At 48.1% G+C, this 138,158-nt stretch overlaps 7 protein-coding genes, 2 long non-coding RNA genes and 1 pseudogene across 22 annotated transcripts in view; 3 read left to right on the plus strand and 7 right to left on the minus strand.

Annotated features, from left to right (window-relative positions):
- The window catches only part of RBM23 (RNA binding motif protein 23), a gene marked incomplete at its 3' end in the record, with an annotated part of 10,235 nt that extends 6,784 nt beyond the window's left edge, over positions 1 to 3,451 (plus strand). For 4 of the 7 annotated variants that reach the window (XM_082452425.1, XM_082452422.1, XM_082452423.1 and 1 more), the window contains 5 exons: positions 186 to 251; positions 1,776 to 1,971; positions 2,059 to 2,163; positions 2,253 to 2,337; positions 2,423 to 3,451. In XM_082452425.1, the coding sequence (XP_082308551.1) occupies positions 186 to 251; positions 1,776 to 1,971; positions 2,059 to 2,163; positions 2,253 to 2,337; positions 2,423 to 2,426 (456 nt within the window). Of the gene's footprint in view, positions 1 to 185; positions 252 to 1,775; positions 1,972 to 2,058; positions 2,164 to 2,252; positions 2,342 to 2,422 lie in introns of those variants that run through there. The other 3 variants (XM_082452426.1, XM_082452424.1, XM_082452420.1) reach the window with 1 other exon arrangement.
- Positions 3,452 to 14,091: 10,640 nt separating this feature from the next.
- REM2 (RRAD and GEM like GTPase 2) lies at positions 14,092 to 23,157 on the minus strand. 2 transcript variants are annotated; one of them, XM_082452458.1, is made up of 5 exons: positions 18,399 to 23,157; positions 16,829 to 17,170; positions 16,512 to 16,585; positions 15,571 to 15,778; positions 14,092 to 15,180 (listed from the first exon to the last, which is right to left on the minus strand). In XM_082452458.1, exons 1-5 carry the CDS (start codon positions 18,499 to 18,501, stop codon positions 14,885 to 14,887), a joined length of 1,023 nt encoding a protein of 340 aa, XP_082308584.1. In that variant the 5' UTR covers positions 18,502 to 23,157; the 3' UTR covers positions 14,092 to 14,884. The 2 variants fall into 2 exon arrangements, with proteins under 2 accessions (XP_082308584.1, XP_082308585.1); XM_082452459.1 differs by having other exon boundaries at positions 15,046 to 15,311.
- A 138-nt stretch (positions 23,158 to 23,295) lies between these two features.
- On the minus strand, positions 23,296 to 29,373 carry LRP10 (LDL receptor related protein 10). Its single transcript, XM_082452377.1, is given in 8 exon segments — positions 23,296 to 24,415; positions 24,527 to 24,656; positions 25,007 to 26,024; positions 26,143 to 26,333; positions 27,526 to 27,661; positions 28,162 to 28,206; positions 28,595 to 28,715; positions 28,717 to 29,373. Coding segments are annotated over 8 exon segments (2,256 nt in total). The 5' UTR covers positions 28,744 to 29,373; the 3' UTR covers positions 23,296 to 23,827.
- LOC309656293 lies at positions 28,213 to 40,555 on the plus strand. 2 transcript variants are annotated; one of them, XR_014261267.1, is made up of 2 exons: positions 28,213 to 28,494; positions 37,916 to 40,555. It is a non-coding gene; the product is annotated as an uncharacterized lncRNA (long non-coding RNA). The 2 variants fall into 2 exon arrangements; XR_014261268.1 differs by having other exon boundaries at positions 28,213 to 28,489.
- MMP14 (matrix metallopeptidase 14) lies at positions 40,388 to 50,665 on the minus strand. Of its 2 annotated transcripts, none has more exons than XM_082452400.1 (10): positions 50,248 to 50,665; positions 46,150 to 46,298; positions 45,772 to 45,894; positions 45,112 to 45,419; positions 44,399 to 44,564; positions 43,938 to 44,094; positions 43,635 to 43,773; positions 43,354 to 43,504; positions 42,759 to 42,874; positions 40,388 to 42,394 (listed from the first exon to the last, which is right to left on the minus strand). In XM_082452400.1, exons 1-10 carry the CDS (start codon positions 50,350 to 50,352, stop codon positions 42,060 to 42,062), a joined length of 1,749 nt encoding a protein of 582 aa, XP_082308526.1. In that variant the 5' UTR covers positions 50,353 to 50,665; the 3' UTR covers positions 40,388 to 42,059. The 2 variants fall into 2 exon arrangements, with proteins under 2 accessions (XP_082308526.1, XP_082308525.1); XM_082452399.1 differs by having other exon boundaries at positions 43,938 to 44,098; positions 44,403 to 44,564; positions 50,248 to 50,662.
- A 1,901-nt stretch (positions 50,666 to 52,566) lies between these two features.
- Positions 52,567 to 55,860, minus strand: MRPL52 (mitochondrial ribosomal protein L52). Of its 2 annotated transcripts, XM_082452556.1 has the most exons (5): positions 55,707 to 55,860; positions 55,542 to 55,602; positions 55,398 to 55,465; positions 53,112 to 53,176; positions 52,567 to 52,741 (listed from the first exon to the last, which is right to left on the minus strand). In XM_082452556.1, exons 1-5 carry the CDS (start codon positions 55,843 to 55,845, stop codon positions 52,589 to 52,591), a joined length of 486 nt encoding a protein of 161 aa, XP_082308682.1. In that variant the 5' UTR covers positions 55,846 to 55,860; the 3' UTR covers positions 52,567 to 52,588. The 2 variants fall into 2 exon arrangements, with proteins under 2 accessions (XP_082308682.1, XP_082308683.1); XM_082452557.1 differs by lacking the exons at positions 55,398 to 55,465; positions 55,542 to 55,602; positions 55,707 to 55,860 and adding an exon at positions 55,060 to 55,219.
- Positions 55,861 to 60,355: 4,495 nt separating this feature from the next.
- Positions 60,356 to 96,442, plus strand: SLC7A7 (solute carrier family 7 member 7). 3 transcript variants are annotated; one of them, XM_082452396.1, is made up of 10 exons: positions 60,356 to 62,546; positions 66,981 to 67,526; positions 90,345 to 90,470; positions 91,672 to 91,816; positions 93,340 to 93,463; positions 93,715 to 93,818; positions 94,109 to 94,205; positions 95,165 to 95,314; positions 95,525 to 95,708; positions 95,924 to 96,442. In XM_082452396.1, the coding sequence occupies exons 1-10, from the start codon at positions 62,369 to 62,371 to the stop codon at positions 96,025 to 96,027; spliced, it is 1,758 nt and encodes a 585-aa protein (XP_082308522.1). In that variant the 5' UTR covers positions 60,356 to 62,368; the 3' UTR covers positions 96,028 to 96,442. The 3 variants fall into 3 exon arrangements, with proteins under 3 accessions (XP_082308522.1, XP_082308524.1, XP_082308523.1); XM_082452398.1 differs by lacking the exon at positions 60,356 to 62,546 and adding an exon at positions 62,556 to 62,730; XM_082452397.1 differs by lacking the exon at positions 60,356 to 62,546 and adding an exon at positions 62,757 to 65,909.
- LOC309656304 lies at positions 79,226 to 93,333 on the minus strand. Its single transcript, XR_014261281.1, has 2 exons — positions 93,068 to 93,333; positions 79,226 to 79,719 (listed from the first exon to the last, which is right to left on the minus strand). It is a non-coding gene; the product is annotated as an uncharacterized lncRNA (long non-coding RNA).
- Positions 96,443 to 96,894: 452 nt separating the features above from the next.
- OXA1L (OXA1L mitochondrial inner membrane insertase) lies at positions 96,895 to 112,540 on the minus strand. Its single transcript, XM_082452427.1, has 10 exons — positions 112,427 to 112,540; positions 111,823 to 111,984; positions 100,190 to 100,403; positions 98,810 to 98,953; positions 98,469 to 98,554; positions 98,116 to 98,280; positions 97,812 to 97,916; positions 97,559 to 97,721; positions 97,391 to 97,471; positions 96,895 to 97,304 (listed from the first exon to the last, which is right to left on the minus strand). Exons 1-10 carry the CDS (start codon positions 112,487 to 112,489, stop codon positions 97,177 to 97,179), a joined length of 1,311 nt encoding a protein of 436 aa, XP_082308553.1. The 5' UTR covers positions 112,490 to 112,540; the 3' UTR covers positions 96,895 to 97,176.
- A 108-nt stretch (positions 112,541 to 112,648) lies between these two features.
- Positions 112,649 to 117,115, minus strand: LOC309656246 (elongation factor 1-alpha 1 pseudogene; annotated as a pseudogene). The gene has a single exon. The product of its transcript is annotated as an elongation factor 1-alpha 1 pseudogene (transcript).
- Between the last annotated feature and the right edge of the window lie 21,043 nt (positions 117,116 to 138,158).

A 138,158-nucleotide genomic window follows, 5' to 3' on the forward strand; every position in this document is an offset into this window, starting at 1 on the left:
CCAGTGGTTAAGACTCTGTGCTTCCACTGCAGGGGGCGCAGGTTCGATCCCTGGTTGGGAAACTAAGATCCCACATGCCACATGCTGCGCATGGCCAAAAAAAAAAAAAAAGAACAGTCTGGGTAGGAAAGATCAAAGGTATGGCTTAGCCAAAAGATTATTGATTATTTTTCTCTATTCTGCAGATTGATAATATCGTCCTGATGAAGGACTCAGATACAGGCCGCTCTAAAGGTTATGGTTTTATTACGGTGAGTCTCTAGTCTTCAACTTTTTAATTTTAGTTTAGGTTTGTCCACTTGTCTGATTTTGCAGCTTAGCTTCATCCTCCTCCCATAGGAACTGTCTAAATGACCCATAAACCCTGGTGCCTGAAGCTTGGACTAACCTTCTGCCCCTTGAGATGAGTGCATTGCTTGAGATCATGGCTTTTCTCCTACACTCTGTCAGTGGCACTGGTATGGGGTGTCCAGGAGGTCAACCAGCTTCCCTGGTGCTACAGCTTGCTCTCTGGGTAATAGTAACGATTCCAGGCTGCAGCTAAGAGGTTGGGGGCATGAGGGAGGTTAGGTATGGGCCTTTATAGATGTGCTTTATAGAATTGGTATATTTTCATGATGGGGTGGGAATAAGAAGGTATGTACTTCTCTCTGGTCCTACCCAGTTTGAAGCAGTTTCCCCATTGAGAAATATCTGTATATTTAAATACCACTATAGGGAAAACAGTGAGGCCACCTAATAGTGGGCAAGTCTCACCTTTTCCTGACACTCCAACAAAATTGTTTCCAATTCCCATAACTGGTTCTTCCAGCCCCATGTGACTCCAGGCTAGGACTGGCTGCCAGCCACAAAGTCTGATAGAAGCTGATATTTTCTGGGCTCAATCCAGGCAGCATACACCCCCCCAGTTGCCTGCAGGGCAGAGGGGAGGTAGGTTGTGTTCTACCATGGGAATTGCTCATCTCAGAAGTATCTGGTAAAAGCACGCCACCTACACCACCTGCCTAGGAACTGTCAGTACCACGTGCCAGGCCCTAGAACAGATAATACCAGAGTAAATAAAGCCAGCTGTGGTGTTCATGGTGGCAAGTACCTTTTCTAGCTCCCTGTGTGACTCAGATGCAGAAAGGTTTTTGTGGGACCTTTTTGCCCTTGTGTTGCTGCCTTTTAGGTCAACACCCTTGACACATAAACAGCAGACTGGGAATCCTCTTCATGCCAGGCTGCAGCTAGTGCTGCTGCTGCAAGGGACGGGAGAGTAGAGGCCTTCTGGCCAGCGGGCCAGAGTCAGCAGCACTGGGGCGGGGTGGGAGTGGGGGGTGCAGTCTCGCTCTCAGTACCAGGGTGTGCGCCTTCCTGAGGCTGGGCTCTGGGGTTCCACGTTCCTGGTTCTTGACTAAGGACTGAAACTTACTAGTCCTGAGGGCTGAAATTAAAGCTCAGGAGCCTTGGATCTCAGCCTGTCTTACTTCCATTTGATACGCCCATTTGTGAAACAGCCTGTCAGACTGGGCTCCCTACAGATGATGCGCTGTTAGGTTCTCAGTGGAGCTGGAAGATTGAAAAGCGATTGCGCTTGAGTCAGCTGGAAAAGGTCTTTTTTAGAGAACCATTTGGGGGCATGGGGATCTTAGGTCACATTCCCTGGGAAAGAAAAGTTTGAGCCACAGTGAGCATGCAATTTTCATGGGACAGTAGGACGAGAGAGTATTAGTGGGGCTTTGAGAGCATGTCTGTGGCCAGGAGGTACCTGATATGGCCTGGGTTTCTTGTAGTTCTCTGACTCTGAGTGTGCCCGCCGGGCCCTGGAACAGTTGAATGGCTTTGAGCTTGCTGGTCGGCCTATGAGGGTTGGCCATGTGACCGAGAGACTGGATGGTGGCACAGACATCACTTTTCCTGATGGAGACCAGGAGCTGGATCTGGGATCAGCGGGTGGACGTTTGCAGCTCATGACCAAATTGGCAGAAGGTAGGGCTTCTCTGCAGAGTGAAGAACATGGGGTTGAATTTTACATCAAGGGTTAGGACTTAACCCCACCTCGTCTTTCCCTCTGAGGCTCTGGAATCCAGCTGCCGACCACCGCTGCTGCTGCCCAAGCTGCTGCCTTGCAACTGAATGGAGCAGTTCCTTTGGGGGCCCTGAACCCAGCGGCTTTGACTGGTAGACGTGGACTTGGGAAAGGCAGAGAAGGGTCGGGCCTGGAAGGCATGAATGCTCTGTGCTGACTCCCTTGTCTCTCTCTGTTCCAGCTCTGAGTCCGGCCCTGAACCTCGCCTCCCAGGCAATCGCCTCCCAGTGCTTCCAGCTTTCCAGCCTCTTTACCCCCCAAACCATGTGAGTCTCAAGGCCCAGCTCATTTCAGTGTTCACAGTTCCTTTCTTTCCTCCGGCTTCCCGTTTACATCTTCTCCATGCCACAGGTAATGAGTGGCGCAGTCCACCGCCTCCCTCTGCCTCTGGGTCCTGCCACTCCCTTCTCCACGTCTACCCTTCCATGGCCCCTTCTCTCCATTCTGTGGACCAAACCATCCCGAGGGTGTGAACATTGACGGTGGGGGAACTGGGACCCCCTCGGACACCAAGGAGAGCTCCTGCCCACCGCAGCCGCAGTGGGAATGGACCCTGGTGAGCAAAGCTGCCAGTTGAAGAGAACAGAATCTGCGCTTGCATTGAACATCTGTTTCTCTGTGTTTATCGTCTCCTGGGATGACCTTCCTTGCCCTTTCCAACCACCTCTTACTGATTCCTTGATTCCTCCCCCATTGGGAAGGCCATAGGGCATTAACTGAAGGAACTAACCGCTCTCTGCCTGCCTGTACCTTTACCCTACAATCTGTCACGGAAAACCTTTAAGACCTCTGGTCTGTGAGGACTTTGGAGTTTGAGGGAGTGAACCTTGAAAGTGCTGGCTTGCTGCTACAAGGGCCCTGGAAGATAGCACGGACATGTGCATTGGGAAGCCTGCCTTAAACCTTAGCTTGGGGCCAGAACTGCTACTGTGGGCTCAACATCTTGCTGGGAGGTGTGGGAATGATCTCTCCTGCCAGCCGTTTTGGATGTCTTAGGGGCATTCGGGAGTTCAGTGAAAGGTGGGGTACCTTTCTGTTATCTTCCATCTTCCTTTGTGTAGTTGTCCTTCCTTTGGCCCAGGGTGGGAGGATGGAGGGGAGGCTGCTTCTCTCCCCACCACTTCCATGTGCCTCTGGAGACTGTGGGCTCAAGCCCAGCTGGGCACACGTGAGTCCTTCTCACTGTATTTTATACCCTTGTGTCTGTGTACATAAATATAAATATATATATATAAACTTTGTACAAAAGGCAGGTCCCACGGTTGTGGCGGCAGCTGCCCATGTGTGTGGTCTCGGTCCAGTGGTGTGTCTGTCTGACGTTAACTTATCCTGAGCCAAAACCACGAATGGTTCTAGGGATGTAAAACATTTGTAATGCCATTGAGTTTTCTTTTCTTTATTTTAATTTTTTAAAAATCTGATCTTTAGAAAGAAAAACAGACGAAAGGCAGAAACGCCATCTGTATCTGCTTTATACTCCCATGGTCTTTATGCCCCGTGGTCTCCTTCTGTCTTTATCTTGATTATCTCCAAACCTCCCTGCCTAGTGGACAGACCTCCGGGCTCCCTCTCTCTGCCTGGGGACAGATCTTGTCTTTCCACCAGATGGCAGTGTGACGGTAGCACGTTCTGCACCTTGCTCTAAGGGTGTTTCGTGATCCTGAGGAGCTTAAGTACCAGAGAAGCCTCCTAAGCTCACCATTCTTACCTTGTTGAACTCTGTACCTGCCTTTGGACCTTTCTGTAGTGGACATCCAGTCCAATATCCAAAGGGGTTTGGGCATTATACATCAGGGCTCCCCAGGCCTTAAGTCTGCAGTTGTTCGTCCTTTCAGTCCCCCAACTCTTTCCATATGGCTCTGATAACACAGGCCTGAGACCAGTCGATGAATTCCAGGGAGCTGAGCATTCCAGGCATGGCCCTTCCAAAGGTGAGGGCACACCTTCCTCTGCCTGCTTTGTAAGGCTTAGAACAAGGGGCCAGCCCAGAGCCTGGCTCGCCAACTAGGGACCAACCAAAAGGAGAAGGTCTGAGGTTCAGGGACAGGGCTCTGTGGGCTTCCTCCATTCTTTACTGGTCTCTATGCAACAGAATGTTGAGAGTTTATTGTCACGCTAAAAATTTGGATAATTGCTGCTAGGTTTTAACTTGTCAGTTAAGACTTCTAAGCAGAGTGATGGTTTTTTAGTGGTTAGCTTATGACGTTGCTCTTTACACTGCAGTGTTAAGTACCTGAAACCTACTTGTGGCATAAAAGGCCACTGGGACTCTGGAGGGACTTCCAGGCTGCTGCAGTCTCACCCACTGTCACCCCTGCCCCTTCCCTGTACTAATTTGCTCTCTGGACCTGGGAGAAGGGAAGGAGGCCGCGTTATTTTTAGGTAGGAGCAGCTGGCTAAGGCCCAGTCCCTTGCAGTTATTGATGCGGCTGCTAAGGCATCCTGACTTCAGTGCAGACCATTTTTACATTTTTATGCGTCCTCCTGAGGCTATGGGCCAGGCCTCCTCATGGCAGTCTTGAACATCTTCAAACTGTAGGTACCCCCAGGCCTTGCTTCCTGCCCTCAGGTGGGCCCCCACCACTGCTCAGTTTCCTTATACTCCCATTCCTAGCTGCTTTGGCCTTCCTGTACTTTGGGTCCTTCCACCTCAGTTCTTCCTTGCTCCTTGTTCTTAGAGCCTTGCATAGCTTTTTGCTGGGAGAGAGACAAGGGTGGAAGTAAGGGAATGTCTAAGACAACTTCTGTTCTAGTTTTAACCCACATAAGGTGACAATGTCTAGTGGGTAACAGCCGGTGTCACTGTGTGTGACTCAGTGCCTTCTTGTTACTCATCCCTCTATAGGGGGTGGTTGGAGTGGAGAGAAGGGGCAGTGAACAGCCTCTGGGCCCAGCCTGATGTAAAGGAGCCTCCCTCAACCTCCTGCCTGAGCACGGTGGCTAAGGTGGGAGTAGAGATGAGACTTGCCCAGGTCTGTTCCCAGCGCAGTCAGAATTTTCCCACCAGTCCTCAATTCTGAATGGGATTTTTCACCTGACTTTCGGCTTACAGCCTCCACTTCTCTCTTCTCTAAGGCAGTGGCATTCCTCCCTGTTCTTTAAATGCTGCTGGATTGGGATTCACCCTACTTCTTTCTTAGGCTCTGTGGGCTACCAGTGGAAGCAGGGCTGTGACCTATGAACCTTTAGTCTTGGTGCTTATAAGGAAGGGAAATGAGCTAAAAACTTGGAGATACTCTGTCACAGCCCCTCCTTTCTCTTTAAAGAGTCTGGTGTGAATCAGGAAGTATTACCTGGACAGGGACTTCCCTGGTGGTCCAGTGGGTAAGACTCCACGCTCCCAATGCAGGGGGGCCCAGGTTCGATCCCTGGTCAGGGAACTAGATCCCACATGCATGCCGCAACCAAGAAGTTCGCGTGCTGCAACTGGAAAAAAAAGGAGTGGGGGGGAGTATTACTTGGACAGTCAGAAGAGGCTCTCCTGGTACCAAAAAGTGGGGTGGTTAACAATGAGAATTTACATTTATGCAGGATTTGGTGTGGGTTAGGCATTGTTCGAATCATTTTATTTTTTTTTATTTATTTTTTTAAAATTATTTGCTTTATTTATTTTTTTTAATTTTATTTATTTATTTATTTATGGCTGTGTTGGGTCTTCGTTTCTGTGCGAGGGCTCTCTCTAGTTGCGGCAAGTGGGGGCCACTCTTCATCGCGGTGCGCGGGCCTCTCATTATTGCGGCCTCTTTTGTTGCGGAGCACAGGCTCCAGACGCACGGGCTCAGCAATTGTGGCTCACGGGCCTAGTTGCTCCGCGGCATGTGGGATCTTCCCAGACCAGGGCTCGAACCCGTGTCCCCTGCATTGGCAGGCAGATTCTCAACCAGTGCGCCACCAGGGAAACCCTGAATCATTTTATATGTATTGAATTGTTTAATCCTCACAACGACCCTCTGAAGTAGATTCTTTTATTATCTTTACTTTGTTAATGAGGAAACTGATACCCGAAAGGTTAACTAACTTGTCCCCCGATTATGCAGTTAGCAAGTTTGGGATTTCAGTCCAGTCTAGCTTCAGATCCCTTGATCTTAATCTTAACCTGCCTCAGCATCACTGTGGAAGCCAAAGCCTTGGAGTCATGGGGAAGTGTCACTTTTTCTGTCTCTATACTCATAGTTCTCAGTGTATCTTGAATTCTTCCACTTCCATGTCTACTGTCTTGTTCTCTCTTCCTGCCCCTCTCTGCTGGTCAAAATCCTGTCCTTTAAGACTGATGATTTCCTAGTTGAAGTTGGTTTTCCTTTTCAGTATTCTTGGTCCTATGTAGGTCTTATTCTGACTTTATTTACAGTTCTTTGTAAACTCTGTTACTAGATGGTTATAGATTGATGAAGCCAGTCATAGATGTGTCTTTTTCATTACTGTTTTATTTGCACCATTTTGTATCTGTTGAGTTGAATTAATTCCCTCTCAGTTCAAGTCAGAGCCAGGCTTTCCAGAGGCTGTCCCTTCTAGCCTGCTTTCCCTAGCAGTCTCATCCATTTCTTCCTCACTGCTCCAAGAGAGGAGGCAGCTTTACTCTTTTTGGTGTTACCATGGTAGCCTGTGAAGCTTTCTGTCTAAAGTGATGCTTGCCACCCCAGAGACTGATGTTTCCATGGCAACCAGGTGAAGTGAGTAGTCATGAGCTGAATGCAGGAAAGGAGTTCTGGTCTGAAGCTGTGTGTCTGAATCTTCTGGCTTCAGATATCCCCCCCTTCCCTTCCAACTTTTGCACTCTATATCCAGAACTGATTGCTCGCAAAGTGTATTCTTCATTTTTTTTTTTTTTTTTGGCTGCATTGGGTCGTCGTTGCGGTGCGAGGGCGTCTCATTGCAGTGGCTTCTCATTGCGGAGCACAGGTTCTAGGCGCACAGGCCTTTGCAGTTGCGGCACGCGGGCTCAGTAGTTGTGGCTCGCGGGCTCTAGAGTGCAGGCTCAGTAGTTGTCGTGCATGGGCTTAGTTGCTCCACGGCATGTGGGATCTTCCCAGACCAGGGCTCGAACCCGTGTCCCCTGCATTGGCAGGTGGATTCTCAACCACTGTGCCACCAGGGAAGTCCCTCAAAGTGTGTTCTTAGTTGAGAGAGCTCTGTGTGAGGTGAAGCAGACCAGTCAACTTAGATCATGTGGGAAGATGGAGGCAAGGAAAGAGATGATCAAAGATCACTTTTAAAAGTTGGATGAGGGACTTCCCTGGTGGCCCAGTGGTTAAGAATCTGCCTGCCAATGCAGGGGACACAGGTTCGACCCCTGGTCTTGGAAGATCCCACATGCCGCGGAGCAGCTAAGCCCTTGCACCACAACTGCTGAGCCCGCATGCCACAATTACTGAAGCCCTTGTGCCTAGAGTCAGTGCTCCGCAACAAGAGAAGCCACTGCAATGAGAAGCCTGTGCACCGCATCGAAGAGTAGCCCCCGCTTGCCACAGCTAGAGAAAGCCCGCATGCAGCAACAAAGACCCAACGATGAAGACCCAATGCAGCCATAAATAAATAAATAAAATATTTTTAAAAGTTGGATGAGTTCTCTTGGCTCTCCCAGATGATCTGCTCTCAAGAGCCCTTAAGGAGTTGGGTGGAGTTACTGGAGACCCATTAAGCAGTTATTTTTGAGGGCAGTGGGTGGATGAGGTGCCTGAAGATTGGAAAAGAGCCAGTCAGTGCTGGATTGCAAGAAGAGGGAAACAGTGACCTTGGAAATCAGAGACTTGTCAGACTCCTGCCAGTATCCCAGAAAGGATGGGAACTTCAGTCAGCTTTCAAGCATCCTGAAGCCTACTTGTTTAAAATGAATGGTGCTGAGAATTAGCCTCCTTCTCCCACTTCCTGGGCCCAACCAAGCCAGGGAACCTCCACCCTGTAGCAGAAAGATCATACTCTGGAACAACACCATGTGCTTCAGATCTCTCTTCTGCCACAAACCAGCTGAGTAAGCTTAGGTGTTACTTCTCTAACTCAGACTCCTCCCTTTTAGAAAGGAAATGATAACAGTAGTACCCATCTTGGGGATGTTGTGAGGATGCAATGAAATGATAACCTGTAGAGGCCTTAGAACTTGATAGCTTCCCATTCCTCTGGATGCCTACATACTTGACTTTCTACCTGACCTAATTCTCCTCCCCAACTTTGAGAATGCTCGAGATTTACAGGGGCGGAACTGATGGTGGGGCAATGGTGAAAATAAACCTTCATTGTTCCTGGGCTAAAGTCCCAGGCTTACAAGGTCCTAGGTCACACACAGGCTACATTTCAGGAAAACAAATCCCACTGGTCGAATCTCTTTATACTTGAAACTCTAATCAGGTTACAACCAGATGGCTTTGGAAAATCAAGGTGGGCCCCTCAAGTACCTTCAGGATACCTAGTGCCCTTTGCTTGGTCTGGCTGGGGAAAATCCCAGAGCAGTCTCTGTTATAGTCCTTTGCAAGCATCCCTCCTAATCTCCCCCAAGCATTCCTATGGCACCTGTCTTTGTGGTCTCCAGAGCCTAGCCCTACCTACTCTGGCAGTTTCCTTTCAGAATAAGTATTTTAAATCAGCACAGGTCCTCTGCCTAAAGTTGTAATTTGAACAGAAAAATGGAAACTGTGTAGTATAATACCATCCTTAGGCTTCAGTTGCCAATCTTCCCCCCAAAACTCCCCAAACAAGAAATCCGATAATGGGTTACCTGTGAGTCTTGCAGGAGGCTGTTGGACTTTGTGGACCACAACTTAAATTTGTATCTCCAGAGTGGTGCCATGCTTTGAGAGATTAGCATGTTGCATGGTTGCCTGAATAAGGGACCAGACACAGGTTGCAAAAAAACATTGCTTCTAAATCAACTATACTCCAATAAAAATTTTTAAAAAAAGAAAAATAATAAAAAATTTTTGTAAAAAGCATTACTTCCACTGCTGATTTGTATAATCATGAAGATATTTGCATTTTTATCTAGTCCTCATGATTATCCTACAAGATAGGTATTATTATCCTCGTTTTATTTATTTATTTATTTATTGGCCACGCCTTGTGGCAGGCCGGATCTTAGTTCCCACAGGAAGCGCAGAGTCCTAACCACTGGGCCACCAGGGAAGCCCTTATCCTCATTTTATAATTGGGAAGAGCTGAGGTTCAGAAAGACAAGAGAGGTTAAGAGTGACTTTCTCCATAGACTTCCATCCAAAAAATAGCCTGAGTGCCAGGTAAAAGGCTTGCACAGCCCCATTGAATTTATATTCACACCTTGACTTTACAAGGCCACCAAGCTGTGGAGTCATGACATCAAGATTCAAATTCCTTGAGTATTTCCATCAGAGAGCCACCAGGTGATAAAGGACTAAGAAGCAGAATGCTCTTGTCTGGTTTTGGGACCCTTTGATATCCTCCCAAATTTTGCTTCCTTCTGTACAGGGAGGGTCTTTACCTCATCATGTGGCAGGCTGCCCACCATTTCTCCTGTACATTTGCTCATGTGGTTTTGCCGCAAGACATTTATTTTCCTTCTTTCCCCCATCTATCTACAGCCTATGTATAATCTTCAAGGCCCAGTTCCTAAAATATGTCTTCCAAATGTTCTGTCTCTTCCATTCAGACTTCTTAGAGCACGTGATATAGCTTGCAGTTAGTCAGAATGTGGTATAGTTTGCTGCTGTTTTGGCCATGGTAGTGCTACCTCCAACTTGCCCTGTCTCTCCAGCTCAATTGTAAGCTACTTGAGGGCAGGGATAGTGCCTTATCTGTATTTGTTTTCTCTTTAGGGCCCAGCACAGTGACTGGCATATGGCAGTACTTGAGCAGAGCAACAAGCATTCGTAGAAGAAAGATTAAAACGTCCAGGAAGATTTTACTTAGACTGATGTGGATTGGAACAATTAGATTAGATTAATAAAAAGATGTATGTATGGGTGGACTTTCTGGGAGCGAGGATTTAACCCAGAAGACTTGCGGAGTGTCCTTGCATGACTCCGGCAGTCCTTCAGAAGAGGAGAGCCCCTGTTCCAGTCTCTAAAGAGGGTTAGATGCAGCAGGGCACAAAGGCCCAATTGTAAGCAGAGGCCCAGAGCAGAGGGATAACTTCTAAGACAGGACTGGCCTCACCTCTGGCCTCTCAAGGGAGAGAACACCCAGTCTATGCTCTTGGCCAATGAGGCGGCCTTGTGGGCCAGGCGGCATGGGGTTAGTAGAGGTTGGGCAGGGACTGGGCTGATAAGGGAGCACAGACCCCAAGTCAAAATTGGACTGGTTAAGAGGAGCACGGGGCTTCCCTGGTGGCACAGTGGTTAAGAATCCGCCTGCCTATGCAGGGGACCCGGGTTCGAGCCCTGGTCCGGGAAGATCCCACATGCCCGGAGCAACTAAGCCCACGTACCACAACTACTGGAGCCCGCACGCCTAGAGCCCGTGCTCCGCAACAGGAGAGGCCACCGCAATGAGAAGCCCGCGCACCGCAACAAAGAGTAGCCCCTGCTCTTTGCAACTAGAGAAAGCCGCGCGCAGCAACAAAGACCCAACGCAGCCAAAAATAAATAATAAATTAATTAATTTTTAAAAAAAAGGGCGCATGAGGGCAGAGAGGATCTTACCTGGCACAGGCAGCTCAGCATCGGGCCCCCTTGCTGGTCTCATGCCAGTCCAGATCAGCAGCCTGGGCTTACTTTGCCTTGATCAGAGGGAGGGAGAAGAGTGGCCAGGCTCTCAGAGAAGACCCCACGTCTCCCAAGTCTAGCAGGAGCGGGGCTTCAGCTTCTGTCTGTTCTGAGCTCTTTCCTGTAGGCGTCTGGAGGGAACACACAGATGGGTCGGGCTGATGGAACTGGCTGAGTTGGGGAGAGGGAAGCTTGTGGCGTGTGTGGCTCCCCTCATGAGGGAGGTCCTGCCGTCATCATCTTTAGACTTCTGCCCCATGAAAGGCACTGGGCCTTCTGGTTCCTCATCCTCCCCTCCTGCCACATTTGACCAGTGGTGGTACTCTTCCTCTAGAAAACCCTTCTCCCTGGGCAGTAGCCATTACCTGCTCAACCCTAGTTCCTCCACCACTTCTTTGGCAGCTGCATCCCACCTTCTTCATCTGCCTGTCCCCAGGACTCTCTCTTTGGTCCCTCTTCTTTCTCTGGAACACCAAAGCTTTGTTTTGTTTTAAATTATTTAGTTTAGGGACTTCCCTGGTGGCGCAGCAGTTAACAATCCGCCTGCCAGTGCAGGAGACACAGGTTCGAGCCCTGGTCCGGGAAGATCCCACACGCCGCGGAGCAACTAAGCCCGTGCGCCACAACTACTGAGGCTGCGAGCCACAACTACTGAGGCTGCGAGCCACAACTACTGAGCCCTCGTGCCAGAACTACTGAAGCCCGCATACCTAGAGCCCGTGCTTTGCAGCAAGAGAAGCCACCACAATGAGAAGCCCGCCCACCGCAACAAAGAGTAGACCTCGCTCTCTGCAACTAGAGAAAGCCCGCGTGCAGCAACAAAGACCCAACACAGCCAAAAATAAATAATTTATTTTAAAAAAATTATTTAGTTTATTTAGCCATAGTTAAAAACCCAAAAGGTAGAAAAAAGGCATACAATGAAAAGTAAACCTCCTACACCTGTTGTCCACCCACCAAGTTCCCCTTCTCAGCAGCAGTCAGTACCATCTCGGCTCGTGATTTTTTGGGTCACAGACCCCTTTGGAAATCTGATGAAATTCGTGAACCTATTCTCAGACAAATGCGTGACTGCACAAACGCATCAGATTGTACCATTTCACAAGAATCACAGACCCCTAAAGCCCATGTGTGGTTTGAGGCTAAGGATCCCAACCTGTACTGCATCCTCTTAGTCTCTCCCTTAGTGGGTCCCTGCTGCAAAATGAAAATGCAGGGTTCCTTCTTCAAGGAGCCTTGTTCAAGCGACAGCAGAGCATTAAACTAAGCATGGGGCCCTGTGTGACTGCCCTGCATCTCATCCTTTCCTCTGGCTTTACTACCATTGGTATGGCAATTATTCTCCTATCTGTGTCTCTTGCCCTAACTTGTTTTGAATTTCAGACTCAGCTGTCCAGGGATGTATTTCTGAGCATCTCAAACTCAAGAGTCTCCAAAATGGAGCCATTTACCGGCTACCTCCCCTGCCCCCTAACTCCCAGTTCCTCACCATCCTCCCATCACCTGCAACTTCTCCCTGTCTTTATACCCAGCCACTCAGTTGTCAAGTCCCACAGATTCTGACTCCAAGTTCCATGCTGCCTCTCCTTTCCCACTGCCATCTCCCTCAGCGTGGTCCTTCATTACCTTCCATGTGTATTACTGTGATTGTCCCCTAAACTCATCTCTTCAGGCCTTGCCTCTGCTGCTCCAGTCCATCTCCTTGCCTCCTCTTCCCAAAGGACCAGCCCCATCATGTCACTTACACACTCAAAACCCTTCAGTGACTCTCACTGCCTACAGAGTTGGGCACAAACTCCTTTGCCTGGCATTTAAGGTCCTTTGCAATAGGGCTCCCAAACTTCTTTTCGGTGCTCATCTCTTAGCCCTCCTCTTCATGTCCCTGAGGTTTCAACGCAACTGTAGGACCATCTGGTCCCTTAATGGGCCCAGTGTGTTTTCCTGCAGTTTACAATTTGCACTGCCGCTGTTCCTGGTCCCCAGAGTTTAGAGCTGGCTTACGCCACTATAGCCATGTAATTTCTCTGGCCCTTTTACCACAGCCACTGCCCATGGCTCTGCCCATAGTGTCCCCTGCATTCTTTCTACTGTCCCTCTCGCTCTTCCCATCATCCTCACTGAAGGGGAACCTCAGATGCAAGGCTGGATACAATCACCATTAAGTACCAAGCAGACGAGAGTGCAATCCCAGCTCTATTGCTTATTGACCTCAGGCAAGTTACTTTCTGTTTCTTCCACAGTAGAAGAGGTAGTGACACCTCATATAGTCATTAAAGAATTGAGATAGGGGCTTCCCTGGTGGTGCAGTGGTTGAGAGTCTGCCTGCCAATGCAGGGGACACGGGTTCGAGCCCTGGTCTGGGAAGATCCCACATGCCACGGAGCAACTGGGCCCGTGAGCCACAACTACTGAGCCTGCGCGTCTGGAGCCTGTGCTCCGCAACAAGAGAGGCCGCGGCAGTGAGAGACCCGCGCACCGCGATGAGGAGTGGCCCCCGCTCGCCGCAACTAGAGAAAGCCCTTGCACAGAAACGACGACCCAACACAGCCAAAAATACATAACTAAATAAATAAATTAATTAAAAAAAAAAAATTGAGATAAAGTAAATTAAGTCCTAAGGATAGTGTCATTATTCATATCATCATCTCACCACCTGTGCTGGGCTGGTCCCCCTTGGCTCCTCCCCAGCTGCAAGGACTCAGGAGACATCTCATCCCTCTTTCCATCGAGTTCTGGGAACCTGGGTGGGGTGGAGTGGAGGCCTGGCCCTCAGGTGCTCGGGTAGCTGTATTGTATGTCTAGGGGTGAGGGGAACTGCTGCCTCTGCTCTCTTTGTTCACACTCAGCTCAGGCAGCAGCAGGCGTGGGCGTCCCCAGGGGAGGCAGTGACAGCTTCAGCTCTCACAGGGACCTTGCAGGTGACAGCTGGGGAGGTGCAGGCCAACCCTATCACGCCCCAGCTGATGGGCCTCCCTGTTGGATGTGGGCCCCACCTTGAATCAGCCCAGGTCACAGCTGAGTGTAGTTCTGGGTGCAAAATGTAGCCTCCAGCCTGCTCCTTGCCGGATAAGGGGTAAGGTGATGGGGACTTGGTCACTGAGTTACCAAATTAATTCTAACGAGTCCCTGCTCCTCTCCAGGCCTGTTTTTTCATTGGCAAAGGGACAAGCTGGACTCCGTAAACTTTAGGGGCCTTTTGCCCCTTGTTATGACTACTCCAGGACTAAGTTCCGGAGTCTCCCTAGAACCGTTACAGACAAGAAAACTCAGGCTCAGAGGAGCAAGGAACCTAAATCCACCCATCCCTTCCGTGGGGGGCGGGGGCTTTGAGAACAGAGAGTCAAAGTGAGCAAGTGCAGTAGAAAAATTCTTTATTGAAAAGGGAAGGGTGGCCCCCTTGCTGGTGCCTCCTGGGACCTGGCTAAAGGCGGGTTGCCACCACTCAGCTCTTCAGGCAAAAGTCTCTGCACACCTTCCCCTTAATAACCTTAAAGGGGAAGTGCCGTGGTGTAACGGTAAATCACAATCAATTCAGAAGAACAGCGCTTCCAGGCCCTTGCCTTTAAGAACTTCTTAAAGGCAAAGTGGACAAGTGCAGCAGATCAGAGCCAGGACGCTTTAGGAAAGTCTCGAAGAAGCGGCTCCGTGTCTTTACCTTTAAGAATCTCTTAAAGTTGAGGCATATTCGCGCCGAGTACAAAGGTGGAAAACTGTAAAGGAGTTTACAAAGCACTTTTCCAGTTCTTGCTTTTAGCATCTCTTTACAGGAGAGGTGGTCAAGCGTGAATTAATAAAAAAACAAAATACCTTGCAGAACTACTTCCCTCCCCGCCCGCCGGAAGCCGCCCCGCCCAACAGTCGCTGCGCGACCCCCGCGGGTCAGCGTCCTCGCCTTCCAGGAGCCCCGAGGCCGGGAGGTAACCGGGGGGCGCGCGGAGCGGGTGGGGCGACGCCCGCCGGGGTGTGGGGGCGGGGGGCCCGGCTCCCAAAGTCACACCGGGGCGTCCCGGGAGTTTCTGGTTTCCTAGACTGTCTTCACAGAGGAAGCCGGAGGGGGGCGGGGCGGGGCGAGGGGGCGAGCGGAGGGCGCGGTGACCATGGCGACCGCGGTGACCATGGCGACCACGGTGACCATAGCGACCGCGGCTCAGAGCACGGAGAGGTCGTGACACGACCTGGAGCGCTGCTTGAAGAACTTGGTGTTGCGCGGCACCAGGTTGGCAAGGAAGCGCTTGGCCTTCTTGGTGAGGCTCTCGCGGCGCGTGGGCGGCGCGGGGCCCTCAGGCCTGCCCCACTCGGGCTGCGGGCCCCCAGCGCGGTTCGGGCCCCGCCGCAGCCGGATCTGGCGCACCGCTCCCTCGAAGAGCTCACGCGTGTTGTGGTGCAGCGCGGCCGACGTCTCGATGTGCTTGCAGCTCAGTGTCCCTGCCAGATGGCGGCCCTCTGCAGGAAGGGACGTGTTCAGGCGCCCGCCCGCCCATGGGGTTGCTCTGGGCCCGGGGCCGGGCGAGGCTGGGTCTGGGGGGTCCAGGGCGTGCAGTGGAAAGGGATTGGGGCAAATGGATCTCTTGCAACTGATAGAACAAGCAGGGATTAAGTGGAGGGCGGTGGTGGTGTGGAGGGGGAGGGAGAAAGGGGCCTTGAGAAGAGGTGAGGGGGAAGAGAAGGGAGTCTCGGGGCCCAAGGCGTGGGCATTGAGAGTCTGCCCTTAGCCTGGGGCTAACTGCAGTTTTGTGCACCCAGGAGGGTAAAAGGGCCTTATGGAGAAGAGGTGTCCTGGAAGGGAGAGGGTTCCCTGAGATTGCAAACATGGATGAGGTTCAGGGTACTCACCCTCCAGTGAGACCTCCCGGGAGCGGGCCAGGTCACTCTTGTTTCCAACGAGGATGACAGGCAGGTCATGGTGGGGCCTCCCAGCCCTGAGCCGTAGTAGGGTCTCTGGAACTTTGGAGAAGCTTTGTCGGTCGGTGACTGAGAAGACGATGAGAAAGGCATCCCCCGTCTGAAGGCAGTGGTCCTGCAGCCACCCCCCTGCATCCCCCTGCAGATGGGCAGAGAGTCGTGGAACGTCAGGGCTGGAGGCATGGGAGAACCTGCCCAGCACCTACACCTCAAGGATGAGGAGCCAGGATGTGAGGGAGAAGCCACCCGCTTAGGACACAGAGCTAGTTAATGGCAGAATCTCCATACTCAGAGTGTGTTTGTGGAGGAGGGAGAAGTTTGTAATGTGAGCCCCACATGGGCGAATGGGGGACATAGGATCCTAGACTAGGGTAGCCCATCCTACTTTCTTATGCTTAAGCTCTTAAAAAATGAATGCTATTCAAGTGTGTGTAATCTGGCCTCTCGTTTCTGCATAGTAATCATTTATGTCCAAATAGTCACAAGTCCTCACTTTTTTCCCCTTCCCTGACATTACAGAGCCCTGAGCTTCTGTCCTCTCAGATCAGGATCTTCTAGGCTGAAAAATGTACAGAGGGGGTCAGTTTCAGGGTGTTCAGCCTGGCTTGCAGTTGCAGGGTTTGTCAAATCCAGATCCTAACTTTCCTCTGGGTCAGAAGATCCTGGAAACCAGACAGCAGCTCTCAATGCCATGGTATGTGCATAGGTGTGAGCCTTTGCTCTCTGAGACAATATATATGAAAGGTCAGGTTCCACTACATGTTAAAACCAGGGGCTGTAGTCCCACCAGCCTTCAGCCTTCAGCCATACTTGGCCCCTCCTCAGCTCTCCCAGGTTTCATCACCTGCTTGCAGCCACATCTTAGTTCTCACCTGTTCCCAGATGTCATAAACAACTAGAGTCACTTCCTCCTTATCCACCATGATGCGTCTCTCATAGGTGTCCTCTGTTGGGAAATAGGGACAGGGAGTAGAGCCCATTAGGAGGCTCCCCAACACCTGTAAGACCTGGTAACCAGGGATGCCTTAGATCCCAGCACCAGGGACCCCCTCCAGGGAGGTTGCCACAGAAAGCATTGAAACGGTTTCTCTTAGGTTCTGGCCTCCAGGACTGTTCATGCCTTGAGCTCTTCCATCCCTGACTAGGGCTCCAGAGGCACCCTCAATCCTTGCAGGGCTCCCCCAAATACCTGGGTTCTCCGGCTCGTGAGCACTGTCTCCCTGGAGACCACCGAAAGTGCCTGCTAGGGTGCTCTTGCCCACGCCGCTCTCCTCCACCAGCATCACCTTGAAGATGCCATCCTTTTGGGTGGGGGCTGCCTCTCCTGAACCCAGGGAGTCAGAGGAGCCAGAGGATGAGGTTTGAGGTGGCCAGTCAAGTTCATCTACAGCCTGGGCCCGCCGCAGCTGGTGCTTGTAGGGGACAGGCATACTGCCTCTTCGTCTGGGGGCCCCCGGGGCAGGGGGTGGCCCGCCCCGGTCCAACCCTGCCAACAGTTTCTCTGGCTTCTTCAGCAGTGTAGCATCTGCTTCTGGGGGGGGCAAAGAGAAGGAAGCTATGAGTGGGGTAGGCCTAGACACCTGCAGAGGACTCAGTCCTGGCTGCTCCAGCCTCAGAGGCCCAGTCGATGACCGTGACCCAGAAGGAGCTGAGAATCTTTGGTCCGACCTCTTCCACTGAACTCCACCAGAAGCCTGAACTGGTGGGGCTCCCAGGGGCTGACCTGAAGGCTTGCCCAGTGTGGTTTCAGCCACAACCCGTTCAAAACATGCCCCATGCAGGGGAGGCACCTGTGTGCAGGCTTGCACACCCACTCACACTTCACACTGACACACAGGCACACCCCCAGACTAGGCCTCTGGCCGGGGGCTGCCCCTCCTTCCACCGGGAGGCCCTGCCCCCTCCTGCTTCCTGCACTGATGATCCCCACCCAGAGGATAAACTGAAGCTGCTGCCCAGGTTCTGGGATTGGGTACTGATAGAGTCAAAAACTTTGTGGGGAGCCTGTTCCCAGGGAAGGGACTTGCTCACTGAGATGTGTGTGTTGGGTCTCCATGGGTGTGTTAAGGGGGCTGCCTCTTCCCATGGCCCTGTAGGTAAGCATCCCCCAATGCATGTCTGTGTGTGAGAATCCTTCTGCACCCCTGGCTGTCCCTGTGAGTCCGACAGAATATTGTGTTCATCGTGAGGCTGAGGGAGGGAGAGAGAGGGAGGGAGGAGGAGAAATAGCGAGAGAGCAGTAGCAGGGAGAGTGACAATGCACGGGTCAGGGTAACTGGAGGAGGAACCACAGACATAACAAAGGGGGATAGAGAGAGGCTGGAAATAGCCCAGGATCAATACTTGGCTGGCAGCCAGGGCCTCCAGGAGCCAGAGAAACCCTCAGAACAGTTCCCCAGGGTAGCCCCCTGCCCGTGATTCCCAGGCTTGTGGGCTGCCCCTTGTCTTTCCCCCTTCCCTCCTGCCCGTCCCAACCTCTTGGGAATGAGGCAGACCTAGGGGCTAAGTACCAGTTTCCCCAGGGACGCCCCCGGTGATGGGTTAGGGGACATTTAGGCAGCCCACCTCTGCCCCCTAGCCCCCCACCTCAGCTGAGCTCCAGTCCTGGTGTGGGCAGGAGGCTTCCCCACTTCCTGAGTTGGTCTTCCCCTCTTGCTGTTTGGGTTCGAGCTCCTTCAACCCCTAGTTCTGACCTCCCCACCAAAGCTTCAGCTCCCACCCCCATGGTTGCAGCCAGCACCTGCCAGCTCAGCCCTCACCTGGTGTGGGCGTCCCTGGCGGGGAGGCCCGGTGGCTGCCGGCGGGGCAGAGTGCTGTGGTTTCTGTGTCCGTGTCCATGTCGGTGTCGAGGTCTGTGTGCATCGGTGTGCGTGTGCGTGTGCGGCCTGGCGGCTCGCAGCACCCGCTCCCTCACTCAGCAGCACTGTCAGCTCTTCCCTTTAAATACCAGCCCCCATGCCCTCCCCCTAGACACCTGGGGAAACAGTCCCACCCCCTGATGAGGTCACATATGCTAATGAGCCGTGATGTCAGCGGGATTCCCTCCTTTCTGCCCACCCCCCCCACCCCCTTTGCATCGCTTCCCTCTGGGAGCACACACACTGCCGAGTCTGGTTAAGACATGAACAGAACAAAGTCAGAGGGGCAGAAGAGACGGGTTCAGAGAAGTGGGGTGAGGGGTCAGTGGGCAAGGGAGCTGAGGATGGGAGGAGGCAAGGACCCAGGGCCTGGGTGGTCTTTCTCCAGGAGCCAGGACTATATGTCATTTGTCTCCGTATCCCAGCCCCTTAGCCCAGTGTTCAGCCCGGAGTGGGTGCTCAGTAGCTAAATGGAGGGGCTAAAGGAAGAAACCAAAAAAGACGCAGGGACAGGAGGACAGCCACCCCGCCACCAAGCTTCTCTGCCACCCCGTCTTCCCCATATTACCCCTTCTGGGCTAAGGCCCACAGCAGTACCCACTTCCCAGCCTGGCCCCTAGGCAGATGGGGGCTTTGAGGAAGGAGACATGGCTGCTTTGTTTGGCAGCTTCATATTTTTACTAGGTTCAGGTGGGTACAAACCATTGTGGGGACTCCTTCCGCATCTCTCCCTCCCTGCCCGGCCCACCAACCTCGTGTTAATCAGAGCAGGAAAAAGGGGAGAGACAGCCCTCTAGAAGAAGTTCCCAATCCCCAGTGCGGGAGCCAGCCCCCCTCTCAGTGCTTTCTGGGGCAGCCCCAGGCCTTCTGGGCTACACAGGGCAGACACACAATGACACCTACCTCTTGGGGGGGAAGCCAGGATAGCGGGGCTCCTTTACTGCTCCTTTTCTGCCCGGTCCCTTTCCCTTCAGGCTCCCACTCTTGACTTCCTGATGCCCCCAAGGACCCAAACACACATTCCGATTTCCTGGCCCCTTCTCACCCCATTTTTGCCAGATGCTGTGCTAAGCACCTTCCTGCATTCTCTCCTTTCATCCTCATGACCCTGAGGCTCAGAGTGGTGGGTGAGTGGCCTGTCCCCCAAATCAATCATGCAGCTGGAAAATGGGGACACCAGGATTCCCACCCAGATCTTTCCAATGCCAAAGACTGTTTTTTGTCTCTATGCTATGCTGCCTTCCTTGTCTTAAATATTCCAGCTGTCTCCTATTATTGGGGACAATCTATATTGTGATCTTCAGTGGACTTTTCCAATTGAAGAAGCAAATAGTGATCTCGGGGTTACTAGTGCAGTGACGCTTCACTTATGTGGAGGTCAACTGCAGGGTAACATTGTGGGGTCTAGAGGGAGCAGAAAGAACTCTTAAGCAGCTACAGTCTTCATGTGCTTCACTCACTGGACAGACCCTACAGTCCTCAATCACAGCCTACTCGTTCTTACTTTATTCACAATTTTAATGTGTCCATGTGTGTTCCTGTGCTCAAAGATTAGAAGCACATTTATAGCAGCTAGTGACCCCTGATCGCTTGGTAGCAAGGGAAGCAGTATCACAGAAAACTTTTATTTTTTAAATTTTTAAAATTTATTTATTTATTTATTTTTGGCTGTGTTGGGTCTTCGTTGCTGCGCGTGGGCTTTCTCTAGTTGCGGCGAGCGGGGGCTACTCTTCGTTGCAGTGTGCGGGCTTCTCATTGCGGTGGCTTCTCTTGTTGCGGAGCACGGGCTCTAGGTGTGCGGGCTTCAGTGGTTCTGCCCTGTGGGCTCAGTAGTTGTGGCTCGCGGGCTCTGGAGCGCAGGCTCACTAGTGGTGGCACACGGGCTTAGTTGCTCTACGGCATGTGGGATCTTCCCGCACCAGGGCTCGAACCTGTGTCCCCTGCGTTGGCAAGCGGATTCTTAACCACTGCGCCACCAGGGAAGTCCCCACAGAAAACTTTTAAAGCAGTCATAAGCATTTAAAAAGTGGTCCAAGGTCATCTGGCATTAAGGCAAATAGCTTTTCTGACGCTGTTACAGCTTCTGAAAACATTGCTGCAGAGGTTTTTGGTGTCTATGAATGATCCTCAGCTATCCAGAAGGATTTATATTATAGTGCAGATGGGCTGAAGACGAGTGTAATGTTTTAGAGTGATTTCCTTCCAGAATGAGTTTTTAAAAAGTTTTAAATTGTAAAGGGGTGAGCTTTATGTTTCTGGAAAACTCATTTAGGTGGTAGAATTCATTTCTATGATACTAGATAAGAGTGTCAGGGGCTGGAGACCCCAGCGAGGATTCTTGACCATGACTTCCGCCTGCCCTCAATCCAGCCTTAGGCCACAGACGCATGCTGGGTTTCATCTTGAACCACCATCTCTCTTGTCCCACTGGTAAGAGGCTGTGCACTTGCCCAGCGCAGGGGCACTTGCCCAGCGCAGGTCAAGGTTCCCTCAGGAACTGGAGGTCCTGTGTAATAGTGGGACAGACTGAGATTTGGAACCGAGCTGATCCAGATTTAAGTCTGCCTCTCAGTAGAGACTGGAGCAGTCTTAATTCCTCGGAAGCTGCTCATGAGCCTGTGACTTGGGGCTGTGATGCCCACGGCACAGCCTTGTTGTGAGGGTTAGCTACGTGTGATAAAGGGTTTGGCACTCAGCAGGTTGCCCAACAATTTGGTGCTCCCACAGTCTCAGGCTGTGTGGCTGGGGGGTCCCTTTCCCCTCCCAGCGTGGCCTGGAGCTTGGTTCAGGCCCAGATTCTGCTCCTTAAGGACCAAATTCTGGTATCTGCTCAGATTTATCTCAGATTTCCAGCCTGATCCCCATCTCATAACTGAGATCACCTCCCTCCTCCAAGGGCCTTTGCATGAGTCCCACACCCCCGATACTGGGCACCTTGGACAGTGGTGTCTATCCTGATAGGATCTGAAGTCGCCTCACTTCTTTTTCCTTGGGCCGTGGTGAAAATAACTTGGGTGACAGCCCCCTACTGCCCCACCCTTGCCTGGGTAAGACCCTCTATCTTAGTTTCCCCATTCTGCCTGTACAATGTCAGTCCCCTCTCCCCGCCACCTGGGGCTTCACTGTGGCTGACAAAAATGGTGTTACTGCTTGCACCTCCTAGATTACACACCCAGCACCTAGAGGAATCTTCTTTCAGGCCCATAAATCTACATGCACAGGGCTTCCTAGTGAACTCTACCTTCAAGTCCTCCCTCCAACATTCTGAAGCATTCCACCACGAGGAACATTCTTCTACCTTAAATCTTTGTCCATTTTCAAGTTTCAAATACCCCTAGGAGGTAAAAGGTCTGGAGCAGGACAAGGATGAGGATATCAGGCTGAAGGTTTTGAGGTGGCTATGGAGAAGAAGAGGAGCAGGGAGAGGCAGAGGCCAGGTGATGGAGAGGCATGGGAGGGGAAATCAACATTCCCTGCCTGTTTTCACTGGGCCTGACGCGGGTGGGACCCAGTGATTGTTTGCACTGGGGAAGGCAGGCCCGGAGGGAGAACAGCAAGCAAGGATGAGAATCTCTGGAGCCCCTTCCCCAATCTCTGGAGAGGGCGTGGAGTGAAAGGTGCTTGAGTCTTCCCCAAGCCAAGATGCCAGTGTCCCAGGACTGTACCATATCCCCTCAGCCACTTCCCTAGGCTCCTGCTCGCTGCGAGAGGGAACGGTATGCAATTAGTGCTGGGTTGCTGGGTGTGAGGATGCTGGCATTGTGTAATCAACAGGGCCCCTCCACCAGGGAGGTGGGGATAGGCCGGGCCAGGCAGGAAGGGTAAGGGAGCCTAAGGGGGAGCCCTTTCTCCGGGGACTGATTCTGTTAGGGAATGCCTCAGCTCTGCTCCTGCAGGCATCACACCCACTCCCATAGGCTCTTTCTAAATCCTTTGTCCCGGCTGATTTTCCTTTTAAACTCTGGGACAGCTCTGTCAGCTTGCTTACCACAGGTTGGGTCCCAACATTTCTCACAGATCATTCCCTCCTCCATTACCCTCTCCAGCTCTTTGGCTCTGGCTATTGCTTGTGCCCCTGAGCCCCTTTCTCAGGAAGTCTAGGGTCCCTCTTACAGCCCTAGCCCTCACTGTCTCCTTAGTTTGCTTATCGTATGGACTCTCACCCCGCCTAAAATTCACAATTCTATACCAGCTACTGACAGCATTCTTTAGGATCTAGTTTGGGCCCTCTTCCAGGAAGACCTCTTGGATCTGGCCAAGGTGATGCTAGCATCTTCACACCCTGAACGATTATGATTTTTCTCTGGACGCATCTTTGCCCGCTTTGAGGCATCCTGGCTGAGGGTTCATCTGTCTTGCCTAGGACAGACTGAAAATGCCTGGTAGGGTGGAGGATGGAGGGCAGGAGTGTTTCACCAGGGACAGTCTGCTTCTGTGACTAATGCTCTGCGAGTACTCCATAAATGGGAAGTTTCTCAGCTGCAGGGCCCAGCGGCCTCACCACTTCCGGCCTGGCAGTGAGTAAGGAGGCTTGGTGCTCACTGCTGGTGTCAGTCACTGTAGAGCTGGGCCCCAGGCAGTGAGTGCAGGTGGAGAGGGTTAGTCTTAGGGTTCCTAGAATTTTCTTACCCTCTGAGTGGTATAAAAACCAAGGATGGGTGGTTGGAAGATAAATAGGAAAAGGCCAGGAGGTGGAGGGCAGAGCAAAGGCCTTCATAGGGAGGAGTAAGGTGAGGGGAGCATAAGCTGAGATGGGCAGAGAGGCGGGGCTCGTGCTCACAGCTCATTTACAAAAATCTTAAATTTCTGATTCCTTTATTTTCAACCTTGGCTTCCTGGACAGTGGCCTGGCTATGGAACAAAAGCATTTGCTGTGCTCTTTTTATGAGCCAGGCCTTGTAGGAGGGATCACCATTGGCAAAACCCCAGGGCCTGCCCAAATCCTCCCCTTGGGGGCTGGAAGTCTCCAGCCAACTGGCATTCTGGTGCTTAAGGCCACTTTTGGGTGGGTTTGGCAAGGATGGAGTGTCCAGGCCTCTGACCCTTTAAGAACTTTACTTTTTAAAAACAGCTACCCAAATGGTGGTGGTGTGGGGAGAGGGTGGTGGAGGACTGTGGTCTCTGGCCATGCGCAGAGATGGGGGCTCTGTGTGAGCCCTCTCCCTGCCTGAGGGACACCTAACTTTATAGCAGCTACATGGGATCCATGGGAGTCCCATCAGGTGCCCTCACACTGAGGGACAGGGAGGGAAGTAGTGGATGGGAAGCTGAGCTGCCCTCTAAAGGGTTGCTGTCACTGTGAATAGAGCACCCAGGGGAGCCAGGTCACCTCAGGCCAGCAGTGGCTCATCTTCTGCTTCGACCACCCAGACCCCGGGCTCAGCCAGTGGCACCAGCAGCACATCGTCCTCGTCCTCTGGGGACAGGACTGTTGTGTGGGGTCCAGGTGGGGCCCGGGTTGGTCCTGGCGGCCGCAGGCTGGGCAGGAGGCGGCCTCGCAGGGCCTGTACCACTCCAGACAGCAGTGATGGCTCCAGGGGCGCCGCAGGCAGTGGCCCTGGGGCCTCGGGGACAGTGGGGAAGGCTGGAGACGTGCTGGCAGGTGGCAGTGGAGCCTTTACAGGCAGCGGGGGTGCCTGTTCCCCATCCTGCCCACCCACCGCCCCGCCCTCACGGGCTGGACCTGTGCTGCCATCTAAGGTCTCAGGGGGAGCAGCAGAAGGTGTGACCTGGGATCTGGTCTCAGAGGTCCGGGCTGGGGGACTGGTTCGCGGAAGCAGGCCCCAGCGGCGGAGACGGCGCACCAGGCGGCGCATAGAGCGGCCCCGCTGGCGGCGGCGGGTGCCTGAGGCGCCCCCTGGAGTCATGTCCTGGCGCAAGATCTGTAGCAGAGAACGCAGGTTGCCCAGCACGGAGTTCTGCAAGGAGAGGATGAAAACACCAGAGTCAGAGGGGGTGGGGACAGCCAGAAGCCTGAAAGAAGGAAGGGCTGGGAGTGGGAGGTGGTCCGGCTGGGGAGGGTGACTTACGTCATTCGGGTTCTCTGTAGGGAAGTCCTCTACAGGTGGGATGGCGCCCTGGGCAATGAGCTGCCCGTAGGAGGGAGGCGCCTGCTGTTGCACAATCTCGGCCTCTGTCCGGGAGAGGGGGGCAAAGATGCTGGAAGGGACGAGGACGGCTCGGTCACGGGTGCTGCTCACCAGAGCCGCCTGCCCCAGCCTGGACAGGCCTCTTTCCTCCGCACCCAGGCCGGGGCACCCGGAGCTAGGCCACGGCTTTCCAAAGTCATCTGACAATCCCCCTCCTTCCTTGAGATGGCTTTCAGGATCTAGACCTGTCCCCCCTTCAGAGGAGCACGTCTGCCAAGCTAGACAACCCTAGGAGCCAACCCAGAACCTGGTCACCAGAACCTGTCCCCAGTGTGGGCACCCTCCGGTCTTCTGTGGCTGCACAGGCCCTGTCCCGCCCTCAGTCCCCACGCCTCTACCGCCAGCTGCATTCCCACTGACCTGTACTCCTGGGTACGAATGGCATAGAGCTTGCAGGTGCAGCCCAGGGCAATGACCAGCAGCAAGCCGCACACGAGGCTGCCAATGACCGCGGCGGTAATGACCTTGCGGGGCAGGGCATAGGAGCAGTCCCACTCGTCGCTGCCGTCAGCGCAGTCTGGCTGCCCGTCGCACACCCACGTCTCGTACACGCACTTCTCGTCCCGGCACCGGAAGTTGCCAGGCTGGCAGTGCCGACAGCGTCTCTCGTCCGCTCCATCAGCACAGAAGGTCTGGTAGTTGCAGCGGTCAGCAGGCAGGTAGCAGGCTGTGGCACCGGGGGTGCCAGCAGCCCCACAGGGGTAGTGTCCAGGTGGACAGCTGGGGCAGTTCTCCTCGTCCGTGCCGTCGGCGCAGTCCCATGAGCCGTCGCAGCGCTGCGCCTCGCTGTAGCAGCGCTCGCCTAGGCCCTCGCTAGCCCCCAAGCCAGAGCCTAAGCCACAGGGTCGGTCCCAAGGCAAGCAGTAGCCCCGCACGTGGTAGGTGGCATTGAAGCCCCGACCACTGCTCCAAGCGACTGTGTGGTAGTCCACGGTGGCCTGGCCGGACAGTGTCTCCACGGTGACAGCCTTGCCATTGCTGAAGTGGGTGAGGCTGCGCAGCAGCCGGAGGGTCTCGGGGGGCCCGGCGCCATCATACACGTGCACTGCATCTCCATAGCCCAGGTCCAGGGCCGTGAAGCGCACTGCCAGGCGCCGGCCATCATGGGGGTCCAACAGCCAGAGGCAGGACTGGGGGTGGGAGACTGAGGCCAGGTGTGAGTATCCGAGGGAGGAGAAGACCCCATAGAAGTCTTCCAAGGTGTGATTGCAGGGTGGGGTGGGGACAGGGGCCGGGGTCAGGTTGGGGAAGGGGTCTGAACTGCAACCTGCCTCGTCAGAGCCATCGCCACAGGCATCGACCCCGTCACAGCGCTGGACCAAGGGCACACAGCGGTGGTTCAGGCACTGGAACTCTTCCTGCAGGCACATCAGCCAATCTGCAGAGGCACCATGGAGAGGGGCTGTGAAGCACTGGAGCTGGCAGGATCCTCCCCTCCTCCCTCAGGCTTCCACTGCCTGTTCTAGTAGCACTACAGACAGCCCTGTCCAGCCCACCTTGGCTGTAGGAGAGCAGGAAGCCCTGGCCCATGGGTGCTCTGGCCCCAGCATAGCTGTAGGTGATGGTGACGTTGCCTCCAGGCAGCTGCAGAGGGCTGGCAGGTGCCTCGCACAGGGAGATCTGTGGCTGGATGGGGGAGCGCAGGATTAAGCGCTCTGAGCCACAGGCCAGACGCAGTTTTTGGAACCTACAGGGGTGAAGGAGAGCAGGACGTAAGATATTCTTGACCACTGCTGGCTTCTTCCTCCCCCAGTGCTGTCAGGCCCATTCTACTCCAAGAAGCACGAACACCTGCTTATCCACAATCCAAATAGCCAAATGAAAATGCAGTTAGCCAAATTCCTTTGTAATCAAGGCAACAGCCCTAACAGAGGCCTATGGCACCATGAGACCATGAGTACATCCTAGAGCCTTTTGGAAAAACTGCCTTGTGTTCTGGACTGAGTTAGAACTGATTCGTTGCTTTCCTGTTGTTTCAGCACTGTCACCCGAGTTTGGTGCTAGCAGTAACCGGCAATTACCATACAGCTTAATTAACCAGAACTCATCATCCCCTCCCAGTGCCCAGTGATGAGACCTGAGATCACCATGCCATTCTGATCCCTCTGCCCCAACAACCTCTCCCCAGATTGCCCTCTCCCTTCACCTACCCATTTCTGGGTAAATTCATGGGAAGTGAGCTGTGGGAAACAAATAGCCAGGTACTCAACATGGGCCCCAACCCCACGGCCCACGGTTGGAGGAGCCCAGGGAGACCTGGACTGTTTAAAAGATCTGGGGAGGGACTTCACTGGTGGTCCAGTGAGTAAGACTCTGTGCTCCCAATGCAGGGAGCGTGGGTTCAATCCCTGGTCGGGGAAGTAGATCCTGCATGCCGCAACGAAGAAGCCCACGTGCCGCAACTAAGAGCCTGTGTGCCGCAACTAAAGATCTCTCATGCCCCAACGAAGATCCCACGTGCCGCAACTAAGACCCAGTGCAGCCAAAATAAAATAAATAGATATTAAAAAAAAAAAAAAAAAGATCTGGGGAGGCTGAGGAAGGTTCTAAGCTGAGGAAGGAATAGCTTTGAATCCCAGGCAAGGATGTGCAGTGGATTGAAGGACTCCTCAAAGCAGTCATATCGGAGCGCACAGACTGTTTCTACAGCGACTGCTGTCCTTCAGAGATGACAAGACCCAAGCGAGATGTCCACTCCAGGCAGTTCCAATTCACCATGGAACAAGCCAGGCTTTTAGGGCAGACTAGGCCAAATCTAATTCTACTCTTCCCCCTGTTGACAGGGATGGAAGTTCCACGGAGAAATGATCCCTGAAGTCTTTTCCACGGTAGAGGAGGAGGGGTGGGGGAAAGGAATAAGGTCTTGCTCTGCTTCTCACCTGAGCGTTACCGTCTGCTCCTTGCTGCCCAGGATGAGCCAGGTACAGTTGGCAGGGGAGCTGCGGCTGTCCCGGCCCACGGGCCTCTGTAAGGTGCCCTGCACTTCCAAGAGCACTGCCGGGGGTTCCTCACAGGCTGGAGAGAGAGAGGAAGGTAGGGACATCGGTTGAGAGCCTCTTACCATGCCACGCCTCCTCCAAGGGCCTGGGTTTTTCAAGAAGGAGCACAGAAACTCCCCTGCCCCAGCGACACACACTCTAGAGGCATAGCCTTCAGCGGGCCCCTGTCTCTCCACACTCATCATAGTTCCACCTTAAGTATCAACACCACAAACAATATGAGGTGTGCTTTGTGCCAGCCACTGGGCCAGGAGGAACCGGAAATACTGTTTCTATCCTCGCGGAGACTACATTTTGGCTAGGCAGTTCAAGGATGGATATTTGGGGAAAAAATACATAACTACCAGCTGAGGGCTTATGCTGGGTCTCAGTTTCCCCATCTGTAAAATAAAGGGTGGATGACCTCTACTCTAAAACTATGGTAGGTACTAGAGGAATTCAAGGAAGAGAGAGTCTTTCTCTTGGGTCCTCCCTCATTACCAAGCCCATGGGACCCCAGGGGCATCCTCTACTCACCAGGATTTGGGAAAATGATCCTGTCTGGGTGGGCCACAGCGCCTCCTAGAGGAAGAGCGAGAAAGGGCAAGAGTCACGCTTCGGAGTTTTCTTCACCTGAGCGACTCAAGTAGGAAAGGGAGCCATCTGCGGCTTCCGGGTAGTTTACAGGAAAGGGTGGTGGAGCAGAGGAAGGCAGCGGTGTGTGACCTCGAAGGAAAGTCCGGCAGCACGGCCTATGGGGTGCGTACGGTGATCTACGGAAGCCAGAGGGAGGCTGCGGGCTGAGGAGAGCGGCTAGAGAGTTCCCGCGGATTGGGGCAGGCACTGCCGGGCACGGGCTGGCAGGGTAAGGTGAGGGGCCACGTAGGAGGAAGGGAGCTAGAGCCCCTGGGCCCGGTGACAGCCCTGGGAGCGGGTTGCCGGGCGAGTAGTCTCGTTTTCGGTTTCTTACCCAGGAGGAGGAGAAGGATGGCCGGCAGCATCGTGAGCCGTCCGGAGGTGCAGGAAGAGTCCCGGAGCTTCGGTGGTCTACCCAGTGGGGAGGCGGCGCCGCTCCGGGCGTCCTGGCCTCCCAGTGCCGCCTCCCCGAGGGGCCTCCATGGCCCGGGCTCCTCGACCGGTGCTCTGGAGGCCAGGGCTGGGGGCGGGTGGGGGGCGGAGGCGGCCCGAGCGCAGGGGCGGTGCCTCTCGCCAACTTCGGAGTTGTTTTCCCCGGCCGCCGCCGCGCTCTCTCCCGAGGCCGGCCCCCGAAGCCCCGGAAATCGGCTGGAAGACCGGCGCTGGGGCGCGCCCTCGCCTAGAGCCGGCCCGCAGGCCGCGAGTGCCCCGGTCCAGGCCTGGCCGCCACCTGCTGGGGCTTGAGGCCACTTCCTCTTCGGGCCAAACTTTACCGACTGTCAGCCCCCAGGGCCGGCCAGGGCGCTGCTCAACTTCTCCAGCGCGTCCAGCCCGCGGAACGCGGCAGGGGAGCGGAGGAGGGGGACAGGCGGCTCGGCACAGCGCCCAGTCCCTCGCCCAGACTGTACCCCCGCCAGCCCAGGGGTTGGAGGAGCCCGAGCGGAGGAGGGGGCGGGTGACGAGCCTGGCCCCACCCCTGCCAATCAACGCGCTCTCCGCCCACCCGCCCGTCTTAACCCCTTTCCGGTCGTGCAGTGTCTTGTCACTTGGGCTTTGAAGGCGCTCAGCTTCCACTTTTAACTCTGCTTTGTTTAGTCCTTTCCGTGTAACGTTAGTTACAGGACACGTCTGTCAAAGGGCAACTGCTTATTCCGTAACTATCATGTCTTTCCTTTGGATCCTTAAGCTCTCAGTACTTTTCTTGTCCCAGTGTCTGGGATGCGGTAGCACTTTTTTTGGTGAGCCTCTATTATAGCAATTACCACACGGTGTTGTAACTATTTGTTTACTCTTTCCCGCCCCTGCCCCTCCCCTGCTGTGGAAACTGAAACTTCCCGTAGGCTGGGGCCTAGACTGTTTACCTTTATACCCACAAGGCTTCTCTCCTGCTGAGACACAGTAACTCAATAAAGGAATAAATGTGCCTTCGCTTCTTGCTGGCTATGTGACGTTGAGAAAATTGTTTAACCTCTCTGTGCTTCTCAATTGTAAAATGGGGTTAATAATGTACAATTCCCTCTTAAGGTTATTGTCAACATTTAGGGAGATACTACAAGTTGGGTATCTAGGGAGTGTTTCATACCTGCTAGCAATTATTATTATTAGTCACAAGAGATATTTCTAATTTGTGTGGGCTTGGGGTTGCAGATTTCTTGTGGCGCTTATAGGTAATAATAGTAAACAATAACAATAGCAAATAGTTTTTGAAAAAAAAAAGTTTTTGAGCTTTTTTTCACATTTCTGGCACAGATCTAAGCACTTTTCAAGTATTTGCTCTTTTAATCCTCTCCACAATCTTGTGAGGTAGTTATTATTGTTACTCCCACATTACAGGTAAGGAAACTCTGGTACAGAGAGGTTTAGTATTGCCCAAGATCATGGATCTAGTAAATGCTGAAACAAGGGTTTGAACCTAGGCTATCTGGCTTTGGACAGAGTGTACATTCAGAATCTTACTACTCTCTCCTCTCTACAAATGGTACAAACAGTTTTCTGTTCATGACATTTGTTGTTGACATCAGTTTTTAATTTTTTTTTTTTAAGTATTTATTTATTTATTTTTGGCTGTGTTGGGTGGGTCTTCGTTTCTTTGCGAGGGCTTTCTCTAGTTGTGGCAAGTGGGGGCTACTCTTCATCGCGGTGCGTGGGCCTCTCACTATCGTGGCCTCTCTTGTTGCGGAGCACAGGCTCCAGACGCGCAGGCTCAGTAGTTGTGGCTCACGGGCCTAGTTGCTCCGCGGCATGTGGGATCTTCCCAGACCAGGGCTCGAACCCGTGTCCCCTGCATTGGCAGGCAGATTCTCAACCACTGCGCCACCAGGGAAGCCCAGACATCAGTTTTGATGTGTTCAAAACTGAGACCTCAGCAGGGCCTGAAGCCATAGACTTGGCCATAAGAAGTCCTTCTGCCACTTGGATCTTGGTCCCATGCCAAGGGAACTTGGTTCCTTGGTCTCTCTATGTTCCCTACTATAGCCCTTGGGATTAATGAGGGGTGAAACAGAACCCTAAATGTGGGAGGAGGATGTTGAATAAAGGGAAGCAGGGCAAAGAGGTTGGGGAAATTAAAAATACTTAAGTCCTGAAAGCGATCATGGTAGTTTTAGTTGAGTGCAGGCTGTGTTCTCTATGCTGGGTACTTAGCAGATGCCTGGAACTTGTAAGATTTCACTTTAACTTCAAGGAGCTTACAGAATAGTTGGGAAGAGAGGTCAGATATATAAATTTAAAAAGTCAGACAGCCATGGGGAGTACTTGGGAGTGGCTTGTGGGGAGTTTAGAAATGAATTTAGAAATAAAACAGGAAAAGTGGTGGTGAGATGGGAAGAGTTGTAAGGGGCAGGAGGAGGAGGAAGAGAGCCCATGGTCTGGAATGCTGAATAAACTAAGATTTGAAAAAAAAAAAAAAAAAAAAATCAAGATCTAGGCTGGGGGCTTCCCTGGTGGCGCAGTGGTTAAGAATCCGTCTCCCAATGCAGGGGACACGGGTTCGAGCCCTGGTCCGGGAAGATCCCACATGCCGCGGAGCAACTAAGCCCATGTGCCACAACTACTGAGCCTGCGCTCTAGAACCCTCGAGCCACAACTACTGAGCCCACGTGCCACAACTACTGAAGCCTACGAGCCTAGAGTCTGTGCTCTGCAACAAGAGAAGCCACCACAATGAGAAGCCCGTGCACCGCAACGAAGAATAGCTCCCGCTCGCCGCAACTAGAGAAAGCCCGTGCACAGCAATAAAGACCCAACGCACGCAAAAAAAAGAGTGAATCTGAGCCAAAAGAAAATAGGAAGAAATGAAAGAGAACCTATAATTAGTTTAAGCTTTAATTCGTTTAGTGATTTTAAGTGTCCAAGCCCATATAAATCACACTGTAGAACAAGTACATTTAGAAATGGGTCTGTGGAGATGTTCTTGGAACTCTGAGAAATTGTGAAAAATAGTGGAAGTACTGGAAAATGGGCAGATATTTGGTTTTCAAAATGCCAGTATCTGACTTTGATAGCGTACTCACCATATGTTTGGCACTCTTCTCAGCACTGCACATATATCATCTCATTTAATCCTCAGCACACCTCCAGGAAGTAGGTGTTATTTTTGTCCTCATTTTATAATTGAGGAAACTGAGTCACAGATAGGTTAGATAACTTGCTCAAGATCAAACTACTAGCATGTGCAGCAGCCAAGGTGCTCTGGTCTGAATGTTTGTGTCCCTCCCCCCACCCCCAATTCATCTCTTGATTTCCTAACCTCCAAAGATGATAGTACTAGGAAGTGGGCCTTTGGGAGATGTTTCAGTCATGAGGTGGAGCCCTCAGAATGGGACTAGTAAAAAAGGCTCTAGAGAGATTCCCTAGCCCTTTCCACCATGTGAGGACATAGAAAACACTGGCTGTGAACCAGGAAGAGGGCCCTCACCAGAAGGTGACTATGCTGGCACCTTGATCTTGGGCTTCCCAGCCTCCAGAACTGTGAGCAATAAATTTCCCTTGTTTATAAGCTACCCAATTGGTTGTATTTTGTTATAGTGGCCTGAATGGACTAAGATGGAAACTTGGTACTGAGAAGTTGGGGTGCTGTTGTAAAAAGTACATAAGAATGTGAAAGCAGCTTTAGAACCGGGTGATGGGCAGAGGCTGGAAGACTGGAGGTGCATGCTAGAGAAAGCCTGCATTGCTGTGAATGGACAGTTAAGGGTGGTTCTTATGAGGGCTCAGAAGAAGAGAGCTACAGAGAGAGACTCAATGTCTCAGAGAATACCTAAGTGAACAGGATGTTGGTGGAAATATGGATGGTAAAGGTTATTCTGATGAGGTCTTAGACGGAGATGAGGAAGACATTGCTGGAAACTGGAGGAAAGGCGATCTTTGTTAAAAAGGGGCAAAGAACTTGGTTGAATTGTGTTCATGTCCTAGTGTTCCATGGAAGGTAGAACTTGTGAGGAATGAAATTGGATATTTGGCTGAGGAAATTTCTAAGCAAAGTGTTGAAGAAGCAGCCTGGTTTCTCTCGGATGCTTGTAGTAAAAGATAAAAATGATTCAAAGGTGGAATTGTTCATCAAAAAGGATGCACAACTTAAAAATTTGGAAAATTCTTACCACTATCTAACATACTATATTTTACTCATTTATCATGTTTATTCCCTGCACCATACACAGGAATATAAGTTCCATAGGGGCAAGGATCTATTCTTTCACTGGTGAATCCCCAGTGCCAAAAGCAATGTCTGGCATAAAGTAGACAATAAATAAATATTTGTTGAATGAATGAATGAATGAATCAGTGACTGCCAATCATAGGCATCACGTGGATTATGTCTTTTAATCCACTCAACTACCCTTTGAATTATTAGCCCTTTTTTTAAAAAAAAAAAAAATTTAATATGCTTTTTTTTTTTTTTTAAGTAGAGGGAAGGATTATTTATTTATTTATTTAGGCTGTGTTGGGTCTTCGTTTCTGTGCGAGGGCTTTCTCTAGTTGCGGCGAGCGGGGGCCACTCTTCATCGCGGTGCGCGGGCCTCTCACTGACTCGGCCTCTCTTGTTGCAGAGCACAGGCTCCAGACGCGCAGGCTCAGTAGTTGTGGCTCACGGGCCTAGTTGCTCCGCGGCATGTGGGATCTTCCCAGAGCAGGGCTCGAACGCGTGTCCCCTGCATCGGCAGGCAGATTCTCAACCACTGCGCCACCAGGGAAGCCCTAACCCATTTTAAAGACGAGGAAATTGAAGCTCTGGGAGGATATACAGCTTGCTGAAGGTCACCCTACCAATAAGTCATAAAGGCTGGATCCAAACCCAGATTGTGTAACTCCAGAGTCCTTGTCCTAACCACTGTGTGGTACTGCTTCTCTGGGAAGCTACATTTTAAAAGACTGACAAAATGATTTAATCCAGAGGAGGGTGATGGGAAGAGTGAGGGGTCTCTAAGCTGCTCCGTATGAAAGCTGTTTATGGAACAAGAAAGGCTTTTCACCTAAAAAAAGCTTAACTGTAGTGAGCGTTTGTATATATGAAAACTAGATCCAAATATTTGAAGAGCTGTAGCATGGAACAAGAATTTGTTTATTCTGTACAGTCTGAAGGGCAGAAACTGGAATTAACAGAACAAATAAAGATAGTCTCTGCTCAGGGTACAGGAGCTGAAGGCACAGGTAGGGTTGATGCAGAGGGATACCAGTCCTGGGCTTTCAGGGCTCCTTGAAAACTTTGACTTGTGGATTGTCGGATGGCAGAACTTCTGGGAAGACAAGGGCAAAGGAGCTTCTCAAAGCAAGTTGTGTTAGATGCTAATACAAGGCCAAAGAAAGTGAAAGCAGAGAGGAGGCCTGGGGTGGGAAGAAAGGGGTCACGAGGGCCTTTTAGGGAGAAGTTTCAGTAAATGCCTGGTTGGGATGCAGACATAGAGGTTGGGTTAAAAAGAAGTGACTGCTGAAGGAATACAGACAGCTTTTGGAAAACCTTGGCTTGAGAGAAAGGGGGAAAATGAGAAAAATCATTCAAGATTGCAGCAGAATCCAGGAGAGCTTTTCAAGATGGGGAAACCTCTGTGTTTGAAGGGAATGGGAATTGAAGACTCTACCATATGTTGACGGGAGTAAGTTTCCTTGTGCTTTGCAAAGAATGAGATGCCGGGTCAGGGACACCCCTTGGAGGTTTGAGAGCCACCTCAATCATGTCCATTTTGGGGGCCTCTCGCGTATTAAAAAATTAAATACTAAGACTGTTTTGAAAATATTTGGTGTATTTTATTTATTATTTATTTATTTTAAAAAATATTTATTTGTTTATTTTGGCTGCACCAGGTCTTAGCTGTGGTACGCAGGCTCATGGTTGCGGTACTGCGGCATGCACGCGGGATTCCCCGACCAGGGATCCAACCTGGGCCCCCTGCATTGGGAGTGCAGAGTCTTACCCACTGGACCACCAGGGAAGTCCCAATTTGGTGTATTTTTAAAAAATTAATTAATTAACTTATTTGTTTATCTTTTTATTTTGGCTGCGTTGGGTCTTTGTTGCTGCGCACTGGGCTTTCTCTAGTTGTGGAGAGCGGGGGCTACTTTTCTTGTTGCGGTGCGTGGGCTTCTCATTGCGGTGGCTTCTTTTGCTGCGGAGCACGGGCTCTCTTAGAGCACAAGCTCAGTAGTTATGGTGCACAGGCTTAGTTGTTCCGCGGCATGTGGGATCTTCCTGGACCAGGGCTCGAACCCATGTCCCCTGCATTGGCAGGCGGATTCTTAACCACTGCGCCACGAGGGAAGTCCCTCCAACTTGGTGTATTTTAAGTGTTTATATTTAACAAATGAAAACTTTTAGCATAAATAGGCAATAATATAGTGATATTCACAAAACACCTACAGGCATTTTTATGAACTACAAAATTTAAGAATTTTATAAATGTAAGACTGGGATTAAAGGAGGCTCCCGGCCCCAGGGTGCAGATGACTTTAGGAGGATGGGTGCAAGTGAGAGTCCCCCCAGGAGGCTTGGGCATGACCTACAAAGGCCTCAGAGAAGTGGCACAGAAATACAGGAGTCGCAGAGGCCCGCTTGCCTTGGCCAGAGGGAGCTCTGTTCTAGCATTCTGAGGTCCAGGAGTGCAGACCCACCTGGACAAGCCCAGGGGACAGGCATCCTGGAGCGATCAGTGTCTGAGGCGTCCACCGGAGGGCAGTGTGGCAACTCAGAGGACAGGACTCCAGTTCCCCCTTTACTTCCTCCCGCAGACCCTCTGTCCTGCACCCTTTCCACTCCCACTTCCATCCTGGAGTTATTCGAGGACTGTTCACCAACCCCCAGCACAGGCACAGACGACGGAAACTGACTTTTCCCTCTCTGCAGCTGGAAGACTAAGGCTTGTCATCCTGTCGCGCCCATAGTCCCACCCCTTTAAGTACAGGTGTCCTGGGTGGAAGCGTGGAAAGTGGAAAGGGGGAAGGGACAGGCCGGTGGTGTGCTTGGCCCTGAGCGTTGCTGGCTTTGCCCCTACCTCTCGGTTCTCCGGGCTTGGCTTGCAGTGCCAACACCGAGCACGAGGGGGCGCTACCACCCTGCAAACCCTCCCCAGCGGTCTCTGCTGCAGAAGGGGCTGCGCTCAGACAGAGAGGATGGGGTGGGCGTTGCTCTGGGCCCCTTCTCCAGCTTTCCTCCACCCAGAACTTATGTGCAGTTTTGTGCAGGCATGGGGTGGGGTGGGGGGGACCTCTGGAGCACAGACCAGTAGAGTGGAGGAGAGACTCTGGGGACACCTGGCATGGAGCTTAGAGGAGTGAAGGGAGAGAGACCTTCCTGCTGGGTGCTCCAGGGTCCAGGGGCACGCTGTCCTGGGAGTGCAGCCTGGAGGATTGGTATTTCCAGAAGAGGTAGGCCAACACAACCCAATACCAACCATTCCCTGATTAAGGGCAGGCTCTGGGATAGGGCTGGCGCATAAGGAGGAGGTCTGTAGGGACAAAGCCATTGTTCTGGAGTTGTGAACCTCTTCCCTCGACATATTTTCTTTCTTCTTTGAACCTTTTAAAGATTGAGGTGAAATATAAAGTAAAATTCAAAAAATGTACTAAACTTAAGTGTACAGCTCAGTGATTTTTTTAACCTATAAATTTACTATGTATACACATACTTATTACACGTGTATAGAATACTTCTGTATTCACAACTACAGCTGTTAACGTATGTATATCACAGCTCTCACTGGCAATTCAAGTCAGTAAACATTTATTAAGGGGCTCCTGTGTGCCTAGCGCCAGCCATCCTACTCTTTTGTAAGGAAGTGAGGACAGAACGTTCAGCTGGTGGCTGTGATGGGGTCAGTGGTATTATGAATCATAGTCATTCTTCGACAGAACTATACCACCCGTGCCTTGGAGGGCAACAGCTGCCTGTGTGATCTACCTGCAGTGCCCATATTTTTGGAATCCAAAATGGGAGCAATTGTCTGCTGTGTCTGAATATACAAACTCATGGAACCTCAGGAAGATATCATTGGATCCAGGATGTTGGGTCAAGGCAGCCTCGCTGCTAGCACAGAGCCAGGCACAGAGTGGCCAAGGAGAGCGTTTTGGGGAATTGATCTTGCTCTCTGGCCTGGTGCTACATGTCTCTGGAAGCTGGGCGAAGGGTGAAGTCTTTGACCACAGGCTGGATCAAAATGAGCTGGAGCCAGTCACGTGTGTGTGAATCCGCTGGGCCCTTCGGAGGCACCCGTCTGTCCCCCACTTTGTGGTCAGCCTGGCCTTGCCCCACCCAGACCCCATCCTGCCCCAAATCGGGGAAGTGCCCCTAGCGGGAAATCAAGTGAGTGGGCAGGATGTGACCCATGGTGAGGCAGCTCCCAGACCTGGCCCAGTCCCTGAGTCAATGAGCTACTTCAGGCTCTCTGAGGAAGTGCTTCCTCCAAGTCACTACAATGTGGACACCTCTGCTTTCCCCTCTACTGCCCCTCCCTATCCAGGTGTGGGTCTTTGGGTGCAGGAAACTGGTCTCCTCCTCCTCTAAGCCACGAAGGCCCATTGTAGGAATAAGGGACCCTGCGGAGACCTGGTCTCAGCCTGGAGGCAGGGAAAGCTGCTCCCTTGGGGTGTGGTGACAGCCCTTGCCTGGGGTGCCCAATTGATCCTGTCGTGGAACCCCGGGGTCCAGGCCTGCTGAGGGACAGGGGAGGACAGAGGGGGCTGGGCCTGGCTGGGGAAGGCTGGCCTGGAAGGCACCCAGCCGCGGCCCAGGGCCAGGGTGGAAAGTATGTGTGTGAGCTCATTTGGAAGGTGGCTTCTGGCCAGTCAGGCCTGCCTCCTTTCCAGGCCTTGGCTGCCCAGCCCCCTCGAAGAAGGCTGCCTCTGGGTCTCCCCAGTCTCCCAAGACTGTCTGAGTGAGGAAGGCAGAGACCCACAGGCTAGGTGACTGATGGGAGTTGCTCTCCTAAAGGAGGTGAATTCAGATTTGGGCGGTGGGTTGGATGGGGGTACAGGGACTGCAGAACAATAGAGCAACCTCACCTGGGGTTCCCCGGGGCCTTAAGGAAAGGGAACTGCCCTGAACGCCTCCCCCTCCCACCAGGCCCCTGCCTCAGACGTTCACCACCCCCATCCCTCCCCCAGCTGCTGCCTTTGTCCCATTCACTTCCTCTGGCTTCTGAGTCCTATGCCTCCTCCATCCCCTCAGAATACCTGTTCCTGCCCCCAAAAGGAAGGTGACTCCTGGCGAAGTGGACTCCTGAGGAAGAGCCCTTCTCCCCTGTGCTCCTGCTCCTGCGACACAGCACAGCAGGCAAGCACACACATGCTGACAGATTCCACAGAACACACACTGCCATGCAGACACCCAGCTACATGGAGTCCACAATGGAAGAGACACCCGAGAGACATGGTCAGAATCTGCCTGTATAGGAAAAAAAGTCAGACAGACCTGGGTTTTAATTTTGGACTACCGAGCTGTGAGCTTGAGCAAGTCTTATCTGGGCCTCAGTTTCTGCATCTGTAAAATGGGGCAATGTTTGTGGTTTCCCACCACCTCCCATTAGCTGGAAAGGGAAGTGGGAATACAGAGGGTAAACAAAGGACTGGGAAGGCTGTCAGACCGTGGGGAGATGGGGCCTGGGAGAAGGACAGGGAAGGACCAGCAGAGCTGGCCAGATTGTACGTGGGGGTCACTCCGCTCAGTCCCCTCTCCTGTAGAGAGTCCAGCTCCTCTTAGATCTTCCCCTCCCTTCCTATCCCGTGGACCCAGCACCTGGCTGGCAGCCTTGCAGGCATGGGCCCAGCTGGTGGCAGGAGCCCCGAGAAGGGAGTCGATGTCAAGGGCGTCCATGGCTTCCCCCAAACGTGTGGGGTGCAGTGATGGGCAGAGTACAGTCCTATCTCCTGAGAGCCTGCTTCCCTGGGTTCTGCCCAAACCTCCTTGCAGATTCCCCTTGGCTCCCTCCTGGCTACTCTAACTCACATTTGCTGCTTTCGAATAAAGGAACTTGGAACCATAGAAACTGGGTCAGGCCCAATGGACAAAGCAGGGTAGGGCCAGTGAAAGCAATATTTGCAGGTCTCCCGGGGCCTTCTGCTCTCCCCTCACCCAGCCTGACCTGGTGGTTCACTCAGCTGGGGCCCGGTGGGGTCCCCGGAGCAGCCTCACTGGGCTGGATCCCTCAGACCCAAGGCACGTCAGAAGCACGGGACCTTGCAGCCTTCACCCTGCAATTCTCCCAGCTTGTGAAGCCTCTTCCACCTCTTCCCCCTTTGTCTCTGGTCCTCCATTCCCATCTCTCCCCCTTGGCTTCAGAGAGAATCTTGTGATTCCAGAATCAGGGCCAAACAATTTCCTCGTGATGGGGAAACCACACTCCAGACGCCAGAGCCCTAGGCTCCCCCTCCTCTTCCCTCTGGCAGTCCCCCCTCCCCATGCTCCTCCACTGGCTCCAGCTGTGTTTTGCAGAACTCCCACTGGATAACATCTGTAATTGCCTCCAGATGTGGGCCACAAAAACACAAAAGGGCCATGAGCTCATCTCTGAGCTCCTTGCCACACACTCGGGCCCTACCACCCCCAGACGCCCCTGACTTCTCAGGGTCCCCATCCCCTCCGGTGAGGGTGGCGGGGAGGTGGTGTCCAACTCCACTGAGACACACAGGCCCTGCCAAACAGCTGTTGGGCAGGAGAGGCGCAGGAGGCCGGGCATAAGGTCAGGGTTCCTGGCTGGCAGGAAGGGGGGTACCCCTTCTGCCAAAGCAATCACACCAGCCAGCCCTGACTAGCAGCTGCATCAAACGCCTGGCCTAGGCGGGGCCAGGGCTCTTGGAGGCAGGCCGTGGAGGGGGCCTGGGCTGGAGCCTGGGAGGGAGCGAGGGCCGGGCTGAGGCAGGAAGGGAAGGAGGGGAGAAAGAGGGCTGCTCCCTTCAGCTGAGCTGACTCAGCAACTGAGCGATTGCTCCCTCCAGGCTGGTTTGGAGGAAGGGTGGGTCGACAGCCTGGGAACCCTGTCTGGGGCAGCAGTTTCTAAGGAAAGAGGAAACAAAGCCCTGTCATTCTGCCCTTCCAACCCGACCATCCTGCCTCTCCTGGGCAATTGGGGTGAGACCCCTGTTTTGCCAGAGATAGGCTGCTCCTAAATGGCCACGGGGCAACCTCTTTCTTTCCCCTCTGTTCCTTCTGCCCCTGCAGGGGAGCCCCAGGCCTGGGAGAGGCTGAGATCCTGAGGGCTGGGGAGAAGGGCCTGTCCCCCGCTTCCCCCCCCAAGCCTGAGGCTGACTGTGATGGGGGAATCCCCCAGCAGCCGCGCGAGGCCTGAGCAAACAGAGGGTCTGCGGCTGGATCACACGACAGGGTAACGCAATTTAGGAAGATTTTCCGAGTGGCTTCAGCTTGGCCACTTCCTCTTGCTTTTGCAGTCCTGGGCCTCAAAGGTAGCCTCTTAGGCCAGGTTGGGAGAAGGGAGCTGGCTGGGCTCTGCGGACAACCCCGCCCCCGTGGAGTATGCCCTCCTCCCCATCTCTGGGCCCCGGATCCCTTTCGTCCACCGAGAATAAACATATTCCGTTATGAAAAATACCCAAACCCCACCTCACGGAAAACACCGCACGGCCCTCCTGCTTCCTATGCCCCTCACAGCCACGTCCCAGGCACACAAACTGCAGCCACACCAGGAACGTGAAACACTGTTTATTCTTTGTGGAAAGGTTGAACAAGGTCGAAAATGTCCTTAGAGGGCACTGACCCAGCCCCGCCCTGCAGGTCCTGGGGTCGGACGCCTCTGCCCCACCCCCACCCCTCCCCATGCCCCTTGTTAACAAAAAGGAACGATTTGAAGGGAATTCATATATAATAATTATAATAAAAATATACATTAAACAAAACAAAAAACCCAAACAAGACAACTTTAGCCGAACTGCCAGCACCGTTCACCACACTCCTCCCACCCCTGACATCCCTCTCCGCTCACTGCCCCCACGTGGTCTCTCACTCTCCCAGGTCTCCGGGTACCAGGACCACCTTTGGCGGCCCAAGGAGACCTCAAATGGGTGGGCCGGGTGGGGAGGGGAGGGCAGGACACCTGTAGAAAGGGCTTGGGGGGGCGTCGGGAAGCGAGGGGCTAACCTGACAAAAGGCCCAGGCGCCCGCCCGTTCCCGGAGGCTGGCGGAGGCAGGCTGATCCTCGGCTCCCTAGCTAGGTGGCTGCTCTCATCAAGGTCCTGGGTCGCCAGTCCCCCAGGCCTGCCCTCTCTGCTCCTTTCTCTGGCTCCCTGCCTTCCCCTCCGTGCGGTCTGATTGAAGCCAGGGCACCAAACGGGAGCAGGTGTGCCTTTCTCAGGCCCTTCCTGAGAGCTCCAATAAAATGTGCCCTCCCCCGGGTACCACAGCCCACCCTGTGGCGTCCCTGCCGGCCTGGCCTGCCCGGCCCCCGGCCGTCCACTCCTGCTGCACCTCCCTGGTTTGCCTTTTGGTCCTGTCCTGTCCTCTCTGACTGCTCTGCCCCTGGGTCCCTACCCCAGCTGCCTGCATTTGAGTGAGGTTCTTTCTCTGTGGCCCCCAGGCTCACCCCCAGGACTCCTGGGGCCCACCCCAGTAGCTGCACCCCCTGGTCTCAGCTCTTCCAACCTTGACATCCCCATCCGAGGCTAACGTTTGGGAGGGTAGGGCTGTCAAGGGTTTCTGCAGCCCCAGGTTAGTCCTTAATGGCTCAGGCTCCTTCCGTGGAAGTTCTCGGGGGCAGGTGGGGCAGAGGCGGATCTCGGTGGAGAGGACTGACCCTCTCTGAGCTTTCCTCCCAAGGTCTTAGGGAAGCTGAGTGGCCCTCACCCCCTCACTCTCTCAGGGTCTCCCCCTCACAACAAGATTAGATTTCTTTCAGCCAGAAAGAGTGGTGGGAGGCTGCCAATTGGTTACCCCCGGGGGCTCGCGGGGCTAGCGTGCCCAGAGACCCCTGAGGTCAGAGTTCAGAGGTTAAAGGTATGTCAGGGAATGGAAAAGGAGCAGATGACCCCATTTGACCTTTACCAGCGAGGTCTGAGGGTCCTGCCTTCAAGTGCAGAGCCCGGACATTCAGATGGGGCTGAACACACACCAAGCCACGGGGGCCCCTGAGGGGCAGGGGCTGGGAGGCCGGCCCCTGCTCAGCCTCCGGGGGAACCCATCTAGGGAAGAAGCAATGCCAGCGCGGAGGGGGGGAGAGGCCAGTCATGGGACAGAGAAGAAGGGACGTGGGGGGGCTGGGGAGGGGGCTCGGGACCGGCGGGAGCAGCCCACCCACCACCACCTGCTGCCACTGGCCTTCAGAGGCAAAGTCCTCGTGGGAGGAGTGGGCGGGCGGCAGTGGGGGTCAGACCTTGTCCAGCAGGGAGCGCTGGCAATAGAGCAGTCGCTTGGGGGTCCCGTGGCGTCGGAAGAAGAAGACGGCGAGGCCCACCGCCAGCACCAGCAGCAGCAGCAGCACAGGCAGCACCACGGCGGCCGCGCTCACTGCTCCGCTGCCTTCCTCGTCCACCTCGATGATGATCACCTCCGTCTCCTCCTCAGTCCCCTCATCCGGCCGGCCCCCCGACGACGGGCAGCCCATCCAGTCCCGCAGGGCTGACTTGGGGTAGCCCGGCTCGACCTTCAGCTTCTGGTTGTTGAATTTCCAGTATTTGTTCCCCTTGTAGAAGTAAGTGAAGACTGCAAGGGTCAGCAAGAAGGCGGCACGGCAGATGAGAGGTGCGGGCAGCGTCCGCCAAAGAGAGAAGGAGAGCGGGAGAGAATCTGTCAGTGTGCGCGCCAGCTGAGGGAATCGCTTCGCTTTCCTGAGCATCGGTTTCCCCAGCTGTGAAACCAGGGAACTCTAGCGCCAGGTTGAGACAGTGGTGGGGATTAAGGGGTCTGAAGCGTGGAAAGCACTTACTCAGTGCCTGGCACAAGGCAAGGGCTCCCCTGTCCTCCTCATCATTATTTTCAACCCCGATCCTCTCCGTCTTTCCTCCTGCTCTCTCTCAACTCCCTGTTCCGGTCCTCCCCTCACAGACGCCTCCTGTGCCCCTCTCACCTTCATCGCTGCCCATGAATGACCCTCTGGGAGACTCAGGGATTCCTTCCCAGACCTTGATGTTTTTGGGGTACTCGCTGTCCACCGCTCTGAGCTCCTCGTTGAAACGGTAGTACCTGGGGGAGAGGCAGGGAAGGGAAGTGGTTGGACACTGGGCATGTCCTCCGAGGGGAGTGGGACCCGGGACTGAATTCGCCGGTGAGCAAAGGGTGTCTGTGGACGGGGGGCGGGGGGACAGGGGTTGTGAGTAATGAGGGCCTGCAGCTGAAAGCGGTGGAAGGTGGGGGTGGGAGGGAGGGCCCAGGCTGCAAGGAGCCACCAGCGGCCCTTAATGACAGTGCCTGGCAGCTGGGGCGGTGGCACAGGGCTTGGGGCAGGAGGCGTCAAATGAGCAGGTCTGAAATGGTGACCCGGTCATACCCCACTCACTCAGCACCCCATGGAGGCTGCCCGTTGCTAGGCAACAGCACAGGCTCAGCCAGCTTCTTCTCCAGGGAAACATTTCAGGGGGAAAGTAGGTCTTCCTCCAGAATTGAGGAAACCTGGTGGTGGTGTCTGAGGAGGAAGGCCTGGGCCCCAGGGATTGAGGCCTTACTTGTTTCCCCGAAAGAAATAGGTCTTTCCATTGGGCATCCAGAAGAGAGCAGCGTCAATCTTGTCGGTAGGCAGTCCTCGACCCAGCTCCTTAATGTGCTTGGGGTAGCCAGGCTCCAGGGAAGCTTCGTCAAACACCCAGTGCTTGTCTCCTGGGGAGGAGAGGGAAGGGCAGGATCTGATTCCACCTGGGCTCTGCGGTCTTTGGAGGAGTCAGGTGGAATTTGCTCCTCCAGGGAGACCCTCCCCACACCCAAAGAGTATGGCAGAATGTCCGGTTACCTTTGAAGAAGACAAACTTGCCATCCTTCCTCTCATAGGCAGTGTTGATGGATGCGGGCAGGCCCCGCCAGAATTGGCCGATGGGCATGGGGTATCCATCCATCACCTGGTTTTTCCTCACCCGCCAGAACCAGCGCTCCTGGGAGGCAGTTCATTACATCCTTAGCTTTGTCCTCCAGCTCAGTCCCCAAAGCTCCCGCACTGCCTCAGTTTCAGTATTTAGTCCTCCTGCTGCTGTTTCCACCCAGCCTCCCGGTCATGGAGCCCTTTTGTCCCCCACACCAGCCCACTTCTTCCTCTCACCTTGAAGACAAACATCTCCCCTCGGAGCATGGCCACGGTGTCAAAGTTCCCATCACAGATGTTGGGCCCATAGGTGGGGTTTTTGGGCTTATCAGGGACAGAGGGCCTGGAGGTGGTCCTGGGTTGAGGGGGCATCTTGGTGGGGGACCCTGACTCGCTCCCTGGGGCAGAGAACACGAGGGGCACTTCAGACTTGGTGGCAGAGTAGGAGGAAAGGACAGACATATGGGCAGATAACACCTTTGGAGAGGTGTGGCTGGGCCTTTGCGGGAGGCTGAAGCAATCAGCTGGGGAAGGACAGAAAAGGTGGGGTCTTTTAAAAGGGGGAGCGGATGGAGGCAGGGTCAGGTGGGGGGCCGGGGGGAGACTGTAGGGCATGAGGGAGGGGAAAATGCACAGGCCAGGGAGAACAGGAGAGGATAAGGAGCAGAGAGGAAGGAGCAGATGTGGGCATAGATTACTTGCCATAAAGTTGCTGGATGCCCCGGCGGTCATCATCGGGCAGCACAAAGTTCTCTGTGTCCATCCACTGGTAAAAGGGTGCCATGATGGCCGAGGGATCATTGGAATGCTCAAGGCCCAGGGCATGGCCCAGCTCGTGCACAGCCACCAGAAAGATGTCATTCCCTGGAGGGATGGGGATGATTATGATGGCAGCCTGGGTCCCTTCCCTCAGACTCCCTGCTTCCCCATCAGAAGCTTCAGGTTCACAACGAAGCCCGCCTGCCATATTTTCCACCCAAAGTGATCAAATCCTGATTTCCAGCCTCATATTTGGCAGAGGAGGCAAAAGCCGGCCAGCAACTCTTCTGGGTAGAGGCGAGAGACTGTTCTGGGGCTGGATCCAAATCCCAGCAAGGATTGGGAAGCTGAAGTCCTATCTGGGCCTCAGTTTCTCCCAGGAGCCAGACATGACATTTGCCTGGAAAAGTGAGTGATGCAGATGCTTTGAAGCCTTTGACTGGGAAGTCAATATTGGGCGAGAGAAGGGACCAGATGTAAATAGCTCAAAACGGGATTCCTGCTTTCACTGGAAGTCAGACCGGGAGATGTTTGTGGTCCCCCAAAGCCCTGAGATTTGGGGGTCTGAGGCTTGGGGAGGAAGCTGGAGAACCCCCATACAAATGACTCTTGAGTCTTCCAGGGATAAGAGTCCCCAGGCTACCTCGCTCACCATTCAGATCCTCGTTCCGGACAGTCCAGGGCTCGGCAGAGTCAAAGTGGGTGTCCCCTCCAATGTTGGGGCCTGGGAAGTAGGCATGGGCCAGGAAGCCGCCCTCGCCATCGAAAGGCGTGCTGTCACCGTGGAAACCCTCAGCAAAGAAGATCATGATGTCGGCCTGCTTCTCGTGGCCCTCACGGATGTAGGCATAGGGTACCTCTCGGAAGCGCAGCGGCGTGGCACTCTCCCACACACGGAATGCCTTGCGGATGGCCTCGAATGTGGCATACTCCCCCACCTTGGGGGTGTAGTTCTGGATGCTGAGGTCCAGCCACGTGGGGAGAGGATGGGAGTGTGTTAGGACAACGAGGGGCACAACTCCTTCCCTGTACTCTCCCAGGTCTGACTGAGCTGTCCAGCCACCTTTGTCTGACCCAGCTCTTCCTGCCGCCTCACGATGCCTCTGTCCCAAGAACTGAGGGCTTTCTGGGCCTGGGATATACCCTCCACCGGCTGCACCCCTCTCCAGGATGAGAGCCATTTTCCTCCCTACCCCCGAGGATGCTTCTCAGGAACAGGGGTGAGTAGCGAAGGGAGCCTCAGGGTCTCTAAGCACCACTGATAGGGAAGGGTGACCTGATGTGAGAAAGGCCATTTGCCTGTTGGACTCACCAGAAAGTGATCTCGTTATGCTGCCATTTGAGGCCCTGGATGGCATAGCGCTTCCTTCGAACATTGGCCTTGATCTCAGCCCCAAACTTGTCTGGAACACCACAGCGGGGGCGCCTCATGGCCCTGGGGTGTGAGGATTGTGGTCAGGAGAGCGTATGAAAGAGAAAGATCTTCAGAGGAGAGGGGGACTGTCCGGCCCCAGGGTGAGTGTGGGGAAGAGACAAGGTCATGAGGTCTGGATGAACAGGAGAGGGTCGGGATCAGCTTGTGGGGATGAGGTATGGGGGTGGAATCAGGCATTCAGGTGGCAGCCTCTCTGGTACTCAGTGTTGTGTCGGTGGGTGCTGGGCAGAATTCCTGCCAGGGTCTAGCACTTACTTCATGGTGTCTGCATCAGCCTTGCCTGTCACTCGCAGACCGTAGAACCTCTGCATGGCAGCGATGGCAGCTGAGAGTGACTGAGGCGAGCGCTGTGTGTGGGTACGCAGGTCCCCAGGGGGCAGGTAGCCATACTGCTGCAGCCAGGCCTGTAGGGAAAGGGATGTGGCTTGGAGCATCCCCACCTGGCCCGAGGGGAGCCTCTGTTTCCTCACGGCACCTGGAATGCACCCTTGGCTTGGTGTGGAAAGGGCAGTGAGCTCCCAGCCTGGCTCTGGCAGTGGGTCTGGAGGAACTCCCAGGCTGGACCCAAACTCTGGCCCGGGTCCTAGTATGGCTGATCCTCTTGGAGGGGTGGGGAGCCACAGTGCTGGGCTCTGGCTGTAACTCTTTTGATGGGAGCCCTGGTGGTTTAATTGAGTTCTAGGATGTCTTCTCAGAGCTGGGATTCCTTCTAGCGCTTTTCTCCTCTGTGTCAAGTGTTCTTGTAAATACAGCATGTCCCACCTGAGGCTGGGGTGTGCCCATGGTGGACGGAGAGGGGAGAGGCTGAGAGGGCTCCACTTTGGGGCCTGGCATGAGGCTCTCCTGGGACAGGCATGCTGTGCCTCCGGGGTATACACAGCTGAGATCTTTTCAGAAAGGAGAGCAGAAAAGGAGCTAGGGCTCCGGCTGGCTGCTGATAGGGGAAGCTGGGGCGTTTGGAGGTGGTGTGGATGTGATCCAGTCACAGAGTCGGGATCCTGCCACTGTCGCCATCCAAGCAGCATCTGACCTAGGGCTTGGGACCTAAAGACCCATTTAAGGTTCTCAGTAGAGGGAGTGGGAGATTGGGATGGTGGTTAGGATTAGGGTTAGTATTTTACTTAGTATTTTGGTGACTGTAGTTTATTTTAGGTATGATGTGAATTGTCCATAATATAAAGGCTGGCATATTGCCTTAAAGTTAAGTTTTTGGTGTTTGTTTGATTGAAAGGTACCCACATTGCAAAGCCCTGTTGAGGAAAAAGTCAGCCTTTATTGTAAGAAAAATGGAGTCTTTTCCTAAAGCCTGAAAAGTAAAATGAGCCAAGTTTTATACGGAACATGAACATGCTCAGATCCTCCTACGGGGAGATGCTACCCGCATGGCTCTGGTCCCTGCTCCAGCTTTGCCTTCTTAAGGAGTCCAGAGGATGCTGCAGGTTGCCTAGGGCGGGAGCTTGGAGTGCAGAGTGGTGCTGCATCCCTTACTCCAGGTCATTAGGTTGGCTCTCCATGTGGCCCTTCACCTTGAGGCCCAGGCCTTGACGGTGGTGCAGTGCTCTTGCACTGGGGCTGGGGGTGATTCAGGAGCAGCTGACTGGGGACCTGAGCCCGCAGGGGCAAGAATTGCAACATGGTTCTGGGAAGTGATCCCCTACGGCTGATGATGGGAGTTAGGGCCCGAGATGTAAACAACACAGCCTTTCCCCAGCCAACAGGCCCGGCCAGAACAACCCTAGCACCACCCGCTCTGAGAGCCCCTCCTCAGGGGAAGAAGGCGGGGAGCAAAGTTTAACCTCTGTTATACCGGAGCAGGGCAGGAGGCTCCGGTCTTGGGCTGCTCTCCCGGGAGCTCTAAACTTGCCCTGACCTGCGCTAACTGATGCCACAGCTAGTGCCTGCAGGAGGCCTGCTGTGGCCTGTGCCCAAGTATGCAGGAAACTCCCTTTGCCCCTGGCCTCACCTGTAGGGTAGTCACATCCCGGGCTTATGACCTCTCGTGGGGGAGCAGCTGCTTCAGCTTTGGGAAAGGATGGGAGCAGCCCACTGCTGGAGCTGGAAGACTGAGGTCAGGCCCCCTCAACCCTCAGGGAGCAAAGCTCCTAGGGCAGGATGACAGGAGGGAGGGTGGCAGAGAGATGGGGAGAATCCACATCTGGGAGCTCTGGGATACATCCCTCTTCCTGATGAGTCTTTCAGGAAGGTGGATAGGTCTAAATATTTACGCCCACAACCTCCACCCCATATGCAGTAGAGAAAGGTGGAGACTTAGTCAAGAAAGGGACTTCTCTGGAGTCAAGAGAGCCACAAGTCCTGGAAAGGAAGTGCCCCCATTCCTCTCCTCCTCCCAGGCCTAGGCTCCGAGCAAAGCAAGAACCACAGAGGAGACTATGAGGTCGGAACCACAGAAGAGAGGACTCTTGTGTCTGCGGCTGAGTGGGAGAAGGGCCAAGTGCCAGACTGGCCAAGGAGAGGAGAGGGCTGTCCCGGAGCTGGTGCAGGACCCTGGAGGTGGTGGGAGGAGGCCGGCTGTTTGAGGCCTGGGCCACCCCAGCTCTCCCTCCAGATTTGCCTGGAGAGGGAGCAACTCTGCAGGGTCAGAGAACTGAGTCGGCTGGCTTTGTCTGAAAACTGAGTGGTGCAAGGTACTCCTCTAGGGGAAAGTCAAGGACAAGGAACCCCTCCCACTCGTAGGCCCACTTCACCGGCCTAGGAGTCCTGGAGGGGGTTGGGGGGAATCTCCGGCTCTGCTGCAGGCCCTGGATCCCAGCCTCTGGGCCTGCTCCTCCCTCCCTCTGCCTCCCACCCCTCCATGGCCCAGAAGCAAATGATGGTTCTGGCACTGGGACTGCCCATGACCCGCTTAAAACAGAGCCAGGGCTGCCGCCCCTCCCCAAGGGGACCTAGTGGGGCAGGGGAGGGAAGGAAGGCAGGGCAGGCGAAGTTGGCAGCGGGAAGCCCCCAGATGCCCGGGCTCCTTTTGTTAGGCGCTCTCCCCTTCAGGCCTCTGATGAAGACTCCAGGCCTGGAAAGAGGATGCCTCCTCCTCCTCCTGGACCTTGTCAGGCTTAGCCTCTGGGCAGATTTTCACTCTCCGTGGTCACCTCCATTCCTAGGGCCACACTTTTCCTGTCAGTCTCAGGACAGAGAGAGTGTGTTCTTTCTGGAGATGTTTTCTCCCGGGGTGGGACCAGGGCCGGGACCAGGAGGGAGGAAGCCAAGTCCTGATCCCTTCCCCCTGCTCAGGGGCCCTTCCTGGCCCCTCCCGACCGCACCCAGGCCCTGGCCGAGCTGAGTGGGTTGGGATGGCCCAAAATAAGAAGCTGATCAAATCCGTCTCCCACCTTCACCCCAAAATAAAAGAGAGAGAGAGGAAAAACTTCCTCAGACAACTCCCACGCGGCTTCCTCCCAGGCCCGGTGGGCCAGCGTCGGGGAATGGGTGGGGGGCAACCGAGTCAGTCAAGACCTGCGCGGGAGCCCAGGGCCAGGCCCTCACCCCGCTCCCCGTGCGACGCCCCCAGTCTCCCTGCAATTAACACAGAAAAGCAATTAACAAAAAGAGCCTAAAGGCGCCGAAGGGGGAGCAGGGAGCGGAGGCGGCAGCCTGGCCGAGGCCCCGGCTCACAAGGAGACCTTTGTGTGTCCGGAAACGCGGGCCAGGGCGCCAGCGCCGCGACCCTCGACGCCAGGGCTCCGAGCCGGGACACAGAGGGTCCTCTCGGGGAGGCGGGGGGTGGGGTGGGGGCCGGGCCCGCTCGGCCGGCCACCCCCGACCGCACCTGGCAGCCGACGCGTCCGAGGAGGGCCGGGAGCGCCAGCGAGGCGGCGGCCACAGCGTGGGGGGCCCGGGCCAAGGGGCGCCGTCCCCGGAGCCCTCCCGGCCGGCAGAGCGCCGGCGAGCGCGGGCGGGAGAGCGCCTGCGAACTGGAAAGTCGAAGAAACAACAAACTCTCGCACATGACAAGAAACCAGGACAGCGCGGGGTCTGAGCGGAGTCCAAATATTTATCAGGCTCCCGACCGGTTCCAGAGCTGAGCTCAGAGCCCAGGGGAACTGGGGAGGGGTGGGGAGTGGGCCCCGGCTGGAAAGTTCTTCCAAGGAAAGGAATGGGAAAGAAAGTCGGCGGCGCGCGCGCGCGCGCGTGGGGGGTGGTAGTTGGAGGAGGCAAAAGTTGGATCGACTTTGAAGTTTGGAGATGAGGAGGGAAAGGAAAGGAAGGGGTACCCTGCAGGCCGGAGCAGCCGAGACGCCGAGAGCCCTCCTCTCCGAATGGGGGCTGTCCCCTCGGAGACCCCCGGGCTCGCCTCCCCGGCGGGCGCGACTCCGGGCAGGGCCGGAGGAGCTCACTTACTTCGGGGCTGAAGCTGCTTTGGGCAGAGCTGAGGGAGGCGAGCGCGGAGGCGAGCGCGAGCAGGGGGAGCAGCAGACTGCGGGCGGGTCGTGGGGCGAGAGACATGGTCCGCGACCGTCCGGGCAGCCGGGCCGTGCGGGCTCCGCGGCGGGGCCCAAGCCCTGGGGTCGCACCGCCACTCCCTCGGGGCGCCTTTTGTCTTCCGTAGGCACTGAATTTGGATTCCTAGAGCGCTGTCCGCTTGGAGATGAGGGGATTGTTCTTGAAAGCGCCTGTTTGCTCGTCCCCGCTTTCCCGTTTTTTGATCTTTCTTCTGCTTAGTCTGCGAACTGGATGGCGAGCCCTCTCTCGCTCTCTCCTCTGGTCCCTCCCTTCTCCCACAGGCTCCCTCCGCCCCCGCCCCAATGCCCTCCTTTCCCGGTGCGGACGTGGTTGTTTCAGTCTGAATCCAATTACAGCCAAGAGCAGGGTAAAAAAAAAAAAAAAACAAAAAACCCTAAGTTGCCTTTCTGTGGTGGAGGCTGCCATCTGCAGGGGTTGAGGCCACAGCCGAGAGCGGGGGGCTTGGGGGGACTCAAGGGACGGGATGTGGGAGACTTTCTCCTTCTAAGCATATTTTGGGTGGCTTGATTCCTCTGCTTCCACCGTTCATCTCACCTCCGTGGGAAGCACTGGGAAGCTCAGCGCCTGGGGCAAACACGGAGCTGAGAGCCTGGGATGGTGGGGGCATCTTCCGTGTCCACGAGACCTGGTGTGCGGGGTTGTCTGCTGGGGTCTGTGGCTCAACCGTATTGAAAATTGTGTCCCTTATTCTTGTCAGCCACCTCCGTCCCTCCCCTAACAAGAAATAATAATATTAAAAAAAGCAACAATACCAAAACCCAACTACCCACTGACAAATCCCACCACCACACTGGATCTGGGGGTCCTGTCCCCAGAGAAAGACAAATGCGCCCCCTTTATTATTGTCCTTTGCAATCTGCTGCCCCTTGAACTAGAACTGGCTGGGGAGAAAAGGAGTGCAAGGCCATGAAGTCCCGGCAAAAGCAAATCAAGTTTGGTGAAACTGCGGAAAAGAGAGAATGGGAGTCAGGACTACGGGGTTTAGTTCCCGCTCTATACCGGAAAAGGAGATAATCCCTTAAAGAGTATAATCTCCTCCTTCAGGGGCTGACTAGACTCTGAGAACAAAAGGTGGAGGTATGAAGGGAAGGGGGAGGGCAGGCTAGACCTGATGGTGGGAACGGGAGACAGATAAGAGGCTGAAGGCTAGATCTGGAAAAGCAACACAACAGAGGCAGGAAAAGTGTGGGACACAGAAAACCCGACCATCAGCGAAATCTAAGATCCAAGAACTGCATTGGTCAGCGAAGAGAGGAAGGAGGTTGGTGGGGGTGGCAGAGAAGAAGGGAGGGAAAGAAAGCAAGAGAAGGAATAAAGGAGGCTGGACAGAAATTATGTCAGGTAGGAAGTTCCAGAAATCCTAGAGATAAAAGAACTGTCACATATTTGTGGCAGGAGAATGGAAGAAAAGCCCAGTGCTCGGTATTGTAATGGGAGCAAAGGTCCTTTTTCCCTCAGTATCCATGGGAGGAGCCATGATCAATAAAATGAAAGGTTTCCCTGGGGCCTGTGCAGCTAACAGATCTGTGGGAAGTATATGGTGGCTATTAGGTACCTATTCCACGGTCACTGTTTGGGGGCTGAGCACATCACGGCTCCCCTATACAAGTGGGGGTTGGGAAGTACAGGCCTCTCTCCAACCAACCTCTGGAATTCAGTCAGAACCACAGAAACCTCAGGATCCCACTCTTTAGCAGAACATGCAACATCCAAGTCTGCTGTTCCCGTGTCAGCCTTCCCAGTGGGAGTATCCTCTAGGGCCATGTATCTGAAGTTTACAAAAACGGATACCAGTTGCTTGCCAAAAAGTGGATCTCAGCTGGAAAGCCTTTTCCATCAAAACATTTATTAATGCGTAACTGCATGAGGCCTGAACTGTGTATGGGCTGTTAAAGGCTTGAGTGTGTGGCTAAAGCCAGGAAAACTGTTGCCCCCTTTTTCACGTCTGCAGAGGAGGAAAGTTGGGCCAGTCCTATGGCCTGCAAAAGAGGGGGTCAATACCCCTGAGCAAGATTCTGCTGAACCGTAATGGAGCTGGGGTGAGGGCACTGTGCCAGCACTTCCAGGCAGTGATCTTACAGCCTGTTCTTCCTGGTGTCCATCCTCTTTTGCCCTGAAGACAGATAGGGAACATAAAGGCTTTCTTCTGCCTGGGATGACACATCTAGGTGACAGAAAAGAAAGCCAGAGCCAGGCTGGGGGAGACAGGAGTTGCTTTTTATTGACTTGGTCGTGGGTTCTGCAGTAGAGCCCCTTTGGGTTTAAGAGCATTCTGCTGCTTCCTTTCTTCTTCCTGCAACTTCTCTTGCTGCCTGAGCTGCCATGCCTGTAATCCAGCATCCATTTCCTGTGACAGCAGTACAACTCGTCTCTGAAACAGACAGGAAAACAGTGTGGATAACATCTGGGGCTTGAGCTCTGCACCATATATCCTTTCATTCACAGATCAAAGTCAGAGGTTTCAGCTGGAAAATGACACCACTGACTGGGGAAGGGGTGGAACCAGGTCCTGGGCTGGGAAGCAGGAGGAAGGCAGCAAAATGGGTGTCTACTATTGGTTCCTGACCCAGGAGTGCCCCACTCTATCCTCCCTTCTCCCGGTACCATTAAAACCTTTGGCAGATAAAACCTCGGAGTGAGGGGTACGTGTTAGCTTAGGTGCCAACTAAAGACAAATTACAATTTAAATTTTCTCCCCCTGATTACACACAGTTTGCTCTGTGTGGGCTCTGGCCACTCACTGCAAACTTTTCCCTTTGGGCTTTTCTCCGAAGCTGGCCTTTCATTGGAGGAGCAGGGCGGCCATCTGCAGATAGAAGTGAGAGAAAAGGCAAGTGTTAGAGATGGCCTGCAGGACCCTGGGGAAGCGGCTGTGATAGGAAAGAGGGAAGAACAAATCTTGAGCTCCTCTTTTCCATTTCACACCCACTGTACCTTAATTCCCCTAGAACGCTTCCCTCAATGGCGAGGTATGCCAGAACGACCAAGAATAAGCTCCTAGGCATGTTCCTACTCTATTTTACTTACCCCTCCCTCATTAGCCTAGAATTCAAGGTCCTTTGCAATGCTGAATCTCCTGTTTTATCTTCAGACACCCTCCACTCAAGCAATCTGATTACTGTTCTACTTACCAGTGAGTCCTTGCTGAGTTCCGTCTCACTCTATAATGAAACACCCTCTTTTCCTTTCCTTCCAGCCAATTCTCATTCTTAGGCCCACCTCAAGCTCTACTTGTCCCAGAAATCCTTCTCTTACCTCTTCAACTCTGTCAGCTCTCTCTTCTGAAAGAAATGCATCTCCATCATTTAATATTCATCTCTCTGTCTGGGGACATTTATTGTGATACTGATTGTTTTTAGCCTTATTTAGCCACCTCAAATCCTTCTGGAAAGAGGCAGAGCATTGAAATATTATTACTTAATTTTTTAAATGTCCATGCTTTGTTTTTCCAGCTAGACTTTAAGTTCCTTGGGATTAGGGACTGTATCCCTTACTTTCACTGTAGTATAGTGTAGGCCCATAATAAAAATCTTATAAATGTCTGCTGACTTGCTGAAAAAATGCAGTATCTGATCTCAAGTAGTTTATAACAGAGATTAAAAGGATACTTACTTTCTACAAAGAAAGAAACAGTGAAAACTCTGTCCAAAAGTTTGAAGGCAAGACAAATAAGAGATAATATTCATCAGGAAAGGGAACCAATACTGTGTATATCAGGTGCTTTACACTGGTTGTTTCATTTTATCCTTCCAAGAACCATCGGAGATAGGTATTCTTCTTTTACAGATGTGGAAACTGAGAGATACCATTAAGTAACTTGCTAACCACAAAGTTAGCAAGTAGAGAAGCCTGGATAAAGAATCAATTCCATGGGCTTCCCTGGTGGCACAGTGGTTAAGAATCCGCCTGCCAATGCAGGGGACGTGGGTTCAATCCCTGGTCCGGGAAGATCCCACATGCCACGGAGCGACTAAGCCCGTGCGCCACAGCTACTGAGCCTGCGCTCTAGAGCCCGTGAGCCACAACTACTGAAGCCCAGGCGCCTAGAGCCCGTGCTCCCAACAGGAGAAGCCACCACAATGAGAAGCCCGTGCACCGCAACGAAGAGTAGCCCCTGCTCGCGGCAACTAAAGAAAGATCCAACGCAGCCAAAAATAAATAAGTAAAAATAAAATAAGTAAAAAAAAATTCAATTCCAGAGTCTTCCCAATATTCCATACGACTTCAAGGAGCTCCTAGGCTTCCTACAGTAAATAACAAGTAGGAAAAGAATCTTCACCATCCTCCTCAGCCACCAAGTATCTGATTAAGAAGGTTCATACTCCTATAGAATCCAGTACTCAGGTTTCTGTGCTGTTGAAGGGGGCCTGGCCTCTGCCCAGTTCTAGTCCTGGCTTTGCTATTATCTAGCTGTGTGCTCCTGAGCGATTTACTTCTGTAGGCCTCAATTTTACCATCTGTGAACTGGAGTCCCAATGCAGTGGGGAGTGGCTTCAACTTTTCTAAGGTCCTTCCTTTCTAGGGCGTTTTGTTTTGTCTTGTTTTAAGGTAAAGGAAGAAACTTTCCTGCAGAGAGCCCCGTCATCCTCTGTCTTCACTCTTCTAAGCCTCTCTCTGAGACGCTCATTTAGGCAGCCTTTCAAAGAGCTCTACCTGCACTTGGTAACAAATTCTCAACAATGTACTCACCACACAGAAGGGCGGTTCTTCGTAACTTTAAAAACACCACGTCCCTCTTAGACACATGAAGTCTTGTCCCTCCCGCGGGATGCCCCACATCAGAGTTAGCTTCTGCTTATCCCCACAAGCCAAGAAGATCCTGTCTAGCTTTACTTTCCATAGGCGTAGTTTAATTTATAAAATAAACAATAGGATTTCTTCCCCCCAACTCCAAATACAAAGTTCAATACTTTGTCCACTCAGACACAACCCGCACCTTGACACGCCCCCCCACCCCCCTCCGTCCAGGGGCGTTCCCTCTGGGTGAAAATCTCCGAAGTAGAGTTAACTGTCAGATCAGCGCTCACCCGCATAAGACCAGTCTGGGAGCTCCGTAAGGGGCCCATAGTCGGAAGGGTTGGCAGCAAGGCCCTGCCTGGGTGGAGAAAAACAGTTCCGTGAGGACTCAGCCCAGCTTCTGGCCCCTCAGTTCCCCCCAGACCGGCACTCACTGGAGTCGCCACTGACTGCCCGCCCGAGCCGCGGCGCCGCAGTGCAGCCTCCGGACACCTGCTGGGAAAACAGGGCAGAGTTGGGAGAGAGCCCGTGCAGCCAGCCCAGGCGTCCCGGGCCCGCCTCCACGAACCCCCGAGCCCCTATACCCTACACCCGCTTACCAGAGAGCACTAAATGTAAAGCAGCCATGCTGAGGCGCAGGAGCCGGAAGTGGGCGTGGCCTCGTGGCCACGCGCGACGCTGCGCGGGAAGCCGGAAGTCGCCATCTTGAATCTGGTTTTCAATCAAGGGCCACGCCATCTTGGTTCATCGTACGGAAAAGAGGGACAAAACTGCTTCCAGGGATTTTTGGGCGAGAACGGTCGTTCAGTGTATGCATTCTCAGTGGTGGTTACAACCGTGCGGAAGTCGCGTGCGCCCAGACTTAACCGTTCTGAACTGTTTCCCCCCACCCCCACCCCCTCCATTGCCCCGCAGCGGTCTCTAGTCCTTTGAAATTTATTCTTTTATATCAGTTGAGTAACATCCACGTGACCGCATTCTGTCTTCTGGCATCACTGTAACGTATTTTCCCCAGCCTAAGAGTCAAATTTAGAGTGAATCAGAAAATTTGGGTTTCAGTTCTCATTTATCAAACGAAATTGAAGAACTTGTATGTGATAAGCACTGTATTCGGTGTAGAGAGCAGAGCAGACGTCCCTATTCAGATAGAGCTCCTAGTCTAGAGAGAGATGATGATAATCAAATAATCATACACATTACTGTAATATTACAGCTGAGATGAGTGCTGGGAAGGGAAGTAGGTGCTGCTTGTGAGCATATGATGGGAACTTGATCTGGAGTAGGCTGTCTAATAAGGCTTTCTTGAGGAAGAGGTATTGGAGCTAAGATCTGATTCCATTTTTATAAGAGCCACCACCACAGATTGTGTAATATAATCCTCGCAAAAACTTTGTGAGGTAGGTAGTAGTAAGTGGCAAACCCAGATCCGTGGCTCCTTCCCTCTTTTTTTATCACTCACAGACATACTTTTATTGTGCTTTGCAGGTATTGCATTTTTTACAAATTGAAGGTTTGTAGCAACCTTGCAAAGATCAAGTCTATCAATGCCAGATTTTCAAACAGCATTTGTTCTCTTTGTGCCTTTCTGTCACATTTTGGTAATGCTTGAAATATTTCAAGCTTTGGCATTATTATTTGTTATGGTGATCTGTGATCAGTGATCTTCGATGTTACTATTGTAATTGTTTTGGCATTTTTTTAGCAATAAGATATTTTTCGAATAAGGTATGTACTTTTTTTTTTAGACATAATACTATTGCACACTTAATAGACTTTAATATAGTGTAAACATAATTTTACATGTACTGGGAAACTAAAAAATTCCTGTGACTCACTTTATTGTGAGATTTGCTTTATTGTGATGGTTAGCTCCGAGGTATGCCTGTACTTGCCTTGGGGAAGTCATTTATCCCTAATTTCTTCATTGAAGAAAAAGCTTAAAATACATCACATTTATGAAAACATTTTAAGAACGATAAAGTAAGTGAAAGTGCTTTATAAATGGTGAAGCGCCTACAAAAGTGGCCATTACTCTTGTGCTAGGCTAGACACTTAAACATATGCTGACTGGGGGAAACTGAGGGAGTGGTGTAATGGCCTATCTGGAAGTTTATCGTTTCCTTCTGCAAGACTGGGAAGTTTTTCCACAGGAGGTGGCTCTGAACTGTGCTTTGAAAGAGGGGAAGGGTGGGTCCTGGTTTAAGAAGTAAAAGCAGCTGTTTCGATAACAATAAGAATGGTATAGGGGAGGGCTGAACTAGAAGGGATGGGAATAAAAGAACCTTGGCTATAAGCCAACGGATGGACCCAAAAAACTAAGCAAGGGAAGTAAGACAATAGAGTACCATTACCATTTTACATTTGTACACTTAATTTTCAGTTATCAAAACACTTCTGTATAAATGATACAAAACACTTCTTTATAAATTTTCATAATAAACCCGTAAAGTAGATAAGACAGACCAGGAAGCAATCACTGTAGAGATAGCTTGTAATTTTCAAAGATCAGGAAATTGAACCAAAATGTGGCTGTGGATTTATTGTTTTACAGTTGCAATAATGACTGAGTAACACCTTTCCCAGGCTAGGCTCCATGTGCCTTTGGCTGGTTCTGAGATAGACGGCTGAGGCAGACAGCACTGCAATCCCATTACATAATTTACAGTTGGAGAATCATGTAGTAGGAGCCAAGGGCTGGAAAAATAACGTCGGTGTCAACATTCAAGATTCGTAGGAAAGATGACAGGCTGGCACTACCATCAACACTATATAAAGGAGTTGAACCAGCAACACTCCTCTATCTTTTAGTAGCTCACACACTATGGGTGCAAAATCATAAAAAAGGCCACATGCATTAAGGGGAAGAAATAATGTGGACGATATGAACTCCACATGCAGAACTGAACACATGCACTAATTTAATAGTCGTGGGAGTCAAGGAGCCAGAGCTGGAGGACTTTGGGGCAGATGGGAATCTTGATCTGGAAAACTGGGAGGGGAAAGGTCTTTGGAAGGAAGATGAGTTCAGCCTTTGATGTGGTTAGAGTGACGTGGCAGGGGGGACAATCCATGGGTTGGAAATATGGGTTAGGTTTTTGAGAGGGAGAGAGAAAGAGAACTGTAGTGCTGACAGCTAACATCATCAGCATTCTCAGGGACCTCATGGAACACTGTTGCAGGGGAGTGGGTCTGGCACTAGGACAGCACTCCTCAATGACTTCATCAGACTCTAAGCCACAGGAAAGCGGTTTCATCATCCCCTAACTGAATGTCTTTCAACCTCTGGACGTCATCTGGCAAAGGCTAGAGTTAACAACGGTGGGAAGCATCCGGAATCTGAGCTTCATGTCTTTCCTCTGTTACTTAAACTCCTTTGCCTCTCCAGGGCATCACAGCCTGCATTTGGCTTTAACACATTGTTGTCCATTCATGTTTTCGTCCAACATGTTTATTCAAATATCCTTCTGTCCGGTCTGTATACAGTAATTTTTGTACAAGTGCACTGGGAAAGTTGGTGCTTTTTGAACTGTTGTGATGAATAATGATGATGTTGGAGAAAGAACATTAAGTGAAGGTGACTCTGGGTAGCTAATTCCACCTCATTTCGCAACCTCTTCCCCTTTTTGCATACCGTGACTAAATTGAAGGTTGAAGAAGAGCGAACTATTTGGGAAGTGTCTTACTTCACGTTCCTTCATTGGCTTCCTCCTTAGGACGGCTCAAAAAAGATCAAAATCACTGTCACCCCAAATCACTGTCACTCCATGAAAGAACTGTGGGAACTGACAGCTATAAACCACCCACTCACACAATACATTGCTTTGCATATTATTTCCTTATTACTTACATAATTTATTGTAACATATTCCTTTTCTTTTCCCATGGCTGTCAAATCCCTGCTCAATCAGTACAGGCTAAATTCTGTGTTAAATGACCCAGCTTCAGGATGAGTAAATTATGACCTCGGGCTACACTCTTTTTTTCTTGCCTGGTAGCTGGGAAGTCTCTTAAGCTGTGTGCCTTTCCACCAGACTGGTCTTGAACGGGGGTGGTTCTCTATGAATCTCTGCAGAGTGGCTTTAAAAGATGCCAAAGCTGGACTGTCCATAAAGTATACTAAAGGAAATTGTATTATTTACAAGTCATCTTTTAGGTTTAATACGTGGTGAAACATTTTCACATCCCTTTCCCCAGCAACTTTCTCTTTTATTGGTCCACTGTGCCACTAAGACTCTTCAGATGAAAGGTGCGGTGGGGACTCCAGCCTCCCGGACACCCTCAGCCCGGACATTTTTGGTTAAGTGCTGCCTCCTGGCGGCGGCCCTACGGCCCGACACCTTCCCGGCCCGGTGGAGACCACTTTAATTTGGGATCTCGAAGCTGATGCAACAGCTTCCCCGAGGGGGCGGAGAGTTGAGTCGCCCTTCCGGGAGACCCCTCCCCTGGCTCCAAGCGGGCGCCGCTCCCTCCCCTCCCCCACGGGGCTTTGCGATCCACAGTCCCTCCCGAGTTTCAGCCGAGAGCGTCTCGGGGCTGGAGGCGGGGTTGCCTGGGTTCGGGGCCCTTGCCCAGACCCCCGTCGGGCCCGCCAGCTCGAGCTGGATTGGGAGGGAGGGAAGAGGAAGCTGAGCGTTCCTGGGGCGGAGGACGCGTCTAAGGGTATCCGCGGTCATTTTCATTTCCCAGGGGCAGCGCAGCTGTGCCTGAGCCAGGACAGGGCAGGGGAGCGGCTTGCGGGGCCTCTCGGTTCTCGGATCTTTGCGATCTTCGCCTACACCCACCACAAGCCCTCTCTTCTAGCGCTTCCTGGAGCCCGGGGGGCGGGGGCGGGGACTGCTTGGCCAGGTGGAGGGAACGAAGGGGTCCGGGTGAGGCGGGGTCGTGGTGCCCCAGGGCAGAGCCCGCCTCGGCCGCCGCAGCCAGACCTGGACTTCGGAGGCGACCGAGCCTCCCAGAGGGGCTTTGGGGGCGGGCGGTGGCTGGGTCGGGGTACGAAGGAGAGATCTTCGGGCCGCAGACACGGAACCGGGGGCCGAGAGAAAGAGGGAAGTAACGGGAAACGGCGGGGACGACGTCAGGGGGCCGGGCCGGGAGAGCTAGGCTGGGAGGGGGGCAGGGCGGGAGAAACGGGCAAAGGTGAGCGCTGCGCGCGGACGGGGCGGGGGCGGAAGGGGGATGGGGCGGGGCGAGGAGCGCAGTGGGGGCGGGTCTGGGAAGAGTTCCCGCTGAAGGGCGTGCGGTTTCGCCTTCCTCAAACCCGCATGCATTTGCGTGAACCTGAGCGCTCGCCTTCTTCTGCCTTCGCCCCCTCTGCCCTTTCACCCCTACTTAGCGCACCTTGCGCTCGCCGCACCCAGAGCGGCCACCTGAGCCTGGGTGTGGGGCAGAGCAGCCGGGAGCTTCCAAGCCGGGGAAGGCGCGTTAGATGAGGGGCTTTTTGTTTTTGTTTTCCCATTGAGGAAGCAGAAAGTCCCTTTCAAATCATTCTAGACCGCCAAGTAAAACTGTGAAAAGTATACTCTTTTCCTTCCCTTCAACCCATTACTATCAAAAAGAATAAATACCCTCCCCCCTCAATACTCGTTGATTAGGAGCCAGAGCAGCTGCAGCATAGGTGGGCCTGAAGGGCAAGTTCAGGACATTCCCGGAGCCCAACTGGGAAATCAGTCTAGGAAGAAGGGCATTGTTCATTCATTTATGCTTCCAGCAAACATTTGTTTGTCTGCACGGGCCCTGCGCTGGGGATACTAGTGAGTAAAGCTCTGGTGGTGCTGCATGCTAGTGGGGGAGGTGACAGCAAACAAACAAACTCCAGGTGATAGTGGGTGCCTTTGAAGAAAAGTCCGGCCCGTGAGGGGGATGGAGATTGTCAGAGGGAAGAAGTTACTCCTTCCGAGACTCCTCAGGGAAGGTCTCTATGATAGAGTGGTGTTTTAAGTACAGACCTGAATGGAGTGAGTGAGGGAATGAACAATAACATGGGGGAGAATGTTCCAGGCAGAAGGAACAGCCATTGCAGAAGCCCTGAGGTGGCAGGGAGCATGCTTGTGCGGCAACAGCAAGGAGGCCAGTGCGGCTGGAGTGGAGAGAGAGGGAGCAGGGGCCAGTGCCAACAGGGGCAGCTTTAGGGCTGTCTTCCTAGGAACTTCCCTCATTTACAACTTGGATTTGAGCCCAGAGTGGGATTAAGGGGCAGGCCAGCTGGGCAAGCAGCCTGGGTCTAAAAGGGCGCTAAGTTATCCTTAGGGTAATTCAGTTTGGAGCCAATGAACTCGGACTTCTGTCTCTTGGTGAACTGTAAGTTGGCTCCCCTCCACTGACAGAATCCTTGACGACTGCTCACCTAGACCACCTATCTCTGGAATAATTCTGCAACACGCAGGTACAGGTACAAGTTGCAGGGTTAGACCAGCCAGCTGATAGTTGCCTAAAGGCAGTGGTCACAGCTGGAATTCTGAAAATGTGCTACACGATGTGAAGTGCCACTCCCTGAGATTTATGCCATTGTCTACATTCAGAATGGTTTGATATGCCTACCAAGAAACTGCTTCAGAAAACTGCATGTAATGAATTCATGCATTAAGCTCTAATTTTGAAGAGAAAGAATGAGGCTTCCAGTTTTTATTCCGAGAAAATCGGTATTCCCCCACTTCTGCTACATAAACATTCAACAGATATTTAAATAATGCTGGTTTGAGGGGGTGCCAACTCATTGGCTTGCCCAGGGTGCCAGGGCTTGCTCTGGTCCACTTGGCCGGCTCTTACCTGGCAACGCACACATCACGTGAACCACCTGGGGACCTGAGATGTGAGCGGGCTTGCTTAGTGTTTGGGTGTGTGCGAGGCTATAACCCCACAACTGGCCTTCCTTGGCATGCATTGGCTTACACAGGGGCTGAAATGGCACTGAGGCTCTTGAGATGGGACCACAGAGTTCCAACGCCCTAACCACGGATCCTGTGCCCTCCACAGGGCCAAGGATAGTATGTGAGTGGGAGATGAGTAGGGAATGGAATGAGCGGGGAAGGGGAGTTGTAAAGGGCATCAGGAGAGCACCGTAGGTCCTAGGTCGCTGGAAGAACTCAAGAGCTCGGTAAATGCAGGACAACCAGGAAGTTCAGAGGCTGAGGTAGAGGGGAGGAGGAGCTGAGTGGAGAAGGTGCCTGGAGGCGGGCAGGCGTTGAGGTCCTCTGGGTCTGAACAGGCTGTCCCAGCTGCAACCCGTTCCCTGGCCCCTCCCTGCTGCCGGCCAGAGTCACACATGTGTTTTCCTGTTTTCCATATCGGTCCCCGGAGTCACACTCTGCCTTTTCTGCTCCTCAGAGCCAACAGCTGCTGGAGCTCGAGCCTTACCCCGGGTTCCCTTTCCCAGCACCTGCCCCTCCTCCCGAGCACTGGTAGCCCCTCCTCCTCGCACCTGCCCAAAGATCTCAGGACAGGTAAGAGATGGGAGAGGAGGGACAATGGGCGAGAGGGGAAGTGCCAGAGGAGGATGGAGTGAGTCCTGAGAATTGACTGAACCGGAGATCCAAGAGCCTCTTATTTTCCCAGCCCCAGCCCTCCATGCAAAGCCCTCTGCCCAGAGACTTCAGTGCTACATTCGTGGAGGCCCTGGCCACAGAAGTAAACACTTTCTTTCTTGCTGCACTTTTTTTTTTTTTTAAAGGGACTGTCATAGCTACAGTGGAATATAGTAAAACAGATGGAGAATGGGGGAGGGAGTAACTGAGCTCCCAGCTCGGAGAGATGGGGGAATCCATCTGTAGCAGAGTGTGTCTGTTTTCTGTTCCTGTTATTCGGGGAGGCAGCACAGCCCAGTGGGAGCTAGGAAGGCAGGACGTGGGTGTCTGGGGGAGAAAGTGTCTTTTCACCTTAGCTCCCTGAGCTTGACTGAGGAACCAAGAAGCTGAACTGTACGCTGGTCCCTGGAGGAAGCGTGTTTTGGTTTTGCCATATTCACAGGTGGGGTCAGGGTGCGGGGCTCCCCTGCCTGCTGGGGCCCTGCTCCCTGTGTTCCCTGAACCCCTGTATCTGAAACTTCTCCTGTAGGATGAATGTGCTGTCCGTAATCTCCTCTAGGTCCTCAGAGAGGTACGCACCTCAGACAGGAAGGAGACGGGGTGCTGCGTATCTGGAACGCTGTTATCTCCTAGGATTCCAGGCTCTGCAAGTTTCTCTTGTAAAGCCTGGGGTGGGAGAGCACTTCAGGACAGGTCCTGCTGGTTCCAGGCGGCCTGAATGGTGGAGGCATGACCCTGAGAGCTGGGGTCTCAGGAAGGAATGCGAGCTGCCAAGGATGGTGCCTTCCTGCCCACGGAGCTGGTGCTGGGCAGTGGTTGAGAAAAGAGGGGGCATCTTTTCTCTGAAGTCAGCCTCCTCCGTCCCGTTTGAGTGGGTCTACTGAAGAGTAGGCTAGGAAAGGGATTCCATTCATATAGATAAGCACTTCCTGGTGAGACCACTAGGGTGTGCTGTTTGCTGGAGTGTGGGTTTCACCCCAGTGGGTTTTTGTCTCAAGATTCCACGATGAGGATTTCACCTTTCGGATACCACCAGCCAGGAAATAAGCCCTGCACGCGTCTCTCCCCACTTAACCTTACAGTTTCCCCTTCGTTTGTCCCCCCTTCACTCCTTTTCCCTATGCCCCATTAGGACACATGCCCACCCTTGGTGCCAGGGAATTTGATCTAAAAAGGCCTGGCGTGATGATGTGTTTCCGTATGTTTTTGTTTGCTTTAGAAGTGGGCACCCTAGCAATAGCAGCACTGCCAAGAGGACTTGTAATCGTTTCTCATTCCTGCAAAGGGATGAGAAAGGGGAGGAGCAACCAGGAAGGAGATGGGTGGGCTTTGTTGGAGCCTTTAGCCTAGACTTTATTTTATTTTATTTTAAATTTATTTATTTTATTTATTATTTATTTTTGGCTGCGTTGGGTCTTCACTGCTGTGCGCGGGCTTTCTCTAGTTGCGGTGAGCGGGGGCTACTCTTCGTTGCGGTGCGTGGGCTTCAGTAGTTGTGGCTCGCAGGCTCCAGAGCGCAGGCTCAGTAGTTGTGGCACACGGGCTTAGTTGCTCCGCGGCATGTGGGATCTTCCCGGACCAGTGCTCGAACCTGTGTCCCCTGCATTGGCAGGCGGATTCTTAACCACTGCGCCACCAGGGAAGTCCCCTAGCCTAGACTTTAGAGTGAAGGACAGCAGAGACTTTCTTTTAATCTAATCACATCCTCCCCAGGTAGTTCATTAGAGAGCCATCTAAAGGGCTTTCTTGCCTAAGAGGAGGGCTAGAGACTGTGCAGGTCAGAGGGGGTGGGGAAGTTGGAGAGAGAGTACAGAGCTTGGGCTTTGTTGGCTTACCTACCCGCCTCCCTTGCTATGGCATGCTGGCAGGTGACTTACTTAGTGTCTGCCTTAAGGGGCTGCTGGGGGGATTAAATGAGATAAGACATATAGGTGTTTAGCAATATGTCTGGCTTGGTTAAGTGCTCAATAAATGACAGTTACTATTATTATAGGAACGTTTAAGGGGGAGCTGGGAGAAAAGGACAGTCTTCTGGATGGATTTCAGAAGTTTTTGTGAGAGTGGCTTGGGAGACATGATCTCTGGGAAGGCTAACACCAGGGTCCCCCTCCTGGGTGAAAAAAAAAAAAGTTTAAGGGACTAGAAGAGGAGGTTGTAGGGTAAAGATAAGCACCCCCCTTACCCCAGGGCTTTTTAGATCTTTGTTCTCTGGTAGTTGAATAACCAAAGGGGGTTTGAAAGGGCACGAGAAGGAACAGAAAGACAGTTGGATTTCAGAATGAGTAGGGTGTATTTCTGTTGGTAAAGGAGACCCAGAATACTGGAGTTAAGAAGACTCTAAAAACAGAATATATGCTTTCCCCACATTGCTCAACTTCCTCTGTCTGTTCTGGGCCTGTCCAGTATAGCTCAGTGAAATCTTATTTCCCCATAGTTTTAGGAAATTGGAGGAAACTTGTATTTGGGGAAGGTGTTTATAGGAATTTACGCTTAGCCCATAGATCCTGGTATATTTTCTTAAGGATGAAAGGGCCTGTGAGTTGGGCATGGATGCAGCCAGAGGTTTCAGTCTCATTTCTTGACCTTGTTTCCTCGGAAGCAGCTTGAGAATCAGCCTTGGGGTCATGGCGCCAAGTTTCGGGCGGCCACCTCTCACTCTGTGTGGGGAAGTGTGCAGAGTTCTCTTAGGACACCCGATCACGAGTTGGACTGTACTTACACTTCCTCTAATCACATATGAACAAGCCTCTGTGGCACAATGTGCAACCTTCCTGCCTTTCTTGTTCAGGGTGAGAGAGAAGTGAGGCTAAGCTGGGGCCTGGAGAGAGAGAGAGGGCTGTGCATTCTTTCTCAGCCGCAGCCCTGTCCTCAGCTAATTTGCTTGGGGACAGCTTCCCCAGGGCTGCAGAAACTGTACCCACCCAGCTGACGGTCAATCCTTTCTTCTGGGTCCCCAGTCCTGGAGCAGAGCTGACAAAGGAGATTCCTGAGAGACGGTGCTCTTATCACAGAAAGTGCTGAGCCAAGAGCTCCTAGCCTTCCCCTTGCAGACGTGAAGGACCAGTGAACCTTGGACCCAGACAGTTGCTTAACACCCCTCTCCCCCTCCCTCTGTCCCTCTGCCCTTCTTGACTTCTTGATATGACTTAAATCCATAAGCATTTGCCTGGCCTTTCCTTTTACTGCTGGCTGAAAGGCAGGAGTGGTCAGATCACAGCTCCCAGAGGCTGTGTCTCTGAATGTCCGCTGCATCGGGGACCTGCTTCCACCCAGGGCCAGGGAGTGAGTGTGCTTCCCACCCTCTCCCTCAGCCCCGCTCATCTTGCCCACTCTCCCTTTGCTGCTCTGCAGTGTCCAATCGCTTCCTTTCCTGAGTGCCTCTAGCCCTAGGATCCGTCCACTTGCTTGGCCACCCTGGCCTGTCCTCCTCTCAGCACCTCCTGCTCCATGATGCCCAGCATTTGCTACCCCGCTTCAGCTGTTTCCTTGCCGCTGCTTTGGTGCTGTCTCTCCAGCAGCAACTCCTGGGTGGGGAGTGGTCATCAGCTGCCTCCAGTCATCTCTAGGTTGGGCTGCACATTTGGATCACTGATCTCTCATCCATACTTTTTTTTGGGTGATGCAACTATGCAGGGATTTGATGGCCGGAGACCTACAACACTAGGGGCTGGGAATGGTATCTGGGAAAGGAAAAGCATGGAAAAGAGAAGGCCTGTCTTCTTTCTGGGTGGGGCTGGGCTGCTTGGGCTTTAGCTGGGGCTGAAGAGTTCAGCTGAGGGCTGTTAAGGTATACTCCCTGAACAGGGGGATGGTTGTGAGTTTCCAGCAAGAGCTCTCTGAAGCCTTTAGGTTTGCCAGAGCCAGGGTCCTTGGGGGAAAAGGGCAGTGTTGTGAGGAGAACCCACAGACTAGCTGCTTGCAAGGTTGGTTCCCAAGGTTGCATCTCATCACAGGTGACAGGTGAGACTGAAATTGGAGGGAAGACAGACTTTTTTTGGGTAAGGCTGAAAAGCACAGGCTCAAATCATTATGGTTACACGTGGGAACAGCCAAATTGTTCGTCTTCCTGTCTCCAGTGAGCCCAGATAGAACTGGGATTTAGTTTTCTATCTTGTAAATCAGGTGGGCAGTGCCAGCCTAATGATGAGAAACATGCTTTCTCTCTGGGGAATGAATGCCGTCCTTTAAAGACTCGAGTTGGCAAGCCAGATGGAGAAGAGGTTCATGGGAGGTGGGAGGTGAGAGAGAGGTCTCTGAAATGCTGGGCGTGGGTGGCTTGCCCACTCTGGCCCCGGTGGGGGAGAGTTCTCTGTAATTGCCAACCTGCTCTATGTCTTCACCTTTCTTCCTTAGAGGGCAATGCCAGGAAGCTGGTGAAGGCTTTCTTCTCCTCCTCCACCATGGTCAACGGCGTTAAGTATGAAGTGGCCTCCCAGCATGAGAGGGACACCTCCCCTTTGGCCGATGAAGCCAGCCCCAGGTCGGAGCAGGTAAAACTGAAGAAGGAGATCTCGCTGCTGAGCGGCGTGTGCCTGATTGTGGGGAACATGATTGGCTCAGGCATCTTTGTCTCCCCCAAAGGCGTGCTCATATACAGCGCCTCCTTTGGCCTCTCCCTGGTCATCTGGGCTGTCGGGGGCCTCTTCTCCGTCTTTGGGGCCCTTTGTTATGCGGAATTGGGCACCACCATTAAGAAATCTGGGGCCAGCTACGCCTACATCCTCGAGGCCTTCGGGGGATTTCTTGCCTTCATCCGACTCTGGACCTCCCTCCTCCTCATCGAGCCCACCAGCCAGGCCATCATTGCCATCACCTTTGCCAACTACATGGTGCAGCCCATCTTCCCGAACTGCTTAGCCCCCTATGCTGCTGGCCGCCTGCTGGCTGCTGCCTGCATCTGTAAGTGGGGCTGGGCAGGAGGGGTGGGGTGGAGCGTGGGGCAGAGGCCGGCACGTGAGTCTGCTTAGTCAGTAAGAAGGAGATGGAAAGGAATGCCTCTGCAAGACACTTTTTTGTTGTTGTTAAATTAATGTACGCTAAGTGTGAAAATTCAAACAGCATCAGAGTGTCCAAAAAAAAAAAAAATCCTTTCTCCCAACTTCCCTTGGTAAACATCATTAGCAGTCTCCACCTTTGCTGACTTTTTTCTTCTTCTTTCAAGGGATGTAGTTTTGTTCTGTTTTACAAAAATGGGATCATAGTACACATATAATTCTACAGTTTGGTTTTTTTCCCAGAATTTATCAGTGATGTTCTTTTCGATTTACAGATCTACTTTAAAACAATGCTTCATGTTATTCCATGTTAATTTTAAGGATGTATTGTATGTTTAACTAATTAGGCCTCTGTTAATGGCCATTTCAGTTGGTTCCAGTTTTTCAGTCTTACAGATAACACTCCAGTGAATATCCTATTGCGTTTGCATGAGTTTTTCTGTGGGCTAGATTCTTTTTTAAAAAAATTTATTTCATTGAAGTTTAGTTGATTTACAATGTTGTGTTAATTTCTGTTGTACAACAAAGGGATTCAGTTATACTTATATATACATTCTTTTTCATATTCTTTTCCATTATGATTTATCACAGGATATTGAATATAGTTCCCTGTGCTATACAGTAGGACCTTGCTGTTTAGCCATTGTAAATGTAATAGTTCGCGTCTGCTAATCCCAAACTCCCAGTCCATCCCTCCCCTCCCCACTCCCCCTTGGCAACCACAAGTCTGTTCTCTATGTCTGTGAGTCTGTTTCTGTTTCATAGATAAGTCATTTGTGTCATATTTTATTTATTTATTTATTTTCAATTTTTAAAAATTTTTGGCTGCATTGGGTCTTAGTTGCAGCACGTGGGATCTTCGTTGAGGCACGTGGGATCTTTTGTCGCGGTGTGTGGGCTCTTCGTTGCAGCGTGTGGGCTTCTCTCTAGTTGTGGCGTGCAGGCTCCAGGGCGCGTGAGCTCTGTAGTTGTGGTGCGCGGGATCCAGAGTGTGTGGGCTCTGTAGCTTGCGGCACATGGGCTCCAGTTGAGGTGCGCGAGCTCAGTAGTTGTGGTGCACGGACTTAGTTGCCCCGCGGCATGTGGGATCTTAGTTCCCTGACCAGGGATCGAACCCACGTCCCCTGCATTGTAAGGCGGGTTCTTTACCACTGGACCACCAGGGAAGTCCCTGTGTCATATTTTAGATTCCACATATAAGTGATATCATATCGTATTTGTCTTTCTCTGTCTGACTTCACTTAGTATGATAATCTCTTGGTCCACATGTTGCTGCAAAACGCATGATTTTGTTCTTTTTTATGGCTGAGTAATATTCCACCTTATATATGTACCACGTCTTCTTTATCCATTCATCTGTCAATGGACATTTAGGTTGTTTTCATGTCTTGGCTCTTGTAAATAGTGCTGCTATGAACACAGGGGTTCATGTATCTCTTTGAATTATAGCTTTGTCCAGATATCTGCCCAGGAGTGGGATTGCTGGATGATATGGCAACTCTGTTTTTAGTTTTTTTGAGGGACCTCCATACTGTTTTCCATAGTAGCTGCACCTATTTACCTTCTTTCCATCTCATAAATAAAATATTATTTAAATTTGTACGTTCAGCAAAGCCACTTTGGAGGTGCTGAGAGGCTGATCCTCTGCAGCCCTTTCCGTCAGCTGCCTCTGTTCTAGAAAAGTGCCCTCCCAGCGTGAGAGACCCTGGGACCTTGGAGACCCCGCCCACCCCTGGCTGTGGAGAAGCTGAGCGGTCCTGTCAGTTTCAGGGGCAGCTGTGGGGGACAGGCCTTTTGCACCAGGTACAATTGCTTGCTGGATCAACCCTCTCAATCAGCCTCATGTGCTCCTTCCTTTCAGTTTCTCCACCGCCTCGTTTTACTCTCAGCTTCCTCTCCAGCCTCCCTCTTTTGACTGTTGTGCAGAGAGCTGGCTGTCCTCTGTGGGCTCCTTCCGTGTTTCGTGTGCCTGTGTGTGGGCTCGGACTCATGTCTGTGTGTGGGGCTGTTTGTCATGCTGGCAACGGTCAGGGAGGTACAAAGGCACTGCCCTGGGTTGCAGGAAGGGGGTTTTCCCTTGAGGTCTTAAATGCGATCTGTAGTTTCTCTGGCATCATTTACAGATGAGCTGGTGGGCTGACTTTCTTTTTTTTTTTTTTTTTTTTAAAGATTTGTTGATTGATTGATTGATTGATTGCTATGTTGGGTCTTCGTTTCTGTGCGAGGGCTTTCTCTAGTTGCGGCAAGCGGGGACCACTCTTCATCGCGGTGCGCGGGCCTCTCACTATCGCAGCCTCTCTTGTTGCGGAGCACAGGCTCCAGACGCGCAGGCTCAGCAGTTGTGGCTCACGGGCCTAGTTGCTCTGCGGCATGTGGGATCTTCCCAGACCAGGGCTCGAACCCGTGTCCCCTGCATTGGCAGGCAGACTCTCAACCACTGCGCCACCAGGGAAGCCCTGGGCTGACTTTCTGATGAAACTAATTTTAGGATCTGTTGGTCTCAGAGTCCCCTCAAACGTGGCCATATACTTACGTATCTTGTGTAGAGTAAGGATTATTCCACTTAAGTAAAATTTCCAAGAGGTCTGCATCCCTTTAAGCACCAGAATTCTATTTTAGCCATCTTGGTTGAAATCTCTTTAAAACCAGTGATATGTCTGCTTGCCCTCATAACTTGACTTTTTTTTTTTTTTTTTTTTTTGGTGACTCAGGGTCACCACTGCACACGTCAAAGCTTGTATGACTGAGGCCCCTGGTCTGGGGATGAATGTTTGCTTCCTCAGTGGCCTCAGACAGCTGGCCTGACTTCAGGGCCTCAGGTTTTATTCTTTCATGATTTTGATGTGTGTTGTCTCTGACAGCTATTGTTCCTTGATTCTGGCATTGGGCCTGCCTTCATCAGTCTTTTGAATTTGCTGCTTCTAATTTGGGAATAGAGACGTACTCAAACTCTTGGGCACCCAAGTACACATACACACACATGTGCACCCTCCTAAGAATACGTGCAAAGTAGCCACAGTTACGATTAGTCTGGAGAGCTCCCCAGTTAATAAAAGACAGACTTTTGTGCTGGATTTACGGCATATATTTGAGACAAGCCTGATAGAATGAAAAGCATTCCAGACTTGTGTTTGAGGCTGGGCTCAATAACTGTGTGTAGTGACTGTTACTTCCAGATTCCTGTGAGCATGACATGAGATTCAGTGAAAACCATAAATCATGACTCAAGTGTAATGTATTGATGATTATGATTAAAATTGCTCTCTCTCGGTTGCTTATAGGACTTTGTTCTATCTCTAATAATCTTCAGAGGGACATAGAGATCTGGAAGAAGGTTCAGAAGGGCAACCGAGATTGTAAGTAAGAGTTCAGGGGCATATGATTCATGAGTTTCTTCCTTCAGCTCTTGTTTAATGAGCAACCAGTACAAGTCAGATGCTAAGATATTCTGTCCAGATAGGATCTAGGCAGTAATAGCTCATTTATCTAACCGTAACCCTTCAGGAGAAAACCAAGAAGTAGGGAGAGGAAGAGGCTTACAAGCAGCCAGGAAAGAGGCACCCTAGGAGCAAGGGAGATGACTTTCCTCTTGTGGGGAGGAGCGCTTAGGACGACAGTACAGGGACTCTGATGTCTGAACTGAATTTTGAATAGAAACACAGCCATCTCCTCAGACACTTCTCACAGAGGGAACTGCGTGTGAAGGTGCAGGGTACAAAAAGGCGCAGAACCGGTCCAAGAATTCCAGGTAGTTGGTATGGCTGGAATGTGGGTAGGAGAGGAATGAGAAGGGAGAGACTGGAAATGTAGCCCCAGGGCCAGCTCCGCAGGGGTTTATATGGTGCCAAAACAGGTTAGACTTTATCTTGAGAGCAGGCAGAAGTTGTTGACTTTAAGTGGAGACATGAAATCACATTTGCTTTGAAGAAGAACTCTGGCTTTGTGGAGAGTGTTTTTGGAAAAAAGTGAGAGACAGAAGGTAGGGGTACCCGGTTAGGGAGCTGCAACCTGAAGGGTAGTGGTGGCCTGCACTGTGGGTGGTGCCTTTGGAAGGGAGATGAAGGGATGGATAAAGAAGTAGTCATAAGGTGGGATTTCTAGGACTTCTGGGTGTGGAGGGCATGGGAGCTCTCAGAGATAATGCTAAGGATTCAGGCTTGGGCAGATGGGAGGTGATGGGGTTGCCTTCTGAAATAGGGAAGGTGGGCTGAGTGATGAGGTAGAGGGGCCACCTGGGGCTTCTGCTGGGATGCTCATGTGCCCTTCCAAGAGCTGTGCCTTCCTAGGGTCATCATGACCCAGAGTCGGTCATTTTCCCACCAACTGAGTCACACTTACCTAAAAAAGAGGTACATGTTGATGTCAGTCTATTAATGTACATGGTGAGCATACATGTATGATTTCTTTTTTAAAATTATTTTTAATTATTTTTATTTTTTGGCCGTGCCATGCTGCATGTGGGATCTTAGTTCCCCAACCAGGGATCAATCCCGTGCCCGCTGCGTTGGAAGCGCGGAGTCTTAACCACTGGACCGCCGGAGAAGTCCCACATGTATGATTTCTAATGGGCAGAAGGCATGTGTTCGCTCTCAAGACACCCCCTTCCTAGTACCATAGTCACTGGGGAACCCATCTAGTAATCAGGGAATTCCTTGCAGGGCATGGAACCAGAACAAAGGAAGAAAGTTTTGACTATTTGAGGAAAATTTACTGAATGTGGTGGGTTCTCTAAAGTATAAGGCTGAAAGGTAGAGCCCTTCTTGCAGGGAACTCATGGTTAGTGGAGAAGAAGGGCAAACATAGTCAGTGAAACATTGTATATCGTGAGTGCTGGGAAGGGCTTGAGTGCGGCTAATTCAGGAGGTGAGGTCCGCAGTCAATACCCAACACCGAAGGATGGAGAGGAGTCAGTGGGGGGGGGTGTGAAGAACCCACTCACCACAGCCTACAGAGCCGACGCCATCTGACGCTCTGACACATCTCATCCCTCTCACCCTCACTCTCTCCCCTGCAGCTCCGGGCCTCTCCTTCATGCTTTTCTTCCAATTTGCCTGGCACACTCCCGCTTCAGGGGCTTTGTACGTATTGTTCTTTCTGCCGGGAAGGCTTTTTCCCCAGATGCCTTCAGAGCTTATTCCTTTACTCCATTCAAGTCTTTGCACAAATATTATTGCCTTACCGGAGAAGGCATCCCATCTAAAATGGTCACTCGCAGTCTCCCAGCCGGTTTTGTTTTTCTCTATAGACTTCTTACCACCTGACATTAATTCTTTACTTGTTTATTATCTATCTTTGCCTCTAGAGTATCAACATCATGAAAGTAAGGACTTTGTTTTGCTCACTGCTGAGCCTCTGGCACCTAGAACAGTGCCTGGTGTCCGCTAGGTACTCAGTAAATATCTGTTGAATGAAGAAGGCGTAAGGAATTCTAGGCACAGGGAAAGGCAATGTAAAGGCACAAAAGTGAGAAGAAGTGTGGGGAGCGGGCTGTGCATGGGGGATTATGGGATGTGAGGAGACAAGGGGAGGCAAGGGGTTAGCGCACGAGGCCAAACCTTCCTAGAGGGTTTAGATTTTCTCCTGAAGCCTATAAGGAGCCATTGCAGGATTGGAAGGAGGGAGCAGGGCAGCTGGGGTGGGACCTAAGAGCAAGTCTGGAGACAGAGACACGGGTTAGATAGCTTTCTTACCGATCTAGGTAAGAAACGACAAAAGCCTGAACTGCTGTTTTCCCAGCACTGGTCATTGTCGTTATGGAGCTCTCGTGTGTGTGTGTGTGTGTGTGTGTGTGTGTGTGTGTGTGTGTGTACAGGATGGGCAACCCAGTCCAAGATTACAATGGATCATGATGAGTGCTGTGACTGGTGAGGCACAGGGAGCCCAGGAGGAAACCTGAATAGCCTAGGGGTTTGGAAGCTCTCCATAAGGAAGTTTACACCTGAATGAAGAAGAATTAACTGAGTAGAGAGGGAAGAGGAGCATCTCAGGCAGCAAGAACGTATGTATGAAAACTTGAAGACAAGAAAGGACATCTTTGAGACACCGAAAGGAGCTTAGGTATTGCGTTTAAGGTAGGAAATGTTGAGAGTTGGCCTGCAGAGGTAGATGGAGGTCATAGGATAGGTTGTTCAGGGCTTTATATAAACTGTTCTAGTTATTATTGCTGTGTAACAAATCACACAAAACTAAGTGTTTTCAAACAGTCATTTTATTCTTTCGTGGTTTCTATGGCTTAGGAATTTGGGAAGGGCTAAGTGGGGCAGTTCTGGCTCAGGGTCTTATGTGGTTGTAGTCACATGGTGGCAGGAGCTGAAACAGGCGAAAGCTGAAGCAGATGCAGGCTAGATGGGCATCTTTTTCTCAAGTCGCATCAGGGCTTTTCCATGTGGTCTCTCCATATGGATTACATTGAGCTTTCTCACATAATGGCAGCCTCAGCACAATCAGACTGTTTTACTTGGTGGCTGAAGGCTTCAAGAATGAGTATCCAAGCAAGCAAAGTGGAAGCTGCATTGCCTCTTATGACCTAGCCTCTGAAGTCACATGGTATCACTCCTGCAGTACTATATAGGTAGAAACATTCACAGAAGACCATCCAGTTTTAAGAGAAGAGGCACAGACCCTACCTCTTGATGGGCAGAGTGTTAAAGTCACATTGTATGAAAAGCATGTGGGATGGGAGATATTGTTGAGATATCTTTGGAAAATATAACCTACAGCACATGCTATATTAAGGAGTTTGGTGGGCTTCTTCTAAGGCAATGAAAAACCTCTTTGGGCTTTCAAAGTAGAGGAGTGATATTTGTGATTTAGATTTTAAATAATTTGTGATTTTTAGGAAGATTATTCTGACTTTGCAGGACCAAAAGCAGTGGGACAAGTTAGGAAGCTGTTGCCATGATCCTGGTGAGAGATGCTGGTGGCTTGGACCAGAGTCATGTTTTGGGGATGAAGAGCCTGGTTAAGACTTGGACACCAGTTAGATATGGGTAGAGATTGTCAATGATAATAAGATACTGAGCTTTGGCATCTGGCTTGGGCAACTGGGTGAATGGTGATGCCGTTTACTTATAGGGGGAACACTGGAGGAGCAGTAGTAGGTTTGCAAGAAATTGATGGGATCAGTTTGTGCCTGGTGATGTTGAGTAGGTGGTTAGATATTCCTATGTATGTGGAATCAGGACAGTTGGGCTGGTGATATACTTTTGGGAATCATCAGTGTATAGTAGTTGAAATCACAGTAGCAGATGAGATGATCCTGGGACAGGATATAGAAAGGGAAGAGAAAAGGGCTTTGGATAGCATTCTTGGAATTCTTAGAATTATAAGAATCCTTAGAGTACCAACGTTGAGGGAGAGGTATTCTGCAAAAAAGATGGAGAAGCAGCATCCAGAGAAATAGGGAAACGTGGAGAGGGTGAGTGGAAGAGAGCAGTTTGAGGAGTCCGTGGCCAACAGTGTCCAGTCTGCTAAGAGGTCAAGCTAGATAGGACTGAGTGGAGTTGTTTGGATTTATCAACATGAAGATCACTGGTGACTTTGGAGAGGGAAACTTCAGGGAAGTGAGGACGGAGTCATTTCAGGGAGATCGTTTATTTATCCAGCATGATTTATTGAGTATCATCTCTGCCTAGTTCTGGGTTAGGCCCTGGGGATACAAGGATAACTGTTACCCGATCTCTGCCCTCACATAGCTCACAGTTGATGGGAGAGACAGATATGTAAAGTGTTCCGAGGAAAGGCAGTGCACCCAAGGGAGGTGGGTTTACACTCAAAAGTAGCCTTTCTCGGAAGAACCGTTAAATAAAATACGGAATGGAACATCGTTGGAATTGACAAGAAGGAGGTCAAGAGGAACTTTGGCAGGCTTTTCACTGGAGTAGTGGAGCAGATGTCAGACTGCATTGTGGAGAAAGGGCAGAGAAGGGAATATAGATGTGCTTTCTAGAAGATGGACTCTGGAGGCAAGGAAGGCGGTTGTTAGTGGAAGGGACCAAAGCCGAGGGGGGAGTTTATGGGAAAGACTTAAGCCCACCTTAGGTTGGTTTGGCGGTGTGTTTCTGGAAAACTTGGATGAAATATTCATACCCTACAATGAAGTCTTCCCCATGGTTGGACTGCTTGGGATCCTGGAGTCAGCATTTCTGTCCCTTGAACAGTCCAGGGCGCATCCTCATCCCTTTGAGAGGCAGCGGTGCATGGTGGTGAGGAGCATGGCATCAGGCAGGTTAAATTCATTAGTCTCAGTTTCCTCATCTGTAGAATAGGACTCTACCTCACAGAGGTGTGATCTATATTTCTACCATACTTTCACCCTTTCCTATTCATCAGTGACAATTTCTGGGGAGCAAATACGGTTTCTATTTCTGTCTGGGTGGCTTACGTTTCCTTTACGGGTGTAGTCCTCCTTTGGAACTGCTGATGAACTAACTACAGCCCTAGATAGGCTAGTATTGCTAATAGACCTTGAAATCATTTACGGATTATTGCTTAGGTAAGTTTTTTGTATGCATGGGTGACTTCACTCATTGCATGGTCAGGGTAATCACATGCTGCCCTCTCTACCAGGAATTCCACCTCCCTTCCCCCCACCCCAGCATTAGCCTCTGTACACTCAGTGCAGGTAACAGTGGTCCTGGTGCCCACCTGCACCCACTTCACTGCCCCAGACTGGATGGGTTGCCTCTCAGTGACTTTCATAACACCTGATTCTTGTAATCATCCAAGTTTACTTTTCTGGGAAGGCTGGGGACTGGGTCTTAATCAAAGAGTCTGCACAGGGTCTGGAACACAGTGGGTTCAAGCTCAATACATGCTTAGTGGATGGATGGATGCATGGAAGAATGAATGGATGAATGGATGAATTCTGAGTTCTGAAGGAATCTTGCTGTCCCGTTCAGGGCTCTATAAATGGTTACTTTTCCCAACCAGAGGGGTGTGCATTCAGCCCCTCCTGAAGCTGATTACTCTGGCTTCTTAGAGCTCTTTGAGGATTGCTCCAGTTCTCTGCAGCCAGGAAGCCCTGTTACCCCAGGGGGAGATAGTCCCACTCCCCGGCCCACATCCTTGCATGCAAATGGGGGGCAAATAGTGTAGCGGAATGTGTACAAGCTTTTGAGCTGGCCACTGGCTGAGTGGCCTCAGTTTTCTCAATTGTAAGATGAAGATAATAAACCTACTCTGTCAGATTAAATTAGATGATGTATGTAAGAATGTCAGCGACCCTGTGACCCAGTTTTTTTGGTCGAGATTTCTGCCTTTTGTTAATGGGATGTTTTATCTCCTATGTATTCGGTCTGCCTGCTGTACCAGTCGGCCAGCAGCACACATGCAGGGCCCCCTGTGAACAGACTACTCTTTAGGGATCAGGCGGTCTCGGCATCCCTGACGCTTGACCCTCGTGATTTGCGTGTAGTAGGTGCTTTTCAATGAATGTCGGCTGGAGGAGTGAACAGAAGGTACAGCTCCAGATTCAGCTTGGCCGAGAAAGGCATTGCATCTCTTGGCTCTCAGGGTGTTGGGGGCTGAGGGCCACTGTGGGGCCTGGGCAGAGGGGACGGCGGCTGCTCGAGCCGCTCGTGGACGCTCTAGGACTTCAGATCTCTGAGAGCTTTGGCCACTGGCCTCGGGCAGCTTTTCCTGGTACCAGAAGACTTCGTGTCCTTGTGGCTAACGAGGTGGAACAGCCAGATGCTGGGCCCCCAACTGCCTTTTGCCCTTTGAACTTTCTACTTGGAAGCTAGTTGCCTCTTCCAGAGGGATTATCCATTTTAAGCTGGGGGTGAGGAAGCTTACATTTCTTTTTTTTTTTTAATAAATTTATTTTATTTATTGTTTATTTTTGGCTGCGTTGGGTCTTCGTTGCTGTGTGCGGGCTTTCTCTAGTTGCGGTGCGCGGGCTTCTCAGTGCGGTAGCTTCTCCTGTTGCAGAGCTCCGGCTCTAGGCTCACAGCCTTCAGTAGTTGTGGTGTATGGGCTTCAGTAGTTGTGGTGTATGGGCTTCAGTAGTTGCAGCACGCGGGCTCAGTAGTTGTGGCTCGCGGGCTCTAGAGTGCAGACTTGGTAGTTGTGGTGCACGGGCTTAGTTGCTCCGTGGCATGTGGGATCTTCCCGGACCAGGGCTCGAACCCGTGTCCCCTGCATTGGCAGGCAGATTCTCAACCACTGCGCCACCAGGGAAGCCCAGGAAGTTTACATTTCACGTTCCACATTCACAGCAACAAGGGGACTAGAGTCAGAGCGCTGAGGTCTTTCTGGTATGGGGTAAATGTGAACTTCGGAACAAACTCTTCAACAGCAGGGAGGGAGGTGGAGCTCTGTGCTGGCCTGATCCCCAAAGCTTTTCAGGGGTTCACCCTTGGTCTCTTCCTTTTTCTGTTCTCTTTCTCTCTGCCTCAGAAGAGGCTAAGGGGACAGCCTAGAGGAAGCTGGGGAAGGAGCTAGGGACAGTGGGTCCCAACCTCGGCTGACCATTGGAGTCACCTAGCGGGTTTAAAAAAAACACTTGGGACTTCCCTGGTGGCGCAGTGGATAAGACGCTGTGCTCCCAATGCAGGGGTTAGGGTTCAATCCCTGACCAAGGAACTAGATCCCACATGCATGCTGCAACTAAGGAGCCCACCTGCTGCAACTAAGACCCAGCACAACCAAATAAATAAATAAATAAATATTAAAAACAAAATACTTCTGGCCCCTTCCTCTCCCTCTCTTTTCCCCCAGCCAAATAACTCTGAACCACTGGGCAGAAGAATGGAAATTAGCTTGGAGAACAAGACTTGAGGAAGCAGAAAGTTCCTGCCGAGAACTGATGGGGGCCTTGGGAAGAGAGGTTCTCAATTGTCACCATGCTTTAGAATCACCCAGGGAACTTTAAAAACGTGCTGATGCCTGGGCTCTACCCCAGAGCTTGACTTCATTGTCCTGGGTGGGGCCCGAGCACTGACCTTTGTTAAAGCTCGTTGAGTGATGCTCGTGTGGAACCAGGAATGCTGAGTTAAGTGAGGGTCTGGGCTTGCTCTGATCAAGGTGGTTCTCTAAGTGATGATTTTGTTTTGTAATGACCTAAGGTAGCCCAGAGCAGGCAGGTCATCAGGCTCCCCTGGCGAGCCCCGTCTCAGACCTCCTGAACCAGAACTTCAGGGGTGGAGCCCCAGAGCTGCAGGTTCACACTCCTCAGGGGATCCTCAGGCCATCCTGATGCTCAGTCAGCCTTGGGGACCCATTTCTGAGAACCTGAACTGGACCTAGCTGAGCAAACCAGTAAGGATCCTGTTACCAAGGACTCGCTGGCTTTGAGACGGGAGCTGATGGAGCCGTTAATCGGTGAACCTCCTGGTGCAAAGTGCTTGCTTGCTCCCTCCTGTGGTACAGACCCACAGCAACTGAAGTGCTGACTAGGCTCCAGAAGGCAGGGTGGGAAGACCTGATCCAGTGACCCACGGGGCTTATGCTCCGTGTGTCTTCTTGCCGGATGCTCTCACCCATGAAGCCTGAGTAAGCGACATGGTTATGTAGCCTGAAAAGGTGAAAGTGTTTGAGGACCAGCTGCTATCTGAGAGATGCAACAGCACCTAGGAAGTGTGGAAGAAATAATTGATCAAGGAATCAAGAAGAAAAAGTGATTTTTAAGTTGTAGAGAGTATCCTAAACCAGCATTCAAGAACAAAAAACAAAACAAGCAGTAAAGAAAACAAGGAAAAACTTGAAATGTCTGGCTTTAGGCAGAAGAGCTGAGGCTTTTTTGGAGAGCTTAAATCTGGTCCTTCTGAGGGAACAGCCTCGGTAGAGTGTTCTGGAGACATCTGGGTATTCGCAGGCCTGAGCGTACCAGTTAAGGGGCTGGAGTGCTCCCCAGCAGTGTGACTCTGACTATGCATAGACTAGCCTAATGCAGAGACGGGTGGTTTTTCTTGAGTAACACGTGACAGAGAGCTTGCTCACCCCAATTAAGCCCACAGGCCGCTATCCTTCTGCTGATTGCTGGGGGATGAATGACGTCACCAGTCAGAAGACACATGAGATGTGTCACTGGTGACTTTGAAGTTCACGATAGCGAATGGAGTGGCAGGTGGAATCTTCATCTCTTTGTCACTTGAAGTCTGTGTATGTGAAAGAAAAAAGAGAACACAGAACTGAGTCCTGGAATGTAAATGCTAGGATACCAGAGGATACACTCTGGTGAGGGATGGAGCAGATGTTATAGAGATTGGGAGAGATGCATTTAATAAAGCTTTAAACTGAAATTTTAGAGGAAGGGGAAAAATACACAGATAAAAGTATACATCTGGGTAGTTTGGAGGCTATGAGGTATTATAGAGAAAGAAGAATAAAGTTGGAAAAATTGCTCAGTAATGCATTTGGAGAAGCTAGAAGATTGGGAGTGATGCTTTTGGACTCATCAACATTCAAGGAGGCTAATAAACACATTTGCTTTTTACATTTACTGCAAGGAGGAAACAATTTATTTGATTAGAATATGACAATGACAGAGTATACCTTGTTTGGGCTTCTCTGGTGGTGCAGTGGTTGAGAATCCGCCTGCCAATGCAGGGGACATGGTTTCGAGCCTTGGTCCGGGAAGATCCCACATGCCGCGGAGCAACTAAGCCCGTGCGCCGCAACTACTGAGCCTGCGCTCTAGAGCCCGTGAGCCACAACTACTGAAACCCGTGCACCTAGCGCCTATGCTCCTCAACAAAAGAAGCCCGTGCACCGTAACAAAGAGTAGCCCCCGCTTGCCACAACTAAAGAAAGCCCGCGCTCAGCAGCAAAGACCCAACACAGCCAAAAAAAAAAAAAGTATACCTTGTTCAAAAGTGATGGATTTGGGGCTTCCCTGGTGGCGCAGTGGTTGAGAGTCTGCCTGCCAATGCAGGGGACACGGGTTCGAGCCCTGGTCTGGGAAGATCCCACGTGCCGCGGAGCAACTGGGCCCGTGAGCCATAATTACGGAGCCTGCGCGTCTGGAGCCTGTGCTCCACAACAAGAGAGGCCGTGACAGTGAGAGGCCCGCGCACTGCGATGAAGAGTGGCCCCCGCTTGCCGCAACTAGAGAAAGCCCTCGCACAGAAACGAAGACCCAACACACCCATAAATAAATAAATTAAAAAAAAAAAAAAAGTGATGGATTTGCTAGAAAAGCTGAGATTGATATAGTATATCAAAGAGAGATGTACTTGTATGAGGATCTGCTATAATAAGGAATGCCTGCTCCCTTTGGGCAAGGTTATGTTTTGATTCTTTTCATTGCAGTGAGAGGGAAATTTCAGGACCAAGACACAGAGACCTGTCAAAGGATTTTACCTCCCCTTTCTCTCTTTCCCAAAAAACGTAATGGACAGTACTACCCAGTACTGCCTCCAGCTTTTTGCCTGCAGGAGGGCTGCTTTTCGCAACTAAACAGGAGAAGTCTCTTCCTTCCTCATTATAGATACGTGGCCCATCTCTTAGAAAGGACACCAAGGCCCTGGCCTCTGTTAATCCCATCTGCTTACCTTGGGAAGAAGAATTATTACATAGTGCTATCAGAGGGCTCTCAGATACCAGTTAGGGATTTTTCCTGAAGATCTCCCATAGTAAAGTATATGGAAATAAACCCCCATCCTAAGGGAAGAAGCATGGTGAAGAGAACACGAATATAAAAGCAAAAAGAAGTAGGAATGATGTAACTGTGGGCATTTACTGCACACTGTCAGATCAGAAGAATAAGTGTTTTGCTTTCCTCATAAAAATCATAAAATTTGTACAAAAGGGAAATATGGTAGCAATGGAAGCTTCAATTCCCTGAGCACTTTTGCTAAAATCAGTTGCATTCTATTAGAAGCAGTACCTCTCTACATTAAAAAAAATGGTTTACTATGGAAGATTTCAAACATATACAAAAGTAGAGCAAATTGTACAGTGAACTCCCAGCGTTCAAGCACCAGCATCAATGATTATCAACACTGTTTTATCAACATCTATGCTCCAACCACCCCTTCCTCACCCACACTAGATTATTTAAATCAAATCCAAGACATCAAACCATTTAATCCATAAAGACTTCAATATGTATCTCTAAAGGGTAAGGATTTATTATTATTATTATTTGACATAAGCAGGGGCAATGTGGAATCCTTGTGAGGAAGTGATTATGCCTTCTCAGAGTTGGTATGTCCCAGAAAAAGAAATGCTGGATTTCCTCCAAAATGTACTCTAAATTTTAGGCAAAGAGATTGCAGAAAAGTTCAGGGCAGAGAATTACAATTTTACAGCCAGGGATTTAAAAACAGAAAAAAGACCAGGGGTGTCTTCAAAATGAAATTCTTTTTTTTTTTTAATATTTGTTTATTTATCTTGGCTACACCAGGTCTTAGTTGTGGCATGTGGGCTCATAGTTGCGGCATGCGGACTTTTTAGTTGCGGCCTGCATGCAGGATCTAGTTCCCCGACCAGGGATTGAACCTGGACCCCCTGCATTGGGAGTGCGGAGTCTTACCCACTGGACCACCAGGGAAGTCCCTTCAAGATGAAATTCTGATACAATAATTAAATTATCTTATTTAGGAAGAACAGGAGAATCATCTGAAGAAAGTGATGTGATTGAACAGATTGATTTTTTTTAAACTAATTGATTTTTAAAAATTTATTTATTTTATTTATTTTTTAATTTTTGGCTGTGTTGGGTCTTCATTGCTACGGGCTTTCTCTAGTTGCAGTGAGTGGGAGCTACTCTTCTTTGCAATGTGCGGGCTTCTCTTTGTGGTGGCTTTTCTTGCTGCGGAGCAGGGGCTCTAAGCACGTGGTCTTCAGTAGTTGTGGCACACGGGCTTAGTTGCTCCATGGCATGTGAGATCTTCCCAGACCAGGGCTCAAACCCATGTCCCCTGCACTGGCAGGCAGATTCTTAACTACCGCGCCACCAGGGAAGCCCCGAACACATCGATTTTTGATGAGCTCAGATTTTTAGAAATGATACGCAAGAGATAATGAGAGGTGACATAATCAAGACTAAATAAATAAAGGAGTGACCCTGCAAGGAGAGTGTCCTGAAGGTTAATGCCCAGCATAAACTAAGACCTGGAGAAGTAACTAAGGCCAGCAAAAGTTTCCGAGAGCAATGTTCAGAGTGAGAACAGCACGGGCAAGGCTGGATGCTCTGGGGGCAGTTAGATCTATGATAATAGATGGTGGAAAGGAGAGGCCACAGTCCCACTTTTCCTCTAACTTTACCTGCAGGATTGCTCACCTGAGAAAGGGTTCAATAAAAACCCAACAGGCCGATAGATCTAGGCCAACAAAAAAACAAGACCAAGAGAGTTGAGGAGATAGTAATAAACCGTGTCATTGCTTTAAATGTTTTTAACTATACACTTGCAAACAAATGGAAAGAATTGATAATTAGCTGAGATGACAGAATGACTACTAGGCATCTCCAGGACCTTGGAGAACAGGAAGGGTATAAAAAGGAAACTGTTGAGTGACGTATTAGTTTCCTATTGCTGCTGTAGCAAATTACAACCAATTTAGTGGTTTAAAACAACACAAATTTATGATTTCACAGTTCTGTAGGTCAGAAGTCTGAAAAGGGTCTCACTGGGCTAACATCAAGGTGTCAGCATTGCCATGTTCCTTTCTGGAGGCTCTAGGGGAGAATCCATTTTCTTGCCTTTTCTAGCTTCTAGGGGCTCATGGCCCCCTTCCATCTTCAAAGCCAGCAGTAGCTAGTCAAGTCTTTCTCACATCAAAAGTCTTTCACACTGACTCTTCTGTTTCTCAGGGCCACTGTGCCTACCACAAGTGATAACCTGGCTTTCCAAGAAAGAGAAGGAGGGACTTCCCTGGTGGCGCAGTGGTTAAGAATCCGCCTGCCAATGCAGGGGACACGGGTTCGAGCCCTGGTCCGGGAAGATCCCACATGCCGCAGAGCAACTAAGCCCGTGTGCCACAACTACTGAGCCTGTGCTCTAGAGCCCGTGAGCCACAACTACTGAGCCCAAGTGCCACAGCTACTGAAGCCCACGTGTCTAGGGCCCGTGCTCCACAACGAGAGAAGCCACCACAATGAGAAGCCCGCACACTGCAACGAAGAGTGGCCCCCGCTTGCCGCAACTAGAGAAAGCCTGCGCACAGCAACAGGGAAGACCCAACACAGCCAAAAATCAATAAAGTAAATAAATTTAAAATAAAAAAGAAAGAGAAGGAGGTGAATTCTGAGCATTCTGCACTGGTAATCTGAGGTTGATTCCTCCCCAATTCTAGGCTCATCTGTTAAACCTGGTTAGCAAAGTGTGAAGGGAAGAAAGGAGGATCTCTAGTAACCTGTACAGATTTGCTAAAAACAAGCTAACCTCATTTTTTGTTCAATTTTAATTTTTTTATTCAAGTGTAATATACAAAAGGAACTGTGCACATGTCATAAGCTTGATGAATTTTCTAACTGAACGCACATGTGTAACCAGCATCCACATCAAAAAAGCAGCCCCCTGAACCTCTCCTGTGTTTCTCCCAGTCACTCCCCTGTGCCCCCCATGCACATGCTAAGGGAAATCACTGTTCTGACTTCTAGTAGCATAGATTAATTTAGCCTGTTTTTATGTAAATGGATATAAAGGGTATGTACTCTCTTGTGTTTGGCTTGTTCACTTAATACGTTTGTGACATTCATCCATAATTTTGTCTGTAGCTGTAGATGGTTCATTCTCATTGTTGTTTAGTATTCCATTGTATTCATTTAACCATTCTATCGTTGATTGGCATTTGGGTTGTTTCAAATTTTTGACTATTACAATGGTATAGCTATGAACATTCTAGCATAAATATGTACTAATTTCATTTGAATCATTATTTGATAGCATCATTAGATTTCTAGAGCAGAGACATGTGTATACAGATTTCAGAGAGGTTCTTGGCAAACTCTTGTGATATTCTTGTTGACAAGGTAGAAAAAGGTGGACTAGATAAAAAAAATAGTTTGGTGGATTCCTGGTTGACGTTGTGGAATAATGACAGCAGAGAGGAGGGTCTATAGTGATAGACTACAGGGCTGTATCCTAGTCAACATTTTTATAAGTGACTTATAAAAAAAAAAGTGAAGACCCAGAGGGTTTGCTAATTAGATTTGCAGATTTCACAAAATTGAAGGCATTTGAACTGATTAAAATTAAGGGGGAAATCCATTTCTGGTAAATGGGAATGATGCCTAAAAATTCAGAGAGGAAAGTTACTAGGAATAAATGTAAAGCCCCATATTTGGGATTAAAAAAAAATCACTTTTAATAGGCCCAAACACAGGGAGAGGGAAAAGTTCATCAGTTTGGGAGAAAAAAAGGAGTTACAGTTGACGAATTCAAACTGAGACTCCGTAGCCTGCAACAATATCTGGAGTTTTCTGTGTGGGTCTCAGTTTCCAGGGAGACACTGACAAAGTGCAATTAATACAGAGGAGTGAACTGGGCTGGTGAGTGGGAAACCATATTTATCACACAAGATGTTGAAGAAAATAGGTCTTTGGCCTGAAGAGGGAAGACTCAAGGGGAAGGGGATGTCAGTCTTTAATGATAAGAAGGGCTTATCATGATGTGCGAGAGGCTTTAGCTTGATGCTCTGTGGCTCCAGAGGACAGGTCCAGGACAATTAGCTACAAGTTGCGAGGAAGAAGTTTTTGGTTGGGTGGGAGGAAGAGCTATTGGTGGTCTCTTTACAAATGGCATGAGTGGCCTAATAAATTACTGAGGTTTTTACAGTTCCTGGGAATTTGAAGCAGAAAATGGCTTAAATAGCAGCCTAAGTTGTGTGTTATGTCGTATGTATTTAAAACTAATGGTGCTGGGAGAATTGTAGGCTGAATGTTCTTTTTCAGGGACTGTTTAGTTTGCGCATCTAAACTAAATCTGGGCGTCTGATCCTGAATGGGCCTGCAAGCTTTGTTCACTTCTGGATCAAGCCAGGCATCTGCTCTCCTTGCTTTTAGTTCTAGAGCTGACGCTGGGCCTTAGCGCTGGAACTAGCCTCCTCCTCCAGGGGGCCCATGGAGGCTGGGTTTCATGACCATTCAGGAGCAGCTCTTTAGATAATTATAGGAGTGACTTCTTCTCAGCTGCTTCTTCCTCCAAAGCAGGGGTCAAAGCAGGAATTGGGTGCACCTGAGTCAAGGGTCCGAGGTGAATTTCAGACTGTCTTCCGGTGGTCTTGGCCCAGTGTTGGGTGGGGATTGAATTGCACCTAGAGGTAGGAGGGTAGGGCATCTCTGTCCTTGAGGTTAACTTGCAGTTGCCTCCGTATTATTCTAACCCCATGTCCTACCCCCACCCCCTTCCCTGCCTCTGAAGCAGGAGGTCAGGCTCCACTTCAAGAACAGTGCACTTGGCTGGGCTCTGGGGCCACCGGTCAGCTGTATCCGCTGGGGGTGGGGACAGAGAGCCCAGTCAGCACTGCTGCCTGCCATACCCATTTCCTGCTCCCACGGCCAAGAGGCCCTGGAGGAAGCTGAGCGCTGGGGAGGATGAGGGCCAGCGCTCTTTCCAGAGGATTCCCTTCTTCGTTCAAACCGAACCTCCTGTGCTCAATACAGAGAGCGGATCAGGGCAAGATGGTGGGTCAGTGGCTGAGAGCGAAGGCTCAGGAGCGGTGGAGGAGGGAACACTGGTGGGTAAGAGCAAGGATACAGAAGGATGGATATGGAAGTAGACTAGAGAAGCTGTAGGGATTAAAATGTAAACAATCCATGTATTTTCTTCTCAGAATTTGTTGCAGTAAAGGATAAGGAGTTGGCTCTTCCCTGTCCACATCCTTGGACAGAGCTGAGAACAGAAGCATGTGGCATGTGGCTACAGACTGACTCTGAACCGGAACCAGTCTCTTAATTCTCAAGCCTATCCCAGTTTAGTGTTGTCCCCCTGGTGACCCTGAGGGTTACCCATGAATTTATTTATTTATTTATTTATTTATTTTTGGCTGCATTAGGTCTTCTTTGCTGTGCGAAGGCTTCTCATTGCGGTGGCTTCTCTTGTTGCAGAGCACGGGCTCTAGGCGCGCGGGCTTCAGTAGTTGTGGGACATGGGCTCAGTAGTTGTGGCTCACGGGCTCTAGAGCGCAGGCTCAATAGTTGTGGCTCACGGGCTTAGGTGCTCTGCGGCATGTGGGATCTTCCTGGACCAGGGCTCCAACCCGTGTCCCCTGCATTGGCAGGCAGATTCTTAACCACTGCACCACCAGGGAAGTCCACCCATGAATTTTTTTTTTTTAATAAAGGTGTCATTTTTATTATAATAACATTAAAAATAATCCCTCTAAATAAGATGAACTTTGTCATATTAACTAAATTAAAAAGCCCGTTTTTCACAGGCAACAGAAAACATTATGGCTACTGAATTCTTATTCTTGCACTAGGAGAAAAATATATTAGAAATCATCATTCTGAATAGCTGGAGACCTGATGAAATACATGCAAGTATCATAGCTAATTATATAGTGAAAATGAGATCTTAAGAGGAGACTTATGTTGTCAAAAAACAGTCAGCTGCTTTTCACATCAGTATGAAAAAGAGAAACACAACAACGGACAGAGGGGACAATAATAATACCTCTGATTTGTCTTCTACTGATTGCAGTATACAAGAAAATTGCCGATCAGTATCTTCATTTTTTGCCAATGCAAAAGATAAATTTATCACTTAAAAATTCAATTACATCCTTTGGTGTACTTTTGTATGCATTTCTGTTGGGTATATTCCATGGAGTGGGATTTCTGGGTCATTGTATGTGTGTATGTTCATTTTAATAGAAAGTGAAAGTTTTTCAAAACCCATACATCAATTCATACTCTCTCCAGGCTTGGATGAGAGTTCCAGTTATACTTGGTATTGCTATGTGACACATTTGATTTCAGCCACTCCCTAATGAATACTTGGTTTGAATCACTTTTCATAGGTCTAATGGCTTTTTTATATCATTCTTTATGAAGTGCATTTATAAGCCTCGGGTTGTTTGTCTTACCCAGGGGCGACAGCAAACTGGAATGAATGGTCATTCTGCCTATTTTTGACATATGCAGTCTTGAAAATTCAAACCCAGTTCAAATGCATAATAAATACTTACCATGTTTTTTTTTAATTCTCAGAAATAAGTCTAAACTTATTTTTTTAGTAGAAAGGCTGGTTTCTTTATACAACGATATATGTTTACAGTGTGTAGCTTTGGAAAATGACTGATATGAAAACTGCTGTATGACTGAGTGATAAGCCCAGGGAACAGATGCTTAATGTGTAAAGCTACAGTGGGTTCCTAACCATTACTAGAGTCGAAGCATTACTACAGATACAATGTGGAGGCAATTCTCTTTACCAGGCCTGTTAGAAACAAGCAGTGTGAAAATTTATCTGATAAGCTACTTGAGATAGGAGATGAGATACCAAGAATTATGCTTGTATAAATATTGATGATCTCGATAAATGACTCTCTAAGGTCAAGGGTAACTGTGCACTTCTGATTGATGGAGTAGAGTATGTACTTTTGGGATCAGAGTGGAAAAAAATGGGAGTGATCTCTGCTAACAGTAGATCTGGATCCCTGTTGAATCCAGGAAAAGGATAACTCCATTCCTTTGTGAATATGGTAGCTCCAGTTGTCCCAGATGCTTCTAATCCAACCTGGCTTGAGTTATATTAGTAAGTCAGCAGCAGAGCCTGAGGGTGAGGGGTGGAGGTTACAGGATGGAGAGAAGAGGCAGGAGGCAGAAGTCCGGTGGGGAGTAAAGGATGGGTGACTGGCTGAGGAGGATCAGCAGATCTGAAAGATTTGCCCGTTTTGTGGGATGCTTGTGGAGACTACATGCTTGTGTCTTTATTAACTTAACACTACGTTGGCCTGGAGTTATGGGTGCATTTTTGCCCAGCCCTGTGATAAGGTTTGGTTGTTCATTGGCTTGTTCATTAGGCAGAAAGGCAAGTGTTTGTTTGGGACAGGAATGCCCCCTTTCTGGAAGAGCGGAAAAGAACTTGGGCAGTAAGGGAGGGGGAGACAGAAGGTGAGACAGCTGTTCTGAGGGGCTGCTCTTTCCTGCCTCTCAGGATGAAGTAGCCTCTGGGCCAGAGTGTGATGAGACCAGGACACAACAAAACAGAAGGACTGGGGACACTGAGGGCCACACCACTGCTAGAACTGAGACAGGGAGTACTTGGGACTGAGTTGGTGGCTTGAAGCAGGCAAGCCCAGCACTTTCTCCTCTGGTAAGGCAGGCTGGCTCTGATCTTGTCTTCGCAGCCCTTGGGAGAAGGGCTGGCTGTTAAGTCCTCCTTCTAGCGCTCCAGTTGCTGAGCTGGGACGGAGGGAGCAGTGAAACGACCCACTCTGCCGCAGCGGGGAAGGTACGGGGTATGCGGCTGCCTGCTTGTGTAAGAGGTTGGTGGGGGATTGAGGAACATTCTGCTGAATTTCAGAACTGTTTCTTTCGATTTTCTTCCCCTCTTTTTTTTTTTTAATTTTACTTATTTATTTATTTATTTTTGGCTGTGTTGGGTCTTCGTTTCTGTGCGAGGGCTTTCTCTAGTTGTGGCAAGCGGGGGCCACTCTTCATCGCGGTGCGCGGGCCTCTCACTATCGCGGCCTCTCCTGTTGCGGAGCACAGGCTCCAGACGCGCAGGCTCAGTAGCTGTGGCACACGGGCCTAGTTGCTCCGCGGCATGTGGGATCCTCCCAGACCAGGGCTCGAACCCGCGTCCCCTGCATTAGCAGGCAGACTCTCAACCACTGCGCCACCAGGGAAGCCCCGATTTTCTTCCCCTCTTGAATTTCTTCTTCCGAAGTAGCAGATTATAGCTTTTTTTGGGGGGTGGGGTAGTGGATTTCTCTGAGATTCTGGTGAAAGTTATGGACCCTTTTCTTAGAACAATGCATATTCTTTGGACATATGTACATAACACTTTACAAAGAATTTCAGGCCTGTGGAAGCCCTAGGTGAAGAACCCTGGCTCTAAGGGCAATCCATGAATTTTGCTGAAGCTCATCCAAGTAAAGGGATTGCCTCTACCCCAGGATAGAAGGACTTGAGGAATGTTTGTGGCTCTGACTTTTGCATTGTCCAGTCAGGAAACATGCCCCATCCCCCTTCTGTAGGAACCTCAGTTCCAGGAGTCTTTCCAAGCATGCAAACAAGCAGCTGAGCTGGCCGGCAGTAGCAGGAAGTCTGGCCTCCAGCCTAATCCTGGCCACACATCCTGACCTGCTGGCCCAGACGTTGGATAAGTCACAACAGGACTCATCAAGGTTAACAGTAATCCCACAGCATCAGAGTGCTGGGTCCTGGAGTCCATATAAGGGGATACAGGGCTGGAGACGGGGAGAGACCATGACTTTTCAGAGACAACAGCTGGAACGCATCACTAATCCTGTTCCGCTACCAGGTGCCTCCTATTGCTGTGGGCACTTTTGTGTGTAAGCAAATCCAGTTGCTTTGTTTTGTCTCTTGTATAAAGTGCTGAGGTGTGTGTGTGTGTGTGTGTGTGTGTGTGTGTGTGTGTGTGTGTGTGTAGCGCTGTGTACACAGGTGCTCAGCAAGTGCCTTTGAATGATAATGGTGAGGGCATCCTGGGCAGAGGTTTCCAATGAAGAGCAGGTCAGAGCCCAAACAGTCCTGTCTTTGGCCAAAGGGTCTATTTTGGTGACTGGTACTGGAAAAATTGCTTGGGGGGTCTAAGGCCCTCTGGATGGTAGGGTCAGTCACCAATCAGTATTATTTTTCTTTCAGGTCTCTTAACCTTCATTAACTGTGCCTATGTCAAGTGGGGAACCCTGGTACAAGATGTTTTCACCTACGCAAAAGTATTGGCGCTGATCGCCGTCATCATCGCAGGCGTTGTTAGACTTGGCCAGGGTAAGAAATAAGAGTGACAGCAACTAATGTTTGTTAAGCATTTTCTATATGCCATACTCCTCTAAGTGACCTCTGTGCATGATTTCATTTAATGGGTACTATTATTATTCCCATTTTGTTTATCTTTTTGGCCATGCCCTGAGGCTTGCAGGATCTTAGTTCCCCCACCGGGGTTGAACCCATGCCCCCTGCCATGCAAGCACGGAGTCCTAACCACTGGACCGCCAGGGAAGTCCCTAAAGTCCCTAGCTTAAGTAGTGGAACTGAAATCTGTACCCAGGCAGACTGACCCCAAAGCCTGTCCTGTCACGTCTCTGCATGCTGCCTCCCAGGGGAGGTTGATCTGGGCAAAAAGGAGCCATCTCCCGGGAGCCGGTTTTTGCAGATTGTCGAGCCCAATGCTGTGGCTCTGACTGTTCTCCCCTTGGGAGCGGACAAGGGCAGAAATGAACCTCTTGTACCCACTCCTCTCCCAGTTTCCTGGTGTGAACACCTACCCTGCAACTACTCTGATTGGGCATACTGAGCCCTGCCCTTCCTCCACTCCGTGTCAGCTGTCTGGATTAGGAAGGGGGCAGACAGAACTGCATCACCCCCGTTCTCCAGCCCTCTGCTCTGTCGTGGTTCCTTCCTCTAGAGAGCCGCCGGGGTCCTTCCTGTGAAGATCCCTGTGCTGCTGCCTGCACTCTGGCCCGTTACTGTAGATGTCTCTCTTCTGCTCCCCATTCCTTCACTGGTACCCTTGCTGCCAAGGTGTTGTAAGCCACGCACATTCTATTTTTTTTTTTTTTTTTTAAGGCAGGTTTAGGATAGGTTTAGTTTATTTATTTTTGCTGTGTTGGGTCTTCAGTTCATGCGAGGGCTTTCTCTAGTTGTGGCAAGCGGGGGCCACTCTTCATCGCGGTGCGCGGGCCTCTCACTATCGCGGCCCCTCCCTTTGCGGGGCACAGGCTCCAGGCGCGCAGGCTCAGTAGTTGTGGCTCACGGGCCCAGCTGCTCCGTGGCATGTGGGATCTTCCCAGAGCAGGGCTCGAACCCGTGTCCCCTGCACTGGCAGGCAGACTCTCAACCACTGCGCCACCAGGGAAGCCCCCACGCACATTCTATTATCGTCACTTTCTTCCTCTCCTTTACTGGATCAACGTGTAGTTGGGGTGTAGGCCGCTAATCCTTCTGCCTTTCCATGTTCTCTGGGTTCCAGGAGCCTCGACTCACTTTGAAAATTCCTTTGAGGGTTCATCATTTTCAATGGGCAACATTGCTCTGGCACTGTACTCGGCTCTGTTCTCCTACTCGGGCTGGGATACCCTCAATTATGTCACCGAAGAGATCAAGAATCCTGAGAGGTAGGTACCTCACCATCAGCTTTCCATGGCAGTGATAGCCATCATTTATTGAGCTCCTACTGTGTGCCAGACAGCACACCACAACTGGTTGATTTTATCAGTGTCATTTTAATAGACTGGAGGCCAGAGGCCCAGAGAACTAACTTGTCCATGATCACAGTAGCAGAGCTAAGAGGTGAACTTTCTTGCGTGTTAAAAAAAATTTTTTCTTTCCAGGCTTTTTCTCATTTGTTCATGCATTTCTGAATTAATCAAAGCAAGTTGTACCATGTGCTCGTGTATGCTTTTTTAAAATTTAAAAAATTTAAAAAAAACCCACAGATTTTCCTTGATAGATTTTTCACCCACCCTTATTCCCATATATATAACTTTAGGTCACAGACTACCAGAAACCTTCCTTTCCCTTCTGATCCCTTCCTTGTTTCTCAAATTCATACTGACTTTGAATTGTGGTATTGTTTGTTTCAGGACACCGTTTTTACTCTGAATTGCCCTGTAGTCACGCAGAGTAAAAAGAACACTGGGCAGGGAGTCAAAGGGCCTGGACCTGTCTTTCCACTGATTTGTTGGATGACCTTGAGGGAATCCCCTGCCATCTCTGCCTGCTCCTTATCTGTAATTGAGGGGGTTGAATTATATGATCTCTAGAGCCTTTCCTGGCTCCGAAATTCAATGATTCTAGGAACTAAGATTTGCCAGGGAGTGAGGTTTTCTGTAAATTTCTAAGTCAAAATAATAATAATAAACTCCTTTTGGGTTTGAGAAACAGTATTCCTGATACACATCTAGTGCTGCAACCCTGGGAGCAGATAATAGCAGATCGAGGCCTGGGCGGTGCTTCCACCTACCGGACAGAAACTGAACGACTTGAGTATTTGCCCCTCTCTCCTTTTTTTTTTTTCCCCCAGTCTCACTGTGAAGAACGTTTATAAAGATCATGACTTTATTGGGCCAGAGGGACCTTGAGAAGTCTTTTATGTTTTTCTCTTGGCCTCTGGTTAGGATGGCACTCAAAGCTCTCAAACTGAGTAAGGGGTTGGGGTGAACATATTTCCCAGATTGCTTGTTCAGATACACATATTGTTCTTTCTACTGAGGGCCTATCTTATTCTCTGGAGAGGTTAGATTTCAGTTTCCCTCTATAATTTCTTCTTTCATATTTAACCTTAATACAAATTTTTCAGTGTTGACAGCCTTAGGGGAGGAATCCTGATACTAAGAGACCTCTAGAGTAAAACAAACAAAACTTACCTGTGCTATTATCATGCTGTGACACAGTCATCCGTTAATCCTTTTTCCTTTTTTTGTGTAGGCCTTTCTCGGAACACGATGTTCCTTTCCCTGATTGTCTTTAGTTCAGCGCTTAAGCCACTATCCTATCCTATCCTAGGCAACTTCAAAGGCAAAAGCCCTGGGGAAATGCCACGGGAGGCCCCATCCCCGGATTAGTGGGGCAGAGTCTGAGAATGAGAGTGGGGATGAGGCTGTGGGGCTAATATATCCACTATTCTGTTTGGCTGTAGGAATCTGCCCCTCTCCATTGGCATTTCCATGCCCATTGTCACCATCATCTACATCTTAACCAATGTGGCCTATTACACGGTGCTCGACATGCGAGACATCCTGGCCAGCGATGCTGTTGCCGTGGTAAAGGGTTTTCACTAGCAGAAGGGAGAGGGTGTGTCTGTGGGCTTTGGGTATCGTGCTGCTCTTCAAAGTCCCAGAGAGCGGGTAGTCCTTGAAAAGAGTATGCCTAGAGTCCTGGGCTTACGAGGTCGTTAGCCCTGCTGTGGAAGAAGGGTTGGGGTGCTAGTAGGGGGCACCAGGGGGCACGCTTGTCCTTGCCTTCCATCCCCGTTAGGTCCTGCTAATGACTCTTCTCCATTCCTTTCCCTTAGACATTTGCAGACCAGATTTTTGGAGTGTTCAACTGGACCATTCCAGTGGCAGTTGCGTTATCCTGCTTTGGTGGCCTCAATGCCTCCATCGTGGCTGCGTCTAGGTATGCGTGTCACCTTTTACTGAGGGGTAAAGTGAAGAGCTATGGCAGGGCAGGGCAGGAGTTACAGGACCCAGACGTCAGTCACCGTGATCCCGAAGTGACAGTCACAACCCTTTGGCCTCGTTCGCATCAGGAGGCTCCAGTTCTTACAAGTCTCAGTATTGAACTCCATTCCAAATTATTCAAACCCTTTTGAAGGAGGGGATGCCAGCGAGGGAGGGCCTTGTGGCACGACAGGCCACACCCACGTCCCACAGGTTTCTCAGCCTCTCCTATCTTACCCAATATAGGCTTTTCTTTGTGGGCTCAAGAGAAGGCCATCTCCCTGACACCATCTGCATGATTCACATTGAGCGGTTCACACCAGTGCCGGCTCTGCTCTTCAATGTAAGTGGTCTCAAGACTGGGGCTGAAAGCCAGATTGTGGGGGAACTTTAGTAACAGTAGATACAACTGTTCTTAGCTCCCCAGAAGCTCTAAAGAAGATTCTAATAGAAAAACTGTTGATGGACCATCCACTGTGGGCAAGGCACTGTGCTATAACTGCTGCAGTGTTTTTTTTTTTTTAATTTATTTTGGCTGTGTTGCGTCTTGGTTGCGGCATGTGGACCCTTGGTTGCGGCATGCATGTGGGATCTAGTTCCCCGACCAGGGATCGAGCCCAGGCCCCCTGCATTGGGAGTGTGGAATCTTACCCACTGGACCACCAGGAAAGTCCCTGCTGCAGTGGTTCTTGAGAGAATCCATATTCTCTAAGGAATGGTGACCTCCTCTGGTCCAGGATGAGGCATAAAGTTCATGGAATACACTGTAATGACTGCCGTGGCAGACAGTGACGTAGTGTTCAAGGGAAGAAATAGTCACTCTGTGGGGGTAGAGGGTGAACGAGGAAAGACTTCCTGGAGAAAGTGAATTTGAAGTGGATTTTTAAGGTTAGGGTTGCAAACAGTAGCGATGGATGGGCTTTAGGTTGAGAGAAACAGCATCAGAAAGTCCGGAGGTTAAGCAGTGTGGAGTTGGGTAGCAGAAGGTAAAAGCTGGAATTGTATGTTGGAGCCATTCTGGAGAGGCTCTGGGGCAAAAGCTATTTGAGGAACTGTTTTGAGCTGGGCTGTACAGAGGATTAACCTGGCAAGGGTTTGAAGAATGGGCTGAAAAAGGCCACTGACTTAATAGGAAAGGAGAGAGGTGTTGAAACTAAGGTGGTAAACGGGGTGGGAACAGAAAAGGACTGCTGGGGAGACTGAGGACTTGACAAGGGGGTGGGTTTGTGGGAGATAAAGGGGACTGGCAAGTGCCTTGCGTGACAGGCCTTGAGAGCAGCTGATGTGGGCTTGTGCCTGCAGGGTCTCATGGCGCTCATCTACTTGTGTGTGGAGGACATCTTCCAGCTCATTAACTACTACAGCTTCAGCTACTGGTTCTTCGTGGGGCTCTCTATTGTGGGTCAGCTTTACCTGCGCTGGAAGGAGCCTGACAGGCCTCGTCCTCTCAAGGTAGCTCCTCTCTGTCCCACCTCCGCTGCACCCGCTCCAGGGGGTTCCTACATTTATTCAGAAGCCTTTGCCCGGAACTCGAGGGTGGTTCCGAGCTGAGGAAAGGGGTGACAAGAACACTCAGTGCTCTGCTGGTCACAGGAGGTGGGGGTCGTCTTGGCTGTCCACCCTGAGCTGTCTAACCTCCACTTGTTTCTTCTGTGCCCTCAGCTCAGCCTTTTCTTCCCCGTTGTCTTCTGCTTCTGCACCATCTTCCTGGTGGCTGTTCCACTCTACAGTGATACCATCAACTCCCTCATCGGCATTGGCATTGCCCTCTCAGGCTTGCCCTTTTACTTCTTCATCGTCAGAGTGCCAGAACACAAACGACCTCTTTGCCTCCGCAGGATTGTGGGTAAGCCTTGGATCCTCAAGTCGGCTCAGCTATTGTACAGCCTGTTTTTTTTTTTTGGCTTTTTCTGCAAATCTAGTCTCCCAAATCACCGTTGCCATAGCTCCTACCTGTTGTTAAGGCTTAACTGTAATTGTCCCCTTGGGCCCAGCCCCAGTGCCACCTGAACTCAGCCCAGTTGACCTCTTCTCAGTTTTGACTCAAGCTTCTCTTTGTAGCATCTGCCACGTGGTATCTCCAGGTCCTATGTATGTCAGTTGCTGCAGAGATGGATTTGGAAGATGGAGAGATGCCCAAGCAACAAGATCCCAAGTCTAACTAAACACCACAAGAAATCCTGAGATGTGGGAAGCAGGGGCCTCATCTCCTACTGGCTGGAGCCAAGGAAGCTGAAAAGCTCACTTCTTTGGAGGCGTCTGTCCAGAAGCCTCTTAGGCAGCTTCAACAACCTCTGAACTTGCTTTCTGAGAGATGGAGAGTAATTTATTTGTTTTGCTACATATTGTTCCGTATTTCTTTTAAAGGGACAATAAAGCAGACTGCGATGGGGAGCATGCCAGGTGTGGGCTTGGAGGTTCCAGTGGCACGTTCCCATGTGTTAAGGCATCCACTCACCTCCAGTGTGCCTGCCCACTCCTCTTTCCCACTGAAAGATCCAATAATGCTCCAAACTTCCTGTCTCCTTTAGAGACGTGAAACTATCAAAGGTGCTAGACAATAAAAGGGTATGTTCCTGAGCTCTGAATGACTTCATTTTTGTATGGTGTCTCAAGGACAGCTCCCATTAGCCTGGCAGGAAGACTAAAAACAATCTTATGCTTGAAAGAATCTGAGTATTTCTTCCCTCTCGAGCCAGTGGCTGAAGGCTGATGCAACCAGTCTCTACACAAGAGAACACCTAAGCTGCTGTAGCAAAATGCTAGGTTGTTCGATAAAAGCTTTATCAACTTCCATTCCTCTTAATTATCACTAAAAACTTAAGCATATCTACTTCTTGAAGGATATTTTATAGGTAATCTTGGGGTAAATGAATGTGGTTCCTCCAGATACAGTCTCCACCTACCACGCATACCTCTGACCACAAAGCAAGTACGGACGGGACAACACATCTAAGCCCTTAATGCCAGGTTACAACACTGAGACGCCTCCTAAGAGCACGGGCCAGCAAGAACAATCACCACCCAACCTATTCTTTTTTCTGAAGCACTCCATCCATTTCCCTGTTTAATAAGTGTCAGGGAGCAGCATGTAGTACAGAGGTTTACTAACTCAGCGGATGGGAAGATCACTTGGCTCCCCAGTGTTCTTTCACACTTAGGTGGAAGAGTCTGTAGTGGAATCCACTTTTAAAATGAACATCAACATGTCCCACAGTTTCTAGGTCTGGGGCAAGGACCCAGCATCAATTCTTGTTCTAAGGTTGAGTCTCTGAAGAGAGAGAGTTCCTGCCAGTATGAGCAGGGAAGAGAGTTCAGCCAAGTGTGTCACTCCAGGGATGCTTTGACTTTGGTTTGTTGCTGCTGCTATTGGGGGTGTTGGGAGGTCCATCCTTTCCATGCTGTAGCAGAGGGTTGTGGGTAAAGGTCTGTCGTAAGGGACCTGGGGGAAGAAGAGAAAACCAATCTCGATGAACAAAGGAAAGGAAGAAACAAATGACAGAATTTCGCCTGCAAAGGGTTATTTACCCCTGGCTGCTAGCTCCAAGTGATTCTGCATGCGTCGTTCACGCTCCTGTAGCTGATGTGCCATTTCGGCATTCTTCCAGCCTGTGTAAAAAGGAGTAAGGCAGTTGGTCCTGTACCCACTCCTAGGCCACTCTCCCCGGGTCCTATTCACGGAGGACAGGCCCTTACCTCTTTTGAAGCTCTTTATGAAGCCTTCCCGGGGAGGTAACTTGTCTGCGTCATGCACAACGCGCTGGGGGATTTTAAGTACAGTGCGTACAGCTGGAATACGGAGGCAGGCCACCTGGCCCAGGGAAAACATGTTGGAGGAGAGCCAGTACATGAACACTGCCTGGATGAGAAGGAAGAGAAGGTACTCAGAAGCTGCGTCCCTGGTCAGCTTGCCGGGAGACTTGGAGCCAGCCCCTAAGCCATTACCTACCGAGGGGAAATGGATAGTTATGGGCAAGACTGCCAGGGGCATCAATCTGATAAAATTTCTCATCCACTGAAGGTCAGAACTTTGCATGCCAGTTTCAGCACCTAGCTGCAAAAAAAAAAAAAAAAAAAAAAAAAAAAGAGGCAGGGGAAGAATAGTAAATGCATGGCAATTTTAGTTGAATGTGGCTCAGATTTCTTACCCATCAACTCTATTTCTCCAGGGAGTGAAGAATGACCATTCTATACAACTACTTTCCCCTCACTCCCCATTCTGCAGGCCTGGCACTCGGCGAACCTGGGCTTACCTCAAGGACACCCCACATTGTAGCAGTGACCACCAGAGGTAATATGTAAGTGGGGTCAGATAGTGTGAGATCCTGGAACCACCAGAGGCCACCTGTCTGCAGGCTGGGCACGGGAAGGTTAGCCATTTCTCTCAAGGCAATGAAGAAGGAGATGAAGATCGGGGCCTATGACACAGGATAAACAGTGTCAGGACCCTTTAGTAGAAGGGACATTTTAATTACTCCATTACTGAAACCCATGTAGCATAGTATCACCACCACATGCTTTTTTGGGGGTCTAGGGCATGGGAAACATAGAGGAGTAATCTGATTGGTTCTGATGAAGTTCAAGAAGGGAAATGTTTTTTGCTCACCTGAGTCAGAGGTAGAATGAGAGGTCTAAAGAGTTTAATATCATGCTTTTTCTGGTAGAACGTCATCTCCGAGGAGGCCCTGTAAACTGTGAAGGGAGCGGAAGCTAACGGTTGGGCTAACAGCTAGGTCGGAGGAGGTGACCATCCTCATCACCTGGCCCATGAGATTTCTAACTGACCCTGGCCAGTCACTGGAAGCATTTAGGCCTAAGAAGCAGGTAAATCTTAGAACTTGCCGAACTGTAGCAACTCCTGATTTAGGCTGCTCCCCCCACCTGAGCTGAATGTCAGGGAAAGCGCAAATGTGGTCCTCACCCATGCTCATTCTGCAACGGACTCACATTCAGTGTGGTTTCCTGTCAACTTGGCCTCTCTGATTCGAGCGGAAAACTTCTGAATCTCTGGCAAGTGGTTGTGGATGTTAGCGGCCTCTCGCTGGCCCTTCACGATGAGAGGAAACACCAGGCAGCGGGCAAGGACTGTACCTGGAAAACACGAACTAAGACTGGAGTGAAATTCAAGCCATTCTGCAGCTAGAAGGCTGAAGGTTTTTAGGTCCTCACTGAAAGGGGCTCTTAGCCCAGACTTTTCCACCCTGTGACTCATGCCCAAAGGGCCCCAAAACAAAGGGTACGGGTATGACTTAGTTCCTTCGAGGCTCAGTCTTCTGCTTTGATGTCAAAAGTCTGGCATTAACTTCTCTAGGCAAATGACCAGGAATCTTGTTTCCTTGAACAAAAAGGTGACAGAAGCCACTTTTGTAGATCAATGGTTTCCAAACTTTTCTATGATCAATGGACTCCTTTTTTCCCCAACTCTTAAGTGTAACCCCAATATATGTAACAAATAAAATCAAGCTGCCCTGGGTGAGGAGGTAGTCTGACTATAGGATTGTTCAAGCTCTGGCCTTTGCTTTGCTCAGAAGCACTTTTACAGAACTCTGGGGCTCCCAGGAATGAAGTTTGAAAGCCACTGTCCTAGAACTGCCTGCAGTAGGAGGTAATCTGGTGGCCTACTGCTTTAGCTCCCTCCTATTTTTCTTACACTTCACATTTCTTGATCATTTCAACAAATATTTATTTAGTTGATGGTATCTGTGGGTAAGCAAGTGGGCCTGGGCTGAGAAGAGACCAGGTGGAGATACAGGTTTAGGCTTTATCAACATTATGATGAATGGTGTGAAGTGGACAGAGAAGGGAGCTAAGGATGGAACCTGGAATCCCAGCACTAAAGGGGCAGGTAGAGTACTGAGCAATGGAGATGGGAGGGTGTGGTCAGAAAAACAGGAAGAGAATCTACAAAGATTGTCGCAAAAGCCAGGGGACAGGGCTTCCCTGGTGGCACAGTGGTTAAGAATCCACCTGCCAATGCAGGGGACGTGGGTTCGAGCCCTGGTCCGGGAAGATCCCACATGCCACGGAGCAACTAAGCCCGTGCGCCACAACTACTGAGCCTGTGCTCTAGAGCCCGCATGCCACAACTACTGAGCCTGTGTACCGCAACTACTGAAGCCTGCGTGCCTAGAGCCCGTGCTCCGCAACAAGAGAAGCCACTGCAATGAGAAGACGGCGCACCTCAACGAAGAGTAGCCCCTGCTCGCCGCAACTAGAGAAAAGCCCGCGCGCAGCAATGAAGACCCAATGCAGCCAAAAATAAATAAATAAAGTTCTAACCCTAAGCCCCCATTTCCTCTACTGTTGTACAAGATATATCCCCCTTACATGCAGCAATGGCCCCCCACCAAGGTAGGCCTAGGTTAACATGCATAAATTCCAATAAGTTCTGGATCAGTCCCACTGGGGTGTATGACCCCAGCCCAAGCTCAGTGAAGCTCTGTTCTGCAGCAGCCAGGATGGTATCTGTAGTGTCTCCAGAAGCCACCTCAGGTACTGCTGTAGGTGGGGGAGTTGCAGGAATGACCGGAGGGGCCTGAACCTGTGGGGAAAAAGGAGGGAAAAAAAAAAAAAAAAAGCCAGGCGTTATATTCGGGGAGGAGGGGACACACACACAGAAATCGAGGTCCCTCTTATGATAACCGATACTGGGGTACTCTCTTGACTCCCTGTTTCTCGTTCTCCCAGGGTAGCCTACACTGTCATAGAATTCAAAGCTTAAAAAGAACATTTTATGCCAGGAAGTCAATTAAAAAATACATTATTTTCCTGGATTTTGTAATGCTTGTGGTATTTGTCAGCTTTTAAAAACCATTACTTTGTAAAGATTTCTTATTCTAAGTAAATATTCCCACTCATATTTTTAAAAAAAGGATATTTTATTTTCCCCTCTAGGCAGAAAGATAAGTTACTCAAAATAAGACTTCATGACTCTCCTTCATGTTGGGAAGTTATCTGTGCATTTTCCAAACTTCAGTCATTCGAGTATCACTGGCACGATTCTGCATACACTGAAACTATTATAGTTTTTCTTTAAACAACTCAGTTTTTAAGATCAAAAATATCTACTTGGTCTCATCCTGAGAAATATTAATGTCCATGAAATCAGGGATATACAAGTTATAATCAAAGATATACAATTATAAATTGTGTCAACTGAAAAAAAAATGCACGACCTAAAAGTTGAGAACTGTGTGTTATTTGGGGCATTACTGAGGACTTAAGTGCAGGACACAGCCTCTCAGCTCTGAGGGACTGTTCCGAAGAGGTAAGGGAGGAGCCAGGACGTATAGGAGTTTTTGCAAACAAACAAAAAAACAACCCCAAAAGCCAGGTAGTCAAACACCAAAAAATTACTGCTAATTAAATAAAAACCAGATGTCTCAGGTTAATGAATTTAGTGCTTTTCTATGTATGGAAAGACACCAGAATTTGGGTTTATGGAAATCATTCCTTTGATTTGTACCTTAACTATCTAGGGCCAGTATTCTGTTTCTCCATCCTGAATTCCCTCAGGGTGCAGTGCTGGGAGTGGCTACAGTGGCTGATGGCCCCAACACACTTTGTTTAGCGATATGGCGGGTGACATTCTTTGTCCTCGGCACCTCCTTCTAGGTCATAAACTGGACCAACAATTGGGAGGCATTTCATGACCAATTCTGTCCCATGGCACTAGGAAGGCTGATTCTAGATCAGGCAAAGATTCTGCTGATAGGCTACTCAATTTGCTAATTTTTGGATCAGGCCCTGTTGATAATCTAAAATTCTCTGGATCGCCTGTCTTATGTGGATGAAGAATGTTGCCAGGTGTATCAGTAAATAAAGGATGCTGCAAGCCATCAAGCCATCAGCCACCCTCAACTATATACCCTGAGGGGATTCAGGATGGAGAAAAACAATACTGGTGCTATACAGTTAAGGTGTATATCAAAGGAATGATTTCAACAAGCCTAGACTCTTAAATCATTCCACACATAGAAAAGTGCGAAACTCATTAACTTGAGATGTCTGGCTTTTAACACTAATCTTTTGATGTTCTGACTACCTGGGTTTTTTTTGCAAAATTCCTACATATCCTGGCTCCTCCCTTACCTCTTCGGAGTAGTCCCTCGGAGCTATCTCAGAGGATGTCTTCTGGCTTAAGTCCTCAGCAAGACCACTGAATAAAACATAATTCTCAACTTTTAGGTTGTGCACTTTTTTTCAGTCAACAATTTTGGCGACCACGAAGGGACCCAGAGCAGAACTCTCCTTTGCCCGAACTCTAAGAGGATCCAGCGCCTGGTACCAGCAGAGGCCTCTTGGGCCTGTCTGCCTCCTTGGAGAGTCCAGACGAATTTGGGTGATTCTTGGATCTCCTGATTATTGGTTGATGATCCTGAGTTTTATTTGGCAGTGTCTAACTGCCCAGTTGAAAGCTACTAGGGAAACCAGGTAGAAAGACTGGGAGTTGCTCAGTTGAGACAATAAGGAGTCTGGACTGGGTGATTAGGTGAGAGGCTGGCCTAACATCTTTGCCTCCAGTTAAACACTCTCGCCAAGTCTATGTATGTACAAAACTTATACTTACAAGTACTCACTTAATTGGGAATTAAAGGAAATCTTGCCCTGAAAATAGCCCATATGGGGCTTTTTTTTTTTTTGCTGCATCTCACAGCATGCGGAACTTCCCCGACCAGGGATCAAACCCACACCCCCTGCAGCAGAAGCGAGGAAGGACCACCAGGGAAGCCCTGGGGCTCTTTTACTGCATACGCAGTTAAGTTAGAGAAACAGCTTCATAAACCATCTTTTCAGAATTCTGACCTTAAAGAAATAAAAGCCCTTCTGGGGGAACTTGCAAGTCTCTCCCAGTGTCTGAGATGTAAATGTTCTACTTGATCTTCTCAAGTGTGCGAGTGTGAGTGAGTATGTGTGTTGTGTTTTGTGAGAACTTGGTCTCTGCCATCCAGAAGGTACATATATTTTGCAGCCAACTGAACAGACTGAGATTCTGAGCAGTCTTTTTCCTGACTGTGCGAACTCTCAGGGGCTTTTTGCCATTTTAACTTTTGCTGCGTCAGCCTGTACAACAAAGGCCTTTACTTTCTTAGGCTATTTTTGGGAGTAAACCTTCTGTATCTTGGTTAGGTGGCATCCTTTGCACTCTCTTGTGGGGATGCTTCTTTCGTCCCATTGGTCTGAATCACAATTAAGATACATCTCATTAATGGCCAGATGACAGGTCTTTTAAATTGGAAAAACTCTAAATTGGTAAATCTTTAGAGAATCTCATTATAAACAGCTGTTTTATCGGGACCCATGGAAAAACCAAATTAGAAGGTGGAAAAATATATATAATGGTTAACCTAACAACTCCTTTAGTTTAAACCAAACAAAAAACTGGTTTGGGAAGCCTTATTCCTGGTCTCTGCTTCCCCTCAATGGGTGTTATAGATGCTAAAAAAAATAAAAATCAATAATGTTAATTAGGTTCATTAACAGGGAAATAAGAAAAAACTGAAGGGAAGGTCTAGAGACTTTTTCCCAACAAGGTGGAAATTTTAAAGGGACTTGTCCCAAAAGATAAAGAGTCTCTAGATGGTTTTTAAGAAATGGAATAAATAAAATGGACGTTAATGGGACTAAAACAAAAGGTTTTGGTACAATATTATCTAAAGTTGGATGGGCTTTAGCCCCCTTTAGGGATTCCCATTGATCTTCAACATTAAGGGGCCCCAAACAAGTCTGTTCTATTTATCCCAATTAAAAAAAAAAAATGTATGTTTAAAAGGCTGGAAGAAAATTTCATTGAGATATCTGACCAGCAATTACTTGGGGCAACATATAGGCCAATTAATCAAATTAAAAGATTGACAGGGATTTCCCTGGTGGTCCAGTGGCTAAGACTCCACGCTCCCAATGCAGGGGGCCCGGGTGCGATCCCTGGTCAGGGAACTAGATCCCACATGCTGCAACGAAGATCTCGCGTGTGGCAACATAAATAAATATTAAAAAAAAAAAAGAGAGAAGAAGATTTACAAAGGGTCTGAGTCCCTTGGCTCAGCCCCTCACTGGGAACCCCAGTGCCTTTTATTTTTTAAAATATTTATTTATTTGGCTTTATCAGGTCTTGGTTGCAACACGCAGGATCTGTGTTACGGTGCGCGGGCTTCTCTCTAGCTGTGGCGCGTTGGCTCAGTAGCTGTGGCTCGTGGGCTCTCTAGTCGTGGCACACTGGCTTAGTTGCCCCATGGCATGTAGGATCTTAGTTCCTCGACCAAGGATCGAACCCGCGTCCCCTGCACTGGAAGGCAGATTCTCAATCACTGGACCACGAGGGAAGTCCCCCAGTGCCTTTTATACAAAAATACTATTTTATATGGTCAGCATAAAAAGAAAGGTTTCTGCACTCCTTATAAGACCAAGGCTTGTTGATGGGGTCCTAATAGAAACTAAAGTTAAAGGTATAAAAATTGAAAGAATGGAGACAAAAGTTTATAAACATTGGTATTAAATGAGCTTTATATAAGACGGTTACATGTCTTTTACCTAATTATATTATGGGGAAGACATGTTTTACTGGGGAATGCTTCCTTGCCTGATACAACACAGGGCATATAAATCTGCCCCTCAGGAAATATAATTAAACACACTAAAGGAAACCAACGGGGTTACCTGGGCCTGCACAATATAAAATAAAAACTGGGAGCAATATTCAAGGGCTAATAAAAATAATAATAGAGATTTTGCTCTGGATTTAACTTGTGAACTCAGAAAGAGGACTTTTGTTGAATGTCTTATGCAAGCTTTTAAAGGCATGGGTAAGTTAAACCCTAAAATTCTAGAACACAGAACTCATGAATTTCAGTTTAGTTGGAAATCTTCTCAGTGATATAAAAAAGCAAATAAAAGAAAATACAGTTGGGCAAATCAAGCTTTTAATATCATTTAAGCAGCAAACCAGTTCTTTGGAGAATTAAAAGCAACTGTCTTTGTCTTGCAAATCTCTACAAATCAAAAATATAAACACAGCTCACAATGACTTGAGGCTGAGCCTAATTAGCTCAATCAGGTAAAATCTGAAACCAAGGAAAAAAGAGAAAAAGGCCTTTTAAAACTCAAACTGCTAGAAAGCCTCCCTCACTCAAAATCTAGTTCACACCCTTTAAAGGATCTGTATTTGTTTTTCAAATCTTTTGTCACTTTGGTTAAGTGAATAAGTATTGTTTCACAGTGACCTATGATCCTATGTGACCATGTGTTTTGAAACCTTTTTGATATTTTTGACAAGCTTACAAGTAACAAATTCTAACTGTTATTTTAACCTCCAGCTAACTCTGGGATGCTTCAAAGAAACCCTGAGGCATCTCAGAGACAAATTTAAACAGCGGCTTACCTGGTATGTTTAAATTACTTGAGAAATATTGTCAACTGATTGGAGACAAACCTTAGGTTATATTGTATGGGTAAATGTCATTAATATAGCTATTCCAAAATTTATATGGAATTCTTAAAATTCCTGGCATAATGTTATCAGTCATAATTCTAGTTATTATCTTAAAATGCTGTACATCACAGAAATATCCAAGTTTCTTGTCAATTACACTGTAATCAGATTTTTTTCTTTTTAACATCTTTATTGGCGTATAATTGCTTTACAATGGTGTGTTAGTTTCTGCTTTATAACAAAGTGAATCAGCTATACATATACATATATCCCCATATCTCCTCCCTCTTGCGTCTCCCTCCCACCACCTTCTCTATCCCATCCCTCTAGGTGGTCACAAAGCACCGAGCTGATCTCCCTGTGCTAGGCGGCTGCTTCCCACTAGCCATCTACTGTAACCAGATCTTTAACCACGCCATTTTAAGTCTTTTGTGGTTTATAGACAACCACTGTTTTACTCTGGTGCTTTTATAAAATGAAGATCTTCAAGAAGATTCATAAAAAGAACTTTCTGGGACTTCCCCGGGGGTCCAGTGTGGTTAAGACTCTGTGCTTCCACTGCAGGGGGCGCAGGTTCGATCTCTGGTCAGGGAACTAAGATCCCATATGATACGTGGTGTGGCCAAAAATAAATAAATAAATAAAAAGAACTTTTTGACAAATGTAAGTTTCTGATAACTTTTAGATCATACCACTAACTTGGGTAAGAAATTACAAAATTCTAATGAAAAACTTGATGACTTCATCCAGATCAACAGCAATTAATTACATGGGACTGAACGAACTGATAAATATGATTTATAATTTTCTGAAATATACTGGCTTTTAATCTTTGTTTTCCAGGAAACCTTTCTTCTTAAGCTATGATCTAAAGCAAGTTGATAAAGTATATGTTTGTAAACAAAGAGGAAACATTTATCTTTCTACCTGATCCATCCAGAATTTGGCTTCTCCAGCTGGCTCTCCTGTGGACTTGATGGTTTGTTTTTTTTTTTAAAATAAATTTATTTATTTTTGGCTGCATTGGGTCTTCGTTGCTGTGCATGGGCTTTCTCTAGGTGCGGCGAGCGGGGGCTACTCTTTGTTGTGGTGCGTGGGCTTCTCATTGAGGAGGCTCTAGGTGCGTGGGCTTCAGTAGTTGTGGCATGTGGGCTCAGCAGTTGTAGCTCGCAGGCTCTAGTGTGCAGGCTCAGTAGCTGTGGCACACGGGCTTAGCTGCTCCGCGGCATGTGGGATCTTCCCGGACCAGGGCTCGCACCCATGTCCCCTGCATTGACAGGTGGATTCTTAACCACTGCGCCACCAGGGAAGTCCTGACTTGATGGTTTATTGTGTGACCAGATTACAACTATTTATACTAATCATTTTTTTAATTTGTTCTCTTTGTTTCCAAATTGTTTATGCCTTGTGTTTCTCTCTGCTGTATTATGATCTGATTAACGTTACTAGCTATAGTACGTATCCTGTCTATTTTATTTTTATTTTTGGCCGCGTTGTGTGGCATGCAGGATCTTAGTTCCCCGACCAAGGATCAAACCCGTGTCCCCTGCCCTGGAAGCACGGAGTCTTAACCACTGGACTACCAGGGAAGTCCTCCTGTCTATTTTATAAGATTGTCTCTTGTATTACACAATGTGTAACCTGGCTAAAAGTCTTGAGACAGTTGACCATATATGTAACTCTACATAGAATAATTGTAATAGTGCAACTCTAGATATGGGAAAAAGCAACAAGGGAAAACATTTCCTGGATCCTAATAGACGAGTAAGACAGGTGATCCAGAGAATTTTAGATTATGAACAGGGCCTAGTCCAAAAATCAACACATTGGCCTATAAACAGAATCTTTCCCTCATCTAGGAATGTGTCTTCCTAGCAATGTGGGACAAAATTGGTCATGGAATGCCTCCCAAAAACATTGATCTAATTTATGACCAAGAGGAGGCACTGAGGACAAAGAATGTTGCCCTCATATCAGTAAACAAAGGATGTTGGGGCCATCAGCCACTGCAGCCACCTGCAAGGGTGCACCCTGAGGGGATTCAGGATGGAGAAAAACAGAATACTGGCCCTAGATAGTTAAGGTGCATATCAAAGGAAGGATTTCAATAAGCACTCCCCCCCCTCACCCCCAAAAAAAGCCCAGACTCTTGCATCTTTTGTTACATAGAAAAGTACTGAACTCATTAACTTGAGACATCTGGTTTTTCTTTAATTAAAGAGTAATCTTTTGATGTTCCGACTACTTGTTCTGTTTTGTTTTTTTTTTGGCAAAACTGCTATATATCCTGGCTCCTCCCTTACCTCTCTGGAACAGTCCCTTAGAGCTGAGAGGCTGTATCCTAGTTAAGTCCTCAGTAATGCCCCAAATAAAACACAATTCTCAACTCTTAAATTGTGTAGTTTTCTTCAGTTGACAACTCGTACCTCATTTACCTTTTTTTTTTTTTGCTGCACCCTGTGGCTTGTGGATTTTATAACTTATGAAAATATCACCAAGTTAATTTTTTTTCTTGCTGACAACTCTGCAACAGAAATAACATGAACTTACTGACCTTCAGTAAACCTAGGTACAATAAAAGAAATGTCTATATTGATTAAACCAGCAAGCTTAAACTAGCTTTAACACCAGATATTAATTTAATATTGAACATTTCCTAGATCACATGAACCTGAAATTCATTCCGGCCAGTTTCCTTTATATTTAGAAAGATTTAATTCGTAAGCGCTTACTTTTAAGTCAATTAAATAGAGGTCTTTTATAAATTTAGACAGTATATCCAGAGGTAGTGACATCTCATATGTATAATGTCTACACACACGTAAACAGACAAAACTAGAGATCTCATAGTTTCACTTAAAAAACTTAGCTATGAATCAGGTATTACAATATAAACTTACTAGTTTATAAATAACAGTTGGAATAAATTAAATTCATTCGCTCAGAGGACTAAGGCTTTGCTATTTGTGAAAAAGACTTTTAAGATTTGTATTCCTCCTTGATAAACCCTAAGGAGGGTACGAACTAGATTTTGGGTGAGGGAGCCTTTCCACTGGTTTGAATTTAAAAGGCCTTTCCTCTTTGGTTTCAGGTTTTACCTGATTGAGCTAATTAGGCTCAGGCTCAGGTCTCTGTGGGCTGAATTTACATTTCTGATTTGTAGAGATTTTCAAGACAAAGACAGTTGCTTTTAATTCCCCAAAGAACTGGTTAGTTGCCTAAATGATACTAAAAGATTGATTTGCCCAACTATATTTTCTTTGTTTTTTTAATATCACTGAGATTTCCGACTAAACTGAAAACCAAGAGTTCTTAGGGTTCAATTTATCATGTCTTCAAAAGTTTGGGGCTTCCCTGGTGGCGCAGTGGTTGAGAATCTGCCTGCCAATGCAGGGGACACGGGTTCGAGCCCTGGTCTGGGAAGATCCCACATGACGCGGAGCAACTAGGCCCGTGAGCCACAACTACTGAGCCTGTGCGTCTGGAGCCTGTGCTCCGCAACAAAAGAGGCCGCGATAGTGAGAGGCCCGCGCACCGCGATGAAGAGTGGCCCCCGCTTGCCACAACTAGAGAAAGCCCTCGCACAGAAACGAAGACCCAACAGAGCCAAAAATAAATAAATAATTTTTTAAAAAAAAGAAAAAAAAAAAAGAAATGCAAGACATTAAAACAAAACAAAACAAAAAGTTTGGACAAGGCATTCAACAAAGGCCCTCTTTCCGAGTGTACCAGTTAGACCCAGAGCAAATCTCTATTACTATTTTCATTAACCCCGGAATATTAGCTCTCAGTTTTTACTTTGTATTGTTCAGGCTCTGGTAACCCTACTGGTTTCCTTTAGTATGCTTAATTAATATTGTCTGAGGAGCAGATTTATATGCCCTGTCTTATAATAAATACCAGGCAGGGGAAGCATTCCCCAGTGAGACATAATATCTATCCTACAGTATAATTAGGCAAAAGAGATGTAACCATCTTACATAAAGTCCATTTAAATATACCAATTTTGATAAATTTTTATCTCAAGTCTATCAACTTCTATACCTTTAACTTTAGTTTCCATTAGGATCCCATGAACAAGCCTTGGTCTTAAAAGGAGTCCAGAAACTTCCTTTTTATCCCAATCATTTAATCTATTTTTGTATAAAAGGCTCTGGGGTCCCTAGTAAGAGGTTGAGCCAAGGGACTCAGGCTCTTTTGTCAATCTTTTAACTTGACCAATTGGCCTGTGGCCTCAAGCAATCGCTGGTCAGGTATCGCAGTGTAAGTTTCTTATAGCCTTTAGAAGGGGTGAAAAAGTATACACACACACACACACACACACACACACACGCACATTACACTGGGGTAAATAGAGTGGACTTATTTGGGGCCCTTTAATGTTGGGGACCAATAACATTGGTCCATCCAACCTCAGGTAGTGTTGTACCAAAACCTTTTGTTTTAACCCTATTAACATCCGTTTTATTTATCTCATTTCTTAATAGCCATCTAAAGATTTCTTTATCCATTTGGGATGAGTTCCTTTAAAATTTCCACCTCGTTGGGAAGAAGCCTCTAGACTTTCCCTTCATTTTTTTTTTAACCTCCCTGTTAATCAGCCTCATTAACATTATCTTCAATGTTTTTATTAGCATTTGTAAGACCCTCTGAGGGGAAGCAGAGACCACAAATAAGGTTTCCCAAACCCTTTTTTTTTTTTAAACTAAAGGGAGTTCTTAGGTTAACTATTTTGTGTGTGTGTATCCACTTTCTAATTTGTTTTTTTATAGGTACCAATAAAACAGCTGTTTATGACAGCTCTCTAAAAATTTACCAATTTAGAAGTTTTTCCAATTTACAGGATCCAATGGCTATTGATAGGTGGTATTTTAATTACAACTCAAACCAATAAGATGCAAGAAGCATCCCCACAAGAGAGTGCAAAGGATGTAGCCTTCACAAGATCTAGAAAGTTTACTCCTAAAAAACAGTCTAAGAAATTAAAGGTCTTTGTTATAGGCTGACGCAAGGAAGATTAAGATGACTTAAGTCCCTGAGAGTTGGCGCACTCAGACAAAAGACTGCTCAGAATCTCAGTCTATTCAACTGGCTGCCAAACGTACACCATATATGTACTTTCCGGATGGCAGAGACCAACTTCACACACACGCGCGCGCGCGCGCGCACACACACACACACACACACACACACACACACACACACACGCACGCGCAAGAAGATCAGGTAGAACGTTTACATTTCAAAGACAGAGAAAAACGCAAGTTCCCTAGAAGGGCTTTTGTTTCTTTGTAAGAAACAAAGAAAAGATGTTTTATCAAGCTGGCTTTCTCTAACTTAACTGCGTATGAAATAAAAAGAGCCCCTGTTGGCCATTTTCAGGGCAAGGTTTCCTTTAATTCCCAATTAAGTACATACTTGTAAATGTAAGTACAAAAACCTGGCAGGGTGTTAACTGGAGGCTGGCTTTCTGAAAAAACGTTAGGCCAGCTTCTCAGCTAATCACCCAGTCCAGACCACTCAGAGTGTCTCAACTGAGTAACTCCCAGTATCTTTCAATTGCGCAGCCAGGTGCCTATTAGACACTGCCAAATAAAACTCAGGATCATCAAGCAATAAGTGGGAGATCCAAGAACCAGGAGAGACTCACCAAAATTTGTCTGGACTCTCTGAGGAGGCAGATGGGTACAAGAGGCCTCTGCCGGTACCAAGGCTCCAGTTCCTCAGATTTCAGGTGAAGGGGAAAACTCTGCTCTGGGTCCCTTCGTTGGTAGCCCAGGCTATGACTGAAAAAAAATGCACGACGTAAACGTTGAGAACTGTGTGTTATTTGGGGCATTACTGAGGACGTAAGCCCAGGATACAACCTCTCAGCTCTGAGGGATGTTCCAAAGAGGTAAGGGAGGAGCCAGGATGTACAGGAGTTTTTGCAAACAAAACAAAACAAAAGAAAAAAACCAGGTAGTCAAACACCAAAAAATTACTGCTAATTAAATAAAAACCAGATGTCTCAAGTTAATGAATTTAGTGCTTTTCTAAGTATGGAAAGACGCAAGACTTTGGGCTTATTGAAATCATTCCTTTGATATGTACCTTAGCTATCTAGGGCCAGTTTTGTTTCTCCATCCTGAATTCCCTCAGGGTGCACGGTTGGGGGTGGCTGCAGTGGCTGAAGGCCGCAACATCCTTTGTTTACTGATAGAGCAGGTGACATTCTTTGTCCACACTTGATATGCAAGTTATAATTTTTCTAATACACACACAGAATCACATCTCATATCACCATCAGTGGCTTGCCACCATTCTGGCAAACAACGCCTAGTACATAACGTAAATCTTTCCTCCTGTGCTCTCAATAATTTCCCCACTGATTTGAAAATCTCTCCCAAGCAGAGACGCTATCTTTTGGCGAGTTGGGTGGAGTGTAAACAAGAACTCTGCTCCACATTCCCCTCCCCCAAGTCAAAGCAAAATAAAAACAAATCAGAAAGAAGCACCACTCCTAACACTGCAGGGACGAAACGTCTCTTACCTGGGCTTCTGCAAAAGAGATGGCAGAGGTACTGAGGCCCCGGGGGCCTGGGGCCGCGAGGAGGACACAGTGCGGGTGCCCGCAGCAGCGGCCGGCTGGGAACCGGAGCCTCGCTGTCAGCGCTTTCCGGGGCCATTGGCAGGGCCCTCCGACGCTGTGGAACTGAGTGGGTAAAAGGAGGATGGAATCCTTTTACCGGGTGAACTCGCTCATTATGCTCACGGCCCGCCCCCCGCCAAACAGGCAGCCAGCTACCACAGGTGAGCACATTCTACTCCCCGCGCTCAGACTGCGAGCCTGAAGGCTTGCAAGCTGTGAGTCCTGCATCTCAGCTACCGCAGACCCACCCCGGGGCCCAGAGGTTGAGGCTGAGGTTTCCTTAGAAGGGGTGACGCTTGTTCCCAGGAACAGACCACGATACTAGGCTGCTGAACCCACGAAGTCGGGAACGGAACCCTCCCGCGTCCTCATGTGACCCGAGGTCACGAGACGCAGGTCCCGGTGAGCAGATCAGCGTCTGCTCATGCCCACAGCACGAGTCATTCCTGGCTCGGGTCACAGGGATAGGGTGGCATCCTGGCGCTCGGCTCCGGGGCATCCTTACCTGACGCTGGGGCCGTAGCAGGCGGAGAAACTCCCGGCGTCCGCACATCAACCTCAGCGCCATCTTGCCAGGAAGAGGACTTATGTTCGCGTCTGCGCACTCAGAACCGCAGCCTCGCGGGAGGAGGCCCTTTTGGAAATGGGCATGAAGCCAGAGCTGTCGCCACGCTCAGGAGGTAAAGGAGACTGGAGCTTGACGGCCATATTTGAAGTGGGTAAGAAGCTGCAAAGGGCCACATTAACAAGGTCACGCAGAGAGTGTTTTCGGGAGATTGAAGTTCAGAGCCAGATCACCACCGGCTTTCGTTAGTGGCTGCATAAACCTGGGAAGTTTTCTTTGTCCTTAAAATACGCGATTCTCCTGCGATTTGTTAACTAAAAGGTACCCTCTAGACGATCTTGGCTGTCCTTGGTGTGGGGTTGTCCTGGCCAGTGATGTTCGATTCTTGTTGCTAGATGATACTGTAATCGCAGAACCAGTGAAATTTGAGAGTGGTCTGGAGTTTGACAGAAATTGAGGGAAGGCAGCTTCTAGGAAATATTTTCCTTCCAGATAAAAAGACAAAGCTTCAAGAGGAGGCTCCATCTTTCCCCTTCCCTTTCCTTAGGGATTGGTTGAGGAGCATCTTGTGACATTGAGGGGACAAATCTTTAAAGATGAAAGGTGGATCGTTAGGGAGTTTGAGATTGACATGTACGCACTGCTATATTTAAAATGGATAACCAACAAAGACCTACTTGTATAGCACAGGGAATTCTCAGTATTATGTAACAGCCTAAATAGGAAAAGAATTTGAAAAAGAATAGATACATGTATAATGTATATGTATAATTGAATCACTTTGCTGTACACCTGAAACTAACAATATTGTAAATCAACTATACTCCAATATAAAATAAAAAGTTAAAAAAAAAAAAGCTAACGTGCTGAAGATGGTTGTATGGAAAGAGAGAAAACCCCTGAATACTTGATGTCACTGAGCTGCTGCAGCAGGCTTGGAAACACCTATCTCCAGATTTTGTTGTGTAAGATAATTGAAGGTCTTTTTTGTCTAGACTCGTAGGTCTCTGTTGCTTGGGTTCTTGAAACTGATAGCATTTCTAGAGATACATGAGGTGAAGTTCCCCTCCTCCAAAGAAAAAAAGTAAGAAAGGTGGGAGTTGAGTATATTTGAACCCCTACGAAGACTCTCAAACTACAGAATGCTTTTGAAATAGCAAAGTATAGTTTGGGAAAGATACAATAGCCTGAAGTGATTTCAGTCACTGCTAGTTTGGGCTGGTTATAAATGTAGCTGACAGGAATGGTAAAAACAGAAGGCAAAGAAATATAATACAGATTTAGTAGTAATTAGGGGTATGACCTATTAATCACATATGTTGGACACCATTGTAAACAAGCTTTTTAAAGATTACTTTGAAAAATCAATACAGTTAGAAGTAATGACAAATATACAGCTACAGAACACTTGGCAAAAAAACCAAAAACCAAAAACCAAACAACCTATCATATGGCAGACTTTTACTTTGGTGGCCCCAAATGAATCATTCCTCTCAGTTTTGCACCCCTGATAGTTACCTCCTCTTGAATCTGGGCTGGCCTATGACTTGCTTTAATCCATAGAATTCATTTTAGGCCTATGCCTTAAGAAGACAATAGCTTCTACTTTTGCATTCAGGGAGATGCCACTGTGTTGGAAGTTTGACTTCTCAGACTTCCATGCTGTGAAAAGCCCAACCTAACCACACGGAGGAGCACTGAGGCCTTGGCTAACAGCTTCTGTTGAGCTCCCAGCCAACAGTCACCACCAACTCTCCAGCCATGTGAAGAAGGCCATCGTGGAAGTGGTTTCTTCAGCCTCTACTGTAGTTACTTTGGGTGACTCTATGTGGAGCAGAGATAGGCTGTTTTCTCTGCTCAGCTCTGCCCAAGTTGCAAAATACAAGCAAGTAAAATGATTGTGGTTTTAAGCCACTGAATTTTGGAGTACTTTGTTGTCTGGCAGTAGATAACTGAAATAAATTTTAATGTTATGTGAATAGGTTTTTGTGCCTGGGAAAAGCGCATCTCCTTACCACTAAAGCTAACCGATGTCTGCTTATATTAGTTTGCACTTATTTCTGATATTTCTGTATGTTTTTATTGCCTTTTCATGGGAATTGGTCCTATTTTCCCTTTTAGATTGTACATTTCTAGAGGCAGGGAACAAGCCTCCTATCTTTTTCACTTTTTCCCCCTCATTAAGCTTTTTTTTAAAAAATTTTATTATTTATTTTTATTTTTGGCTGTGTTGGGTCTTCATTGCTGTGCGCGGGGGCTACTCTTCATTGCGGTGGGTGGGCTTCTCATTGCGGTGGCTTCTCTTGTTGCAGAGCACGGGCTCTAGGCATGTGGGCTTCAGTAGTTGTGGCACGTGGGCTCAGTAGTTGTGGCACGCGGGCTCTAGAGCGCAGGCTCAGTAGTTGTGGTGCACGGGCTTAGTTGCTCCGTGGCATGTGGGATCTTCCCGGGCTAGGGCTTGAACCCGTGTCCCCTGCGTTGGCAGGTGGATTCTTAACCACTGTGCCGCTAGGGAAGCCCCATAAGCTTTGTTTTAATGGAACTCAAAATTCTGTGACAGAGTTTTGGTCAAGTTGTTTCCATTAAAAAGTACTGATTTTCATACACACTGCTATATTTAAAATAGATAACCAACAAGGACCTACTGTATAGCACAGGAAACACTGCTCAGTGTTCTGTAATAACCTAAGTGGGAAAAGAATTTGAAAAAGAATAGATACGTGTATATGTATAACTGAATCACTTTGCTGTACACCTGAAACTAACAAAACATTGTTAATCAACTATACTCCAATATAAAATAAAAATTTAGCATGCCGCAACTAAGAAGCCCACATGCCGCAACTAAACATCCCACATGCTTCAACTAAACATGCCGCAACGAAGATCCCGCATCCCAGCACAGCCTAAATAAATAAATAAATATTAAAATAAAATAAAAAAATTTAAAAATCGTTCAAAAGGGGAAAAAAAGTACTGATTTTAAAACCTAATAACTTAAAACTGCCCTACACAAAGCAAATGGTCCACCATACATTCTCCTTTCCTTCTGAAGGTTTTATGATGCATGTTATCATTAAGCAGTCTTTTGTTTTTATTGGAGTATAATTGCTTTACAATGTTGTGTTAATTTCTGCCGTACCCTTAACAAGTCTTTTACTATTAAACTTAAATGAAAAAAAAAAATCTTAAATGGCCAATTGAGACAAACAGTTCTGAGACTGTTCTTCCACCACTGATTAAGACTGGGGTGGCAGGTATTGGGGATAATATTCATTTAGCCTCTGAGCTTTCTGGGAAGACTTGGTGACCTTGCCAGCTCTAGCTGCCTTCTTCTCCACTGCTTTGATGACACCCACAGTAACCGTCTGTCTCATGTCATGAACAGCAAAATCGCCCAGAGGAGGATAGTCAGAGAAGTTCTCAACACACATGGGCTTACCAGGAACCATATAAATGATGGCAGCATCACCTGATTTCAAGAATTTGGGGCCAACTTCCAGCTCTTTCCCAGAATGACCATCAGTCTTCTCCTTTAGCTCAGCAAACTTGCAAACAATGTGAATGGTGTGACAATCCGGCACAGGTGCGTATCCAGCACTAATTTGGCCTGGTTGGTTCAAGATAATCACCTGAGCTGTGAAGCCAGCTGCTTCCATTGGTGGGTAATTTTTGCTGTCCCCAGCCGCATTGCCATGATGAACATCTTTGACAGACATGTTCTTGACATTGAAACTCACATTGTCTCCAGGAAGGGATTCACTCAAAGCTTCATGATGCACTTCAACAGACTTTACTTCAGTTGTAACATTGACTGGAGCAAAGGTGACCACCATGGCAGGTTTGAGAACACCAGTCTTCATTCGACCCACAGGGACAGTACCAATACCACCAATTTTATAGATGTCTTGGAGGGGCAGACGCAGGGCTTGTCAGTTGGACGAGCTGGTAGCAGGATGCAATCCAGAGCTTCAAGCAGCATGGTTCCTCTGTCGTTGCCATCTTTACAGGTGAGTTTCCATCCCTTGAACCAAGGCATGTTAGCATTTGGCTCCAGCATGTTGTCATCATTCCAACTAGAAATTGGCACAAATGCTACTGTGTCGGGGTTGTAGCCAGTTTTCTTAACGTAGGCGCTGGCTTTCTTAACGATTTCCTTGTATCTCCTCTGGCTGTAGGGTGGTTCCATAGAATCCATTTTGTTAACACCAACAATTAGTTATTTCACACCCAGAAGGTAGGCCAGAAGGGCATGCTCACAGATCTGCCCATGCTTGGAGATGCCTGCTTCAAATTCACCAGTACCAGCAGCATCGATCAGGACAGCACAGTCAGACTGAGATGTGTCTGCAATCATGTTTTTGATGAAGTCTTTGTGTCCTGGGGCATCAATGATGGTCACATAGTACTGTTGGTCTTGAATTTCCACAGGGAGATATCAATGGTGATACTACGCTCACGTTCAGCTTTCAGTTTATCCAAGACCCGGACATACTTGAAGGAGCCCTTTTCCATCTCAGCAGCCTCTCTCTCAAAATTTTTGATGGTTCTTTGGTCGATTCCACCACATTTGTAGATGAGATGGCCAGTAGTGGTAGACTTGCCTGAATCTACGTGTCCAATGGCAACAATGTTTTTTAAAATTTATTATCTTTGTCTGTGTTGGGTCTTCATTGCTGCACTCAGGCTTTCTCTAGTTGCGGCGAGTGGGGGCTACTCCTCATTGCGGTGCAAGGGCTTCTCATTGTGGTGGCTTCTCTTGTTGCAGAGCACAGGCTCTAGGCGCGCGGGCTTCAGTAGTTGTGGGATGTGGGCTCGGTAGCTGTGGCACATGGGCTTCGTTGCTCTGTGGCATGTGGGATCTTCCCAGACCAGGGCTTGAACCTGTGTCCCCTGCATTGGCAGGTGGATTCTTAACCACTGCGCCACCAGGGAAGTTCCCGTTTAAAGTGTTTTAAAGAGAGTATATAATGAAGTGTTAGGTAACAAAATACATATTAACTGTGAGTGCAAAATTAATAGGGGCCACAACAGTCACGGAAAATTCATGAAAGAGGAGAGTGGATGAGATTTTGGCTGGTGCTTCCAGGCAGAGGGAGTAAAACAACAGGCCTGTGGAGGATAGTATGAAGACTGGTCTGCAATGGAGTTAACCCTGTAATTCCTTTACAAAGACTTTATCCTAAGAAATTAACCAGAGTTATATTCATAGATGTTCATTACAGTGCTATATAAGTTGGTAAAAACTGGAAACAATCTCTATTTTGTTTAAGAGTTTCTCCTAAGAAAATAATAAAAAATACCAATATTCAAAGATGATCATTACAGTGTTATTTAAAATGACAAAAATTGGAAACAATCTACATTTTAACCAATAGGGAAATACAAATGGCTCAGGCTACATTCATTCAATAGAATATGTGTTCATTTCAAAGCATATTTTTAATGATAACAAGTAGGCAAAATGTTTATGATTTAGTAAAATATGTATATAATTATGTAAAAGAAGCAGAATGCAAAACTATAAGTACATTATGCTGTTAATTTTGTGAAAAAAAAAATGCATGTCTTAGGAAAAAAGCCTGAAAGAAAATACATCAAACATTTTATATGAGGATAATCTCAAGGTGATGTAATTATGGGTGATTTTTATTTCCATCTTTACATTTTTCTATAGTTTTAACACTTCTAGCAATGATTATATATTTTGTTTATATTCCTAGATACTATCTGTATTAGCTTACTGGGGCTGCCGTAACAATATACTAGGCACTTAAACAACAGAAATTAATTTTCTCATAATTTGAGAGGCTAGAAGTCCAAGATCAAGGTATCAGCAGATTTGGTTTCTTCTGAGGCCTTTCTCCTTGGCTTGCAGATGGGAACCTTCCGTCTGTCTTTACATGGTTGTCCTTTTGTCTGCACATGTTTCTGGTGTCTCCCTTTGGGTCCAAATTTCCTCTACTTATAAAGACAATGGTCACTTTGGATTAAGGCCCATCCTAAAGACCTCATTTTTACTTAATTGCCTCTTTGAAGACCTTGTCTCCAAATACAGTTACATTCTGAAATATTGGGGGTTAGAATTTCAACATATAAATTTTGGGGAGACACGATTCACCTATAGCACTATTTAAAAATGTGATTGGTATAGTATTGAAAATATGAGAAACAAAAAATGGGGCAAGTGTGAGTAGAATAGAAAGATATATGGTGGCTAATGGTGGGAGAACAGGTGAAATAACAATGATACCTAAATTATTTTTTTCTTTTTTTAAATTGAAATATAGTTGATTTACAGTGTTGTGTTAGTTTCAGGTAGACAGCAAAATAATTCAGTTATATATATGTATGTATATATATATATTCTTTTTCAGATTCATTCTATTATAAGTTATTACAAGATATTGAATATAGTTCCCTGTGCTATACAGTAGGTCCTTGTTGGTTATCTATTTTGTATATAGTTGTGCATATGTGTTAATCTCAAACTCCTAATTTATCCCTCTCCCTCCTTTCCCCTTTGGTAATCATAAGTTTGTTTTCTACGTTTGTGAGTCTGTTTCTGTTTTGAATTAAGACCTAACTTAATTTTTTATATTCAGTTCTCTCTGTTCAAATAACTGGTGTAGTTTCTGTCTCTTGACTAGACTCTGATTTTTACAGTAGTGGAACTGGATTTGGGGAAGGTGTTGGGTTTAGTTTTGGATATCTGAATTTGCAATGACAGTGGGATATTCATGTAGAAATATCTTGTACCTAGATGGAAAAATGACGCTGGAGTTTGTGGGAGAGATGGGAAACTGAAAACATTTGTCATTGTCAGCACTGATGTGATGATGGAAACTGTAAGACTACTTGAATTCTCTGGGTGAGCGGTGTGGGGAGCCAAGAGCAGATGGTTGACCATGGTCTCACATATACTCACAAAGAAAAAGTAGCAAAATTTTTTTAAAAAATCACAAACTTGAACATATAATGATGATTTTATGATAAAGCATTGATAAATGAAGCTCATACCAAGATTTTTTTTTTTTTTTTTTTTTGGTACAGTTAACTTCTTACCCAACCTGTGTTTCCAAGTCTATCCCAATATTGGGGCTATTGTGACAAATCAAAGCCTAGGAACCCTGGAGCTCTTACTTTTTTTCCCAAGACCTTTGGGGAAAGCCCGCAGGTCACATTGAAGGCAGTGACTTACCTTTCCTCTTTTATCTTTTGGTTTTGCCAGTCTGCTAACAATACTATAGTGGTACTGCAGAACATAATAAAAATTATGAGAAATTTTTTTTTGTAATAGGTCTTTATTGGAGTATAATTGCTTCACAATACCGTGTTAGTTTCTGTTGCGCAACAAATCGAATCAGCCATATGCATACACATGTCCCTATATCCCCTCCCTTTTCAGCCTCCCTACCATCCTCCCTATCCTATGCTGCTGCTTCCCACCAGCCAACTATTTTACATTTGGTAGTGTATATATGTCCATGCTACTCTCACTTCGCTGCAGCTTTGACCTCCCACCCCATGTCATCAAGTCCATTCTCTATGTCTACCTCTTTATTCCTGCCCTGCAACTGGGTTCATCAGTACAATTTTTTTTAGATTCCATATATATGTATTAGCATACGGTATTTGTTTTTCTCTTTCTGACTTACTTCACTCTGTATGACAGACTCTAGGTCCATCCACCTCACTACAAATAACTCAATTTTGTTTCTTTTTATGGCTGAGTAATATTCCATTGTATATATGTGCCATATCTTCATTATCCATTCATCTGTCGATGGACATTTAGGTTGGTTCCATGTCCTGGCTATTGTAAATAGAGCTGCAATGAACACTGTGGTGCATGTCTCTTTTTGAATTATGGTTTTCTCAGGGTATATGCCCAGTAGTGGGATTGCTGGGTCATATGGTAGTCCTATTTTTAGTTTTTTAAGGAACCTCCATACTGTTTTCCATAGTGGTTGTATCAATTTACATTCCCACCAACAATGTAGGAGGGTTCCCTTTTCACCACACCCTTTCCAGCATTTATTGTTTCTAGCTTTTTTGATAATGGCCATTCTGACCAGCATGAGGTGATACCTCATTGTAGTTTTGATTTGCATTTCTAAAATAGTGATGTTGAGCATCTTTTCATGGGCCTTTTGGCCATCTGTATGTCTTCCTTGGTGAAATGTCTATTTAGGTCTTCTGCCCATTTTTTAACTGGATTGTTTGTTTTTTTGATATTGAGCTCCATGAGCTGTTTGTATATTTTGGAGATTAATCGTTTGTCTGTTGTTTCATTTGCAAATATTTTCTCCCATTCTGAGGGTTGTCTTTTTGTCTTGTTTTTGGTATCCTTTGCTGTGCAAAAGCTTTTAAGTTTAATTAAGCCCCATTTGTTTATTTTTATTTTTATTTCTGTTACTCTAGGAGGTGGGTCAAAAAAGATCTTGCTGTGGTTTATGTCAAAGAGAGTTTTTCCTATGTTTTCCTCTAAAAGTTTTAGAGTGTCTCATCTTACATTTAAGTCTTTAATCCATTTGGAGTTTATTTTTTAAATTATTTTTTAAAAATTTATTTATTTATTTATTTTTGGCTGCGTTGGGTCTTCGTTGCTGTGTGCGGGCTTTCTCTAGTTGCGGTGAGCGGGTGCTACACTTTGTTGCGGTGCATGGGCTTCTTATTGCTGTGGCTTCTCTTGTTGTGGAGCACAGGCTCTAGGCGCATGGGCTTCAGTAGTTGCAGCACATAGGCTCAGTAGTTGTGGTTCACGGGCTCTAGAGCACAGGCTCAGTATTTGTGGCGCATGGGCTTAGTTCCTCTGCAGCATGTGGGATCTTCTCGGACCAGGGATCGAACCCATGTTCCCTGCATTGGCAGGTGGATTCTTAACCACTGCACCACCAGGGAAGTCCCCATTTGGAGTTTATTTTTGTATATGGTGTTAGGTAGTGTTCTAATTTCATTCTTTTACATGTAGCTGTCCAGTTTTCCCAACACCACTTATTGGAGGGGCTGTCTTTTCTCCGTTGTATGTTCTTGCCTCCTTTGTTGTAAATTAGGTGCCCATATGTGTATGGGTTTATCTCTGGGCATTCTATCCTGTACCATTGATCTACATTTCTGTTTTTGTGCCAGTACCATACTCTCTTGATTACTGTAGCTTTGTGGTATAGTTTGAAGTCAGGGAGCCTGATTCCTCCAACTCTGTTTTTCTTTCTCAAGATTGCTTTGGATATTTGGGGTCTTTTGTGTTTCCATACGAATTCTAAGATTATTTGTTCTAATTTTGCGAAGAATGCCATTGATAGTTTGATAGGTATTGCAATGAATCTGTAGATTGCTTTGGGTAGTATAGTCATTTTCACAATATTGATTCTTCCAATCCAAGAACATGGTATATTTCTCCATCTGTTTATGTCATCTTTGATTTCTTTCATCAGTGTTTTATAGTTTTCTGAGTACAAGTCTTTTGCCTCCTTAGGTGGTTTATTCCTAGGTATTTTATTCTTTTTGTTGCAATGGTAAATGGAAGTGTTTCTTTAATTTCTCTTTCTGATTTTTCATTGTTGGTGTATAGGAATGCCAGAGATTTCTGTGCCTTAATTTTGTATCCTGCAACCTTACCAAATTCATTGATTAGTTCTAGTAATTTTCTGGTGGCATCTTTAGGATTTTCTATGTATAGTAACGTGTCATTGGCAAACAGTGACCTTTTTACTTCTTCTTTTCCAATTTGTGTTCCTTTTATTTCTTTTTCTTCTCTGATTGCTGTGGCTAGGACTTCCAAAACTATGTTGAATAAGAGTGGCAAGAGTGGACATCCTTGTCTTGTTCCTGACAACTCATTCAAACATCCACTGTGTGCCTACTTTGTGTCAGGTGTCTGTTATATGTGTAGTTTACTGCTCACAGTTGTTCTAAGGCTTTTCTCTCCTTTAGTTCCCTCTGGTTGCCCCTCAGTACCTGTACCTTCTTCTCTTTTGACACGGGCCCTTATCTCCTACTTTCCTAACAAAGAAAAGAACCATGTGAGGTGAGTCTTTTAATCCATTCCAAAATAACTCTGTTTCTTTCTCCCCATCTTAGAAGAACTGAACTTCCTCTTTTTAAGTTTGAACTATCCTTGTGTTCTCAATCCTCTTTGTTTTCTCCCTCTTCGTCCTTGTGGGTGGTATAACAGCTAGAATCAAAGATTTCTCCTTTAAATATCTTCTTTTTGTCTAGCTTAAGCACCTTTAATTTCCTCTTCTCTCCTTGGCCTGTAGACATAATCTTTTTTCTCTGTGCTGGAACACACACACACACACCCACACACCCCAAAAACCTTTGTTTGACCTTGATGCAACTGTTAGCCTATTTTTCTAACCCTTTTATTGTTGCAGGTTTATAACGGAGCAGGAGCCTAAGGGATCTTCCCCAGACAGGCCCTTCCCCCATATCCAATGTTTAGCTTATCTCTGAAGTACCTAGATAACAGTATTTGATGCACATTTCCTGAGTTGTTTTACAGATGTGAAACACCACCCCCACCCCCACCCCCGCCCCACCCCAAATAGAAGATGTTAACTACTTGATGACCTTTGGCACATAGCCCCAGGCATCCTGGAGCCTAAGGACTAATAATGTTAACCCCTGTGACACCGCCCTGTTCCCTCACCATCAGCCAATCAGAGAATTGTGCATGAGCTGATCACATACCCTGCAACTGCACCCTGCAACCGCCCTCCCTCACCTGGCTTTTAAAAATGCTTTGCCAAAACCCTTCTGGGAGCTCGGGGTTTTTTTTGGGCATGAGCCACCTTTCTCCTTGCATGGCCTTGCAATAAACCTTTCTCTGCTCCAAGCTTTGATGTTTCTGTTTGTTTGGCCTCACTGTGTCAGGCACAGGAACTTGTGCTAACAGGTTTAAGAGTGAAACTCCATTCTCAATGCACAGTCACTCCTAGTTCTGCTCTCTTGACTCCTGCTGCTCCTTCAGCCTCTGTCCCTGTCATTCAAACTGGTCACCGAAAGGCAGTCCTGGCTTCCTAGTCACGAGGCACAGTGGGTTTTTCTCAGCCCTCCCTGTCTTAGCTTCTCTGTGGTATTTGACACTGTTGATCCCCCTTTTTTCTAACACTCTCTTATCTTGATTTTCATAGCACAACATATGATTTTCTTCTCATCTTTTTGCTCTAACATTTTCAAAACAATTTGGATGACTAAATGTACTGAGCCTAACTTCCAACATATCTGTTGCAGTTTGAAGGGGTCAGGAAGGAATAGTGGGCGTTACCAAAAGCTGATTGCTGCTCAGATAGGCTTTGTAGGATGTTGTCCAGTGATGTTAAAAGCTTCCTCACTTGGAAGGTCTAGATATTTGATTGTGTCCAAGGCTGGTTAAAGTAACCAATCTTATAAGAGACTAATGCTCCCTATGTAGTGTCTTCCCTGAGCAGAGCTTGCCTTTCCAATTCTCTTTATTCCTCTAAGTTTCAATCTTTCAGTTTCTAATATCTCAGATATATTAATTCCATTGTTGAGCAATGGTCAAGCTCTCTCTTCTGATTTTTACTTTTTATTTCCTAATGATATGTGTTGATTTTACTTGTCAGGTTTTCAGAGTTCTGGAGGTGTTTGCTGTCAACTCAGTGTTCTATGTAAGAAAAAAGCCCCGCTTTGTTTGACAGGCTTTTCTCTCTTCTTAAATGTAGGAGTTATTTAACATAATCTAGATTTTGAAAAGTAGAATGCCTCATGGAGATTTTATGTTTGTTACTCAAGATGTAGAAAATAGAGTTCATTTTTGTCTGAGAAGAATTTTCTCTCCATAAATAAAAAGTGATTACTTAAAAAGTCATCATCCTATTGAGACTGGATAAGAATAAGAAAAAATAACCTGGTCTTATAAACAATTTCTTTTTGTATTGTGCTAAGTTATAGGTGAACTTCTAGTTCTTACTGTTGTTAGTTGATACTTTAACACGGAGCCTTCAGCCAAATGAAAAGGGAACCGTGCGTGGTGAGTTGATGGAAAATGGAGTCTTTACGGCAAAGAAAAACGAAGTCTGAAGTTATTTCTCTGTGAACTTTAACTACTGTTTCTTCCTGATTTCAAACATGGCAGGTTTTAATAGAGACAACATTCATCCCTGCTGTTGCATTTACTTTGAGTTAACCATTTATTACTGAAACTTAAAGACAAAATCTAGGGAGATTTCTCAACTTAAGGTTCATAGCCTTTCTCTAATTTTCCCTCTTCTCTTATGTTGTACTGCCTTTCCCCTATACATTTGTTGTACTTGGGTACATTGTGAAGTCCAAATTCACATTCTATTTTTATTTCAGTATGAGGGAATTTCAGAGTATAAGGTCACTTGGCTAGTAATAAGTCAGGTCAAGAATTTATCCTAGATCTCCTATTAGCCAAATTGAGAACAGTTAGAACCTCAGAATTAATAATAACATGGTAATCCACTAATTAAAATAATCCATGAATCCATACTGATGTACACAAATGAATGAATAAATATATAAAAGGTAAAGAAGGGAAAATCTCCTTCCAGCAGAACGCCAACTAATAAATGTGATAAATGAGGAAGGAATGATGGAATTAGAAAATCACCATTTGGCAACCACCATATTAATAATTGCTTCAGGCAAGAATCATCAAAGGAAGCTAAAATTTGTGGGGGAGTTTGCTAAGGAACATGACACTTACATAGTCTCAAGATTATCTAGTGATTACACAGGGAAAAATAGTAATTTTACGGTGGCACAATCTGGTAGACACTTAATCAAATAATCAAAATTAATATTACCAATAAGGAGACCAGGTAGCATCATGTACCTCTGATGTGATGCATTGACAAGTTGGCATTCCTGCCAAAAATGCATAATCTGAATCTAATCATGAAGAGACATCAGACTAATCCAAACTGAGGGATTGTCTACAAATAACTGGCCTGTAGTCTTCAGAAAAGTCAAGGACATGAAAAACTGATTAACTGTTCCAGATTAAAGGAGACTAAAGACACATGACAGCTAAATGTAACATATAATACTGGAATTGGAGACTGCACTTAAAAACAAAGGAAGGAGGGCTTCCCTGGTGGCGCAGTGGTTAAGAATCCGCCTGCCAATGCAGGGGACATGGGTTCGAGCCCTGGCCTGGGAAGATCCCACATGCTGCGGAGCAACTAAGCCCGTGCACCACAACTACTGAGCCTGCGCTCTAGAGCCCGCGAGCCACAACTACTGAGCCCACATGCCACAACAACTGAAGCCTGTGCACCTAGAGCCCGTGCTCCGCAACAAGAGAAGCCACGACAGCGAGAAGCCTGAGGACCACAACGAAGAGTAGCCCCCGCTCGCCGCAACTAGAGAAAGCCCGCGTGCAGCAACGAAGACCCAACGCAGCCAAAAAAAATAAATAAATAAATTTAAAAAAAAAAAAAAAAAGGAAGGACATTGTGGAACAATTGATGAAATTTTACTTGGGACTGTAGATTAGACAATGGTATTGTATCAAAGTTAAATTTCCTGATTTTGATAATTGTATTGTGATTATATAAGAGAATGTCCTTGTTCATAGGAAATGCCCATTGAAATATTTAGGGGCAAATAGGTACGACGTTTGCAACTTAATTTCAAATGGTTCAGAAAAAAATGAATACACATACACAGAAAGAATAATAAAGCAAATGGGGCAAAATGTAAACACTTGGTGAATCTGGGGAAAGAGTATATTGGAGTGCCTTGTATGATTCTTGCAACTTTTCTATAAACTTGAAATTATATCAAAATAAAAAGTTACCAAATAAACCCAATTCTGAATTTTGGGGGATTAATTTTTTAAGTAAAATCTTTAATTGAAGTATACTAAGCATACAGAAGAGCACAGACACCAAAAGTGTACAGCTCGATACATTTTTATGAAATGAACCCCCCCATGTAATCGTGATCCAGGTTAGGATCTAAATTATTACCGACATTCTGGAAGCATCCTTCCTAGTTATTACTCCATCCTTCCACTGCAAAGGCAACCTTTATATGACTTCTATTATCATGGTTTAGTTTTGCCTGTTTTTGAATGTTGTGTAAATAGAATCATACCATGTGATTATTTTTTGTGTTTATTTTTTCCCAACATTTTGTCTGTGAGAGTCATTTCTTGATGCAAGTAGCTGTAATTCATTTGTTTCTTTTTTATTCTTTAATATTGCGCTGTATTTAAATAGACCATAATTTATTTACCTGTTCTAACATTGTTGGACACTTGGGTTGTGTAGTAGGCAGTCTCTAAGATAGCCCCTAGTGATCCTTGTCTCCTGTTATTCATCACATTGTGTAATCCTCTCTCCCTGAGTGTGAGCTGGACCCAGTGACTAGTCTCTAATGAATAGAATATGGCAAAAGTGATGGATTTTCACTTCTGCGATTAGGTTGCGAAAAGACTGTGGCTTCCATTGTGGGTTCTCTCTCTTAGTTTGCTTACCTGGGGGAAATCAGTGTCACGTCATGAGTCAACCCTCTGGAGAGGTCCAAGTGGTGAGAGATGAATGAGCTTGGAAGCAGATTCTCCAGCTCCAGGCAAACCTTGAAATGACTGCAGCCCAATGGCTGACAATTTGACAGCAACATCATGAGAGACTAAGAGCTAAGCCACACTGGATTCCCGACTCACAGAATCTGTGCGATGTTAATGTCTATGTTATCAGCTGCTAACTTTTGGCGTAATTTGTTTTGCAGTAATTGATAACTGATAGAGATTTTTTTTTTCTAGTTTTTGACCATTACAAATAGTGCTGGCCAAACCTTCTTATATGTGTAGTGCACATATGAGAGCATCTCTCTTGGGGTGTATACCTAGGAGAAGAATTACTGAGTCATAGGGTACATTTATGACAGCCTTACAGTTTTCCAAAGTAGTTGTACCGGTTTATAACCCCACAACAATGTAAGAGAGTTCCTGTTCTTCCATACCCTTAGTAGCACTAGGCATTATCTGTCTTTTTAATTTTAGTAAGTATGGCATATCATTTAAAAATATTTTATCTTGAGATAATTTCAAACGGAGAGAAAAGTTGCAAGAACAGCACACAAAACTTCCATATTCTCTTTACCTAGATTCCCTAATTTTTAACATTTTACCATATTTCTCTTTCCCTCTAATGTATATGATGATTCTTTCTCTGAGAACAAGTTGCAAACATAATGACCCATCCCTTAAATACCACAGTGCATTTCCCCCAAATAAGAGCACTTTCATATATAATCATACTATGACCATCCAGAATCAGAAAATCAACATTAATACAACACTATTATTCAATCCATAGACCCTGTTAAAATTTTGACAACTATCCCATTCTCTTCCTCTTTTCTGTGGTCTAGAATCCAATCCAGTATCATGTTGCATTTAGTTGTCATGTCTCTTTAATCTCCTGTAACCTAGAATAGTTCCTTAATATTCCTTAATGTTAATGTCTTTCATGACCGTTGACAGTTTTAGAGTATACACGTTTCATTCTGTTAGTACTTCATTCTGTTAGTACCGTTGATTGGGGTTTGTCTGATGCTTCCTCACATCCAGCCTCAGGCCATACATTCTTGGCAGGAGTACCACCCCACCCCCCAAAAACAAACAAACAAACAAACAAACAAACTGATGCTGTGCTCTTCTTAGAGAATCACATTGGGAGATATCCAATATCAACCTGTCCCATTGCTGATGAGGTTAACCAAGATCACCTGGCTAAGTTGATACTGCCAAGTTTCTCCACTGTGATGTCATCATTTTCCCATTTGTAATTTAATAGTGTTTTGTAGGGAGATAGTCCAAGACTATCCCAACATCCTGTTCCTCATCAAACTTTACTCACCAATCTTAGTATCCATTGATGACTCCTGCCTAAATCAGCCGCCAATATGATGGCTGCCACATGGTGATTTTTAACGTCCATCATTCCTTCTGCATTACTAGATGACATTCCATTGTCAGAAAGCACTTTCCCTTCTTTTTTTTTTTTTCTTTTTCTGTGGTATTTGGGATCCCAGTTCCCTGACCAGTGATTGAACCCGGGACCCCTGCATTGCGAGCACAGAGTCTTAACCACTGGACCACCAGGGAAGTCCCCTCTTCTTTCTTATTCAGTCATTCTTTCATTCATTTATTCATATCAGTATGGACTCGTGGATTCCTATGTTAGTCAATGGATTAAGATCTGGTACTATCATTATTATAACATTATTATGATGATCAGATTGTTCCAGTTTTGGCTAGTGAGAACCCTCTCAAGCTGAGTCCCCTGTCCTTTGGACATATCAAAGTGTTCTTTGAGCACTTCCTTATTTTCTGCTACAACAGGATGTTCCAAGCTCATTTTATGCCCCAGTCCTGGAATCAGTCATTTCTTCAAGGAGCCCTGGTTCCTTTTATTTGTTTATTTTTATTTCAAAATTAATTTTTATTGGTGTATAGTTGACTTACAATGTTGTATTAGTTTCAGCTGTACAGCTAAGTGAACCAGTTATACATATACATATATCCACTCTTTTTTAGATTCTGTTCCCATATAGGTCATTACAGAGTATTGAGTACACAGTAGGTTCTTATTAGTTATTTATTTTATATCTAGTAGCATGTATATGTCAATCCCAATCTCCTAATTTATCCCTCCCCCCCCGATTCCTTTTAGTGGAGAATGGTATTTAGAAACCAAGATCTGGGTGTTTAGTATGCTTATAATAACTGTATCACAGGCATCCACTGATGATCTATCCTATCTACCTGTCTATCTATCTATCATCTATTTATTTCATCAAGTATGAGTTCACACCAACATCTCTAATTCCAATCCAATACCTCCATTTTTTCTCTAGTCTTCCTCCATTCCATTTGTGTAAGTTCCTCCTCAGGCCCTGATAAACCTGGCTCTCATTGTCATATATTTACTTATTTCTCAATCTTCCTTATGTAACCAATCTCCCAACCACAAAGACTGCCTACTTGGCTGGCCTTCTTCTTGGTCCTGCCAACTTCTCAGTCTCAGCCCTGATGCCATTTCCTTGGCCAGCATCTGCCTTAGTTTGTTCTCTCCCTGTGGCTGCCTTTTTGGCAGCCACACTGCCACCTTCAAAGATTGGGCAAGGAAGGGCAGGGAAGAGGGGAGAGGAAGAGCCATCCTGCTATTTTGACTCTTAGGCCAGCGTTTTATTGATTTGGCTCCTTAGTGAGAATTCAACTCTCTTCAGGAATAGATACCCACTGAGAGTTTGGCCCCTTAAAATATCTCAGGGTGCTGGGTTATTTAATGACTTAAAGTGACTAATATTTGCAGGATTAAGCATTATTTAATGAGAATAGGGGAAAGAGAAACAGCAGGAGCAGGTGGGGAAGGATAAACAATCACCACTCCAGTTGGGCCTTAGATAGAGCTCAACTTCAGTCTTAGTTTTATAGTGAGAATGGTTCCCATCAGTGCTCCTGCCCCAGAGCGTGAGCTTGCCATAGAAAGGCTGTGTTGGGTTGGAGAGGGGATGGAAGATAGGTTTTCAGATCTATTCTGAAGTGGAATGCACATTTTAGGATGGTTTTGGCATCCACTTGGCTTTCCCAGATGCCCTGTGGTCAGGCTAGACCTCTCAAGCAGCTTCAGACTCCCAGGCCCCTGACCCAGGCTGGAGTCAAAATGGCCTCTGGAGGGCAGAGGAGCACCGTGTGATCCTCCTCAGCTCTAACCTGATCTCACCACTTCCGTTGCCTGTTCATTTGCTAATAAACTTCTGGAATTCCTTGGCAGACTCTCTTCCACATTTTGTCTAATAAGCTAGAAAGAATAAGGGTTGCATGATCTGGAATAAAACTCAGAAAAGTTAAGTGACATTTATCTAATGTTATAAAGTTATATATATGAGACACTTTGGTTCATATATGTAAACAGGTAATAGCAACTAGCGAATTCATGAGTCAGAGTAATGTTAAGTACAATGATTTGTTTGATATAGTCATTACTGACAGTCTCAAACAACTACTGACATAGTTGTTTGAATTTTTAACAGTGAGTGATAACTGCCCAGGTGCCACATTTCTGGCTGTATAGAACAGTGGCTAAGCACGAGGATCATCTCGGACTGCCTGGGTTTGTATCCTGATGACACTACTTCCTAGATGTGTGTCTTTAGGCATGTCAGTTACCTTTTCTGTGCTGTAGTTCTCTCATCTGTAAAAGTACCACATGGGGCTCTCATGAGGTTTAAGTGAGATCATACACAATTTTTAGAGTGGTGCCTGGCACATGAGAAGCACCCAATAAACATCAGTTGGGGGCTTCCCTGGTGGTGCAGTGGTTAAGAATCCGCCTGCCAATGCAGGGGACATGGGTTCGAGCCCTGGTCCGGGAAGATCCCACATGCCGCAGAGAAACTAAGCCCGTGTGCCACAACTAGAGCCCAGGAGCCACAACTACTGAGCCCACGTGCCACAACTACTGAAGCTCGCGTGCCTAGAGCCTGTGCTCCGCAACAAGAGAAACCATGGCAATGAGAAGCCTACGCACCACAACGAAGAGCAGCCCTTGCTGGCTGCAACTAGAGAAAGCGGGCGCGCAGCAACGAAGACCCAATGCAGCCAAAAATAAAAAAAACAAATTATCATCTTAAGCTGCAGATTCATCCTTAACAAAAAAATTCCATAACAAATCTAATCAGCTTTCTTATCTTGGTTCTCCTATCGACATCATGAGCTTATTATTTACTACTAAAACTGTAGAGAGACCATCTCCATTTGCTTCTCCATTAGTTTGAAACATGAGATTGAGTTGACCTATTCTGCAAAAATAGCTGGTTGGGTCCAGCTGCAGTTTTCTTCAGTCCCATTTATTTTTTCATCATTACCTCACTGGGAACTTGAAACTACTCTTCATAGATACCAATGTTCCACTAATCTGACCCAGTGTCTGCTGACAACTTTTCAATCATTGTAGTCTATTCAGTTCTTTTTACTCTAGAGGAATTTCTCTGCTAAGCAAAACCGAACTGAGCAATTTCAAACACATACTTAACTTCCATTAAAAAAGAAAGACAGGGCTTCCCTGGTGGCGCAGTGGTTGAGAATCTGCCTGCTAATGCAGGGAACACGGGTTTGAGCCCTGGTCTGGGAAGATCCCACATGCCGCAGAGCGGCTAGGCCCGTGACCCACAATTACTGAGCCTGCGCGTCTGGAGCCTGTGCTCCGCAACAAGAGAGGCCGCGATAGTGAGAGGCCCGCGCACCGCGATGAAGAGTGGCCCCCGCTTGCCACAACTAGAGAAAGCCCTCGCACAGAAACGAAGACCCAACACAGCCATAAATAAATAAATAAATAAAATTTAAATTAATGTGGCTTGTTTGAGTCTTACTGGTTAAAAAAAAAAAAAAAAAGAAAGACATCCTGTTAATGAAGAAAGACTGAGTGATGTTGGGTGGAACTCTGGATTGGGAGCCAGAAGGCCAGAATTCAAGTTTCAACACTGCAGCTATTTGCACATATCTATTGTGTATCTTCTACGTGTGAAGCAATATGCTTGCCAGGCATTGAGGGGATTCAAAGAAAGGATTCAAACAAGTGGACTTTCTTCTCAGAGTGTTACAACCTGGTTGGAATAGCAAAGCAGCTGTGATAGGAGACAATGAAATAAATGAAGAATCCAGCATCCATCCCATTGTATGCTGGAGGAAAGAATGAAACTGTAATAAGGGCCTGGAGGAAGGGTGCCCTGGACAGTCAGTGCCTCCTCCGCCCATTGTGTGCTCTCCTTTGTATCACAAAGTCTGGAAACCTGGGAACAGGATTCCCCAGACTGCTTTGCTTTCAGCGTTCTTGCTGTAGTTTATGTTCTGCCAATGAGGGGCTCTTGGCAAGTGTGGAAAGCAGAAGAGAAGCCCAAGGCATTTGCCCCGTTCTCTTCTGGCAGTGTTGGTAAGTGGCTGTATGAGCTTCCTGTATGTGAGTTTTCACAGTGGCCCTGGTGCTTCCCAGCTGATTCAGGGCTGTGAGGTCTGTGTGAGCAGTAGCTTCTAGCAGGCTCCTGACTGCTTGGAAGCAGCAGTGTCTCATTCAATACTCACTCTCTAATAAAACTAGGTCTTCTGTAATGCCATGCTCTTTTTTACCTCTGGGTCTTTACTCATCTGTCCCCTGTCACCTATGTTGTCCTTCCTTCCACTTCCTTTGTATTTTATTCGTCTTTATGGCCCAGCAACTAGTCAGTGACTGTTGCATATCACACAACCAAAGAATATTTTTTGGATGAATAGCTGAAGGAATGAAAGAAAGAAGAGAGGTTACAGGCTTAGGCAGATCTATAAATGGGATGGGGGTAGTGAACACAGTGGAGAGGGTAGGATATGAAGAGACAAAGCAGAGTAACAATTGAAGGGGTTGGAAATGGGAAAAGAATAAATGGAAAAAAAAATTAAAACTAGAACTACCATATAATCCAGTAAAAAAAAAAAAAGAATAAATGGAAATGTGGCTCTTCGCTGGCATAATATCACTGGGTTTTTAATAATCTACTATTTATGAAAAAAAGACAAGCCCCATGGTTTGCTAACTATGTGAACATTTGTTAAAGTGTAAAGATAAGATGGGTGAAGAAACGGGTCTGCTACAGTTTGAGGGTAGGAAGAAGGAATTGTCTGGTGGTCAAATGGTGTGGAGATGACCTATAGAAGCATGTAACAAAGGAGATCTCAAATAGGAAGACAGGTTCTATACAGGAATGATGGGGAAGGACACCCAGGTTTAAGTAGAGTAGATCATAGTGATACCAAGCAGGGCCCTGTGGGGATCCTGGGCACAAAGCCTTTCTGTATCCCCCCATCTCTTTGATTACCTTCATTCAGCCTCCATGACCTTCCCTGAGTTCCAACGGGCAGATTCAAGCAGTTGTTAATCAGGGAAAGGGGGGGATGCAAGACAAGGGAGAAACAAACAGTCAAGAGAAAGAATAGTGCAGCCTTGGGGCAGGGTCCTGGTTACCCATCAAGGGATACACACCACAATATCTTTCAGCTATTTTGCAGATACTGAAACCCCCTCCAGATGAGAGAAGTTAAGGATTAAAGATGGTACGCTGCCCACAAGCATGTAGACCCCAGACCAGTTGGAACCTGAAGGCTGATGATGCTGACTCCTACTTACCTCACCACTAACCCATCAGAAGAACGTCTATGAGCTGATCATGTCCTCTTTGAACCATTACTATAAAACTTCTCCAAGTTGGGACACACAGCTTTGAGGGCATTAGCCTGCTCTGGCCCCCTTTGCCTGGCAAAGCAATAATGCTATTCTTTTCTTTCTTTTTTTTTTTTTTAAATAGAATTTATTTATCTGTTTAAATTTTATTTTTTAATTAATTAATTTTTGGGGGCTGCGTTTGGTCCTGTGGCTGCTCAGGCTTTCTCTAGCTGTGGTGAGTGGGGGCTACTCTTTGTTGCAGTGAGCGGGCTCTAGGCACGCAGGCTTCAGTAGTTGTGGCGCACAGGCTCAGTAGTTGTGGCTTGCAGGCTCTAGAGCATAGGCTCAGTAGTTGTGGCGCATAGGCTTAGTTGCTCCATGGCGTGTGGGATCCTCCCAGATCAGGGATCGAACCTGTGTCCCCTGCATTGGCAGGCGGACTCTTAACCACTGTGTCACCAGGGAAGTCCCAAAGCTATTCTTTTCTGCTTCACCCAAAACTCTTGCCTCCGAGATTCAATTTGGCACTGGTGTACAGAGAAGCTGAGCTTTCGGCATCAATAATATTAGTATAGTGCTTTACACTACTGAAAGTGTTTTTCAGGTGCATTATCCTATTTTATCCTCATTGCAACCTTGTGAGCAAAGTATATACTATTAATACAAATAAGTTTGCTTGGAAAAGCAATGTGCTTATTGTGGAAAATTTAAATATATAGATCACAAAGGAAAAAAATAGAAATCACTCTTAAAGCCACCATTGTTAACATCTTGATGCTGGCCTCTCAGAGCTTTTCGATGCCTATTTATCTCTAAATTTTAAAATGGGATGTTATATACTTTAACTTTTTAAAAAAATAAATTTATTTATTTATTTTATTTTTGGCTGTGTTGGGTCTTCTTTGCTGCGCACTTGCTTTTCTCTAGTTGTGGTGAGTGAGGGCTACTCTTCGTTGTGGTGCGTAGGCTTCTCATTGCCGTGGCTTCTCTTGTTGCAGAGCACGGGCTCTACGCGTGTGGGCTTCAGTAGTTGTGGCATGCGGGCTCAGTAGTTGTGGCACAGGGGCTTAGTTGCTCCGCGGTATGTGGGATCTTCCCGGACCAGGGCTTGAACCTGTGTCCCCTGCATTGGCAGCCGGATTCTTAACCACTGTGCCACCAGGGAAATCCCCCTTTAAATTGTTTTTACGCTTGCTTTTTTTTTTACTTAGGGCATTGTGAACATATTTTCATGTCATTAAATATTCCCCTGTGCATAATTGTTAATGGCTGCATAATATCCCATTGTCTGGTTAAGTAAATTATAGTATAAACTAGTCAGTCATTTACTGCTAGCATTTAGTTGACTCCAGTTTTTTACTTTTGTCAACAATATTGAGATGAATGTCCTTGCAGTTAAGTCTCTGCACATATCTTTAATTATGTTCTTAGGATAACTGCCCAGAAGTGTGTTGAATGAAAAAAATGCACAATCTGAAAGTTGAGAATTATGTTTTATTGACTTACTGAGGACTTAAGCCCAGGAGGCAGACTCTCAGATAGCTCTGAGGAACTATTCCAAAGAGTAAGGAGAAGTCAGGATATATAAGAATTTTTGCAAAAACAAAACAAAACAAAACAGAAACAAAAAACCCAGGTAATTGGAACATCAAAAGATTACTGTGAAAGAAAACCAGACCTCAAGTTATGAATTTAGGGCTTTTCTTTGTATGGGAAGATTCAAGAGCCTAGGCTCATTGAAATTATTCCTTTGATACACACCTTATTTAGGGCCAGTATCCTGTTTATCTCCATCCTGAGTTCCCTTAGGGTGCACCATCAGGGCTGGCCGCAGTAGCTGATGGCTGCAACATCCTTTGTTTACTGAGATGGCAGGCAACATTCTTTGTCCACAGGGCCTCCTCTTGGTCATAGATTTGACCAATGTTTGGGAGGCATTTCATGACTAATTTTGTCCCATGACACTAGGAAGGTTCATTCCTAGATCAGGGGAAGATTCTGTTGATAGGCCACTTGATGCGCTAATTTTTTGATTAGGCCCTGTTGATGATCTAAAATTCTCTGGTAATATATTATGATCCAAGGAATGTTTTCCCTTGTTGCCTCTTCCCATATCTAGAGTTGCACTATTATAACTGTTCTATGTAGAGTTATATATGACCAACTGCCTCAAGACGTTTAGCCATCATTAATTTTGTTGAAGTCCTGGTTATACGTTAGTTAATGCAAGAGACAATAATCTTATAAAACAGACAGGGTGTAAGTAATACAGCTAGTAACATTAATAAAGTCATAGTGCACAGAGAGGCACAAGGTATAATTTGAAAACAAGAGAGAACAAATTAAAACATGATTAGTATAACTAGTTGTAATCTGATAACAAAAAGTCATCAAGTACACAGGGGTGTCAGCTAGAGAGGCCAAATTCTGGAAAGATCAGGTAGAGAGAAAAAGACACGTGTTTCATCTTTGTTTACAAAGGTAAACTTTATCAACTTGTATGTCATACTGTAAGAGGAAAGGTTTTCTGGAAAACAAAGATTGAAAGCCAGTATATTTCAGAAAGAAGTTGTAAAATTATAAATCATTTATCAGTTCCTTTACTCCCATGTAATTAATTCCTGTTGATCTGGATGAAGTTGTAGATTTTCCATTAGAGTTTTATAATTTCTTACCCAGTTCAGTGGTATGATCTAAAAGTTATCAGAAACTTATATTTGTCAAAAAGTCCTTTTTATAAATCTTCTTGAAGATCTTCATTTTATAGGAGCATCAGAGTAAAACAGTGATTGTCTATAAGTCTTTGACAAGACTTTGGTGTGGTTAAAGTTCTGATTACAATGTAATCAACAAGAAACTTCGATATTTCTGTGACGTACAACATTTTAAAATAACTAGAATTACAACTGATAACATTATACCAAGACATATCAGAATTTTATGAATTATATAAATTTTGGAATATCTATGTTAATGACATTTAACCTAAGATGATTTTTTAAAAATTTTATTTATTTATTTTTGGTCGCATTGGGTTTTTGTTGCTGCGCGCGGGCTTTCTCTAGTTGCAGCGAGTGGGGGCTACTCTTCGTTGCAGTGCATGGGCTTCTCATTGCCATGGCTTCTCTTGTTGCGGAGCATGGGCTCTAGGCATGTGGGCTTCAGTAGTTGTGGCTCGCGGGCTCTAGAGCGCAGGCTCAGTAGTTGTTGCGCGTGGGCTTAGTTGCTCTGTGGCATGTGGGATCTTCCTGGACCAGGGCTCGAATCCGTGTCCCCTGCATTGGCAGGCGGATTCTTAACCACTGCGCCACCAGGGAAGCCCTAGGATGATTTTATAACCACTTTTTGATAATGTTTCCCATGTAATATAACATAAATAAACCTAATTAGTTTTAGTATCTCTCTTTGGGATGTTTCAAGGGCCCTTTGAAGCATCCCAAAGTCAGCTGGAAGTCAAAAGAACTTTATTTAAAATTCGATATTTGGGAAGTTTGTCAAAAAATATCAAAAAGGTTTCAAAACACTTGGTCATATAGGATCATAGGTCACTGTGAAACTATTGTTGAACCCAGATTTGTGTGCCTGATGCACAGTGGGACCAAACTAACTGAAATGTCAGTTTGGGGTGGAGAAAGGTATATTGCAGGGCCAAGCAAGGAGAATGGGGTGGCTCATGCTCAAAAGACCCAAACTCCCCAGTGGGTTTCAGGAAAGCTTTTTTTTTAAAAATTTAAGTATAGTTGGTTTACAATATTGTGTTAGTTTCTGGTGTGCAGATTAAGTTATACATATGTATTCTTTCAGATTATTTTCCACTACAGGTTGTTACAAGATATTGAATATAGTTCCCTGTGCTACACAGTAGGACCTTGTTGTTTGTCTATTTTATGTATAGTAGTGTGTTTTAATCCCAAGCTCCTAATTTATCCCCACCCCTCCCCCTTTCCCATTTGGTAACTATAAGTTTGTTTTCTATGTCTGTGAATCTGTTTGTTTTGTAAATAAGTTCACTTGTACCATTTTAGATTCCACATATAATATCGTATGGTACTTGTCTTTCTACTTCTGACTTACTTCACTTAGTACGATAATCTCTAGGTCCATCCACGTTGCTGCAAATGGCATTATTTCATTTTTTTATGGCTGAGTAATATTCCATTGTATATATATACCATATCTTTATCCATTCATCTGTCGATGGACATTTAGGTTGCTTCCATGTTTTGGCTCTTGTAAATAGTGCTGCTATGAACATTGGGGTGCATGTATCTTTTTTAAAAAATATTTATTTATTTATTTATTTAGGCTGCGCCAGGTCTTAGTTGTGGCATGCGGGACCTTTGTTGCAGCATGTGGATGTCTTAGATGCGGCATGTGGATATCTTAGTTGCAGCATGCATGCAGGATCTAGTTCCCCAACCAGGGATCAAATCTGGGCCCCCTGCATTGGGAGTGTGGAGTCTTACCCCCTGGAC

The sequence above is a fragment of the Balaenoptera physalus genome (genome assembly GCF_965194825.1).
Source record: "Balaenoptera physalus genome assembly, chromosome: 2".
Lineage (NCBI taxonomy): Eukaryota > Metazoa > Chordata > Mammalia > Artiodactyla > Balaenopteridae > Balaenoptera > Balaenoptera physalus.

What these genes read in the sequence shown, in the direction of transcription:
- SLC7A7 (XM_082452396.1), top strand. Translation starts at nt 62,369, where the DNA reads ATGTGTTTTCCTGTTTTCCATATCGGTCCCCGGAGTCACACTCTGCCT. An exon ending in CGTTGTTAGACTTGGCCAGG is followed by an intron (nt 90,471 to 91,671) that starts GTAAGAAATAAG and finishes TCTGGGTTCCAG; the next exon opens with GAGCCTCGACTCACTTTGAA. An exon ending in TTGCCTCCGCAGGATTGTGG is followed by an intron (nt 95,709 to 95,923) that starts GTAAGCCTTGGA and finishes TTCTCTTTGTAG; the next exon opens with CATCTGCCACGTGGTATCTC.
- MMP14 (XM_082452400.1), bottom strand. Translation starts at nt 50,352, where the DNA reads ATGTCTCTCGCCCCACGACCCGCCCGCAGTCTGCTGCTCCCCCTGCTC. An exon ending in CATAACGAGATCACTTTCTG is followed by an intron (nt 45,420 to 45,771) that starts GTGAGTCCAACA and finishes GCTGGACCTCAG; the next exon opens with CATCCAGAACTACACCCCCA. An exon ending in GGGAGATGTTTGTCTTCAAG is followed by an intron (nt 43,774 to 43,937) that starts GTGAGAGGAAGA and finishes ACTGCCTCCCAG; the next exon opens with GAGCGCTGGTTCTGGCGGGT.
- MRPL52 (XM_082452556.1), bottom strand. Translation starts at nt 55,845, where the DNA reads ATGGCGTGGCCCTTGATTGAAAACCAGATTCAAGATGGCGACTTCCGG. An exon ending in GGCAGTCAGTGGCGACTCCA is followed by an intron (nt 55,466 to 55,541) that starts GTGAGTGCCGGT and finishes TTCTCCACCCAG; the next exon opens with GCAGGGCCTTGCTGCCAACC. An exon ending in CCCAAAGGGAAAAGTTTGCA is followed by an intron (nt 52,742 to 53,111) that starts GTGAGTGGCCAG and finishes TGTCTGTTTCAG; the next exon opens with AGACGAGTTGTACTGCTGTC.
- REM2 (XM_082452458.1), bottom strand. Translation starts at nt 18,501, where the DNA reads ATGCACACAGACCTCGACACCGACATGGACACGGACACAGAAACCACA. An exon ending in GCCAGGGACGCCCACACCAG is followed by an intron (nt 17,171 to 18,398) that starts GTGAGGGCTGAG and finishes TGCCCCCCCCAG; the next exon opens with AAGCAGATGCTACACTGCTG. An exon ending in TCACGAGCCGGAGAACCCAG is followed by an intron (nt 16,586 to 16,828) that starts GTATTTGGGGGA and finishes ATTTCCCAACAG; the next exon opens with AGGACACCTATGAGAGACGC.
- OXA1L (XM_082452427.1), bottom strand. Translation starts at nt 112,489, where the DNA reads ATGGCGCTGAGGTTGATGTGCGGACGCCGGGAGTTTCTCCGCCTGCTA. An exon ending in TGCTACGGCCCCAGCGTCAG is followed by an intron (nt 111,985 to 112,426) that starts GTAAGGATGCCC and finishes TTACCCACTCAG; the next exon opens with TTCCACAGCGTCGGAGGGCC. An exon ending in CAATGTGGGGTGTCCTTGAG is followed by an intron (nt 97,917 to 98,115) that starts GTAAGCCCAGGT and finishes TTTTTTTTGCAG; the next exon opens with CTAGGTGCTGAAACTGGCAT.